Source organism: Poecilia mexicana, unplaced genomic scaffold (assembly GCF_051168715.1).
Source record: "Poecilia mexicana isolate PSO_F unplaced genomic scaffold, ASM5116871v1 scaffold_1, whole genome shotgun sequence".
NCBI lineage: Eukaryota > Metazoa > Chordata > Actinopteri > Cyprinodontiformes > Poeciliidae > Poecilia > Poecilia mexicana.
The window spans coordinates 20,643,412-20,787,590 of NW_028263370.1; the positions used below are offsets into that span (position 1 = coordinate 20,643,412).

At 37.2% G+C, this 144,179-nt stretch overlaps 4 protein-coding genes and 1 non-coding gene across 5 annotated transcripts; 1 reads left to right on the forward strand and 4 right to left on the reverse strand.

Moving 5' to 3' along the window:
• Positions 1–1,937: 1,937 nt before the first annotated feature.
• Positions 1,938–58,891, reverse strand: arhgap10 (Rho GTPase activating protein 10). The gene is made up of 23 exons (XM_014999844.2): positions 58,269–58,891; positions 45,613–45,708; positions 44,942–45,003; positions 41,753–41,824; positions 41,449–41,550; positions 39,638–39,748; positions 38,836–38,940; positions 38,422–38,551; positions 37,744–37,850; positions 37,512–37,606; positions 35,974–36,055; positions 35,241–35,283; positions 35,087–35,155; positions 34,141–34,215; positions 30,179–30,263; positions 27,943–28,001; positions 25,765–25,870; positions 23,178–23,337; positions 19,601–19,742; positions 13,481–13,634; positions 6,164–6,259; positions 4,573–4,664; positions 1,938–3,275 (listed from the first exon to the last, which is right to left on the reverse strand). The coding sequence occupies exons 1-23, from the start codon at positions 58,420–58,422 to the stop codon at positions 3,187–3,189; spliced, it is 2,286 nt and encodes a 761-aa protein (XP_014855330.2). The 5' UTR covers positions 58,423–58,891; the 3' UTR covers positions 1,938–3,186.
• Positions 58,892–60,747: 1,856 nt separating this feature from the next.
• Positions 60,748–72,394, forward strand: prmt9 (protein arginine methyltransferase 9). Its single transcript, XM_014999843.2, has 13 exons — positions 60,748–61,093; positions 61,498–61,696; positions 62,198–62,346; positions 62,435–62,671; positions 63,267–63,434; positions 63,506–63,608; positions 65,076–65,185; positions 65,363–65,555; positions 65,893–66,076; positions 67,404–68,088; positions 69,060–69,213; positions 71,325–71,447; positions 71,578–72,394. Exons 2-13 carry the CDS (start codon positions 61,499–61,501, stop codon positions 71,815–71,817), a joined length of 2,544 nt encoding a protein of 847 aa, XP_014855329.2. The 5' UTR covers positions 60,748–61,093; position 61,498; the 3' UTR covers positions 71,818–72,394.
• Position 72,395: 1 nt separating this feature from the next.
• Positions 72,396–79,137, reverse strand: tmem184c (transmembrane protein 184C). Its single transcript, XM_014999842.2, has 10 exons — positions 78,431–79,137; positions 77,552–77,682; positions 77,423–77,459; positions 77,084–77,289; positions 76,122–76,196; positions 75,931–76,024; positions 75,739–75,851; positions 75,549–75,648; positions 75,291–75,462; positions 72,396–74,316 (listed from the first exon to the last, which is right to left on the reverse strand). Exons 1-10 carry the CDS (start codon positions 78,545–78,547, stop codon positions 74,018–74,020), a joined length of 1,344 nt encoding a protein of 447 aa, XP_014855328.1. The 5' UTR covers positions 78,548–79,137; the 3' UTR covers positions 72,396–74,017.
• A 6,393-nt stretch (positions 79,138–85,530) lies between these two features.
• Positions 85,531–102,473, reverse strand: ednraa (endothelin receptor type Aa). The gene is made up of 8 exons (XM_014999840.2): positions 102,225–102,473; positions 100,170–100,691; positions 96,273–96,400; positions 93,625–93,823; positions 89,969–90,121; positions 89,742–89,875; positions 89,244–89,352; positions 85,531–88,845 (listed from the first exon to the last, which is right to left on the reverse strand). The coding sequence occupies exons 2-8, from the start codon at positions 100,641–100,643 to the stop codon at positions 88,708–88,710; spliced, it is 1,335 nt and encodes a 444-aa protein (XP_014855326.1). The 5' UTR covers positions 100,644–100,691; positions 102,225–102,473; the 3' UTR covers positions 85,531–88,707.
• An 8,007-nt stretch (positions 102,474–110,480) lies between these two features.
• On the reverse strand, positions 110,481–110,553 carry trnav-uac (transfer RNA valine (anticodon UAC)). The gene has a single exon. It is a non-coding gene; the product is annotated as a tRNA-Val (tRNA).
• Between the last annotated feature and the right edge of the window lie 33,626 nt (positions 110,554–144,179).

Here is a 144,179-nt window from a genome sequence, read left to right on the forward strand (position 1 = left end):
CCTCACTCTTTCACTTTATTCAGCCATTCATTATTTATTAATTAATCTATCTTTTAATCCATTTATCAAACTAAACACCCACTCCTTTTATACATCTAACCATCTCATTCTGTCCTTTGTTTATCCATATATCCATCCATCTTTTTATCTTTCAATCAAATCTACTTTCCACTTATTCATCTGTCCATTGTTCCATCCATGCACCCCTTCATTTTTTATCCAACTGTTCATCCATCTACAAATTAATTTATTATTTATCCAACCGTTAATGATGGATACATCAACCTTTCAATTTTCCGTGATGTTTTGCATTTGTTCTCTAAAAGGGGCTCAACAATATGACTAAGTTTGCAAATGTCAACTTGAAAAAGTACAGAGTTTTGACATGAAAAACGTGGTAAGTCTGGAATAAGACATGCAAAGGTTATAAAAATCAGCATAGATTTCCCAGCGTCAAGTGATTTCACTTCAGAAGCTTAAAAAGTGGAGCTGAATTATTTGAAGTACCACTATCATTCACTTCCCAAAACTCACAAGGAGAAGTGAATGAACAAATTTCAAGTCAAAGTGTCTACAAGAGCAGCAGGAAGGTGAAGAAATGAGAGCTAGTTCAGAAAAAAAAAGAGGAGGATAAATACTACATAGCGACAGGCAGGTAGGCAGAGGAAATGGGAGAAATGAGGACAGACAGAGACGTGGCATGCTTTCAGTCCAAAGCGAAGTGAGAGGCAGGCGGGGTGGACGTCTTTATGATTCAGCAACATCCTGGCAGAGATGAAGGGCCCTGTGGGGTGGGCGGTGGTGGAGGAATACTTTGCCTGTCTCATTAGCCCTGCCTCATTTCATTACGTTATCGTCACAGTTTCCTCAGGTAGCTGGTAACTCCTCACATTCAAACGGTACATGTGTGATTATGTAACCGAATAGAGGAGGTCCATTAAAAATCACTGCCTCCTGGTAATTACGTAACAAAGGTCAAAGCACTGTGCAAGGAGGCCATTCGCTGTGTTAATTACAAACATGAAGAGTAAGAATTAACATGGATGGGCGTTTTGCTTCATTGAGGGATTGAGGAGAGAATTAGTGATTTCTCATCTAATTTTAATCCTTTTACAGAGAGTTTTTTTTTGTGGATGTAGCCTTTAGGTGTTTGGACATTAAAAAGTACGACTTGCATTTCACTTCATATCTGGCTCAGTGTAGCTGTAAATCAGCCTCTCAGGTGATGCAACAAATGAGTCATCACAAACCGACTTATTACTGTGTATTAACTTGATCTGTCTGTCTGAAGTTTTACAGAAATCAGCCTGTACTGATAACCTCGCTCCTCACTGCAGGTCTCACAGCTCAGCCAGTGTCACATATTTTTATTCAAACCAATACTGTTCCTCAGATTTGGAAAAGAGCCTTTGTACTACCTTTACTAAAAAGGTGCTGATCCCACTTCACAAAACAGCCATCGACCCATTTCTGACTCTACATCCGAGCTAAAATGCTTGAGAAACTAGAGAACGACCAATTAAAGAGACATTTGGCCTCTAATAGTATTTTCCACCTGTGCAAGATACCAAGATATTAGTTTCTTGGACTAATATCTTGTCCAAGATATAAGTCATTGCAAATCATTCTGTATGTAAAAGTTTGATTTTGAAGACCTTAATAAATCTAATTCAGACAATAATGAGAAACATTCTTTTATTACTGTAGCTTTTAGCAAACAGAAATAATTTTGGTAATTCTAACTGACCTAAAACAAGAGAAGTTTGGTTGGATTTAACTCCACACTGAGAAAAAAAGTGTATGTCTTTTTGTTGATTGTATGTAAGCTTCTGTTTCAACTGAATAAACTGTATGTATAAAATGATTTAAAAACAAACCACAAATATCTGGAAATTTTTGTTTCAATAAAAACAAAACAACACCAGAAACAAAATATATCATTTGTAAAATAAATTTTAATTGATAAGAAAAAAACGGACCTAAATTTATACACTGAACAAAAAGGCAAAAAAAAAAAAAATCTTTATTTTCTTTAACATTGATCAACAAGATGCATCAAAGTAGAAAAAAGTGAAAGGCCTTCAAGAATGCCAAGAATCATCTTAAATTACTGCAACCACAGCTGAAAACAGCGTGCTAAACCAAAGCTCACAGAGAAGTTACAGTGTTTAGCACAAGAACTGGGGAGATAAAATGCAATGTTACATGTATGCAGACTAAAACCAGTCTAAGCAAAACATAAAAACCAGTCTATCACAGCAGAAAGAAATGTACTTGGTTGTAACCTTTTTAATATCTCCAACACGAACACAGCACAAGTTTAAAATGTAAAATATTCTGAGGTACTTTAAAATTCAGCTTTGTTGGAGTGCATCATCTTTTTTTTCTGCTCAGAACTGGAGCAACGTTGAGAAAGGAAAGATACTTGGCTTTGCAGTCTCTGATGACCCTGATAAATGCTAGTGTTCAACATGAAAGATCATCAGGCAAATTCACTGGTTTTCTAGGTGCATCAACAACAAACAGAACAAAGTGTGTTCGAAATACAAATCTCATGCAATAAATGTGCCAATTTAATTGAATTATAGCGGCGACGTGCCTCGTTTTAATAACAAAGGGTGCAAATAAAACATTTTATAGGTGAGCGCTGCCCCACTCCAACTGGTTTCAGACATACCCGTAAACAGACATACACCACTCTGTGTTTCTATGATTAAGGCACGCAGGTATTTCTAATCTAGTAAAAAATAAAGGTCTACAATTAATGGTGGAAGGGGTAAAAGGCTAAAGCGGTTCGAGTGCTGGAGTTTCTGAGGATCTCCCTTTGACTTTGAGCTCATGGATACCATGTATAACAGGGCAGAGGAGAGTGAGCTCAGGCAGACACCTTTTCTCTGGTGCTGCTGCTAAATTCCTTGGACACTACGACTATAGCATGTAATGTACAGCAGAACACTGTAAGGCAAACCCTACTGCACAAATGCAATGTCTCAATGTGAACACCTGACTACTTAATTAACTAAAACTAGCTCTAAAATGCGTCATCATGTCTACTTGGCCGTCAAAGTTTGTATAGTGGAGTCTGGGATGATTTACCTAAAAATGTCTGATATTACTTGAAGAGAAGCTCTGCTGTGAATCCTTGGTGTGATAAAACTCGATATAAATATCTCCATCATCTGTTTTTTACAGCATCTCCACGTAGTTTTCAGGGATGAGGCCCCTCTTTCCTTCCAGCTCCCCCTCCAGCCAGCCGGGCTCTCTCGACGGGGTCACTGCGGGAGAGCGTCACCGAGGGGGGCGAGACCAAAGACAGGCGAGGAACAGACACAAAGCAAAAGAGCTCAGTGTTAGATAGTGAGAATATCAGACATTTATTTAAGGAAGCTGCACTGAGTTTATGCAGTTTAATCATTTCAATTCAGTCATTCTCCTTTCTTCTATTGGTTAACCATGAGAACTTGTCTTTAGTGTAAACTAAGAAACATTTCCTGGTTTACCATTATGGTTTAAGGTGACCTACTATCCTTCCTTTAACAGGTTAGCATAGATCTATGGGCTTTAGAAAACATGTACTTTTGCACAATATCATTCTTAGATGATGAGATTTTAATCTGCTTTGTTCTGCTTATTTTGATCTCCTTTCGTCATGAGGTTTTTTAGGGCCTCTTGTCACTTTAAATTCAAATAAGCTGCTGCTGGCCACGCCCCCCCATTCAACGTTTATGTTCCTGCAACAAACAAATGCACAATTATACAACTGTACATCTTTGAAAAGCAGAGATGGAGCCTCCTGCACAATCAACACAAATGCAGAAAGTTATTTCTGGATGCTGTCAACAACAAAATGCTCTTTTTTTCCCAGCAGCCATTGTACAACACATTCAGCAGTAAAACATGCTGGTTTGCTAGGTGACAGGCTGGGCTTTGGTGGGGTTACGTTCAAAAGTTTCTGAAATGGCTAATTTTCCAGACATGAAAAAACTAACTTATTGCCAAAAAACTGGGTGATTTTTTTGAGGTGCTTGAGTTTTAAGAAGAAATAGAGACCAGAATGGAAGTATAAAAAAAGTACAAAATGTGAATTTTACATAATAGGTCCCCTTTACATTAATAATTTAAGTCATCTCTTTGATAGTTTGCTGAAAATTGTAAATGAAGCCAAAACAGATTCTCAATGTTTAACATGCATTTGTTTTAATTAAAGTGTTTCCCTTTTCGGTCCTTAAATCTTTTTATCAGAAACAGAACGTCTTCATTAAGGCAGGAAATAATTAGCTTCAGTGGGAAGATCCCAGATCATAAAAAAATATGTGAACCGAGTTGCTGGAAGTCAAAAAAATAATTTGATTCTGTTTAAACAACATAATTTCTGGTAAAATAAAAAAGAAAAACATCCGTTTATTTTCTCTTATGGAAGTGCTTAAAGCTGATTGAAGACTCCCCGTCACTGTCCTCATCACTCCCTCCAACTTCAGATCAGATTGAGAGCCCAGTTCCCCTCCTCCTGCCTAAATCCAATATTCCAGAGCGGGTTGTGAGTGAGCGACTGGAGCTGGAGATAACACTCACCATGGCTGAATATTGCTCCGACCTGGAAGGAGAGCTCCGTCTCGTGCTCGGCCTCACATGGGTACACTGCCTTGGCTTTCCTGTTGGTGACACTGAAAAATGAAGGCAATCAGCGAGCTGGCGGAGGCTTTGGGGAGGATTACCGTACGGTTCAATCTGGGCACAGGTTGAACCGTTCATTCACGCACGAGTCTGAAACAGCAAAAATTGGCTTTTACTGGAAAATAAGCAAAAAAAGTACCAACAGAAGGGACTTGGGTACAATACTCTGGTAGCCCAGACACGAGTGCTACAGCATGCTGCATGTGCATGCGCACGCTTGGAGACGCGCTTGATGCAGGTCTGGTACAGCAGGAACACATCAGGACACACTGCTGACAACCATCAAGGGAGATAATTAAAAACTGGCGGTGTGATTCTAAAGAGAGTTTATACACACAAATAAACGTCAAACAGACGTTTCCCTTGACGGTGCTTAAGCTTTTCAAAGTCACATTTGTGAGTTTGGAAAGTGAATTTTAAATTAGTTTGATATAAGAGACTGCAGTCAAACAAACCATACTTATCACGCTGCAAAGTTTTTTGACAAAAATATATTTATGCTCTTTCTCCCCCTGACGACATAAAAACCGTCCCTGCAGGAAACCTGTTTTGCACGACATTGCAAACTATTATCTCGAAAGCTCGGCAACATTATTATGTTGAATCTTGGCTTCAACACAAGATGCCCTGATAAATATTTCATATTCTCTGCACTGGGCAGCAAAAACGCAGGATGAAAAAAGGAGAAAGGAGGCACAAAAACTGCAAGGGAAAAAAAAAGTCTGGTCACAGAGTTGTCAATACAATAACGTTGAGCAGAGCCCTCATATGGAGATTTTTACAAGAATGTACAACGGCATTTTGCAGAAATGAGGGCTTGCATTTACATGAAAATACCCCTAATGGACCGAATAGACCTCTTTGCATGTTCCTCGGCAGAATTTGATGGCATTGAAAATGATTTTATATTTTATTCCAAAGCAGACAGACGCAGAGAGACGCAGCTTCTGTCATCTTTAATCAGGGACTATTTGTATTCAGGAAGGAGGGAGGGATGAAGCTTTTGCTCCAATTGCAGCCACAGATAAAGTTCAAGGTAAAATAAAAGCATGAGGGAGTGAATGAAAACTGGAGGGGAAATATCGAGATACAAACACTTCAACAAATAGTTTGCCTTATAAAGCTTCTCTCCATGGATGCTGAATAAATGTGAGGCTTTTAAGGATTTATTTACATGCAGTGCTGTGAGTTTTGTTGCACCCTTAAATATCTCTCCTGCTTTTTTTTCTTTAAAATTACACTGTTGCCTTTCAGCAAGAAGATTCTGGGTTCAAAATCCCAGCCAGCACAAAGTTTGGGTATTCTCCACGTGTGTGTGCGAGTTCTCGCTGGGTACTCCACTGCAAAGGCGGTAAATACCTTTTTATCACACCGTATGTACATATTTGAGCCTAAATTTATAATGTTGACCCAGATATATGAAGCGAGAAGTTTTAATAGAAGTAATCATAATGAATTCAGAAAGAATGCAACTAAAACCCAGTATTACCTCTGCTCCTGCTTTTCTTTGTCAGCACCAGCTGTTGTTGCAGCAGTTAGACTGTCCCCAGAAGCTCCAGATGCAGAAAAGGATGCTTGAGGAGTTCTGCAATTGATCACAACAGAAAAGTTATTGTTCACAGGGTGTAAAAATAATGCACCGCTTCTTAAGCCAAAGCAACCACAGAATCCTCTGGGACAAGAACAGACTTTGATCAGAACCGAACAAATGCAGCAGAAACATTTTTTAAACAAAGTAGGAGAAAACGATTCTTTATTTTCAGCAGTAAAGCAGGAAATATAAAGTGCTGAGACGCCAGATAACAGTTAAATATAATATCATTAAATTGATTATTACAGAGGGATAATCAGATAAATCTTATTTTTACAACCAATATGCTTGATTGCATTCAGTGAATTTTAACTAAACGTAGAATACAAATTAGACTGAGTGGGGATATACTGTTTATCATTTTTTTGTGAAAAATTTATTATAAGAATTTTAAAAGTTTCTTATAACTATAGATCTAGTTTTCCTGATACAATGCAATTAATAATGTTAAAGAAAACTGTGACAGCATCATCGGAAAAGGTTATTTTTACTATTTTCTTCACAGTTTGTTCTACGAGAGCATCAGGAAAATTCAGTAAATCTGACAATATGATTAAATGTGTGCAGGTTAGCGATATCCATCACTCTTCTGTCAGTGGCATCCTGAAGAAGACCATTTCAAATGGGCACATTTTCCAAGAACAGCTTTGAATGCAGAAGTAAAAAATAGTTTTTATCAATTTTTATCATCGTCTCAATAGTGCCAAAAAATTTGCAATAAAAATCAAAGTCTATATCAGACTTTAAATTATAATTTGTGTTGAATTTATTTTGGGTGTGTGCAACACCATTTATAAAGTCAAAAGGTGAAAGGTCAAAATGTCCCTTTTAGCAGAGCTTCAAAGTGCTCCTGGTGTACAGTAGAAGTAGCTGTGCTTGACAACTGCTTGTTGTTAGGCCCAACAGGTCTGTAGCTGCTTGAAAGGCTGGAGGCAGGGGTCCTGTTAAAGGGAGAGTGCAGCCAGGCTTCCCTCTGTGTTGCATGCCTGCCCCAGGGCCAGTGCTAATACAGCACATAATGAGCAAATTGCTTCTAGTTGCTGCTCCCATAGAGACGCTAATAAAGCCAATTAGAGGGAGCAGCTGAGGAGGGGACTGAGGTGGGGAGGATGTTGTGAATAGTGGTTACGTTGGCAGTGGCGGCGGTGAGAGAGAGCGCACGTTAAAGGGTATTTTGTGAAGGTGAACATGCAGTACTATGCTCACACTTTCATTCCCCGCTTTGCATTGCTTCCTCGCCTTTCGTTTCTTCTGCTGGCTGCCTCTCTCTCAGCGCGCTTGTCCATCCCCAGCGGTAGCTGTTCAGCTCAGTCCGGGCCTGACTGTGGGTGATTTATGGCTCTGCAGCAGTGTGGAAGTGCTGTGGTGCTCAGCTGCTCCACATCAGCATGGGGGGACAGTGCGCTGCAGTGCAGCAAATCCACTCATTAACCTGGGCCCAAGTACAATCACTGTCTCCCTGGGTCACAGCCAGGAGGGGGAGAGGAGCACCAACACCTCACCCGTTTGCAGAGGAACTGAATTACATGCAGTTAAAACCAGGTGGGTTCATCTGAACTGCACTGGGAGATAATCAACGACTACACTGCAAAAACACAAAATCTTACTACGTATATTTGGTCTGGTTTCTAGTGTAAATATATTTATACACTTGAAATAAGACATAACTAACTTACAAGTAACTTTTCAGTAATCTATAGAGGCTTGTTTTAGCTCAACGATTTCTTAATTGAGTTCAAGGAGTTCCTTTAAATCATAACTAAAACGCACCAGTTTAGAGTTGCTTCTGAACCATAATAAATGAAACACTAACCAACATTTTTATGTGTAATGACGGCACTGTTGCGTTTTTATGATGTAAAGCCCTTAAAACTGCATAGTTGCTGAAATGTGCTATACAAATAAACTTGATTAATACTGATGAAAAATTGCTAGTTCCTTTGGCAAATTATTTCACATTTTCCCACATTATAAGTGAAATAATTTGCTAATGGAACTAGTACTTTTTTGTCAATATTAAATAATTATTTACCAATAATTTCTGATGAGAAGAGAAAGAAAGTGAGATATTCGTTTGGGAAAATCAGGATCGCCGCATCTGGTTAGTCTCCTATTACTGTATTGGAAAGAACACAATGCAGATTTTTTAGGCAGTGCTAACCTCCTCCAGCTTTTAGTTCATCTTGGTGGGTTTATGATGAAATAATTTGTGAAAGGGTCAACGGTTTTTCCTTGAATCACTGTTCTCTTTCTAGAGTGATAGACTTCAGATTGATTGGAAACGGCCCAATAACCCTTCAGTGATTGATGCCATTGATTGTTTCTCACCTAGACGTTGTGTTAACTCACACATGCATGCTTCAGATGAATTTAAACAGTTATCCAAGTGTACTGTATTTTATTAGCAGTATCTTGGTGTTACTTTTCCTAATTAAATAGAATTAACTAATATCCAATCTTAGAATTGAAAGAGTTTTTAGCATGTCTCCATCTTCTTCAATTCAAGGTGAACAGATGTAACTGAAGGTAAATCACACAATGAAAGCACAAACATTTATGTCATATATGTTTCCATCACCATCTTTAGTAGTGGCCTAAACTAATTAACAAAGGAAAGAAAAATGTATTTGACTAATTAGAAAATAAACAGCGAATATCAAACATTTGCCCTCCTGATGTTCTGGAAAGTCTTCAAATCTATGAGAGGTAAATTGACTTCAGCTAAAATTGTCTTCACAATTACAGTGAAAGCCAGGCAAAGGAAATTGTCTCTCCAACAGAAATAGCATCAAGCTTTAGATTGCTTTTTGATGATTTCACCCATGACAAACAAAGCAGAGATTATTTAGTAAATGTGATTAAACAGACAAGAAATAAAACAGGCAAGGCGAAGATAAAAAAAAAGACCATTTGTAACTAAAGCACATCAACATTCCAGGGTTGATCGTTCACCATACTTCAAATGTTTTTCTCAAGATCTCAAAATGTCTTTGCTACACTTTTAGGCAATACCAAAATAATCAATGGAAGTTTTTGTGACAGTTTCCCAGAATAAATACTTTTATTTTACTCTTTCATAATTGATAATTCTCTAATACAAACAAGCATTCGCTGTAAATGTAGACCTTACATTTACCTTTTGACTTAATGATTACATTTTTAAAATGATAATGTAAAACCAACTTATGCTGTGAGATCCTACAAACAATAGGTTCTTTATAAACCATTAAACTGAGCTTTCTACAGTCAGCGTCTCGAGGGACTCATTAGAAAATATGAGAAGATCTCAGGGTGCATTCACACCAGTCCTGTTTAGTTCACTTTAATCAAACTCCAGTTTGTCTGTCTAGAAAGTCAGGTTCGTTTGGGGAGATGTGAATGACTAAACTCTGATGCGGACCACAAAAAAGAAAGCAAACTGTGGTCCGCCTAAAAGCCTAGATATCGGTTGGGTTGAAGTGAACTCTGCATATGAGAGACCGCTCCAAAAGCAGGCAGTGGACTACAGCTCAAGGCATTCTGGATGCATACAACCAAAACAAACATGCTAACAGGACAAATGGCATGTGGTCTTTCACCAATGACAAAAGACACATCTTACAAACACTAAACTCCATTTTTAATTATGTTTTGTGATTAAGGAAGTTTCCATCATGTCTTCTTCAGAGGTTTTTGTGTCATTTCCTTCAATGGTTCTTGGTGCAGCTCCACCACAGTTGAGTAGGGGAACACATTTTTCTAAGGGTTTGGTTAGTTTAACACAGTGCAGTGTGAAATTGAACCGCACCAGCTGATTGGTCCCCAATCGAACTATCAAACCAAACTGTGTGACCTTAGACAGTAAACAAATAAAACTGGCTTTTAATATTTGTTCTTATCCACATTCCTGCATCTGGGAGAGAACAAAACTGTAGAAATTGCAAACCTTTTCGAGAATATTTGTTATTGTATTAATAAGATATATATAAATATATAAGAAATTTTTGCCATCATTCCAACAAAACAAACAATTCAGAATCAGGAGGGACTGCAGACAAGCGAACTGCTGCCTTCTCATTACTGCAAGAATTCCAGCATGAAGCGTTGGAGCCTTGTTGATCCTGGCATGGAGCTAACGTGGGGATGAGCAGGACTATCGACTGCCTTCGCAAACGAAGAAGGCCAGTGGTGGGATTCATATCCGTCTCTAGGAGAAAGCAGGATCAAAACTACATCCAGGCTCCACCCAGCTACTGCCAGTTGGGTGGGCAGGAAATCAGCTCGGATCTACAATCTTATGATCCACAACTGTCTGCCTGGAAAAGGCCTGGAGATCTAAAGGTAAGACAGACAGTCCAGAGGAAAAAGCAGAAAAAAAATCCCTGAATATCCAAATTGTGAGGACTTGGAGCAGCAGAGAAAAGCTGTGACTGAATTTGAGGAGAAGAAGAGAAATGAGGCGAGTCATTGAAAATGCCAGAGAAGATAAATGAAGCAAGAGCACAAAAAAAAAAGTAACAGTAAGATATTGTGAATGAGGACGCCTCCTGTGTAGGACCAGGCAGATTTTACAGAAAACCAACTAAAAAAAAAAAGACTAACAAAAAGAAATTGTTGCCCAGGTGCGCCTCTGGGAACAGCAGACTACAGATATCACATTTCTGGAACTGCATGGAAGTAATCTAGCAACTGCAATCCCTGCTTGCTTTGGACGCCGAATCCCTGGGTCCAACGCCAGGGAGGTGCTGTGCTAACAGGTCTCACCCTCTCACATGCTCAGATTTATGAGTGAGCAAAGCCAGGGCGACACCCTGTGACATATGGCGCAAGTCTTCATAAAGGGACAGGGGCTGCGGCTATAAGGGTAAACAAGATGAATATCTCTCCAATGTCAATACGATTTACACGGCCAACGCACGGCCACCTGTCTTCCAAACAAATAAGGCCCGAGATTTACGACCTCCTCCCGCTCGCTCCTTCCGTCCTCCGACGTGATGCCACATATGTGGGAAAGCATAAAAAACATGCACAGAAAAAAAAAAGTAGGTTACATAAGAAATATATAGTCTTGTCCGTTTATTCCTGCAACTCCAAAGACATGCCCCACACAGAGGTCACAGAGTAAAGGAATCACTCGGTCCTGTCAAGTCGGGAGGTGGATTTGTTTTTTGTTTTTTTCTTTCCAGCAGAGGGAGAATGGACTATGAATTAGAGAAAGTCTATTTCAAGGTGAGTCTGTAGACATGACACAGCAGAGAGTCTAACATCTGCAGCATAACCCAATAATTCATCCCCCACATCAGCATTCAAGGCAAGTTCTGGCCTGGAAACAACAAAAGGAACCAAGGACTTGGAGGGACTGAGGACAGGATGGAAAAGCTACAGAGATGTGAGCTAAGCCTCGACACTTTAGTGAATCAGAATATGACAGGTTACCATTAATCAAATTTCTTTTTCCTTCAACCTGATTGTATCCTAGATAACTGATCAGGAACTCGATCTCTACATTTTCAGATAATCTGTATCAGAATTTCAACATAAATTTAGTCCAGATCTCTGTTGATGCTTCGATCTGATTTTCTCTGCTGCATCCTCTGCAAATCACATTTCTGCGCTTTGCCCAGCCAGTTTAATCAAACACCTGCTTTAAAAATCACACAGCTTGTAAAACTATATGATAGCCTTATTTTGTTGCCCAACAATCATTTTTGCATTGACAGTGACAGTAACAGTAAAATGGAGACTGTATTGCTGCAGATGTGTAATGTGACCTGCTCTGCTTGCTCAGCTACAATCCTCAAAGCAAAATGCTAACTTTATGAAGCAGGACAACAAACTTTCTGTGACTTTTATGAAAAAAGGTTCATCAATGAGGACTATCAAAACATGAAAAAAACAACAGCAAAGAAACAAAATTAACTTTGGTAACAAAATAAAACTTGTCTTCAGTCAGATGTTTGAGAAAAAAACATCTTAGCCTGAAAAAAGTTGTCTGAATTTTAGAGAAAACTTGGAAGGTAAAGGAACGAGCAAAAGAAGAAGAAAAAAGGTCAGCAGGATAAATGTGAACTGCTACAAGTTAAAGGCAAAAAATCAATTTCTAACCAGAAAAAATGTGTTTCAGTCTGTTAAGGTTATTTCAACTGCAAGAAACCAAACAGTTTGGTAAACAGTCTTGTTCTCATGTTTCATTGAAATCTTTGATCAGTGAACCAAACATTTCTAGCCTTGTAGTCGAAGTGGGCCAAGCAGAGACCTCACCCACCTGCGCATAACAAAGTGTTCAAAGTCAGCAAATTTGGCATGATGTTATGATATTCTCTGCTTTAGATGGCCTCTGTTTCGTAGCTTTGCTTAAAAGTTACGAAATGTTTCTACTCTAAACGTGCATCAATGTGTTTATTCCTGCCCAAACATGGCCAATCCTCAAGCACAACATGAGGCACGGTAAACGGTCTTCGCTGTAAACTACATAAACTGCTTTTTATTAAAAGATAAAACAAATTCAACTTTTTGTTTCACAGGATAATCTTACATAGAAAAATAAACTCAAAACCAACATTAAGAGGTGATCTAAGACAATTGGATGAAATACAGATGTTATTGCAGCTGCAGAGGTAAAAAATCAAATCAAATCTGGGACTATTAGTTGATGGAAGGCTATAAGGCTATAACAGGCAGTGTTTAGTCTCCATCTCTGACTCCTTGTGATGTTTGGTAACAAAAAAAAAACAGTATTTAAATAATTTATGAGCACACAGTTTTGCTTATATGCTTAAATAGCATTCATGTGTTTTCTATGCCCGCTTATTGCTGGGTAATTCATACTAGTAAGGCAGCCCACCTTTATACTATGAATTATTTTTCATTTATTAGCATTAGAAACAGGATTTATTTTTAATTGCTCATGCAAAATAATACAGTTTGTATTGTATGAAGCCACTGTTGAAAAATGGCAAAATATATTTCTTTAGATGCATTGCTGAGTCAGTTTTTGAAGTTTTATTTCACCTCATTTACATGATTACGTTAAATACTAAACTTTTAAAAATTAAAATAATTTTAATTAATAATAATTAGCATACGAAATAATGACAAATTAAAAGTACTTTACAGCAAATAAAATATATAAAAACACACAAAATAAAACACCATAGACAGTAATATAAAGCAAAAAAATAAATAAACAGAAAAATGTGCCACAGAAATTGCGTTAAGGTGAAGAGAAGCCCCTACCGAGAGTTGCTGCCTGAGCTGAGGCTGGCGGTGAGCGGTGGGTGGTCTGCCTTCTCCAGCTCTGAGGTGGAGGCCGACGACGACTGGGACGACACGGACTCGTTGCTGCCCATCGAGGTTTCATCTGCTGTCAGGGCGGAACCGTCTCCCGTTGCTGAAAACACAAAAACAGACAATAAGAACAAATAATCTCCGTCTAATCAACAAGTTTGTTAATAACATGTTTTTATGGTTTGTATTCCACATACAGGTGCTGGTCATAAAATTAGAATATTGTGATAAAGTTCATTATTTTCCATAATGTCATGATAAAAATTAAATTGTCATATATTTTAGATTCATTGCACACCAACTGAAATATTTCAGGTCTTTTATTGTTTTAATTTTGATGATTTTGGCAAACAGCTCATGAAAACCCAAAATCCCTGTCTCAAAAAATTAGAATATTATGAAAAGGTTCTCTGAACGAGCAATAAAAATAATCATCTGAATCAACAAAGTAACTCTAAACACCTGAAAAAGATTCCTGAGGCCTTTAAAAACTCCCAGCCTGGTTCATTACTCAAAACCGCAATCATGGGTCAGACTGCTGACCTGACTGCTGTCCAGAAGGCCATCACTGACATCCTCAAGCAAGAGGGTGAGAAACAGAAAGAAATTTCTGAACGAATCGGCTGTTTGCAGAGTGTTATATCAAGGCACCTCAGTGGGAAGTCAGTAGGAAGGAAAAAGTGTGGCAGAAAACGCTACACAACGAGAAGAGGTGACCGGACCCTGAGGAAGATTGTGGAGAAGGGCCGATTCCAGACCAAATTAAATTTTCATCTCCATAAAACTTTTCAGCAGATGGAAGCATGAAGTGCTCCAAAATCTTCTGATAGCTGCTGCATTGATCCTGCCCTTGATAAAACCCAGTGGACCAACACCAGCAGCTGACATGGCACCCAGACCATCACTGACTGTGGGTACTTGACACTGGACTTCTGGCATTTTGGCATTTCCTTCTCCCCAGTCTTCCTCCAGAGTCTGGCACTTTGATTTCCGAATGACATGCAAAGTTTGCTTTCATCCGAAAAAAGTACTTTGGACCACTGAACAACAGTGGTCCAAAGTGCTGCTTCTCTGTAGCCCAGGTCAGGCGCTTCTGCCGCTGTTTCTGGTTCAAAAGTGGCTTGACCTTTGACCTGGGGAATGCGGCACCTGTAGCCCATTTCCTGCACACGCCTGTGCACAGTGGCTCTGGATGTTTCTACTCCAGACTCAGTCCACTGCTTCCCCCAAGGTCTGGAATCGGCCCTTCTCCACAATCTTCCTCAGGGTCCGGTCACCTCTTCTCGTTGTGCAGCGTTTTCTGCCACACTTTTTCCTTCCTACTGACTTCCTACTGAGGTGCCTTGATATAACACTCTGCAAACAGCCGATTCGTTCAGAAATTTCTTTCCGTTTCTCACCCTCTTGCTTGAGGATGTCAGTGATGGCCTTCTGGACAGCAGTCAGGTCAGCAATCTGACCCATGATTGCGGTTTTGAGTAATGAACCAGGCTGGGAGTTTTTAAAGGCCTCAGGAATCTTTTTCAGGTGTTTAGAGTTACTTTGTTGATTCAGATGATTATTTTTATTGCTCGTTCAGAGAACCTTTTCATAATATTCTAATTTTTTGAGACAGGGATTTTGGGTTTTCATGAGCTGTTTGCCAAAATCATCAAAATTAAAACAATAAAAGACCTGAAATATTTCAGTTGGTGTGCAATGAATCTAAAATATATGACAATTTAATTTTTATCATGACATTATGGAAAATAATGAACTTTATCACAATATTCTAATTTTATGACCAGCACCTGTAGACTCAGCCCATACAGCTCAGTGATGAAAGCTTGTTTGATAAAGCAGCTGAATAATTAATCAACACAAAGGGAACAGTGTATCATCAGGGGTCTTTAGAAACCAAACCTTTGTCAAAACAAGCGAGACAACAAGGTTCACTGTGTTCCTGGTGATGCAGTCAAAGGCAGGAACCCAAGCGACACCTGGGAGAACCAACTTCTTCTATCCACTTTATTTATTAAAAAACATTTAAGTACAAACAAACTTCTTTTTCAACAAGTAAATACAAGTATGCTCTAACTATGTGGAACGATGTGTGTATAGTTAAGCCTGGTGGAATTGATCGTTCAGTTAATCACATAATAAATTAACTAAATAGCATTTAGTTGACCTCTTAGAAAAAGAGAACTTAATAAATTATGATGAACATTTTTTAACAGGCAATTTTGTTTACAGAGACTTGGCTATGCGCTTCATTTATGGTTTTGGTTGTCATTTTTATTTCTGGTTGTTTTTTATTTTGGATATTTAAAGCATCTTCCAGTTGCATTGTGAGGTGTTCTTTAAAAAATAATGTCTATTGGTCTCTCTGTGAACAAAATTGCATTATTATGCAATTATCAATATATCATTTGAAAATAAATGGTCTCAAAGCATCAATGGTATTTATTTCTTTATTTTTTTGCAATAGTTTCTAGACAATTTGTTGTCCAGTAAAATTTGTTATTGTGGAAGGCCTATGGATAGTTAAATAGCTCCTATTTTGTTAATTTGTTTCAATACCAGATGGTGGAGATGAGGGAGATGAAATTCAATCTAGCATCATTTGAATAAATGGATAAATCAGCGTAAAAAGTTTTTCTATATTGATTTAATGGGTGCCTCTGAAATTAGAATGTAAAACAGTTAATTTACTTAAGGAAGTCCATTCAAGAATGTTCTATAGATTCAAGCATGCGTTTGTTTATTTTGGTGATCATAGATCAGCTAATGAAAATGGAATCTGAGAGAATGCAATTGTTTTAGTAACACTAACTTAAAAGTATTTATAATACGGGAATGTTGGCTTCTGTTCTATCTGTCCATTCTCAGCGGACTCCAGGTATTTGCAGGGGATAGGGACCATGAATAGCTAAAATCCACAAATAATCGAGTCCCCCTCTAAAAATAACTAGACCTATTGTAATAATTCAAAAGCTAAATACATCTTATGCATTAATACGGACAGTAGAAATGCCATCGCAGAAGCTAATATCTACGACAGGTATCTAATATCTTCATGGAATGTCGCTCCTGAGTTAGCTGCTATGCTAATGGCAGACAATAGTGTTTCACTGCATCTCAGCATGTTAGCATCCAAAGCTTTAAAAAGTAAAGCTAATTTCCTAAAGTAAATACCATCAAGAAAATTATGAAACATTTCTTTTTTGAACAGGTCATGTACTTTGTGAATCTAAATGAGCTTTGTTTAGCTGACGTGAAGGTAAAAAAGGCTCTTTGGAGTATAAAAGCTGCAAACTCCTGCTCTGAACAGCAGCCAGTAGATTGTCTTTGGGGTTTAGGTTGAAGCAGTTTTCTGGCTATTCAAGCAGAGTGATATCATGGTCAATAAAGCAGGTATTGGTACTTTTGGCAGTCAAATGGTGCTGCTGGAGAAATTAAATTAGCATTTCAATTAAAACTCGTCAGAAGAAGAAAGTGTGAAGATGTGCACAATCACTTACAGTGGAAAATGCACACCAGAACTCAAGCAACTTTGATTCTGCGACTCTCCACTCTCCCACCAAGACTTTGATCTTAAAATACAATGAAAAATTTATTACTATACTATTTGAAAAGAAAACTTAGGTCCACTGAAGCGCAGGAAAGACTCTTGGCGTTGTCTGGTTCCAGAGTTGTAGTCCTTTAAGTCTGTGAATGTTGAATCTTAAAGAACCGACTCCAGCGACATTCCAGGCCTCATGAAGAGAACCTTCAAACCTTTCACCTTCCACTCAACTTTTTATTTATAAAATATGTAACAAAAATCTAATTTTACTGGTCTTTTGTAATATTTTAAATTCCTGAGAAACATAATATTTTGTTTTGTGTTAGATCTAAGAAGTTTAAGCTCACATAAAACATATCACTTTGCAAAGAACATAAGTATCACTTCTTGAACTTTTTAGTGGTTTTCAAAATTATTGCACCTCTATGTAATGTAACAACCAGTAAAAATGCTAAAAATAACTAAACAGTCTAACCTGGTCAAAAGAGATACAATTACACAGATACATTTAATTACTTAAGCATAATTTGATTATGCTTACAACTTGAATATAAAACTTGATAACATGTAAAATTTGTTTCCATTTTGATTATTCACCAGATTTCTAGACACATTATGCAGTTTGATAACCTACTGCAACATAAAATATCTGCCTTAGCTGTTCCAAAATGTATTTACTGTAAGGCTTTCTGACACAAACAGTGAACTAAATGCACTTCTCCACACTTTGTGTGTTCTCTCCCCATCCATAGTTGCAAGTCGATTTAAAATAAACAAACAAAAAAACAAAAATGGTCTTCTGCATGCATCGCTCTTCAGCCTTTCAATACCCTTAAATTTGATTTGGACCTCATTAAGTTGGACCCACATAAAAAAACACAAAGGTTAAAAAAAGGATTACGCCTTCCATCTCCTGATATTAAAATAAGCCACACTAAAGCTGGTGCAAAGAAGACAAACAGAGGCAATCTGGCAAGCAGATTTAGACTCCTTTGGTGTTGCAGACGGGGGTGGGGAGGGATTCGACTGACCCTGGATCAGAAATTGCAGAAGCTAGATTTTGGGTCAGCAGGTCGGTTGATCTGCTTTCCTGATGCAAGCCCCGGGGGAGCTTCTTATAGTGTCCTGTTTCAATAAACCTGAGGGGAAAACATTAGTACACAAGGGCACGTAAAGGCCACAGATGCAATTATGTCTACAAGGTATTACAGACAAGAGGTGGCAGAGTTTAGTGTGTCAAGTGTAGATAGTATCTTATTTGTAGCAGGCACTGTGTAATAGTCTGAATGAGTGACTTTAAGGCTTACAGGAAGCGAGAGGGAAACGCAGCTAGCTGAAATAAACACTGTCTTTTAGTAAAATGTTATTTTTCTACTGTCATGATCGCAATGCAATTGAAAAAATAAGGCCATTGTACAATAATTGGTCACAAAGTAGAAGACTTGTCCCAAGAAAATTTAAATTTTGAGATTCATTTCACAAATTTACAAAAAAAAACTTGCATGAAAAAGAATTACATGATTAAAAACATAAATTTACAATATAAAGCTTTTCAGACATTCATCCAGCAGCCAGATTTTTACTTTTAATACATCGCTGATGAACATACTGCTTAATATATTCCATCAACTGACAGGTGCCACAATAACGAAATGATGAAAGTTGTTTCCTTCTAGTAGAGCCGGTAAATATAGCTTAAAAATAAAATCTCCAATTTTTTCCTGCCAAGTCTGACTTCCGATTTTAATCAATTTTTTTTCTCAGAAAATACTTTCAACTAGTAGATTTTATTTCTGTCATTCCTTCTGTGACTTTTATGATGTTTTTACATTTTTGGGACAGGCTACTGTAATTTTTATTTAATTACAAGAATGTAGCCACAATATTAGCACAATAAAGACGCAATGTTACCAGAAGAAGGTCTTGAAATTATAAGAAGAAAAGCTTGTATAAGTAATTTTTTGTGTTGGAGTTATTATAAAATTATTACTTCATTTTCCTAATATGACAACTTTATTCTGGTAGTATTAACACTTTATTCTCATATTATTTCAACTTTGTCAGATGACTTTATTCATGTAAAACACGGCAAACGTACAAAACTTAGCCTGACCGTTATATGCTTTGTCGTAGAGTTAACCTGAATTCAAAATCCAAATAAGTAGAAGCTGTAAAATGCGGTTGTCAAACAAGATGGCGGCTTTGGGTGTGCTGTCATCACTCTGAACTATAGAAACTCAAGAAGAGCATTGGTGGGGAAAACATCCAGATTTTTCAAAATTCAAATCTTTAAAAACCAAAAAGATTGATTAATCAGTTTATGCTACAGCCCTACTGTCAATGTAAGCGGTCATAATGTTACAAATTCTTGGTGTATTCCACAAGCATACGTCTTCATGCTTGCTGTTTATTTTACCGTGTGCAACTGGATAAATATGATGTGATGTTTGCAGTGACCCTTCATGACCTCTCCAACAAACCAGGAAATGTGAAAAGATACAGACGGAACCTCAGAAGTCTCTTACCATTCTGAATGTCAAGGACTTGTGGGTTGTAGACGGCTAAAGGCCGATTCTGTCGACTCACTTTCTTGGACTGCCTTGTGGGAGCAGATAACACTGGGCCAGCAGGTGACAGAGGGCTTAATTCTGGAGAATCTGTGAAGATCTGCAATGCACAAGTGAGTAAGTCTCTAACCAAACAACATGCATTGCACAGAGACTCTATTAGCAGCAGCACATCCTCAACTGACCTCACAAGTTTGAAAACTCAGTCTTTCTGTTGTGGTAGATTGGGAAAAAGTATTTACAGCTTTCAAAAAAGTTGCACAGCACACTGACTGGACAAAAAAAATATATTGCGCTTAAGAAGATTTTATTTCTCCCTAAAAAAAAGAAAAAAAAAAGAGAAAACAAGAGCAGCTCCACACAGACCATAAATCACACCCTATTCAAAAATCTGGGTCTAAGTTAAGGTGACTTTTCCCCTCAGAGAAATTGACCCACTCTCTGAAAGAGCGAGAAATAAAATAAACACATTTTTGGACTTGAGAAAGGTTGGCCAAGTGGTGCAGGCTGTTTACACTGGACCATGTTTACATATAAACTTTAGATGTGGAGTTGAAAGAGAATAGGGCTACAGAGGAGAGGAAGTCTCAGCAGAGCCTCGGAAAGGATCACAGACGAGGGGGGAGGAAGGGGTGCAGAGTGAAAGGAGGAGAGAGAAAGTGGCAGAGAAAATGAGACGGAGTGTGAACGAGAGAGACGCAGAGGCGGGGAGGGCATGAGAGAGAAAGTTTGTAGAAAAGAGGCAGATAGGAAAAAAAAAAAAGAAGTGAGAAATCTGATATGGCTGAGAGTTTCTGCTGCCTCGCTCTGCAGATGGAGGTGAATGTAAAACAGAGTCTAGTGTTGGTATCTGGGGGTATCAACAGTCTGGAGTGGGACTCAGCTGTGAGGAAAGTTAATGCCTGTCTGTCTGTCTGTCTGCTCAGCTTTTCCCCTGCTCTAACATGCTGTACTTTCCAAAATGCTCTTGCTGCATTCTAACACTACATCTTTTATCACCAGGCCGGCGTCGGGCACACTGGGTAAATTCAGAGTGGAGCTGTATACGTACGCAGGGCTGCTGATGCTTTTGCTTTAGCACATTTATATACCCTGCTGGTTTCCAGCTGCCTTCTGTGGGGCTCACAAACAATTTTGGATTTGTGAGCTTGGGTAAAAATATTATACACAACGCATATCTTCAATTTAATGAACCAACAGGAAGGGGGCAAGAAAAAACGTTTTAATGCTCAGGTTCTCATCCGGCTCTGTGAAGGAAGAAGTGGTGCTCCTAATAGATTAGAAACCTAATCTCAGAACCTTTTCTGCTTTGACACAAAATCCTCTCCTTTTTTAATTATTGCATTCAGAAAGACTGGGAATTTCAGAAATACAGAAAATATACACAATTATCTGATCATTAATCAAACTATCGGAACACCAGGTGTAGCAGCCAAGTTTAAGCACTTGGAGCTCCCCCTACTGGCCAGATTGAAATGTTTTGCAAGTTTAGGAACTTCAATTGATACCTTTCTTCCTGCTGTGCCAGAAGCATATTTATATCACTTATTATTTGCACAGAATCAGACAAAATTTACAAAATTTCACATAATTCATGTTCACTTCCTGAACATTTGTTCAAAACAGAAATATTTTGTTGCAGTCAACAGAAGACAGGAAAGTCACGTACAATCTGGGTTTCTGATCAAATAAGTGATTTCTCTTTGTCACCAGCAATAACTTAACGTGATAAAAATAAAACAAGACTTGCAAACATATTTTTGCTTTGCTTGCACCTTCGTTATCCTTCAGTATCAAGTAATTACGTGTCACCAAAGGTGGTAAACATAGCCGCCTCATGCAGCTTTCTGTTTGTCACCTGATATTTCCGCATCTTTTTGTTCATCTTGAGTTTCACAGGACACATTGCCTTCAGTAAAAATAGCACTGAATGCCAAGTCGAAACACAATTATGAAGAAAATTTTGCACTGCCAGAATGAATCAAAGTCTCACAGTAGCTCCGTCCAGTGGGGGATGCAGTTACTTGATCTCCTGCTGATTTTGTAAGTTTGCTCACTTAGAAATAAATGAAGACTCAATTTTTTTATTGTCCGTTTATCCAAAAACAGAAAAAAATATGTTTTTTTATGTAACCGAGATTAATTAGTATTATATCTTTTACTGCCCAGCCACAATTCTGGCTCTCATGTTCGTCGTGTGCCCTTGTAGCACACAAATTACAATCAATCAATGTATGTATTTATTATAGATAGCCTTGACCTTACCCTAATGATGTTACTAAAGAACATCTACCCAAAGAATCGGTTTCTTCCATTCTAACATTCCCACAAGAGATGCATCAAGAAGCAGGTTGGTGACTGGAATAGGCAGCATGTCAGTTTGATTGGCCCTGAGTGGTGACAGCAGAGTCAGAATGAAAAACAAATCTGATCAGTGAGCAGACCCTGCCTTTAGCACTACTGGGTCATGGGTAACAATGACACTCTTCAATGTGGAAGCTGATAATGGGAAGGAAGACTTCAAATTATCTATATTTAGTGTCAGTGAGAGATCAGATGAGAAAGTCAAGACCTCGAGAACAGGGTAGAGCGCCCTCTAAGGGTCGGGAGACGTTTAAAGTGTAATTAATCCCCAAACTGAAAAACTGCCTAAATTGGTTACTTTGGTACCATCTTTATGTTTCTGTGCAAATTTTTACAGTTTGGTGTAAATTTGTTTAGTTTTGCATAAAACCGTCTCAGTGCTGGCCTCTTTGGGCTGAACGGGGCCTAACCAGGTGAATTTCCCTAGATCAGTGGTTCTTAACCTGGGTTCGATCGAACCCCAGGGGTTCGATGAGTCGGTCTCAGGGGTTCGGCGGAGCCTCTGCCGCGGAGATAAAGACACACTTGTGTAAAGTCGTGATGACGCCCCGCTTTGCCATTACTTGCTGCAGAGGATCACGTTACATTGCTGAGCCAATCAGAGCTGCGGACGAGCAGAAGGGTTCAGTGAATGTGCATATGAAACTGGGGGGTTCGGTACCTCAAAAAAAGTTAAGAACCACTGTCCTAGATGTTTAAAATGGTATGACTTTACGTCACTCAGCCCGATTGGGGAATAAAACCGTCTGAGTCAGACACACCTGGTGGCGAGTCAGTAATTATCACTAACACTTGGCTGCCGCTGATGCTGCCAAAGGTAACTAAACCAGTTATTAGGTTGAGGGGATAATCACTTTTCACCCAGGGCCACGTAGGTTTCCAATTTCTTTCTCCTTTAATAATAAACACCTTCATTTAAAAACACTTGTGTTGTCTTTTACTAATAGTTAAATTGGTTTAATGTGCTGAAACATTTAAGGGTGACAAACATGCAAAAGAAAAAGGAATTGAGAAAGAGGGAAAACACATTTTCACTCATTTGTGAGCTAACCTTTCAAATCAGAAAAGGATCAGATAGTTATTTTCATAACCAAAGTTTTAAGTTACGTCCCATAGAAAAGGTCCAATTGTAAGTGAGAACTGCTCTAAGTAAATGATAAATCTGTGCTACCTTTTTATGGTGTTCAATGAGGATTTCCACAACAATGTTTTGGAACTTGAGATCCATGATGGCAGCGACGGTCTCCTCCTGCGGCCTCATCAGCGTGGGACCAAACACCACGCCCAGGTTGGCGACGGTCATCAGATTCTGTTTGCTGTGAGCTGCAACGCTGAGGGAAAAGAAAGATCCTTTAACATTTTAACTCAACGACCCAATTCAACGTTATGCCACATTAATAAGAGACAGAACTCTGCAGGGACAGAATTTGTGTATTGAAACAAATTGCAACCAAAAAGCAACATCATCAAATAAATTATCCAACTTTACTCAGATATGTATTCATACTGCACCATAATGCTGAGTTTTATATATAAAAATAAAAAGTGCAAGTGTCTAGTAATGACAGGACTACACCCCTGGTCAGCTTTAATGAAGTCGTATTTTTGGCCTATTTTAGATTTGATCCCGTTACAATTACAAACTTCAAGAATTTTTGAGAAGACTTTATGTGGCATACAACAACCATGATGCATGCTTGTAAAGCAGAAAGAAAACAATATTTTTTTTATGGATAAAAATCTGAAAAGAGTAATGTACATTTTTATTCAACCAATATTTTGCCAATTCTTTTCTGTAAAATACCTCAGATTCAGTTTGGATATAGAGAACGTAGATTTATACAATTTCTTTGAAGTGTTATGATCACATCTCCAATGTTTTCATAACGGAAAACATATTGGAGATGCAAAAGAAAAAAAATTAACTGCTTTAAAAAGGTATTTACAAAAAAAATTACTAACTAAACTACTCCTTCTTAATCTTATATTGTATCATGTACTTGTGTATGTTTTCCATAAACGGGTTGCTTAACATACTGAAGTCAATGTTCTTTTGTAGGATGTTTTCAAAATAGTATAATTCATTAGTTTTGATCTATGGCATCTATTTTGTATTTGTTTATCTTTGTAGTTATTTTAGTTTTGAATATGTTTGGGCTATGTGTGCCATATGTTTTAGCTGTTTAAGTTGAATGTGTGGAACCAAGGGAAGAGTAGATGCAGGAACTGATCCAAAAGACGCCAACAAATTTCCAGTTTTGTCACAGATTCTCTGTGAAATTTGGATAGTTTTACAAGATCTTTCAGGATTTACAGTATTTAGCTCCATCCATCTAAATATTAATTCTTACCTCTATTCCCAATCCCATTTCAGAAAAGAATCCCATATAATAATGCTACCACCACCATGTTTGACTGTGGGAATCGAGTGTTCAGGATTTTCATCCTGAACACTCGATGCTACATGTCTTGTGGCGATCTGCAGAAGCAATTATTTGACTTTTGTTTAGCAATTATTTTGCTTTTATTGCTCTTCTTAACAGATCTGTTGAGTATTTGACTTCAACTTGTCTTCCGGACAGATTCCAGAAGTGAATATCTTCAGCTGGTCTCTATGCTTTTTGATCACCAATGGAAATAGTTTGCACTGGATTTTCTTTTCCAGAGAGAAAAGATAGATAAATACAAAATCATCTATCTTGTGTTGGTCTGTTGCACAAAAATCCCACTAAACTCGTGGAAGTTTGCGGTTGTAAAATTAAAAAATGTGAAAAAGCTCAAGAAATATGAATACTTTGAACATCCATTTCAAAACTAGGACAGCAAGGTGGTCATAGAAGTGGAAAAAACCCCCTTAATTTCAAGTTATCTAGACCGGTGAAGAGATTTCACACTCAAACACGATGATGCGTGTCACAGCTGAAGAGAGACAGTTTAAATAGCTTCAAAGAGTGCCTTTGAAGACAAAAACATTGGTGACACTCACATTTATAACATCTCTGCAACCATTTCAGATACGAGTGTGAAATTCTGGCTTTGCTTCCTTCCCCTGCAGGACATGCACACACGCCAACTTTAGAAAAATATTCAAGTCTCTAGTCTGGAGAATTTCACGCTGGATAATCCAAATTCAATTTCAATAGCGCTGCCTTATTTTTTTTTTTCTAAACTAGAGCCTGATTCTACAGCGGGTTTCAATGAAATAAGACTCACCAGACTTCTACTGCCTCAGGGAAGAGGGATTATTTACTTATCTTCAATTTGCTCATATTTAGTTTATAAAAAGCTTGCTGAGGTAAAACCTTGTAATGTTGGCAAACATTATTTCCTAAATATTTTCCTTTTATCTAAATGCTAAATAAGTGATTCATAAAAGAGGGCCAACCAGGGGTGAAAATAATGCTCTTTGATAAAAAATAAATAAATAAAAAAAAAGAAAAGCTCCACTTTGACTCTATTGTTCTTCTGAGGCCACAAATGGGCATGGCAAACAGGTACAATAAGCCGATATAATTACCCCCCTTAAGCAACTTGCATGAAAATTGCCCAAGAAAAGGCAAAAAAAGTCAAATTTGTTAGCAAGCAGTGAGTAGACATGGAAGAGATGGAGTGACAGCAGGGAAGGGGGAGTGAAGAGAGTGGGAGTGAGGGAGATGGAGAGAAAAAGCATGTGGAGTGAGAACGAGGAGACAGACATGAAGAGCAGAGAGAGAGAACAGAGAGAGGAGGCGGAGATTGGGTGAACTATGACCACTCACTTGGCCAGATGCTTCATGAGCAGCCCGAGGACTAGTCGGTTCCTCTCCGGTAGTTTGTGGACCAAGTGGTGGATGGCTTGGATGCGAGACTCGGGACTGCCGCCCTCTATTCAAAACGCAGGAAGAAAAAACAGCCACGCACTCATTTTAAACTACAAGGATTTTTAAAGTGGCAAAGCCAGAGCTGCTCAGATCAAATATTAAACTTCCATCAGGCGATTCAATGCTGAATACTCAGTTTATCTGAGCTGTACACAAACAGATTTTGAACTGAAGTTGAAGAAGATAAATGAGAGTGAAGAAAAAAAGTTTTATCACTTCAAAAAAAGCATGTTCATTTTATTCATCTAGACACTTGAAATTGAAGCAGACTTTTCAGAACACCGTCTTAGGAGTGATCACCCTTAGTGTGAAAGATTACAGAATTCAAGAAGACGCCTTCCTGCTCAAGCAAAGAGGTGCGATGAGTTGAACCTTCTCTGAATTTGGCAGCAGAGTCCAAATCGCTGGCAGGAGGGAGACGGCTCTACGCTGCTGTCGCTATCGTGTTAAAAAAAGGTTGCATAAAAACCTCCAAGATCAAGTCTTAAACATTTCCTCACATGTGAGCATCTGAACGCCCACGCTGCAGCTCACACAGACACACTAAATATCATTACTATGGGAACGACAAGGATTTAAACATGTGGGAAAAAAAACAGCTTCTTATGGATGCTGTCATCCATCAAAAAAAAAAAAAAAAAAAAAAAAAAATTCATTGCTAATCCATTTTTCCTCCCCTCGTTATGAGGGCATTGCGAGTGCCTGATAAAAACATCAACCTGATCCAATTACAGCACTTGTTGTAATAAGACTCAAGTTTGGCTCGCTTTGAAGGCAATTCATGCAAAAAATGATGCTGTGTGGGTGGGAGAAAAACTACCGTTTTTACAGCTGAAGGTTACCGGACAATTATGATCTAAAACCTCCATTAGCTTATCGTCTTTATATGTTACAGTTGTAAAAGGTATGCAGATTTTGTCAACAAAAGTTGTAGGAAAATATGAATAATTCTAATTTTTAGGATAATTAGATTGATAAAAAACACTTCTAAAGTCAAATATGACAATGTATGATAACTACAGAGCTATTTAATGGCTGCTACAAAAATAATTATAAAGACAAACTATGATGTCATTTAAGTTTAAAAAATTTAAATGCATTAGAAACACATTCTATTCCTACTTACAACCTAAAGAACAGTTTAACAATTTGGAATCAGTTTACAGAAAATGAGGGGAATTAAATGTTCAGCTGTTCAGAAAGCAGAAGTGACTGCATTTCTTTTTCAAACTCAAATGTTTATTGCATAAATAAACAGAAATACATTAACATTTAGCTACGAATCGCTGAAGCAACATTTGGATCAAATCTATTAACTTTTCGTTTTAAAGCACCCTTCATACTAAACATAAATCGAAGTGCTGTATGAAATTAAAAACAACAACCCTGAAAAATTAAAAACTAATAACATGTTGTGTTGATTATACATTTGATATGTGGAATCAAATTAAGTGCAGGGCTGAAAAGAACCCACAGTTTCTGAAGGGATTTTTAATTTCTCTCAGCCTCATGTCCAATTATTTAAACTTGAGCTTTGTTCTGATTGAACTGCAGACAGTTTTCTACCATCAAGGTGTTTATATCCAAGACAAAATAATAATAAAACTGTTTTTATTGCCCAGGGATCATTAGGAAATACAAATATGTTTGTGTGTAGCAGTGGAAGCTCATTAAATGCCTCCTAATGATCAAGTGCAAATTAAAAAGTATGTGGGGCCTAAAATAGAGCCTTGGGGGACACCAGAGCAAGTCTCATGAATTTGTGAGGAGCACAGTTATATAACCAACTCATTTCTGAGAACTGCTTCACATCTGTGTTGCACTGAGTCAACTTCTAGCCTCTGTGATCAGATATGCCAGCTTTGGATGACTGGACCACACTACACAATTCCTCTGCGATTCTGGGTTTGGCTACAGAAACAACAGGTTTTATATCACCCAATGATTCTTTGTATATTTCATATTAAATGTGCAAAATGATCTATCCTGATCTTGTTGTCACTTTGAGAGATAACACAATCTGCTGTTGAGACGTAGTTTTCATCTGGGTGAAACAATTGGGATGTTGAAACTTACTTGCTGGGTTGATGAACTCCTTATAAAGTCCATAGGTCATCAACGGCTCAGGTAGGCTCCTTCAACAAGACAGTGAGAGGATAAGTAGGGAGGGGAGGAGAAGGAAAGAAGAAATGAGCAGCGGGGACAGAAATAGCCGGCACATTGTTTTATAGTGTCTGCACACAGCAGTGATTAATGCGACTAGGCCACAGGATGGAATTACAAGGTACACGGGTTGATATAACCAAGTTCACCTGAAGGTACATTCACAGTGCAGCTGGATTACAGCCAAAAATGTTTAGCTAAAGAGAAAACGGAGGCATCAGACCTGCTTTACTCCAGCAGGTGCAACAATACAGGTTTAATTAGAGCTTTAAAAAATATTTATTTAAAAACACTTTGGAGTGTGTTCAAACTCTTAGCATATTCTCAATATCAACAAAACTACGTCACACTCTGCAGATACACCAGTGGAAAACAGCAGCATCACTGCGCTGCTGCATAAGGGGGAAAGATGGAATTTCCATTATTATCATGAATATTAATATTATTATGAGTAGATTTTTGATTTGAGCATAAAAGTTCATTAAACTTTCAGATTAATTAGCCAGGTTTAGTATTATTTATAAAATAATATTACCATGACTTTGTATAAGCCAGCAAAACATTATTGTTTATTAAAGTTGGTAGGTTAGAACAGCCCCAAAAATGACTATTTGATAATACAATGCAATTTAATTTAACTTAGAAGAAAATATAACTTAATAAAATGGTAACATATGACTGTAGGAAAGATTACTTGGGATGGAATCAGCAGCAACCAAAAGTCAAGAACTTACTGGAAAACTGAGGTTCATTTCTCTTCCTGTAAAAGCAATTTGCAGCTTCAGAACGTGGTTTATTCGGGGAGGGCGGTCAAAAATTCACTATAATTGAACAAACCTGTACACACATGCCTGCATGGCCAACCTGGCTACACAAACTGAGACTACAGTTTTAATTTTCCTCGACCAACAAGGCCTCTTTGATCCGTTTCTCTTACATCCTTCAAGAACAAATAAAACTGCCTTTGATTGTTGAGGCCAAAGTACATTTTGAATCTTTGTGAATTGTAAACCAATTATGCCCAGTATAGACCTAGACAAAGTGTGTAAGTTGTGGGGTGGACAATGTGACAATAACTTATCTAATGATTTATGTTAAAAAATAGATTGATAGCATCAGAAACTGGATTTTCTTGTGTTCTTAGAAGACCATAAGCAATACCGGTAAAATTACAAGATTGTAAACTGATAGTGCTTTTAAAATACCTTTAGAATTACAATGCAGGAGTAAGCATGAGCAAAACAAAGACAGAGTGGTATATATTTTTTTCATTTACAGCATTTATGTAGCTTTTTAAAACATGATTCCTTCATCTAAACCTCATCTTGTTTTGGCAGATGCTACTGTAACTGCTACCTTAAAAAGAGGAGCGGCAAGTTACAAAGGTCTTCCTTTTCATGTGATGCAGTACATAAAGTGTCAACTAAATTTCACTTGAGAGAATTTATAAGGTCTTGTTCAGTTCACCCTGAAGTCCAAATAAAACTGGAACAACTTACATGTGCAGTAAAAACAACTCTTTGCCTGTAAACTGGATGTGATCTTTAAAACGGTGGAAAATGTGCCCATACTGAGCCACTTTTCTGCTGCCTACTGAGCTAATCTATGTCTCTTAAAATTAAAAATATGATCTATTAGTCAGTCTTGATGACTCGAAGACTAAAAGCAACAAACAGCTTCCAACATATTGGAATACTGTACAATTTATGCCTTTTATGAAATTTCACAAAATTTTCACAAAAGGAGGACAAAGGAGATTTTAAGCGAGTTGATTTATTCTAGTAATGGGGGATAATTGTTCCAGCTGCACAGTTTCTGAAGGATGGGAAAATTGCAGGCAAAAGTAAAAGTGATGAACTTATAGGCTGAGGAATAAATTCAAGTAGAGCGACGTGATGTAAGGAATAAGGTTATAATTAAGGCTTTAGATGAGCGCAAACGTCACAGTAGCATAGAGAGACATAATGAGGACAAGACTCTTAACTCAGGCTAATCCCTGTAAAACCTAAAAGGTAACAGGAATGAAAAATCCTACTTACCACCAAGCAAAACATCACCTGGTATACTTTCAAATTCAGAATGTGTTAAAAAGCATAAATTGTGTTGCATATGTGAGCCTGTATTTGTACATCATATGGCTGAATCTTACCTCAGATAGAGCTTTAGTGCACTCGTTATCGTCTTGACATCCCAGTCTTCACTGGCTGATAGGTCCACTTCGTTACTCTTCTCATCTAAACAAAACATTAAGCAAATCTTTACTTTTATTTATCTGCAAAGTAGAAAAAAAGTATTCTGCACTGTGAGTTACTGTGGCCTATTTTGTGGGCAGCCCAGAACGTCCAAATATGTAAAATAAATATGAACATGTTGTTAGTCATTTGAGGATAAAAGCATTGTTGGTAGCCCTGGGACCAGCTGTATTCCCAGTGGACGCAGAAAGAAGTAGCAGTTTTGCAGAGAGCGGCTAGTTCTATACTCATTATAAGTTTAATTAATCCCTTACTACTTCGCTGACTCCACAGGGACTTAAGAGGTGTGTGGTACTGAAGTTTCAGGGAGCTGTAGTCATACGTAAGAAAAACTCTCACAAATTAGAGGAGATGTGGAAGTGCAATGAGTCAGTGAAGTATTTTGAGTAGAAAACATGCTTAGAGGCCTGAGTCACACTGACAGGTGGCAGGTTGCCCTGATAGTAGTGTGGTTTTTCCTTCTTATTTCATCTATGCACTGCAGGCAGGCAGGATTGTGAGGTTCTCTGGCTGCACTCTCTACAAAAATGACCTGTCTAATGTCAACTTCTGGAAGTAAATATTTGAAGCTGAGTGTGTCTCTGTGTTGAGGATTGATGGGGTCTGCACACACTCTTCTGGCACTAATAGACCTGCCTGTTACAGTGAGGCAAGGTATTCAAAAAAACAAAACAAAAAAAAAAAAAGACAGATGGAGCAGCAATGCCAGGTACAGTACAAAAGGAAACCATAACATTCATCTTGGTTATTATTTCACATTAAATAAGTTAATACCATGTGATGACTTCAGCATAATGAGAACAAGTAAAGGGAACAACCACTGTAGAGATAAAGCCCCTTAACACCATAAGAAGAAGATATGTAAAGAACAAAAATAACATTTTTGAATAAAATTTTCAAATAAATTGTTCAACTTTAAATAGAATGGATGCCCAAAGTTTTACCACAACCACCTACATAAAGCTGAAAACTTTGAATAATTCTAAAAAACTTACAAACTGACCATTTTAATAGTTCACCATCCAATGCATCACACTTGGACTGATTAAGCCTGAACTGGGTAGCAAATCTAACAGCAGCAACACCATGTATTTAGGCATGTAGAACTGGTAAAGACGAGTTGCTGACATTCAAAACAGACATCAGATTGGGAAAGAAATTAAACTGCGACTGAGACTTTGAACATTGTGTGGGATTTTGATGTCATACAGGAACAGGAATCTGTTTTCATACAGCCAAGAGAACGCATCCCGTAAGCAGAAGTTATGTGAATTAAAATGCCCTGTTGGTGTCACAAGCCTGACGAGAATGGGCGTACTGGTTTGAAGGGATAGAAAGGATACAGCAGCTCAAATAATCTCTTGTTTCAACCAAGGTAGCAAAAGACCATGACAGCTCTTCTACAAACAGGAAACGAAGGCTACAATTCCCACAGGCTAATCAAAATCAGACAATAACAGATTGCCTGGTCTGTTGAGTCTTGATTTCAGCTGCAACATTCAGATGGTCAGACTTTGGCATAAACAACATGAAAGCATGGATCCCTCCCGCCTTGCATCAGCAGTTCAGGGTGCTGGTGGTGTAATGGTGTGGGACAAATCTTCCTGGCAAACTCTTAACTAAACATGGCTTTGACATCACACTCTACTCTATGGTGCAGCCATCTTCTGTTTCACTAGAAGAAAACCAAATTCACAGCTCAAATTATCGCAAACTGGTTTATTAAACATTAAATCAGTCACCAAATCACCAAAAGAGCATATTTGATTGAGCTTGACTGAGAAAGTCACATCACAAATGTACAGCCAATAAATCTGCAGCAACTGCAGGATTCTAGGTTTAATGGTGGAGAACTGGTAAATAGATTATTTCCTGGAAAATCTCTGGCAAAGCCAGAAATTTGCCTTTGTCTTGTTGCTAACCGTGTTCCTTTATGACCAGAGTGAGTAGGATTTTATGTATTCATTAGCAAAAATAAGAAATAAGAACAGAAACGATTAAAACAAATAGGCCTGCCTATTTGAATTTTATTTTTCCCAAAATGACCAAGTAGAAAATAAAACATGTTATGAATTTCTGCTCCTCTCCCCACATTAAATTAAACCACACATTCCCATCATTCAGAGCTCAACTATTTCACACATCAACTAAAACAATAACCTTTCGAGACACCCATCCTATACAACATATTTACCAATCTATTCTACCATTTGGTTGTTCTCCAGCATTGGTTTTAAAATATCCTTCTCTTAAATTATAGCCCCTCTCTCTGTCACACAACATTTTTTAATATTTGAACGTAAATTGTACATGTTTAGATTTTACAAGGTGCCAGAATTTCAGTACATTCCATTTAAAAAAAATGAAAGATTTTTATGTTTCCAGTGCAGCATTCTGATTGCTTTACCACTTTAATTGCAGAGTAATACACACCACGTCACAAAGTTCAAATTACACTGCACACATCTGCAGAAACTGTGATTCTAAGATGTCAATTTCAAATAAAGTTTCAGATATTTCCAACATCTCGAATCTTTGCAGCAATGAATTAGATAAATTTTGAAGACAAGATGTACCTCATAAAATGTCCAATGAGCTTATTTTATTATTATAATAAAACCTACACTGATTTCTAACAACACTAGTAACTATTAATCTCGTCTCATCTTGTTCTGCGTATCATTTATCGTTTCTTGAGCTGGATGTATTAATACACGCCATCTTTTTTGTAATTTAAGAGCCAGATAGTCCACTGTGTTGTTCAGTTCATTGTAGAAAACCTGTATTTCAGCTGCTTTTACAGAAAAATGCTGTAAAATATTACTGTTTACCAGTCTGTCTACACCAGATACTCAGATTCAAGCTCACTTTAACAGTTTTCTTCCTTCCTGTCATTCAATAGGAGCTGCTTTCTTTGTTTGCACTGTAATGGGATGGGAGAAGATTTTTTTCATAAATCAGCGTGTCCTTGCTGACTGGACTGTGGCCATATCTATGACTAAGAGATGAAATGAAGTATGGTGGAAGAATCTCAAGTCTTTCTTCAGGGTCTAAAGCTTGTTTCACCCACTCAGCGGGAGCTGCTTCATGTATTCAAAGTTTATTTACGCATCTCTTGAGAAGATGGGCGAACACCATGTATTTTTCTTTCCCTCACAATAATCTGTGCTGCAGTGCAAAGCCAAGACTAAGGATCGAAACTTCCACCATAATCAGGCTGTAAAACTTCTCAAAGTTTTGCAGCAAAGTGTTAATGGTGTCTACAGCATGAATCGGTAGGTTGGCAGACTAGAAGGTTTGAGAGAGGAAGCTGAGACAGTCTGGCGGCTGCCTGAGTTCGTTGTCATTCTGAACACAGAGCTGAAAGTGAGCTGGTGTCTGCTGGAGACAGCAGGAAACCACAGAGCCGACAGAGAGCAATAGAAAGGACAGAGGACAAGGTAAGGAGTTGGTTGAAAGGGAATACAGACAAGCGAGAGGCATAGGGGTGATTGAGAAAGGCAACTGACAGAATGAGCCTGCCACGAGAACAGGAGAGGCTGGCTTAGTGGTGTGTTGATGAAGCAAAGCCCAAAAAAGCTCAAGAATACCAATTGGATGGACCGTGACTGGGAGTTTGGAAAGGTGATGGGGGGGCGGTAACAAGCCTTAGCAAGGCAAATAATCACTCTGACACTTGTTGCATATCACAGAAGTGGTACAAATAAGCTAAGACACTTATCTTTTTTACAATCACTTCAAATGGACAGATCAATTATATTGGCAGGCCAACTCCATGAAAATAAACTAAGATGTCATTAAAACATTTCAAAAATACATCTGTTGACTAGAGTGATGAAAAATGCTTGATGTTACTCACCAATCATTAATGAGAGTAGTTTCTGGACCTTGGAGCTTACACCCCCAACTCTGTACAGACCTTGGTCATTAATGCCTATCGAGTAACAAGGATACAAATAATAAAAACAAATCTTTTGTCATTAGGAGATTTAAACAAGTTCACTGAAACAAAAAGTGAATCAGAAAAACTATCTCAAACAGATGAATTACATAATTTGTACAAGGCAAGCTGCCTGCAGCACCTGCTCACTTCATGTTCTCTAATAGTCGGAGAAAGTCTGCCCCCTTGTGTACAAACAGGCACACTACACAGACAACTACTGTAATTATGAATCACAAAAGTGCTTTTATTCAGGAAATAAGTATGGCACATAAAATGATTTAAATGCAATGAATACATAAAAAACATTGACTTATAATTATTTAAGAAAAACCCATAAATGAATAACAAGTGGAAATAATTAAAGGAAACTTTAATGCAGGACATGTTTGATTAATGTAATGAACCATCAAAGTAAATTGGTGAGATTAAAATGTTAAAGACAAGGTAACCAATCACATGTTGGGGTCTATTTGACTTTTTAGATTATCAAATGCTGGAACGTAATTACTGACATTTACATAAACACTTATAATATTTATCTAAATGCATTTATTAAGATGTTAGTTGAATTGTTTTCTGATAAATCAGTTGCTGGATAATGTTACTTTTGCCCTTGCTCACTAAAGCAGATTTCCATGGATACATTTATCCAGCTGAAGGCCTTTAAACCACTGGTGTCAAACTCCAGTCCTCGAAGGCTGACATGCAGCAACTTTTAGATGCATCTCTGTCGACACTTAAATCTCATAATTGGGTCATAAGCAGGACTTTGGACATGAAAAGAGTGCAGGACATAAGTCCTTTTGGACAGGAATTTGACACCCTTGTCCTAAAGTAAAGATTATAAATATTTTGAACTCACCTCTCGTTTCTATTGCAGTGATAGAATTCTTCACAAAACTTAAACCCACGTCATCCAGCTGGGCATCGACTACAAGTTGGGGAAAAGAAAAGTTTAAGAATATTTTTTCAGTATACTGTTAAAGCCTTCAGACCTTGTGCTGCTAGAAACTTACTTCCTCTTTCCTTAGAGAGAGTTCTTCCAAGATAGCAACCAATCTGAAAAAGAAAAACACTTTCTTTAATAGAAAAAAAAACTAACTGAAGCTTCTTTCAGTAAAGTGGACATATGTTATATATAAATTCACACAAATCACACAGATTGATACGTATTAAGTGTTGTTTGTGTCTTAAGGTATTTCATCATGGGTTTTTTCTGTGTAAGGTTTGTAAAAGTTTGATTTTAATGTAATGTTTGTTGTGTGGACCCCAAGAAGAAGAGTCTCTATTATGGTAGAGACTAATGGAGAATCTTAAATAAAGAAACAAATAAATCTGAAGTTATTTTAAAATCGTCTTTAAATAGTAGGATCATTTTAAAAGTTAAATGTCCATCCAAATGGACATCAAAAGTTGTGATATGTTGTAGCCAGTGCTTAATTATTTATGCAAAGAAAAACACATCTGGAAGTATTTTATAGCTTATTTGTGATTTTACATTTATTTTATTTGATTTTTAAAAATGTTTTTAATGAGTATAAACTCTGACTTTCTTGAACTGCTTCCAAAAAACAATTTTTTCCCTTCATTTAAATGCTGTAGGGGTGTAGAAATTAGTTAGATGAAAAAATAATGTTTTTAAATGAAAAATGCATCACATATGTGTCTAGTAAGTTAACCAAATTTGTCTGTTCTGTTCTAAACCGTGGCGTGTGTGATGTATATGATAACACCATGAGGTTGACTCACAGGTTCCTTCCCTCCCATGGCGTGCATCCAAAGCTTGTGGTCATCCTCTGACAGCGCCTGCACAGTTAGCACCGTCCCAGGCCTGTGAGAGAGGCATGCCACGTTAGCATCAGACAAAGCCTTTGAGTTACTGTACAGCAAGACACTGAGCTATTTAAGTGTCAGGATGAAACATTCAGGGTGCTTAGCATTATGCATGCCAAAAATACACACTTCCTGCCAAGGACACATTCCCCTTGAATTTACTGTAACTACAAACATAAGCCTTCTCAGACTCTCCAACTGGTTTATGACATCCATAATCATGTAAGGCCAGATGGATATCAAATTATTTGTGACAGTCAGAATGGATGCGCACACTCAAATTTCCATTCTAAATAAGGGGCATTGCTCATCTATTAATACTGCTGAAAGGAGGCTGGGCACAATTAAGTTGTTTGACTGAATGGGTGTCTGTTACTGCCGGGGTGAGAAGTCCTGCTATTACATGCTCTGCAGTCCAAGATGAAATGTAGGTGAAAAGGGACAAAAACGTTGATGTGGTTTTACTGTGACCTCTGAGCATGTCACTGAAGGCACGCAGGAGGAAATAGCTACCAAAGCAGTTGTGTGGCTTATCTGATAAAGTGATGGAAAAAAAACAAAACAAGTTTCATTCATTCAACTCTCAATATCAAAACAAGATGAACTGGCTCTGTCTCTCTCAGTTTAAGGGGCAAGGTTATCTCTGTATGTAGTTACATATAATTTTATTTTTTTCCTTTTAGTGTTTATTCAATCAGCACATCTCTTAGTGTTCTGATTGGATGTAGTTCCTTGCTTGAGGGGGTATCGGCTGAGACAACGCTGCCAAAAACCAAACATTCTCCCTCTCCTGCTATCAACTTTTTACTTTTCTTTAACTTAAGTGCTCCCACATAAGTTATTTCTTTTTTGTGAATATGCTCCGACTTAAAGTCAAATTCTGCTGGATGTTTCTTCCTGTTAAAGGGAGTCTATCCTCTCCACTGTCGCCACATGCATGCTTGGTATGGGGGGTTTCCTCATAGTCAACAACACGATGCAAACAATGATCTATTGTTGCTACATGCTTGTCCAGGAGGAGGGAATGCTACAAATAAATAGATGTGTCCTCATTAGAAAATGTTTGCAAAACTTTGCGATTTTCTGCTTACGTCGAAAAAACAATTTTACGATTGCTGTGTTTTCCAGGTCATCAAATAAGAACCACAATTAAAATCATACATGAATACATTTACTCACACTGTAAGTCATCAAGAGATGTTCCCATAGCATTTTTGTGTAATGCACCAGTACACCTTATTCTAGTGCAAAAAATAACTGTTTATTGAAAACATTAGTTTTTTTAAGTTAGCGTGTTTCCATTAGTTCCAATTTGCTCGATTTTATAGATAATGGAAACACAGTTACAGATTCCATGCAGTGTTCTTGGTTTCCTGAGATAGAAAACTCATTTTTTTGTAAAGTGCCTTGAGACGACTCATGCATTATAAAAATAAACTTAATTGAAATCTTACCTGTCTGTTATGTCCAGCTCCAGGCAGAATCTCCTGTCCAACATGTCTGTTGTTTTGCGAACGCAGGATTTGAGTGTGACAGACTCCGTCTCACCCTAAAATGAGTTTATTACTTACACTCTGAAAGGTTTTCATAAAAAATAAAAAATACCTACAATGCTAAAGCAATAGCTTAGATTTATAAAAAGTGTGACATAAATAAGGAACAGCACTGCATACTGTGACTACTCACAATCTTTCCACCTGATCTGTGGTCAAAAGTCACCATGTGCAGAATCTTCTGCTCTTTGACAAAAGTGCAGTAGCGTTTGACCCAGCTTGAACCAAAGGGGGGTGGTCCTGAACAAATTATACAACACAGGAAAATTAAATGTGAAAGGTGTCTTTCATAATATTTTTAGTTGATTTTCGTGAGACAAATTTTGACCTGTTGGGGTTGATTGTTATGTAATAGCTCGGGTAATGAGTCTTTTTCACAACAGTTATGACAAAGATAAAAATAAATCTATATGGAATACATTGCATGAACACGGCATCTACATGGTGAAGCATACTGATGTCAGTATCATGCTGCGGGAAAGCTTCTTTTCAGCAGGAAAAAAATTATGCTATTCACAGATGCCTTCAATCAACTCTATCTGAGAATGAGTGATTTTGCTAAAAAATAAAGCTGGCTAAACAAAGCGCTGACTCTCGGGGGCTGAATACAAATGCACGCCACACTTTTCAGTTCAGCTCCACTTCACAGTTGATGATTGAGTGTTAAGTCAATTAAAATAAACTGACATTTGTGGCTGTGATGTGAAAAAAAATATCTAAAAGTAAATCTGACTGAACAGAAATACTTTTGCAAGTCACTTTATTTCCAAATAGGTTTTTTCTAAGTTTCTGCTTATTCATATGACCTTACGTTTTTCCTGCACATAGAGGTATCCTTCAAAACTGATGGGGCTGGTCTGTCTGTATTCTTGTGGTGTGTCTTTAATCCGCTTCATCAGCTCGTGCACCTCTGACCGCGTGCCCTCGAATCGACTCCTTGTCTGGGTGGAGAGGAAGCAAATACACACCCCAGGAAGTGAGTGTAGGATGACCTTCCTAATAGAAGGGCTATGCATTTCAAAACAAGCATGGATTTTTCTGAAAACACTGCGAACTTGATCAAATTTGCCACAAAACACAAAAACAAGCAATTAGATCTTCAATAAAAAACAAAAAAGGAAGGACTTTTATAATATACATGTTCTTTCCTTTATTAAGATTCATAAAAAGCAGAAACAAAAGCAAATAAAATAATTTATTTATCTGGGATAGTTTTTTTTCTTACATTCTGAATATTGATCTGCAGCTCTGTTTTATAATGGTCAAAGTCCTTGGCAAGTTCATATCCCTGGTGATAAAAGGTGAATACAGTCTGAAAGAATGCCAGCATCTACAAAAAATGAAACAAATATGAGTTAGTAAAGTCTCCCACTATACTGTAACAAATATAACAAATATAACAATTTAACTGTAGGAGACCAACCAATTAGAAAAATAAACTACATTTACAATCTCACACTTTACTTCATATAAATTCATGAGATCGGATGTATCCATCAGGTCAGAAAGAGTTTTCAGTGATTAATGATTGTGCTTTTGTGTGTCAGTTCCTTCTGAAAGCGTTTGTTTTTTACCAAACTGCAGCGGTAGAACACTTTTTTGCATTAGGGTCCTAAATCTGAGTAATAATTTAAGTTGGGTGGCTTTGTTACATACATATGTTTGTGATGTGTTGAAAAATGAACTTTGTTTTATGACATGATGACTTTTTATCCGTAATTGAAGTTTTTCTAAGTCTCAACTTGGGGACAAACTTAAAACGTTAATATTCTTTACAAGGTTTAAAAAGACTTGAGTTCAACCTAACTAATCATTTTCATTATGACTGATCAGTTGTTAGTGGCAGAGCATTAATTTGTTGTTTGTTTAACCCAACTGTCTAAAATGGCTAAAAAAATTCAACTAGATTGATGTTGGATCGATGTTTTGATGAATCACATCTGCTAAACAGTTTCAGTTTCTGGTTCTCCAAGTTAGGAATCACTGCTATGCTAATCAAAACTGCATGAGTTTGGTTAGCCACTCACAGGTTCCACACATTCAAACTTCTTCCTCTCCTGGATCTCCTGCAGCTTGCACACATATTCAAGTGATTCCTCCTGAAAGTGCTGCCTCATGAGTTCCACCTGGCTGTCTGCCTGGAGAGGTGGAGAACACACACCATGATAATTACAGACATGTGGAGGAAAGGAAGAAACACACGCTTGCTGCTTGGAGAACTGAACGTCTTCTTTTGCCCTCAAAGTATGGGATTGAATTATTCCTCAACACATCTGCAGTGGGTAAATCTACTGCTGTCAGTAAACTTCACATAAAAATAACTTTGGAAAACAGGCCTGCCTCAGTACACTGCCTCAGACTCCTAATTTGCAAAGCAAAATCAGAGATGCACGCACACAGGCACCTAACAGGAAAGACAGAAGGACGTCTGAGGAAGCTCAAATTAAGGAGTGCTTTGCCAAGGACAGGACAGGCTCCAGTTGTCAGTGTCAAAGTGAACTTTAAAGCTTAAAAAAAATGCCAGAAAGATGAAATGAACAGGAAACTGGAAATGTGGAAAATGCCTTAAAATGTAGCCGTTGTGTATAGTCGCAAAATCTTATTCATATTTCCCAAACTATGTTTTGTAACAATTTCTTTTTTTCCCTGAACTCCACACATCATTATGCCATTAAAAATGTTGCAAAGCACAAACAAAATGGGTAAAATTATAATCTATTTACAATTTTGATCCTGGGCAACCAATGTAATAACTGTAATTGTGTGTGTTTTGCAGGAATACAAACAAGAGTGAGATTAAGAGCAAGTTAGGGGCCTGGTAGGGGATCTATTATAACCATGAGTAAAAATTACACAGACCTCAGTTTTAATCCACCATTTCCTGACTGGGAACTGGAAACCACGACTCTTGTCAATGAAAAGGATTTTAAAATAAACAACAGTGCACTACAATGAGAAACGGGGCAGAAATAGGCTTACTGACAACTCCTGAGCTACAGCAAGAAATAAAATATGCCGATAGTTAAATATAATTTGCAAAATATCAATTAGTACATTAAAAATCCATAAATACTTGAAACCCCCTCTGATCTGATATTAAACAACTGCCTACTAATAGTTTAAACACAAAGTATACCTTGATACACATTGGATACTGTACAACAGAAGCTAACCTCTACAGTCTTGAACACAGCCAATCAGTGCCAAGGAAAATCAATACTGCTCATAGATTGGCTGCTTTGCAAACACCAGCCAATAGCATATCAGGAAGAATGGGGCCTAGGCAGTTCAGCTTTCCAAGCTGCATTTTCTTTAGAATATTTTGGAGTTACAATCAACAAATCCACAATTACGAACCACGAATTATCCACACACGAGCTGAACGTTCACATGCTGGAGTCAATGACATCATCACTGTTCTGTAAGTTGATTATCTTGAATGTCATGAATGAAGTATTGGTACAGTTAGGACTGTTTATAACGTGTGACGGAAGTTGCTGTTGGTAGCCCTGGATCAGAACAGAACAGGCTGCCGAAGTAATGTTCACAAGTTCAAGCCTCCGTTCTGGCTGGCCAATACAAACAACATGGCATTAACGACGGACAAAAACAAGATGTCAGAAGGGTTACATAAAACGCTGCTGGTTTCCAAGCAGTTCATAATAATCAACTAAAGGTTGTATAGTAACAACTGATCCAGAAACTGCAGAAAGCAGCAGTAGCCCCAAGTCCAACATGTCAGTGAAAACCAAACACAGTAAACAAGCAAGTGTAACAAAAAACCTAACTAGAAAGATTTTTCTTTTTTTGTGTGTTATGTTCTTGGAAAGATAAATACCTCTTGCAGCTGAGGCTCCTTCTTCTTTGCCGACAAATTTAAAAGCTTCTCCAGGGAGCTGTAGTACTTTTCTGTTTCTTTTTCATACCTTTTTCTTTCCGCCTTGCAGAAAAAACAAAACAAAAAACACGAAAAAGTGTGATTAGTTTCAGAAAAACAATATTCAAAAGAATTAAGCTGGTCTCTATTTTTAATCATTAATTATAGCTGGCAAACAATCTAAAAGGTTATCATTAAGATTCAAATAGATCCACTAAAATTAAGAAGAAATTTGAAGAAAAAGCAATGAAACATCATACATTACCCTCACGTTACCGAGCTGCTCCTTCCTGAACTTCTCGAGGGGTTTCATTAAAGTTTCTGTGATGTTTCGCATCTATAGCGAGAACAGATATTATTTTATCTCAATAAAATATAATTACTTTCTAGAACTTCCAGTAACTCAAACAAACAGTGGAAACCAAATAATCCTTTTGGTATACACAGTACAAAGATTTAAAAGTAGGACTTTAAGTGATAGAACAACAAATGATAGACCAAATTATGGTGCTTTTCAACATTTTATATAAATATCCATCATCTACAAATTTGCCAATCAGTGCCAAGGAAAATGAATGCCGCACCAGGATTGGCTGCCTTGCAAACGCCAGTCATTAGGGTGCCAACTGTGACTAGTCAGGGGTTCATTGTATCTGATTATTGCTCGTCTCACCCAGCTTGTCAGTTCAGAGTTGTGTCCTTCGTTGTTGGAGGATGGACTGATCAGAGCTCTGGGAGATCTATTCAAAGTTCAGGGTTTGTGTTTTAGAACAAAACCTGGCTTTAAACCTTTTCAAAGGTGCATTTCTAGACTTGTTTGCTGTGATTCCTGTGTCTTCACAATTCTGTTCTGGGGTTAATCTACAAATCTACATCCCACTTTTCAAATGTTCATCTGCAAATTAAAGTTTGAAATCCATCCTGCTTTCTGTTGGTTTCAGTGTAAGAAAAAATATGAAATGTTGAAAAGGTATCAAGTCATTTGCAAGGCACTGCACCAACAGGCCTGTTGCAATAATCAATAAATCAATTCATCGCTTGATAAATTAAAACAAGCTCAATAATTTCCATTTGAGTGATTTATTGTTCTCTTTTCTCTCTTTCTAACAAAAACTAGATGACAGAAGTCTTCTAGTTTTTTGAACTAGTCCTTTTCTGAAGGACAATTTTGTTTACAGACATCAGTTTCCATTTTATTTGTTGTTTCTGTTTTGTTGTATTTTAGATGTCTTTCAGTTTCAGTGTTAAATGTTCATTAGAATTTAAACTTTATTTATCTTTGAAAATGTGTTCTTGGTTTACTATTCCATTACCTTTACATTACTTGAAAATGATCTCAAAACAACAATGTTATAGATTTATTGCAATAACCGCTGGCGCAATAAAATGTTGTTATTGTAACAGGCCTACACTGTACTAACTCAATTACTTATGTTGTATATTTGCATTTTGAATTTATTTACAACTAAACTTGTAAATAAAAATTTATGCTTTTATGGCTGTTTATGTAAAGTACTAAATTTTACATAAACATGAACAGAGAGCTTGGGATGCAACCGGTTGTTAATGTTTTAGTCGTTCTGCTGCGCTGGCTGCAAGGCATGTCTGTGCATGCATACTGCTTCCTCTGTTTGCAGTGTGATGTCATCACTCTGTGCTGAGCAGTGCTTACCGCTGCGGTCTATGCTTGGCACAACCATCATATCAGTCAGCCACTGATGACGGGTTCTCACCTTTACCTCAGACACTACAGACAGACATTACTCGGAAAACTGACTTTTACACAAAATCTCAGGCACTGTAAAGCGTGCAAGTATCACTAACTTCAACTATCAAATATCACTAAACAAAAGTCTTCAAATGGCTCCAAAGTACTTCTGCTTCTTAACTACCTGAGGTGTGATTTCAGTAGCTCTTAAAATACCTGACTTTAACACTGCTACCTTAGTCACATGTTAGTTTTATGAGTAAGGAGTTGCAGAGCTGTGGACTTGCTCCCAGTTGCTCCTTATGAGATTTTGTCTTGTTATGTAAACCTATGATGTTTATAATGTCCAACTGCGATGCAGTCAACTGTGCAGCCACTCCCAGGCAGCTGATCCAGAAACATGATGAAAAACTGTTCAAACATTAGCAATAATAGAACTGGTTGACTGTGTCAGCTGAATGATGTGGGTATGAGAAATACTTGAAATAAATATCTTCTGAGCGTGTATCAAAGCTTTTTGCGATTATTGAATAGCAAAAGGATTCTCATCGTTCAACAGAAGAGATGAGATACAAATGCATTTGCATTCAGACATGAACTAAAATCAATTCCTACATATTATTGATATGTATACAGGTTAAATGTGGTAAATGTTAAAGGAAGTATGAATATATACATGTGTTTTTCCATCTAAATATAATATAGCTTCTTAAAAATAAAATATATAATTTTAAGAAACAGCAATTTAGGTAAATTCTAACATGCCATTATTATCAGAAATAGTTAATTATTCTCTAAATTGACAAGTGAACTGTCCAGGTGGGTAAACATGAGCAATATTTTAAATTTTAAAAGAAAAAAGTCACAGAAAGCATGTCTGACTTAAGAAAATATATAAGATAAAAAGCAACATATTTCAGAATCAGATGGATATCAAACATATATGGACTTTAAATGTTAAACTGCACTGAAGATAAATACTTTATGGTGAAGGTGGGCCAATATACCGAGCAGCTGGTAAATTATTCCAGTAATCTGCCTTTTTGTTTCTTTTTTTTATTGCAGCCACTCGACTCACCTTGGTACACTCAACCAATAAACCAGTGAGGTGCATCTGGACAAATGGTTAACTCTATAAAGGTACACCAAAGTTTTAAGTAGTTCCAGTTTTAAATTTGTTATATTTGTTCCAATCCTTCAGTTTAAAGTTCTGAGGTAACATTACTTTACAAATCCAGCCTAATTAAGTAGGGATGCACAAATCCACTGTTTTTGTTTAGTATTGGCCAATACAGATCCAATAAAGAAAAACATTGTGGAATTTATTTAAAACGCTCCTTTTTCCCCCTTTTTTAAAACTTGTTTCTGAATACAGACATAGTTGTACTGAATTAGAAATTCATCTGATAATGCTGGACCAGTTCAGCACACTTAAATACACCAATAGTTTCACAAACTTAGTCTAACTTAAAAACAAAACACAACTTTAATTTGTTCATTCAGTGCAATTAGGATTGTAAATGTTAATGTAAAATAAATAAAGAATCTGGCAAAAATAGGTTAACTACTTTAGCCAAATATGTAAAAATAAAACTACAACTTTGCTGAGCCAAGTCTAATTCACACAAAAAACTGAAATAATTACATGTGGGCAGTTAAGAAATAATTGCAAAACATTGTGTGCATCTGGTCTCAAACCCACACTTATTTTTCCCAGGGTTGTAAATAGAGTTAAAACCTTCTCACCATCAGCTCTCTTTGTTCCTCTAGATTTTTCAAGAACATGGAAAACTCTTGCAAAGACTCATCTATAGAGGCAAAAAAAAAAACAATAATTAGAATCACTTATTCATCCCGTCTGTCTTTCTCAAACACATCTCAGCTGTGCTATGAGCATCAATCAGTTTCACAAAATATTATTGAACATCTGCTGCAAATTAGGTTTCCAGGAAGGATCTAAATTATTTAAGAGTTTGCAATAAAACAGCTTAACTAGTTAAATAAAATTAAATTACAAGCATTTTATCTTAATTTAGCATTAAATCCTACTTAAAATGTCTTAAGGAAAAGAAAATCACTTGTAATATGGTGTTAAGAAATTTATATCATACTTGTTTATTTTTTATATTGCAAGCAGCAGCTACTTGTTTTAATCTGTCTAGAAACCTGATTTAAAGTGGAGTAAAATTAAGATAAAATATTATAGCTGAAAAAAACAAAACAAACAAACAAAAAACTAGCCAAAAAATAAATAAAGGAAATTGCAGTGAGGGTTGAATAACTCTAGCTGTGGCTGTTCTTAATTGGCTGGTGGAAAAAGAAGAGTAAACAAACATTTGAAGTGCATTTCTATAAAGACCGTGACAAAACCAGTGGTTAGTTCTGTCATCACACGAGAAGGGAGAAACCACTCTCACCGATGCATTTCTCATCGTCAGTTTTTGCATCGCCGATGTACTCAAACTGAAACTCTCCCAGGCACTGGGCAAACTTTCGCTGAGCCATCCCGAGCTCTGAAAGGTAGTTGCAAACAGAACAAAGAAAAAAATAATAATTACAAAATATTTTAATAAGTGCAAGTTTATATAAAAAAAGTTACATTCACAGTTATAAGAACATACAACAGTACCTAAACTAAATCAAATATTGTGCCAAGAGTCAATGCTAGGAAATCATTTACAGTCAAGAGATTTAATGTGTTTGAAAAGTAGGTTTGATGTGTTTGGACCACAATGCTAACATCCTGTCTGACTATATTCTGCTACATCCTGTTAAGCACACATCTATGTACAGAAGATGACACCACAAGAAAGAGCAAACTTGGTATCTGTCTGCAAGCAAAATGTTACCAAAGACAGCTGTCAACATATTTACCATGTTATGCAAATTGTACCCATAAAAGCAAAAACCTCAACTTTACATTACCAAGTATGCCTATCCAACTCTATTACTACTGTGGTAGAGGACTTTGAACTTAATATTACGTTTTCTGCAAAAAAACATATTTACCACGAATAAACATTGTATCAATTAGGATTACAGGCTCTTTGTGTTATTTTTTAATAATGTAAACTACATTAACCTAAAGTATTGGAGAAAGTATACAATGTCAAACTCATCAGTAAATTTTAGGGCTCAACAGATGGCCGTTTTCTGGCCGATCTCTGATCTTTAAAAATCTTGACCTACTGACTCCAATCTTTGCAGATTTCGATGTTTTGTGTGGGATGACTATTGTGACCAGTCATCCCTCTCTCACAGCAGAGCAACAGCTGACAGTGGCTGATTTCCAGACTCTGCAGAGGCAGATAAGGTTGGTGCGTAAACTTGATTTTACGTGGACGCATCGGCCAGCCGATTTGTCAGTGAACCCATGGTACATTTTCAGCATAATTCCCAAAACCAGGATAAATTGCTAAAAAATTAAGAAAATACAATCTCACATCTTCTCAGAACTCCAGACAAACACACACACATATATATTATATATATATATATATATTATATATATATATATATATATATATATATATATATATATATATATATATCATGGCACATGTATTCATGTTCTTTGGCCTTTAAATCCCACTTTGGTTTACAGGACTGAGAATCTTTAACAAATAATTCCACTGTTTCAATTTATTTTTAATGTCATTTTTTTTTCTTAGTAGCATTGTTTTGGCTAAACATGTGAGAGATATGTCAGAGTCTGGAACTAGATGGGTGGATTTTATCTTAGTAATAACTTTTAAACCTTCTTAAGTACCCATTCAATCCTGGCCCAATCATCCGTCTTGGGTAATCTAATCGTACAAGTTTTAACACAACCAAAATCAACTGAGGAAGGCTTCGCTCAGAACGCCTTCAGGGTTCGTCTGGGATTATTATCTGCATTAGTTCAGCATTCTGAATGCAAGCCTGTGACTCCACTAAAAAAAGAAGAGTCATCATGTGGATATCTCTTGTAATCACAAAAATATTTAAAATGTTGTTTAAAATGAACATGCATACGTGACGTGCACATGTTCATGTCATGTGAAGAAAATGCTTCCAGCATTTGAAAATTTAAAAGGCTGTTACTGATAAAGTCAAACCATGCTTACCTATCAAATACAAAAAATAGAATAAAAATGCATATATTATTCTTTAAAGGTCTATATGCACATTTTTTTAAAATGGCTATGAATCAAAATGAGACCAAAATAATAATAGAGGTGCTGAGAAGTAGACAGAAAACAACTTAGTGAGTGTAACGACATCTGAATAAATCACATGATATATTCAGGAATTCAACAGTAACCAGTAAATCAAAGATGACTATCTTTACAAAACAAGACAAATATGTATGCCCTGGTAGAAACTCTTAGAGGATAGGCTTCCTAAAGTGTACAACCAAAAGGTAGGGCATTACTAGCTGCATTTTTGTTGATTATAATAGTTGTGCAAAAATAAATTTACTCATCAGAAACAATTTTGAAAAAAATTTTCAAAAAAAAATTATTTTCGATTATTTTCAGCCCGAACTGCCAGCAAGACATTGGCTGTTTTTCCATGGTGTTGTACAGTCAAAGTCTCCAGTTATAGTGAATTGTGCAAAGTCACAAATCATTTAATTCTCCTCCCAGGACAGAATCTAAAGAATAAACAGTGATATTTACTCAGATTTTAATAAATAAGTGTAAACACTCATGCTTAAAGCTGTCCGCTTATATCTAGAATCAGTCATGATGCCGGTTAATGTCAGGTCTGCAAAGTTCTTGTTGTACAGGAAGCTGAGAAGATTCCTTAACAATAGAGCAGCTTTGGTATTGCAGCATTTATAAGTATTTGTGTTTTGATAAGGCCTTTAAATATCCTTTTAGAGGAAATGTTTTGTGAGCACATTTTACCTCAGGGGAATTGTTGGCAAAAAGCCTGGCTATAAATATATAATCAACTCTTTTCAAGTAAAATCAGTTGGGATTTTTCTCCTCATCTTAACGTGACAAAAAAAAAAGGTCCACGTTCGTTCATTCATTAGATACAGATAACAAACATGATAAAACAATGTGATAATAAAACACATTACACTAAATCTTTTCTGTTTCTGCCCATAACCTTTGCCAGATCAGAAACCTGGTGAAGGTTACTGATCGATCTAAACAATAGAAAGCATTCTGGCAAACGTAAGTCTACCACCAGAGGTGAATATTGAGGCAGTTAAAAGATGGATGTATCCATTTTATCTGAAGCGACTGTAAATCCAAGAGGATCCAAACCAAACAGACAGCAGGAATCCAAACCGGCATGGGCGAGTCCATAAAAGGTGAGCCTCCTCTAATCGTTTTATTCACAGTAAGTGGAATGACGGCAGCCACACACAAACAGGTGACACTTTTTTTTGACAAACTGTCAATAAATGAAGTGAAAAGGCAATCAAGCAATCTGAAAGTAAAAAGTAGTGGTGAACAGGATCTGTAATATCTGATGATGTTTGAAATTTCTCTCACTCTTTTTTCACTTCTGTTCCTACGTCACATTTTTTGTGTTGAAAAGCAGAAAGTAACAGGTAAATGTTTATGAGGTACAAGTTCGTCCTGCAATCTGTGTGTTGCCGGTTCGTTTCTGTCGTTGTGTCCTTGGAGAAGACTTCACCTATCCTGCCTGATGGTGGCGATCACTGGTGTATGGCAGCCTCGCTTCAGACTGGCCCAGGGCAGCTGTGGCTACAATGTAGTTACCTGCCGTCATCAGCGTCTGAATGCATGGGTGATTTCACTGTAAAGATGCTTTGAATGCTTCACAGCATTCAAAGCATCTTTACAGCATTCAAAGCATCTATGCAATTGTCATTTCATTACAATTGCGTAGAGTTGAAAAGGGTGAAAAGCATCAGAAAAGCATGTTGTAGCCTTTGAGTTTAAAGTCAGAAAAGCAGCTGAAAAAGTCTTACAGTACTTGTATGAGTTGGATCATTGCTACTGTAGCGTATAGAGGATGAGGTCTTAGACAAAGCAGGAAGCAAGCATGGTCATTCCCATTTTAAATTCCCAATCAAACACGAGAGAGCACAGAGTCCCACGTGTTTAATACAATCTGATCTCTCCCACATGCTCCGCCCAGAACCTCTTATGCTGCCACCATGATAGTAAACCACCTGAAGGTCACTATGGATGTTATTGTGTATGCTTGACACAATCAGGAAACTGTCACACTCCATCACGTGCAATGGAGTTCCCATTGCGTTAATGTGTACAAGACCTCACCGACACTTTGTAAAGACCACATGGCAGATTTTAAGATTGTAATGCTGTGTGAAGACGTGATTACAGTCCTTGTTTCAGCCACCTTTCAGCTGCTTCACAACATGGTGAAAACATGTTTTGACATAATTACACTGAACCTTGACGCACTTTGCCAAAAAAAAAACATTAAAATGTCACACGATTGTGAATCAACACGCTTATGTGTCACTCGCCATGTTGCTGAAATGTGCCAGTTTTTTGTAGAGATTCATGAACAGTACAGTCATTGTGCAGAACAGACACATTAGGCAATACGTTGGGTTTTTTTCTGTTGCTGTCATTATGGTGAAACAAAGAACAACTTTGTGTTTTTGGCATTCTTTTTATAAATAAATTAAACATGGTTATTTTTCTATTTTATCAAAGACAGGTTTGAGTTTTACATCTCTGAACATTACTTAAGTGCATTCCAACAACACTTATGTAAATGGATAAACATGCTGGCTCTTTATGAAAGCCATATGCCCAGAGTGCACAAAACAGCCCAACTGCACCAGGGAGGACTGTTAAAATATAACCCAGCAATGAAACTTATGACATAAAACAGGAAGAATGAACATTACTTGATTTTTATGATGCTCCAGCAATAATGAGAATCAGACAACAAGCAGGGCAGGGGGAAACAGCAACTGCAAAGACAAACACAAATGTGCGAGAGACGGACAGGGAAGCCTCTCCAAGAGAAAAGAAGCATTACAAGACAGAAATACCACACACTCCAGGGCACACAGCAGTTCAAGGCAAAGTCTTCTTCGGATTTTTGCCTTTTAAAGCAAGGTATTTCGGAGTAAACCTGGGAACTGTCAAACTTGGCTAGTTTCTAGGCTGAACACCAGAGAGGCCCCAGAGTCCAGGCTTCGAAGCATGACTCATACAGACCCCACCTCATCTCTATCTGAAACTGAAAGCAACGTTCCTCTAAAAAAAAACAGCCCCAAGTCTTCACTTTTCACTTAAACATTAGTTTCCCAGAAAAGAGGGTTCTGACATATACACTCACATTCTAGTAGCTACAACAGAAGAAGGATTTTATTGATAAAAACTGAAATATACCAAATCAATGTTAACTAAAATGTGCAGCTTTAAGCTCTAAAAGCAAGTTGATGAAGTAAATGTTTCACAGTGCAACAGGCAAACTGATAAAGCAAAAAAAAAGTTGCATAGACCATATAATTCATTCTTAAATTACAAACCATGAATGCATATTTTGTGCAACAGGATGTGGTGATTTTTTTTGTGTTGATTGTTGAATTGACAGTAAACAGATAGAGCAGATGCTAAATGAATGCTCCATACCAGTTCAGTTCTAGCCTGGAGTGTTATTTATCACATGCTCTGCTCTCTTCATGCCTGCTGTGACATTGTGCTTTGATTACGTTTCGATTTATGCCCGTCTGCTCATACCAACAGCGTTACGAGACTTTCCCCATCTGTAGCCATGTTACAAAGTAAACCCAGCAGCACATTTTGGAATAATATTTACAATATGAGCTACAACAACATTTAATTTTCCTTTGGGATTAAAAAATAATTTCAGAATTGAAGTGATGATCAAACTTTTTTTATGAAACTATAGTTATAGAAAAAGAAAGTAAACCTGGTTTCAACACCAAGCATTTACATCTCGGGGAACAAAAAAAGGTTCTGCAATTATTTAAATCCAACCTTAAGATTTAAATCCACAGAAATGATCCATTAAATAAAAACACCACAGGCCTTAAAAAGCACAGCTCCATTAAACAATCTGACAAAAACATTCTCTGATCGGCTCAGACTGGTGAACAGGTCAGATAACGAGGACTTTTTGCTACTTATTAAACTCTGATTACTTTTTTCATCAATAAATGCCTCACGTATCAGAACATTATCATTTTAATAAAAATCCATTTGATACGTTGTGGCAGAACCTTCAAAGAGTTTTATCAACAAAAAAAACTCCCACAATCCTCAAGAAAATTAATATAAAAATGTGGACTAAATTCCCTCCATAATGATAACCTGACATATTGATAAACTCAAATATGTCAGGTTATTAATCTAGGTGGTTCTAGAGTTACTGAACCAGTGTTTAACTCTTTCCAAACATGTTTTATTGTCTAATTTAGCTTTATCTTTGCTTATTGAATACTGACAGGGTCAAATCTGCTGTGCGTTTTGTTCTCTTGACATTATATTTATTAACTTTTTAACTCTGTAAAGGTCAGAGTTTTAGAAATAATTTGCAAAATCCAACATATTGAAAGAGGGCGTAGTGTCTTATTCCCATCGTTTCATAATGTCCAGCTCTGAGAGCAGGAAACAGCATCCTATGTAATGGATGCTCCACCAAAAGTTTTTCCTAAACCTCAAACATAAAATGCAAGTCCGTGTCAAAGAGCAGCTGCTATTAAATACTCCGCAGTGTATTAATTGGCACTAGTAGGCGGGCTGTTTGTTATGATTTCTTACAGCATGATCAGATTTGCCACTGAGGTCAGAGCTGCCCTCTGTGTTTCCACAGTGGCCTTTCCACAGCACTTCCCGTTTCACTCTCCCCATCTCTTCCAGGCTGAATTTCTGCTCCACTCAACTCCAACCTTTGGCCCGGACAGAGCCGGCTCGAACATCCCCTCCCACCGTGTCCCTGCCCCCTCAGCTCCCTGCCCACTAAACATCCATTACTTCATTCATGGCTTCCTGATCCTCAAAACAAGTGTGCAGGGAGAGGCTGCAGAGTGCTGCATCCGGTTAGCCCTGACCAGGCGTTTGATTACAAAATCAGGATGGCATTTTAGAAAACATGCCATCCTGATTTTAGAAAACATGCCAAATGTGCGCAAAACATTTGTGCACATTTGCACCAAAAAAGAAGCAGGGCTTCTTTCTGCAGAAAGCGATAAAATCCTTTCCTCCCAAATGAGCTCACATCTTGAGCTAATGCAATTTTAATGAAAGATTGTGATGTGGCTCTTTGGCAGACCAAGTAATGTGATTACAGACAGGAGCAGGCTGCCAAAGCACACCCTGACAGGCTACTCTTAAACCTGTCTGCCAAGGAGAAGGGGACCATCGCATGACCGGCCTTTACAAAGACAAATCCACTAAATAAATTGCCAGTTTTCTTGAGAAAGTCCAGAAGCAGACCTGACAGCAATCGTTTGTTATGTCGACTTGAGGGTTTTATTGCAGCAATAACAACCCTTAAAGAGCAACATCAAACTATTAATGAGGATATTACTGCATTAAAAAAATATATATAATATGTTGGTTTCAGAAAACAATGAAAGGGTAAAGACAGGGGATGGAGGAAACCCTGTGAAACAGAAGCCCATCTGCATCGTTCTGTACAAGTGGGCACTTCCATGTCACGACTCTCTGGCTCAGGGCCGGGTTTCAAAGTTTCCTCCCACAACCAAGGACTTTCCATAGTGGGACATCCTCTCAGCTGTGGCAGCCGAGGGAGATAACAGCTCTGCTTCTCGCTACCCAAACACTAGCTCGCTCTGAGGTCAAACAAAAAGTGAAACACATTACCATGCAAATATGGTCTTGCACTCACAAAAGCCCCGAAATGAGTCAATATTTACTGCAGGAACACAGGTCAACACATTTATCTCTCTGCTCGGCACTTTAACTTATTTTTTAATCAACAAAAATGTCCGGAAACAGAGAATCACACCAATAAAAAACGAGCAGTGACATTGCAACAATCCGAACATGCAAATTATAGCATGCATTTAAAGGAGGAACCTTTCTGTTAATCTGGATGATCTCTGCAGAGGAGAAGCAACACGGTCACACGGGACTCTACAGCAGGAGCAATGTCCACATGGCAGGTAGGCTGGCGCTGAGCTCCACCCCGAGTGTGTGCAAGAACAACACTCTTATTTGCTTATACTCAACTCAAAATGACCCAAGGCTCGATTCACTAAAAGAAAGAGACTTATTATGAACGTCCCAGCCTGTGAGGAAAGAAATGTTAAAACCTGTTGAAGAGGTTAAACATTCAGTTCTTGCTCTTAAATGTGAGTATTATACTTATGTTTACAAATATTTGCTTTGAAAGACCTTTTAGTAATTTTGAATGAGGATGTGAGTCGAGTTCATGGTTGAGCAGCGACTAGGATCTGTGAAAAACCTAAAAACCAACAGAGGTTTAAAAAAAAGGAGAGAAAAGGGACAGCGGACTACAAAAAAAAAAAAACTCAATATGCGTGTTACAACCCTCACATTATGAAATTTGTCATTTATAAAAACATTGCAAATTTGAGATCTTCTGGTTGCGTCTTTCACTTTTTATTATCTGTCTAAAAATGTGTGGAGATTAAAACTAAAACTGACAATATACTGTAAAAACTGGAGAATAATTCAGTATTTTCTGGATTAAGATATTAAAGTGGCTTGGTTAAATGGTAGGTAGATCAAAATATTGTGTTCAATTGGATGCAATTTTTGGCCATTTGGACGGATGTTAGCTATTCTAAAACTCCATCTTTAGTGGATGAGATGCAGAAGCTTATGAAGTTTGGTGAGGACATTATAGAGGGTATGTAAAGTGGGTGACTGTATAGTTAAAGGTGGGAGGCTTACACAGTAAAACAGATGGCTAACACAGGTGGAGTGTAATAGTTAAAGGGAGCTGGTGAGTGGCTCAAGCAGATGGACAGAGAGTAACAGGTGAATGGAGGTATTGCTGATTGATGGACATTAAGTGGGTGTGTAAAGTGGGAAGATGGGAGGTCAAAGGGTAAAGAGGCAGGCAAAGTGGATGAAAAAACAAGCTGGGCAAAGTTAATAGACTGTTTGGTAGAGCTGGTGGCTCAATCAGCTGAACGGATGGGAAAGAGGGGATAAATTAACTGAACAGGTTGTAAAGTAGGTAGATAATTAGTTAAATGAGCTATAAAGTGGACATGTGGTTAGTCAAACTAGGTTTGTAAAGTGGTTGGATGGAATGTTGAAGAATTTAAGTAGAGTTGCTGATTGGGTGGGTAATGAAGGAGGGATATTTCTAGTTAATGCCAACATATTAAAAAGGTTCCGATCTGAGTTCCAGTTTTATTCAATAAAAATCTACCTGACATCATCTGGAAGCAAACAAAACATTCACCATTGCCATACAAAAGATGTTCATGGCATCTGTGTGTGGCAATGAAAGTACATATTTGGAAAATCTTAAGATTTCACATCCACTTTTCAGATTTAAGAATGACCTTCAAACAATTTGTTCACATCTTTCAAAATTAGGATTTTGTTTCTTTATAAGATGCATTGCTTAAGGGTTTGTTATCTATTAATGTTTCAAAAACAAAACTAAAAGAGAACGCAGTTCTTATTTCGAAAGCTCCAGCTGCTAAACTGAAAGGGGAAAAAAAACACGACAAATGTGTCACCATGAGAGCAATGAAACAATATAATGCAATGTTTTTGACATTTTTAGAGAAACTGTCTCAGCTTTGGCAACAACACTGACACAGAGAATTTAATGTCAGCACATAAGAAGATGAACATCAGTTCCTTCCTGAAACTTTAAGAGATTTTGCAATAGTCCCAGTGGGAGGCCATGACCAGAGTTTCCTATTCACCGACATTCTCATAAACTTTCACAAACCTAATGAGAATTTGAAGATGACGCATATCAGGGCACATTTTTGGAAACACATAAAACGGAAGAAGAAAAAGAAAAAAGGGAAGCTGGGATTACATATTTAAGCTACAGCCCCTTACAGCAGGGAATGCAAGACATGGCATGTCCTCCTGAAACGAGACACTATGCAACAGTCTGACACAAACACACTGAACCAATATCAGAATCCACCTGTGAATGGCAGCCAAAATCTGCCGTATCACTCCATGGGGGTTCCTCTGGGAGAAGTATGTTGCTGCAAAAGGAATGTAAAATGTTCGTAATGGTTATAGCGAGTAAATAAAATAGTGTCCGGATGATAAGCAACACCTTTTTTTATTAGAAAACATGAAAAGTTTCAGAACGTTAAAAACACAATTGCCACCATTTTTTCCTGTCACTAATAAAATTACTCTAAAATTGAAATGATGTGTCATACAAAATGAATAAGAAGTCATGTACGGTAATTTGAGAATGCCGAGTATGAAAACAGCAACTAGTAGCGGAGAATTGGATGATTGAAAAAGAGCAACAGCTGCTGCAGGCTAAGCTGAACATTTCCTAATCAAGTTACAACAGGAGTAACAAAGGATCATCTGCTGAAGGAGCGACGGGAAGCAAAAATATCTAAAAAAAAATGACGCAAGTGACTGGAGATTCTGAAATACACAGGTTTCACGTAAAGTGGAGAGCCTTCATTTTTTTTTTTTATGCCTTCATGTCTAACTGTTGTTGAGCTGTAAAAGCCGAGATGTTTGCAGTTCAACCAAAACTAACTGATAAAACAGTGAGTGTCCATGTGCTTAAAGAGATCTATATCTATACCAAGGTCATGGTGTCGGTGTGAAGTTTTCTGTCATGATGAAGTAAAATATACTACTAGCATCCCTAATTACCTTCTGTGACTAAGAACATTGCAAGTTTGTGAGAAATTTCACTTAACTGCATGCTGTGCTTCAGGCAAAATGAAAATCATAAGTCACATGTTTGGAGACACACTGCAGAAAGTTTTACAGAAGAAAGCATGGCTGATGTTTTGAGGTTATAACAGACCAGGATACGTAGGGCAAGACCGAGCCACCAAGTTTTTCCAGCATTTTTCCATGCACGATTAAAAAAAAAAAAAAAACAGGTTAAACTACCAACCCTGGTCCTGGTGGCACACTGCCCTGAATGCTTTAGATGTTTTCCAGTGTCAGAACACCTTAAATCAAGTGATGGCTGATTAACAGGATTTTGCTGAACTGTGATCATCTGAATGACGTCTGTTAAAGCAGGAAAACGTCTAAAACGTCCAGGGTAGTGTGCCATGAAGATCAGGGTTGGAGAACATTGAAAAGTCAAAGACATTTTCCAGTAAAGGACCAGTATAAGATGATATTGAGGTGTGCATCTTTATTTTCACAGTAGCTGTTTTTCCATTACAAATGTGAGCAGTTTTCTGCTAATGTAAAAAAAAAAAAAAAACAATTTCAGTGTTTCCATTAAATAAGTATCTAGTTTATATACTTTGGATCAACATTATTAGATTTTTTTCTTCTTTTGCTCTTTCCTTTGGTTTGTTCATTTCTTTGTATTTCCTTTTAAGTCATGTAAAGCACTTTGTATTATTGCCTTGCTGCTGAGAATGTGCTACATTAATAAATGTACCTTACCCAAAAAAGGAACAAAATTAGAATCACATGTGATTAAGTAGGTTTACACTACATCTTTAAAAAAACATGGCCATGCCATCATCCTCCAACTACTTCCTGTCGTCGTCGACTTTGTGGTTTGCATCAGTGGCAATATCTGACTGTTGATATTGTAATGTGAAATACTTCAATTGCAGTTTTGTTAAGCAAACAAATTTTGATGCGGCCAAAAAATGACTTCATCCTAGTGTCAAAACTTTTGATTAAAAAATTAGTTTTTTCAAAATTCCTGTGTTTCCATTAAGCACATTTATTTTCAAAATGCCAAATTGTGTAATTATAGGGCCAATGGAAATGCAGATGCTGGCAGTACAAATTTACGCAAACTCCACCAGAAAACCCAGCAATTAATTCTGCTTTGTGCATGTTTGGGTCAATGACATCACAACAGTGTGAACTGACTGGATGAAAAATGGTTTATGACCTTATCACCTCATACTTTTTTCTTCTGGTGTGTTCTGAAATGACATCTCAAAATAAACATAAACCAGCAGGATGTAATCAACTGTCGAACATGGGAAAAAAAAATGGATCAACACTAAAATCTTCCATCATTTGCACCATCATGTTGTACTTTCATGCACTTTTTTTTTTGAGTTTAATAAAAATCAAATATTAAGTTGGGGTGCACTGATTCCAGCCAATCACCCATTCCGATTTTGGCCAATGCCGATTTGTTTGAAATTTTACAAAATATAGCAACAAAATCATGCTTAATTTTCTTTTGCGTCTGAACCAAATACTTGTTTTATTGTTGTAGTCCTCAAAATACTAATAAAAAACAACAACAAATCTTCACTGGCAAGAAAAAGCCTAATTGGTTCAACTCTAATCCAGTCTGCCATAGTCCTATTCCAAGAACTTTCATGAGTTTTGCTGTTGCTAAGTTCAACAGATGACCCATATTGCTCAAGGTTTAAGCAGCAGCTTTAAAGCACACAAGTAAAGAAGCAAATAAACTGGAAAAATGACTAAGCTTTGATGTGTTGCTAATGATGTCCTCAATTATGGGAACTTGTTTTGGGAGGGTAGATCTGATGTTGAAGAGCTTAACAACAATTTACAACAAAATAGCAAAAGAAACAAAGTCACATCATGGCATTTTCTCCAGTAAGTGACAAACTTTCTATAAGGTGATTATTCTGCAGTAATTTGCCCAACAGCTGTAAGATGACATTTCACTCAGCATACCACAAATATTAAACAAGTTTTCAGGATTAGATTAAGAACAGCCATCTATTAATTAATGGCGTCTGTAACTGTTAGTTAATAATTGCTTGAAATTCAGTTTCATGTTACAGAATAAATACTGACACGAATAAAAAAGACAACGCCTTGATCTGATTAGATAAACATGACTACATCCATTAACACTAGTTGTACTGTCAGTCGAGCCACCTCATCAAAACATGATGTAGTAAAAGAATAAAGTTAGTTTTACTCTTAAGTAAAACAAAAGCTTGATTCCAAGCAAACTAGAAACTTACGTTTAGTCGCATTGATGAGGTTCTTCCCATCTTTGTAGAGCTCTTTGATGAACCTGTTGGTTTTGTCCAGCTCAGCTTCTTGTGCCTTGATTTTCTCCCTGAAGCTGGGACTGTCCAGATAGCACTCACTGAATTCCAGCGGGGTTAGTCCCATTTCTGTGACAGCTTCGTCTCCAAACGACGGGGGAGAAGAGGGGAAAAGAAAGGGAGAAAAAAAAGAAAGCTACGCAAACCCTGTAGCTGTGAAAACAAAAACGGTTGCGATCACACCGCCGCTGTTTTTTCCGGAGGTTTCAGGTCAGAATGATGGACCATAGCTTTGAGAGGTAGCAGAAGCAGCAGCTAACAGTTGTTAGCATTGTAACTTCTGACACGGCTGCATGGGTGTTGCTCCCCGCTCCACCGCTGTCAAATAAAATCACGAAGGGCGAACAGGTAGGACCGTTAAAAGGGTAACAACAACGCGCCTTTAAGTTAGAGACTCATTGGAAAGTCAATTAAAATATGTTTTTAGAAAGTAACGGGTGCGGTGTCCAGTTTTCCCTTTGTCCATTAAAGGAACTCCACCTAGTAAAGTGACAGATTGAGAAAGTCTGACATCTGAGAGCGTGTAGAAAACTTAATAAGGTGCGCCCCTTTACAGCCAGCCGGCGGTTGGCCCGGTTGAAGTCATGGGGGAAGTGGACGAGGGAGGTGTTTGGCGCATAAAATGTTTGATTTACATGCGTGGTTTCTCTTTTGGTTCTGCGCTTCCTTCCACAGTTTGGGGCTTGTCCTTAGTTTTGTGTCTGTGTGCAAATATTTGTTTGCACCCCTGTTATACAACCCATTCACGTACAAGGAGAACTAACAAACTTTATGCAGAAAAAAAAAACACGTAGCCTTGGATTCAACCACAGGCTACGTTTGCCCAGTCTGTTGCCTTTTTGCTGCAAGGCAACAGTAGTTGCTAACACTGTAGTTTCCATTCAATTAACTTTGATGAATCTATTTATATGTTTATTCTAGTGATAGTAATAGTGATCATTAGGGCAACACTGAACAATAAAGGCATATCGAGAACAAGCTACAAGAAAACCTCTTTCTCTCTCTCTCTCTCTCTCTCTCTCTCTCTCTCTCTCTTTCTCTCTTATTCTCTTCCTATATGTGTGTTTGTACGGAAACACCTCTGATATGTTTATATCAGTCACATGGTCGGTGTGGGTCTCTATCTCGAAATTAAGCGTAAATTTCGCCTTCCTTGTGCGGCGCCTTGCTTGCTGGCTTACAAATGATGCGCGGCCATGTTCAAAGAGTATGTCCAGGTCCGAGCGAATTCAGTCACTCGAATTTCCGTTTTGTGTTTGCTGGCGACTAACCATTCATTTATTTGTTCATTCAGTCATTCCGAGATTAAATATAGATACTTTAAATATAAAAAACTGCAACTTAACATAAAGTACTTCCCAGAAGGCTACTAAAAAGTAGTGTCAATACAGCTGTTTAGTTTATTCATCTCAGCAGTAAAAACACAAAATGACAGTTAATGAAAAGATACGTGTATGGTAGATAATTGGAGTAAGCACTGAATAATCATATAAAATCAAATATATAAAGTTGCATTCAAATTTGGATGCTGTTATTCTTGCAAAATATGCATAGACATGAAGGTAGTTCACTGTCATATTGTGCAATGTTTAATGTTTTATCCAATTTATAAGTTCGATTTTATAGACATTTATAAAACCAAACTGAAATAATATAGTGTGGCGGCATTTCACATATAAGATCTGTATTCATGTTAGTATTATTAGAAATCACAAACTTTCAGTAAAATTATTTTGTGAATAATGAACCAAATGGCACAAACAGCACTACTACATAAAATACAAACATGTAGTGATTAACACTACATAGTGCTGTAGAATAACAATTGGGATAAAATATAGATAGATGCTAAAAAATAATTAACCCCGATAATAACAAAGCATATTATACTAGTATAGAAAAAAAGTTTTAAAATTATTTCTCACATTCTTTATGTGTAAGTCTCAAAACTAGCACTTAAACATGGGTGTGTATCCTTAAGACAACTGCTTTTTACTACTAATATGCAGAATTTGAATGGATAACTAATAACACATTGAATACAGCTAACAATTATAACCAATCAGTCATTTGCTTTTGAGATAATGCCTTTATTGATATGCGACCCTGGGCTCATTCAGATGCAATGAGGCTCTTTCAGACCACGTTTCTAAAAACTGAACCATCTTGATCAATTGTTCTCTTTGTCTTTCAATTGCGAGATCTCAATGTCATCAAAGACAAAACTAAGATAGACACGTTTATTGTAGATAAATATGTAGATAAATAAAAAATAAATAAATCCTTTATAAACACACTTTTACTAGCAAAATTGTCCTATTTTAACTTTAGGCAAGTAAATATCCGTTTTTGTTAGTGAAGGTACGGAACGTGTAATTGGAGACACGTTTGCTACCGAGCCGCTATTCAAGCGGACAGCTGCGCCGCTCAGTTGGATATTTGTAAATGTGATTCATATATAAAAAACTGCTTCGGGTATCATCCAGATAACTGTTAAAACTATAATATTACCAAGCACGAAAATAAACTGCTGCAGTGATAATCACTGCGGATATTATTGCTCGGCCTTCAGTCTTTTTGTTATCAGGGTTATTTTTGTTTACAGTGAGGCTAACCGCTGATGGACGACATGGTCGGGTTTGCGTGCTGTCAACATTAAGTCCTCTGTGTTTGGCTGCAGCTGCTGGCCAGCTGCAATTTCAACCCATATACTAGCCTGGAATCTAACTCTGCTCAGAGTAAGTGTTGCACGTTTCTGAATATTAGGAAGCATAACCGAAAGTGCTCTGATATCAGGAATAACATAAATATATAACATGGGATGGCATATTGAGGCTAGATAGTATTAAGTGTGCTTGAATATTCACTTTAAATGCACTGAATTGGTTTCTGTTCAGTTTGCAACCCGAACTGGAACTGAACTAATCATTACTGCAAAGCAGTACTAACAATATTTTAGACACTAGCTTAAAATTAGAAAGTGAGCAAGTGATATTATTTTAAAGCCAAGTAAATATAATCCTTATTTCTATAACTATATAGAATCTGAGTGCATCCTTACATGCTATTTGCACCGGCTATAGCAGTTAAAGCAAGTTTCAGCAAGTTGAAATCTTGTATTTCACTTTCCCTTCCGTTTAAGGATGCCAAATACCAGTGCAAGGCCCAAGCATGGGAGGAGGGCCCGGAGGCGACGCAGAGTGGACCCTGCCAGGGACCAGCTGGTCTCCAGTTCCCTGGAGAGCGCCCAGCAGTGTCTGCTCAACCAGGATTATGGAACAGCTTTCGTCCATTACCTCCTTGTGCTGAACCTTGCACCTGTTTTCAAGGACTTTGCACAGGTAAAGCATGCGGTATAATACTTTCTAGACCAGCCTGTGTACATTTTGCGGTTATAATCAAATTAGAATTATGAAGTGTGGTATAAACTGAAATATATAACTTTGAGTTTGTACATTATTTTTTTGTACATTATTTTTTTTATTTCTGTCAAGAAGAAAAGAAATGTGCTCAGTCACCCAACAAGGCTAAAAACCATTAGTACCTCTTTGAAAAACCTTGTTGCTGTATGCATCCTCCACTGTACCTGTGTATTTTTTCCTAAAATTTTTTTGCAAAGCAGTAGCTAATTTAGATGTTCTGTGGCACCTTTTGACTGGAAACTTTTTTTTATTGAAAATACAGCATTGTTTTCTTGAGGATGATGATGATGCAGCTCCCAGAAATGTTGTCTTTGCTTCATGCCATGTGGTTCTCACTCTGTTCTCTTCACCATTTGCAGAAATTGTGTTTGTGTTCACATGGCTCAGCAGAACTAAATACAGTGAACTGTCCTTTTTCAGGATTCTTTCAGGTTCACTCTGTTTAAATGGGCCGAAGAGTTGGACTCTGTGGGACGGATTCAGGAACTCTTCGACTGCTACGAACAAGCTCTGGAAATCTTCCCTGCTGATGAGGTCATCCTCAACAGCATGGGAGAACACCTTTTCCGGTACATGATAACACGTTCATAACTTTTTTTTATCAATATTTGCAGTATTCAATTTCACATGATGAATTTCATTTGTTTTACAATACAGAATGGGATTTAGAGATGAAGCTGCGGGTCATTTCCACAAGGCCTTGAAGCTGAAGCCAGACTTTCCAGAAGCGAGGGAGAATTTTTACCGTGTTGCCAACTGGCTCGTGGAGCGCTGGCATTTCCTCATGCTCAACGACCATGGCAGGAACCGAAAGTACCAGCAGGCCATTCAGAAGGCTGTTCAGAATGGCTGCAAAACCGTACTCGATATAGGTACTGGCACTGGAATCCTTGGGTGAGACATTTTCCATCACAATTTAAAGACCTGGACATTTTTCTATAGTTGTAGTTGACTGAAAAAGCAAACTCTAGTCTGCCTAATAACCTACATCTTGGTTTGGTTTAAGTGAACTCTGCCACTTTTCGAATGCAGAGACTGCTTTACAAGCAGTAAGCGGACTATAGTGCAGGGCATTCTGGGTAAATACAACCAAAACAAATCCGTATGTCTAGCATTAGTGGCACAAGTTGCTCATAGTATTTTACCAGAGACAAAGAGAAATCCTGCAACTGCTAAAATCTGATTCTACTGCATTTTTGTTTATGTGAAGAAGGAATTGCACTGAGTGTCTTCTTCATAGGTTTTGTGTAGTTTCCTTAAGTAGTTCTTGGTGCAGTGCCACCACAGTTTTTTTTAATTAGTTTGGACACAGTGCAGTGTGAAAGCAAACCGCAGCAGCTGAAAATATGACAAACGTTGCATTTTTGGTCCCCAATCGAACCCAGTCTACCAGACTATCGGGTGTGAAAACACCCTAAATCACTAACTGATTGAATAACTTAGATATAACAAAAAGTGCAGTTCTGACGCCTATTTCCTGTCTGTTTAGCATGTGTGCTAAGAAAGCTGGTGCTGCTGAGGTGTATGCCTGCGAGCTTTCAAAGACGATGTATGAACTGGCCTGCGAGGTGGTGGCTGCTAACGGGATGGAGGGGAGCATCAAAATCCTCCACAAGAAATCCCTCGACATGGAAGTACCAACAGACATCCCAAACAGGTGGAAATCTTAGCTGCTGATATTGAATTTGTAGACATTACTCCATAAATAAAGTTTTGGTCTGTGCTCAGGGTTTCATTGGTGGTGACTGAGACTGTGGACGCAGGGCTGTTTGGAGAGGGCATCATAGAGAGTCTTATTCACGCCTGGCATCACCTCCTCCTGCCTCCAAAGGTAACACTGTCCAGAGCAAAGAGAATTTTCTAAGTGATATTTTGAGTGGAATGCCTTTAACACGCAGAATAAGGACAACTTTAATTTGATACCATAAGTCTCTGGAATTCAGATAGACAGTATGCGATGACACAGTTATGCAAGGCTGAAATGATTAATCGGATTAATCGCAATTAATCACAATTAATATGATTAATTGTGATTAACTGATTATTGAAATAATTGTTGACTAAATTAGTGATCAATTTAATCGTTAACTGGAATGTTCAGTCTCCAAATAAAAAAAAAAAAACATATTCATAGTAGTAATTAAGCCAAAACTGTCTAAGATAAAAATATCTTTGAATGCAAATATTTTTTTGCCAAAATTACTCAAGTTTGAGCTTCAACCAGTGTGAGGTGGGGGCGATTTGTGGCCCTTTCAATGGTTTTGTTCGACCTCTGATGACAGGTCAAGAATGGTGAAAACTTTGGCCAAAAAAATGGAAAAAACAATTGGAAACAAATTGGAAATTGTCTGTTTTTCTTTTAATAAGGTTCTTTATGTTTTGGATCTTTAATGATTTACAGATTTAATAAAATTCTGGTTTATTGTTCAGGAGGGAAAATTTAAAAATGTATATATACATCACAATAAACACATTTTTGCATGTTTAATTTTATTATTTTATGCCCCCCAGTAGTTTAGACTTGCCGATGTTGGCACAGCAAAAGTTTTGGACACCCCAGCAGGTTGTAGGTCAGTGGCGACTCTCACCAGATTCGTGTGGTTCTGAAGGAATTTTGTCCCATTCTTCTTTTCGGTTCATTGAAGGCTGCAGACATTAATTTCTGCACAGCTCATTAATCAGCATTTCAATCAGGAGGAGCTCTGGATTTTGACTAGGCCATTACATCATTTCATGTTTATGACTCAGTTTCAGCAAAGCTTCAGCAGTCAAGACAGATGGTGCCACGTTTTACCTTCGAATACTTTGTTATCCAGAGGAGTTTATGGTCAGGTGTCCAGGTTTGGTGGCTCCAAAATAAGCCCCAAATCAGCAGCCCTCAACCACTAATAATAGTTTATTTGTAGGAGTTGTTACTGCATGTATTCTCTGTTTGGTTTTCTCCAAACATGGAGCTTTTCATTATGGCCAAGCATCTCTATTTTGGTCTCATTTGTCAAAAAGATATTGTTCCCAGAAGTCTTCTTGTTCTTTCTCTTCAAACCTCAGGCAAACCATGCTCCATGTTTTTTTTCAGAGAGAGTCCGAGTCTTTCCCTCGTTTCCTGCCTAATTGTTGTTTTTTGTTTCTGCACGGTACTGATTGATGTCTTTTCTCCCTGGTATGGTTTTAACACGCTCCGCTAAGATTTGCAAAACATCAGCTTTGTGGTTGGGGAAAAAAAAAAAAAAAATCTATGAAGCAGCAATACGGACTTGATTTTCTCTGAGATTCACGTTTAATTGATTACTTTCTGCAGAGGGGTCAGGGTGAGTTTGGAGAAGATTCTGCCACAGGACGGGTCATCCCTGCTGGAGCCGCTGTGTTTTGTATGGCCGTTGAGTGCCTGGAGATCCGCCGGCATCACAGGTAAACTCCTGAGGTCACGTTGTTTACCCTGCTCTTTACAAACAGCAATCTTACAAAATGCTTCAATTTTATTTGAAATGATTATACCAGCATGCACAGTGGAAATGTCTTGCACTGCATGCTGAGATGAACTCCCCACACATTGTTTTGTCTGCTTGTGTCTGTGTTTTGGTTCAGGTTGTGTGCTGCAGATGTGGGTGGTCTGTCCATGGCGGCAGCAGGGGAACTCCGCAGTCCGGTGAGCTGCAGCCCTGAGCAGGACGACTCCACGGAGCCGTACACCACAGAGAGGCTGAGCCGGCTGCCCGGGGGATACAGAGCGCTCACAGAGCCGTTCACGGCCCTCACCATAGACTTCAACAATGTTCAGGTGACAGAAAAATCACTTTCTGAAGCAAAAACAGACTGCACAATCTCAGAAGTATTATTCTTATATTTTAGTTTATTGGACGAATTCAGAAAATAATTCAGAGATAGAAAGTAACTCAGAGTGATAAATAGTTATCAATTTTATTGTGATTAAACTTTAAGTCCACATCACCCACCGCTACTTTGAACAAGAGTGTGCAACAACTAAATGCACTATTTGTGCTTATATTGTCTATAAAATCCATCAGAACCAACCCTTTTGGAGATATTTTCGTTGTGAATCCTAATTAAAGTCTTGTTGGTCTCTCCTTTGACTCTGATGGTTGTGAAACTCCCAGGAACTGGAGGGCCTGAGCTCCAGGGAGGTGCGAGAAATGCGGCTGCCCGTCACTCAGGAAGGAGAGCTGGATGCTCTGGCTGTTTGGTTCCAGCTCCACCTGGACGAGGAGAACAGTCTGTCCACCGGACCGCAGGAAGACACCTGCTGGGAGCAAGCCATCTACCCTGTCCACAGCGCGATGAGTATGATGGACAAATGTTCTTTATGTTTTCACAGTATAAGTTTAGTTTTATTATTTGTCACCATCTGGTCTTCATGCGTTTTTTGTTTATCTTTCAAACTTTTGTTGCGCTCTTTGATCTTTGGAGGGTTTATTTCATATATTTTAGTCAAGATGGAGGAGTAACTGGTATCAAAGTGTCTAAAGATCCAATAACCCAAAAAATAGGTTCTTTGTTTGTTATGCTTCAACATGGCTCTGGTTCATCTCTCGAGTCTAGGAGCCTTTTTACGATTGGAAGGTCAGAGTTAAATGGAAATGATCAAGTACTGGAATGAAACGGAATAAAAAAAGCAAAGAAAGCCCAAAGGGAAACTTTCAGAAAACATATTGTTCACCATGAGAGTAAAAGACAATGCACAGAGATTTTCCTCTCTGAAATCATTGGAAATCAAATAGAATATTTAACTGAACTTCATTTATACTCATTTGAAAACTTACACAAATGGCTAAAATTACAGTCACCTGTTACAGTAATTCAACTTCTGTAATCTTAAAAGGTTGCATTAAAGGTGTGAGATTAAAATTAGATCACTATTGTGCAGTGTCCTGATCCATAAAGGCCCTTTGATTCACTTTGTTGTGATTGCAGACAGCGCTGAGCTGAAGAGCTGCTGACATTAGGTGACATGTCCCAGTTGCAGACCAGACTGCACAGCATGTCTCTCCTCTGCTAATTAGTTCAAATGGGCTCAAAGGAGGCGCCACCTTTCCCAGGGATGATAAACATCCGTCATCCAGCACGCCCTGAAATTCTGCGACTCTCTTTAGTGTTGATGAAATTTTAATGAGCAGTAAATCTGCATTTTCCCCCAAATACGTCTGACGAGCTTCGAGATGACGTGAACAGATGGTATCCCAGTAGGAATCCTCTCATTGTCTGCTCTCCTGGATCTCTTTTCACAATGAGGATGATCAAATTCATTTAATTATTCATTTAGTGATAAATCAACAGCTACATGGTGCAGAATTGGAAAGTGGAATGAAAAGGATATGAGGTTTTCAAAATGTTTTTAAATGAAAAAAAATTAGTTTTGCTGCCGTTGTAAAGTAAACATTGTTTTAAACTAATTAATTAATTAATTTTAAAAAGAGGAATTTGATTATTTGTTCATTTTCTTCTTTTAATGTATTTCCATTATTGCATAAAAAAGGGTTATTGATTGATAACTAAGATAATCGTTAGTTTCTGTCCTAATTGACTGTAGATTAAAATATATATTGTGTTTTCATTTTGTAGCTGTATAATCAGACGAAGTTAAATGTTTTCCTTGTTTTCCGTTTTGCAGGTTTTGTGCTAAAGCCTCTGGATGAGCTGATAGTTGAAGTTTCCTGCCGAGACGCCTACCTGAGGCTCAGCTGCGTCGCCGTGCTGAGAGAGGGACACAAAATCTACCTCGACAAGCGCATGGACTTCCCCAACTCCCTCAAACCTATCCCAAACCCAAACCCAGAGGTGGAACTGTGCAGCGCGTTAGCGTGCCTCCAGACGAGTCAGAGTGAATCCGAAGACTTCTGCATGCTGGAGTGTTCAGAGATGGCGCTCTTAAACAATCAGGATTACCATCAGAGTTTTTGCACCGCATTGACCAAGCTCATCTCTGAACTGAAGGTTAAAAATCCAAATCGAAATACGGTTGGCATGGCTTCCTTTGCGGCGGACAGCAGTCTGCTCTACGTGCTGGATGTGTCTGAGGGCTTCTCGCTGCTCTCCCTCATCGCGGCCCGCCAGGGTCAAGTAAAGGCCTACAGCTCTGTGGAGAAGAGCAAGCAGCAGAACGTCCTGAGGAGACTCGCTCGCTCCAACGACATATCTGAGCAGCATCTGGAGTTCTGGCTGAACCACACGGAGGACGAGCAGGGGATGTTACAGCGGCCGTCCCGTGAGAAGCTGTGGAGCGCCATCATCCTGGACTGCGTGGAAACATGTGGGCTTGTTAGGCAGAAGCTGATGGAGAAAGCTTCCCTGGCCAGGTCAGGACTAGAGTATTTGTTTTAGTCCACAGTAGCTTCAAAGTATGACCAATCTGTGTTCAGATTGCTTCAGTTCAAGATAAAAACGCCCCTTGTTTCAGTTTTTTTTTTTGTTTCACCTTTAAAAATAAGTGATTTAGTCACATTTTTTGCTTTGTATTCAGATTGTCATGTTATTGTCAGGGTTTATTTTCACTCCACAAAAGTATGGAATGTAATTATGTGGTATATATAAATGTAAATATATTTTTAGATCCCATGTATAAGTCAGAGGTGTCCAAAGTGTGGCTTAGGAGCAATTTATGGCCCTTGGGATAATTTTGTGTGGCCCCTACCACAGTTCAAGTATGGTACAAATTTGGCCCTCTGACATTTTTTAGAATGAGATTTATATTGACAAGGTTATATCTTCTTAAACAGAACTTTTTTTTTGTTTTTTAAACCTTTTTTTCCTCTATTTTTAGTCGTGCCACATACATCCAGCTACTTTTTACTCAACTTGGATACACCAATCTATTATGCTGGGCTAAATACAGCAAAAGTTTTAGAAGAAAATTCTCATTTTTGTACATGTGAATAACCTAAAAACATTTTATAGACCAGCAGGAATCGAAAATAATTACCCCAAAAAGGTTTAATACTTAAATATTAAAGCAAACATAAAATATTACATGATGTTTAGTTTTTTGTTGTGTAGGTAAAAGAGAAATAATTGCATTTTTAAATTGGGGAAAAGAACATTTTTATCCCATGAGAACTTTTGACAATTGTTGCAAAAAGTTTGGACGCTACTTGTCTGAAAGTTGTCTGTCCATGTTTTGATTATTCAGTAGTTTTTAAGGCTCCACAGTTTAAATTTTGTAAATATACTTTAAAAAGTCGCTAAAAAGGACTCAACCCTAGGGATGTTGACATAAAAAAGCTCATAAAAGACATGCATTGCTTTATTTTGCTCTTGTTTTCCATGTTAGGTTTCTGCTGGAAGAAGGAGGGCGTATTTTTCCAGAGAAGATTGTTGTATACGGTATGCTGGTGGAGTCTGACACTTTGTTACTGGAAAGTGCTGTCCAGGGCCGGGAACCTACGCTGGGATTTAATATTGCTCCTTTTATTAATCAGTTCACTGTAAGTATTCCTCCATCAACTGGCTTTAACTTTTAAAATGATGTTTACTTTGGTTGTAAAGGTCCTAAGGTTGCATTTTCAGTTCAGCATTCAGTTTTTAAGATGATTTTTGATCATTTCTTGTTCTACCTTTTATTCTGAGTCATAAATTATTAATTATGTTAATTAATTTCTTATGTTGCCATAACATGTTTGGGTATTGAAAACACCATTTGTGTAAATGTGGAGGAATTGAATGCATATAGTGAATATTAAGACTTGTCATATCTGACTTTTGATTAGCCAATGTGTTTAGTTTAAAAGAATGATGGACATAGAATTTATTTTTTCCTTAAAACAAGGATACATAACGTTGTAGAATCAGATTGAGGTTTACTGACCAAGTTTATGGACACAAGCAAAGACTTTGACTTTGGTTTCACACACTCGGTGTACAGACCTCACCGTTTAGTTTTATTTTCTGTCCTGAACTCCTGATCATGGTGAAGATGAAAAACTTCTGCTGGCTCTTTGTGCTCTGACATACCTAAATATCATCAGGTGAATCAGTTAAAGTAGAAGAACGTAGCATTCAGTTTGGAGGTGATTGAAGGCTTCATCGGAGCAGACAAAGGATATGCATAGTGTAGCAAGAGATAAAGTTACTGAGTAGCAGTGGTGCATATTTAGCATCTCAGACATTCCATTGATTTTTTTTTTTTTCTCAAAACAATCCACAGTAGACTGACTTACAAGGAGAGATGATTTCCAGATTATGGTGCTGAAGCATGTTCTACTTAAAGCTCTGTATTTTTCTAAGCCAGAGGTCAGCGGCTTTTCTATTTAAAGAACATCTTTTGTCCCCTCTACTACAAAATAAAATTTGCCTAAAGTTGCAAAAACAATTTCCTAAAAATTTTTTAATGAAAACTAACAAAATGAAATTAAAATTTATTTCTATTTTCAGATTTTAAAACAAAGTGAATCCTCTTATTACAAAACACAATTTTGTAGAATGATTTGACCTTTTTTGTATAAATATGGAAAATGAAGAAAGGAAGGTAGCATAGCTTGCAAATAGTATATCAGTTATAGATATAAAAAACAGATTTTTATAAGAACTTATGAAACAAACTCAAAAATGATAACTTCTTAATGCATCTATAACCAAAACATTTCCTCCTGGAGATGTAACATTACTGCACTATGGAAATTATTGCTGCAGCTATTTTAATAATCCCATTTAAAACATGTTTAGGGTATATATCTGATTTGACTCTTTACCTTATTTATAGTGCCTTAAGACAGAGCAGATGTTAGGAAGTGCTCAGTAATCCCTTAGTACTACCAGATTACATTATTACATGATTTTTTTAACAGTTGAATAATCAGCATTCACATATTATTGAACATTTACTGGATTTTCTGTGGTTGGTTTAACACCACTCTAAGTAAATGGACTGTTGCACTGTAATATCCTAAGTAAAACATGTTTTAACTAATGCCTTTTCCAGTTAAGCAAGCAATTCTCCCAGAATACTGATGTCTAGAGTTGTGTTTTTGTTGCTCCTCTTGGATTTGTGCTTCCCAGCTGCCAAATTCCTACAAATTCTTTTTCTTTATTTGGTCTGGAAATCCCAGTTTTCCTCCAGCGCCATGTTTGTGCTCGTAATTCTGCTGACCTCTCATGGGGGATGGCTTTTTGTTCTAGCAGATGTCCATCGATGATAGGCACATCTAAGCCCCACTATCACCTAAAACACAGCTTTGCTTCATTAGAGAAAGTTACATGAACAATATGCTTATAATCTGAAACAACACCCAAGACCAAGGATTTTACATGCATTCCTCCTCTGTATGAATGTTATATTCATTTGGAGATTTTGGGTTCAAATATATACATACACCCCTACTAATATTTGGATAAATGTTTCTTGGCAACTTAAACTTTAATCACCAGCTGGATGTTTACTCACTGTTTGTATCAGAAATAATAAGATGTATTTAGATTGGTTTCTATATTGTTATTGATTTACCAGCCCTGTGTATAATTTTGCTCCCATGTGCATTAGAGAAAGCTCATACATCCTAACCTGCTCCTTGTTTTTCAAATGAAATGTCACATCTTGCAGGTTCCGGTTCATGTCTTCTTGGATTTCTCCACTCTGGAGTGCAGACATCTCAGTGATGCTCTGGAGCTTTTTGTTCTGGACCTCATGGATGTCAACAAAAACTACATTGAGAGGGAAGTCAAGGTAAAACATGCATTATTGATGCGGCCTGAGGTGTGAAAAGAGTAATTTATTTTTGTTGCTTTTTATCCCAAAACAACAGTTTTATAGTGAAATTACTCTCCCACTAAGGACTGATTCCTATCCCACACAGATGCAGGCCACCTGTGGAGGCAGGGTTACTGCGGTTCCCTTCTGGTACCAGATTCAGTTGGACCCGGATGTCAGCTTCAGCACCCTCAGCCGGAACTCCCACTGGAAGCAGGCCGCTGCCGTTCTGCAGGATCCCCTGCAAGTCCAAGCTGGAGACTGGATCCGTCTGGCTGTGAAGCTGCACAAGAGCACCATCTCCATCTCCGCTCATTTAGACAACGCTCCTGTGCAGATGGACTAAAACCTATGTGGTACCATCCTTTTATACATTTTTAGGAGAGCTCCATTGTTACAGAGTCTGCAGGAAACCTATTGTGACACATTTTGTTTATTCTGGTAAGAAAATATTAAGCTGTAGTTTGTTTTTATTTTAGCAATGACCTGCATGACAAAGTTTTTAAGTGCCCTTGTGACGGAACTGCGATAGAATTTTCTAGTAATATTCATGTATGACTAATTTCATAGTACATATAAAATGTACTGTGGTATTGAAATTGTCCTTATGGACCCAGATGTTAAAGTGTTTATTATGAAAACTGCACTGCAAAAACAGAATCTTACCAAGTATTTTTGGTCTAATATCTACTGCAAATATGTTGGTACACCTGAAACAGGACAAAACTAACTTACAAGTAACTTTTCAGAATCATATAGGAGGTTGTTTTAAGTGAATAATTTCTTAGTATTGATGAAAAGCTCTGAGTTAGAAGTGAAATAATCTGCCAGTGGAACAAGGCAAATTTACTTGGTAAGATTTTGTGTTTTTGCAGTGTATTCACCAATGCATGTGGAATTTTTTAATACACAATGAAAAACTAGTTTTTGGTCATTTTTTTATTGATATTTACATTTCATGAGTGTAGTATTTACATCAGATATGATATATTCCAGTAAGGTTCATATATATAAAAAAGGCAACAACATGCATGAGCTCAGGATTCTAGACGTCAAGTTGTTGTATGTTATTCTAAAAATAACGTTGTCAGCAGACATAAACAAATCCACGTTCTAATCACCATATTAGTGGAAAAATAATTAAAATATTAAAGGGAAAAACATCTATTCAAGATGTAGTTATGAAAAAAAATTATTTGGTGTTGCTCATATTTGCTAAACTAATGAAAAAAATCAATGGATTTTTTGATCCAGGGTGGAAAAGTGAATCAGAAGTTAGTTGTACAGACTAAAGCATTTACAGTATTTGACCTACAGAGAGCTGATTGTACTACTTGAAGTTGAGTTCTGTATGTTCTCACATTTGACACCATTATAAAATGCAGTACACACTGAGTGTGTTCATCTTGCATTGATCTAATATAACCAAGCAAACAGTCTGCATACACAGAGAAATACACAGAGAAAAATGTTGCCTTTTTACTTCATTCTTTGATTCTTTTGATCTGGAAACATTTTTTATTTTAAAAAATAAAATAAAGCTAAATATTTTAGCTTTGGAAAAATCAATGTGTTTTAAAGGAGGGGCATTATGTAGTTTTCAAGCACATAGTGCCATTTTAAAGCAAAATCAAGTAACAATGTTACCTTCAGGTCTAAAAATGCTGTACATATCAAAAATAACTTAAAAGAAATTTGACTTTGCAATTTGACGCCTTGAAATTGGCCTCTGTCTCTTTAAGAAGCTCCTACTCTAACGGCTCACCTTCAGGACATCATGACAATAATTCTCCTTCATTATATTGTCTATAATCATTCTGTGAAGCTTTTCACTAAGAAATCGTTAGCAAAAGCTCAGCAGACACATATGTTTGCTAACTGCAGTTGCAAACATATAGAAGAGTTTTGAGGGGGAGGAGCTTAAGCTAAATAGGTGGAGCTTTGTATGACTAAGCATTTAGGCACCCCTGAATAGTTGCCATGGGAGACACAAGGATTGCTCAAACATGTATGAAAGAGTCAAGACAACATTCTGGGTATGTTTTTGATGAGGAAATATAACATGATATAAAGCACTTAAAGGTCAACTTTACATAATAACTCTCTTAAGTAATGTAGCCTCCTGAATACCGTTAAGCCCTGCAACTCAAGAACATCCCAATAAAAAGAACATTTGAAAGCTGCTCATCTGTCAGACTTCATATAAAGACATTGCTAAGAGAGAATGATTTGAAAGGCTACAGAAACAATCCTGGGTTCAGACGTGCTCTTGGCTTTTTAACGGCTATAATGGATGTATTGTGGGAACTTTGAGCACAAGCTTTTTCTCTCTTTTCTCATACAACATAAAACAGTGAAATGCGTGTCAATAAGCCATGCAAGACCCAACCTTCGATAGAACATTCATACAGCTGTCATTAACGGAGAGGTCCTTTTCATTTTTCACTGGCTGAAAAACGTCTTGCTGATTTTAATCAGCTTTAGTGTCATTTGTTTGCCTAAGCTTTGGACCTGGGACCTGCCCAGTCATATGACAATAGACCAACCTATGTGATGACTATGAGATCCGCCTCTTCTGGTTCTTTGGTGTGATTCATCCTTGCATTATCTTGGGTTGAGTCAGTTCTAGCCTCATGACCTTCTTCCCACACAGCCGAGTCCAACCCTGCCGGCGCTGATAAGGAATGCGGTGTGAGGGTTCTTCCAAGCCCCTCGTACTGACCTTGGTTGCTTGCAGCTTCTGTGATGGTGTCTTGAGACGCCGAAGACAGAAGCCCAGAACGCTCGCCGTCGTTCTGCGCCTCGCCAAAATACGACTTCTTTGGGCGACCCATGACTGTCCTTCCTGGAAACGAGTCCACAAAAAAAAACACATTTAAGGGTTTTACGAAGCTTGTTTCCAAAGATGTCTGAAGGAAAGGTGCATCTCAGGGAATGTATTTCACTAATTCAACCCTAAAAGTGTATTTATCCATTTATCCAATGAATGAATTTCAGACAGATGTTTTCAAGGTTTGGAAAGTTGACATTAAATTCTTCCCAGATGTCTGAAACAACCCATCCAGTCCACACATGCATTACTACTACAATAAACAGCATTAATAAGGACTTTATTCTAGAGGGTTTGACTGGGGTTGGTGCTTAAAGAAACTCTGCCCACACATTAATCCAGAAAATTGGCTCCATCTGTCATTCGTAGTGATAAGCTCCTCCTAAACAGAGATAACACCAGCAGTGTCCTACCTGGGCAGAGAAAAACGGAACTGTTGATCAATGAGCCAAAGTCTGTGAAGCTTTTCACTAAGAAATCGTTAGCAAAAGCTCAGCAGACACATATGTTTGCTAACTGAGTAAAACGAACAGACTTTTCAGAAGCCTGACATTTCTGTTTACTTTTTTTTAATTGATTTTATGCAATATTTTAACTTTCTGGTACATTTTGGATTTAAAGTCTTGAAATATCTTACGTAACATGTAATGATTCTATAGAATAGATGAGTCTCACTTTCTGTAATGAAAACTGTTCATGACATTCACATTTTTTCCTGTGCCTGGACTAAAAATCCCTTTTTATTGCTTGTATATTAATTAGTGGTGAGAATCAATCTCTGTGTTAATTGCAAGGTATGGAATCAACTAACTCACTGCAGTGAATCACATTTTAATCAAAAAATTTGGCAAAATTGTTTTTGAAATATATCATCACACTTTATGTGATGAGCTATAACACTGAATAAGGTTATGGAAATAAATTAACTGATTCATAATTTTCTAGTTCAATGAGATGCACCTGCACATCAGCGAACATGAAGGACTTACCAACATTACGAACTTGTTCAGAAATATCCGCCCTGACATCTGAGATGTCCCACATGGCCATAAAAGAGTCAAAGCAGGAGACCTCCTCTGCCTCCTGGATGTAAGGTTTGTAGGTAAAGCTGAAGTGATGAGCAATGGCTGCGAGAAACATCTCGACACAGATGATGAAATCCTGAAGGAAACAATGCAGCTTGGTTTGTTTCACAACATTATTAAATAATTAGGTATTTCAGCTGCGTTTTAACAATGTTGGCCTACCTGTAAGCCCGTAGCAACAGCCTCCACACTCTGCCAGTCCCAGGTACGTTTCTCTGAGATTATTCCCACTTTTACCAGCAAAGCAATCAGCACAGCTTGCCTGGGAACATTTACAAAGCCTCAGTTTCCTCAAACAGATACAGATTACCTATACATTGACATGAAATATCAGCAATGAGGAGAGATTTACCAAAAAGAGACAAACACCACCATTTTGACACACAAGAATTTCCCCACTGGTTTGATGGGGCTCAGCTCATCCCTCAGAGCCCGGTAGAACAGAACCAGGCAGTACATTGCAAACTGGAACAAAATGAGAAATGTCAACAAAAACCTAAAGTTTCATACAGCCAATTATATGAAATAACAGCAACATATTTACCAGCTGTGACATGTTGTTGAAAATAACCAGGTATGTCCAGGCATTTTTAAAGCTAAAATTGCCTTCGTCGTAAACGTCACACAGCTGACAGATCCTAGGAAGAAACACATGCATTTATTTATCACTATATCACATGCCAAATAATTTGAATTAAGCATAAACAGGGTGCAACAAAATTAGAATTTACTTACAAAGCGATCACTGTTGTGACGGGTCTTACCACCGTGTACTGCAGGACTCCCAGTTTACATCGCAACAGCAACACCCTGGTTAAACGAGAAAAGAGAAGAAGTTACTGAAGACGAGGCCAAACTACCGACGGGTTCACTGTTGTGAACCATCAGAAACGCAAAGTGAGAAATATTCAAACTGAATCAGAAATTATAAAATTAAATAAATGTATCAGCAAATGCTACGTGAAACGTTTTAGCCTCGTCTATTAAAATATAAATGTTTCACATACAAAATCTAAATATTACAGAAAAAAAGTCAGGTGATCTTCAGTAAGTGTGAACTGTTGTCTGACGTGAACAACAAACTATTCAGTTAAATTCAGTAGTCACATGGATGACCTTATAAAGATTATAACAAACTGACAAGTTCATAGTTACTACTTGAAAAGTGTGGCTGCAATAAGCCCAACTAAACCAAAGTTTTGTTGCATTCAAAATTTTCTGGAATTGACTTTATGACCTTTCGAAAATTGATTGACTGCCATTCTTAATGTCTCTCTTAAAGTTACTGACATCGTTCCTTCGTCACATTGTGGAAAATCACCAGACTACAAACTTGTTTAAAGAGCTTAAAGAGCTGTTTACTCTTCTTTATGATTACTTAATAAAATGCCTTCACATTTTTAAATAGTTAGCTTCCTGGTGCACTCTGCTAGCTGGTAAAATTACTGAATTTTCACCAACAGAGTCTGAAAAATTCTTAAAAATAATGTATGCTTTATATTACGCAAAGGAAAAAAAATGAATTTGTTAAACTGAGAAAAGATCTGGAAGTCAATTAAGACAATTAAATTTTAAAAACACCAATTGTTCAGACACAATTTAAATCTAATCTATTCTTTAACTAATAGTATCACAGTGGGAAGCACCATATTTTTTTGTTACAACTGTAAAACTGGTTTTGTTTTAATGGAACTCACTCTCCCATTGGCCAAGGTGGGCAGCAGCAGAGCGGTGGGAGGTGCTTCTGCTGCTCCTGGACCTCCAGCATCATCACCAAGCTGGGATACTGACGCTCCAGGTAGTTAAGCAAGAAAGTCATGAAGTTATAGATGACATAGGCCTCGTAGCATTCTCTGCACGTGTCCACATAGATTGCTATACTGGGGTACTTTAGCGCAATCCACTGGAAAAAAATAAAAGACAACTGCCTCAGGCAATTCTGCAGAGAATGTCATACTTCCTATTCTTATAATCATAGTTTGACATGCATAGTATGCATATCAAATAAAAAACTTTTATTAAATTATTTGACTCACGCTGTCCAAGCTGTAGATTGGGACCATCCATAATATCCTAAAATAATAAAAAAACAATTGTGATAATAGTAAAAAATATTGTTAAAAACGTCAATACTTTATTGGGTTTTTGTAGCAGACATGACTCACCTGATAATAGGCTTCTGGAGCTCTGGTTGGGTGTAGTGCACCAGATGCTGGAGAATGCCCCATAATGATATAGGTATGGTCATGAAAACAAAAATCCCAGCAATGAACCATGCTTTGTTGTGAGTTCCAACCTGTTATTAGATGAAGAAAATTGCATAAATATAACTACAGTGTGTCAAATTTTCATTTGGGTCAGTTTTCATAACATACAGACTAACAACCCAACAGCTTGCCATCAGCTGATTACCGAGCTTCAAAGGATAAAGAGTTTTGGAAAACTTTCACATAAAAAATTGATAAGCTTTTTAACACATAATCTTCCTCAATTTTAAAACCATTTAAATTAAATTCAAAAGAAAGAATCAGCACAGAGCTCTCCACCTGTCAATCAACTGACTGAAACAGGGCTTTCTTCCTCACAGAAGAAAAAGACAAATGTGAAAGTTTATGAATATTTCCTGTTGCAAAAAGGTTAAACCTGATTAGAGTTATCTTTGATTACTGGATCATTGATCAATATTTGACAAAATGTAATGGTTATTACGTATTTAATAATTGATGACAATGTAATGTTTTTATTATGTAAAACACTTTGAACTGCCTTGTTGATGACATGTGCTGTACAAATGAACTTGACTTAATTGTGTTTAACACAACAGAAAACACGCAGCATGTCTATTAAGGTGCTGACTACCTGAGCAGATTGACTGACTAATTACACCGGTGTTACTCTATAAAGAACTGAACAGTAAAAAGGTACAATATTCCATGTTTAAAAAGATACAACTATATTAATCTGGTGTTTATTAAATATGTTTCTTAAGTCTTTGTATCACAATAACCATTACGTGTTGCATGTAACAATGAAAATGAACTTACCCCAGATTTCTGTAGCTCCCAGATGACAAGCGGTAAGACGACAATTAGCAACAAAATATACAACACAACGACCAGCGGCCGAATCCATCTTCTCCAGTCCCCACAGGAGCAAGGCATCTTGTCATGAAGCCACCACAGGGCCTTTAAAACAGTCCCCTGATCCGATGACAAACACAGGAACCTGTAGCTAACGCCTTTACCTTCTGTAGCAGCTTTAGACTCCCATTAACATACCCCAAATGTCTCACTTAGTGCCTTCCTAGCAAATCTTTCTATTCTACATCTACGCGGTAAGTTCTTCTCTAACTCCGCGTTTCATTTAAGAAGATACAACTGGTGTTTTATTAACAACTCATGTGACTCAAGTTTGCTAACGTTAGCTCGTCAGCTGATTCATCATGTCAACAAACCGATCAACGATCCATGCTTCCTGGACGAGTTAAAGCTACAGACTAATAAACACGTCGGATTAAAAGCAACAGAATCATCGTATTTTTTTTCTTTTTTAACAATAACAAACTTTAAAGTAAGTTGACGTTGGTAGGTACTAAAAGTTTATTATCAAGAAGTAACCGTAACTAAACATACACTTCCGGGTTTCTCTGGTTACAGTTCCGCCATTCAATTTGATTGGACACTGAGTGGGTCCGCTCGTTGTCGGTTCGCCGAATGAAGAAAGTCTCTGTCTGCTTACCAATCATTTTTTCAAATAAATTTGATCAAATATAAATATTTGAAAGTGTTACATAAGAACGTCTTATTATTAATTCTACTTAATAATAAATGCAACTCAATTAATTATTTCCCAGGTAGCAAACGATTTTTTTGAACGACGCCCAGTGAACGTAGTCTGAAAGTCCAACCTAGAATATTCGGACCTGATGTTCACCTAAAGTTTTTATATTCTTAAAACCTTTAAAACTTATTTATTTATTTACCAAATTTCTATTTTTTGTTCTTGTTATAAAAAGTGCACACTTCTGACCATTGTTTGATTGTTATCTGACCGTTTTCCTTTCTTTTATAAAATTAGCTTTACAAAACTTTCCAAACAACCTTAAGCACTACAAAGAACTCCTTTGTATAGTCGTATCGTCTCTCCACGAAATTTATTGATTTTTAAAATTGTGTTTCTTGTTATTCCTGCACAATTACAGTTATTTTAATTCCTTGCCTGTTGGTGGCAGTAATGTTTGCTAATCGCTATTAACATCAAGAAAAGAAACAGACGATAATGAAGAAGCAGCGTGCTCACACTTCGGACGATTACTGGGATAATTTTGCCACTAGACTTCCTCTTTTCTTTTAAAACCAATCGTATCTTAATTTTTTCAGTAAGTTACTGTTCAATTATATTCTATTTTAAGAGTAAAATACACCTGGTTGACTGGTTTGATTTTGTGTGATATACTTTTTTCTGTGACAAGTGTGAGGCTCTTTGTGTTTTTTTTTTTCAGTGCTATTCTTGCCAGGTAGTTATTTCTAGGGGTTCACATAGTTAATCGTGAAATATTGCTGCACCAACCTCAGTCTGGTCTTTCTTACTTACTGGTAGGCAAAATGGCGGCGGCAGTTTCACTCGCCTAGACTTCACTGTTTTGATTGTGTGCCAGAAGTTTTTTTCTTCCTTTTTTTCTATGGTAAGTCTGCTGCTCTCTTTTCCTTTTTCAGGGTTCACCCGGACAGTACTTATTTCTAGAGTGGTTCACATAACTAGTTAGTTGTCAAATATTGCAGTACCAAACCAGTCTGGGAAAATGGCGACAGCAGTTTCATTAGCTTATTTTGCGGTTTTGTTTTTGTGCACTTGGCGAACTTTTTTGTGGAAAGGGTGCTGCTCTTTTTCCAGTATTATTCTTAGACTGTAAGAATGTGTTTTTCCATTATTATTTTTAGACTGTAATTCTTTTCAGCTTGATGAATGGCCTTATGTGCTCTTTGTTAGCTCGATTTTAAAACACCTTATGACAAGTTTTAAGATATCACTCTGTCAGCTTAATTTTGCATTAACGATGGCCTAAAATATGTATTCACTTCCCAGACCTACCTTTAGAGACATGCTTGCATAGCTGCCAAACAAAAAGTGAGTGCTTGATGATCATGATCCTGATGATCGTGAAAATTCTCCTGCATTTCATCACGAAAGCTTTGCCATGCTTTTGAAACTTCATAGTTGTTATATGATAATAGCACCATCAGTGATTGTGAAACTGAGAATATTCCTGCAAATGATACTTGGGTCTTCTGTAGATGATGATCATGGCGCTGTTCATCTTGACCATCATGCCATGGTGGTATAAATAATAACTTTTATTATTTATACTTTTGAAAAAGGGTTTTTCATGTCAGATTTTTTTCTCTTTCTTTGTACTTGTGTTATTTGTTTTATTTCAGTTTATAAAATACAGAATTTTCACATATCCTCATTATGAATTTAATGAGGTTATGTGACCTGAGACTGTTTGATATATGTAATTTGCAGTCATTACAATTTCGGCAAAATCAGGGAATCTTCAGAATGACATTTGCTGTACAGCTACAAGCAGCTTCTTGTACTCTTGTCATTGTAATATGTTTATCCTTGGAACAAGTGAAATGACATTTTAAACTTGGACTGTTTCTGATCTACTTCTCAGATTGAAGATGACACCTCCTTCTTCCAGTGAACCTCTTCTACTTCATTAGAGGTAAGCACCTCCCTTTCTGCCGGCTCTGACACCGGCTGTAGAAAATGGACTAAACCCAGTCATTTTGTCAAATTACGTTGCGCCTGTTTTTCATTTATTGCATGAAACCACTAGATGGCACTGTGATGTCAGTATTTATACTATAAAAAAACATCCGGCATTTCTAAGTTTCTAGCATATTTTTAAATCCTGGTATTCACATTGAATAAACTTCTTTTCTCAGTGTGAATTGTGGGTATGAAGAGAAACATTTTGAGTTATTATTGTTGTTGTTGTTGTTGTTGTTATTCATTCTTGATCTGGATACAATTATGCCTAAAATATTTTTTAAAGCTGGCAACAACAACAAAAGAGTATTGCTTACTTAAAAGATCTGTGTGACAGTATGACTGTTTTATTGCTAAATCTTTTTTTTTTTAATACACTTGGCCCAGTATGATATCAGCAAACGGCAGTTTTTGTTTTATTTTTTAAAGCATTTCTGTTCACCTAACTAAATAAATAAGATTTTAATAGCTAAATATAATTCTGTAAAGGCCAAGAGGGGATCAGAACAGCACCGCATTGGTTGGCCTCATATTCTATCAGCATTCATTTATAACTGAGACAATTAAACTATCTTTATCTTAACCTTTATATATTGCACAGTTGCACAAACAGAGAATAAGAAATTACACAAACATACTCATCAAACTGGCTAGCTTGAACTTTGGGTTTAGAACTTAAAAAAATAAAACAAAATTAGATGTTGTTTTCAAGATGTTTGGACATATAATAAACTAAAGTAAAAATATATATTGTTATATACTTGACGACATGACAATGTTCAACTTTGTGACTTTTTTAGTCACTTTTAGTGTTTTGCTTAGAATATAGAGGTTTCTAGAGCATTCGCTGTGCAATTTGAATATACCGACAGTGTGTTTTCCTTTTTGTGCATGCATAAATACATTTGCACGCACAGTTTTATACAATATGAGGGGAGGCAGAACTTTCCTTACTGTTGCACCACATCTCCTCAGCCCCACAGTCACTGAAATCGCTGGTTGTTGCAGGACAGATTGTTCATGAATTTTGAATCGATCCTTTTGGCTTTTATAAATTAGAAATGGTCCTTTCCACAAGTCCATGGCTGATGGCTCGGAGGGATTGTCAGTGTGAAGTGGCACACAGTGTACAGCGACGTTAAGGGCAGGGTAGATAAACATATGTTGCATTTGATCGAACCTACATGCACATTTTGGCATGAGGGATGTGGCAGCCTTCACGTCTGGCTGAATCATATAGGAGCTCCTGCAGGACGGGTCTTGTAGGAAATGTGCATAAATAGATAAAGAGAATGGATGGGTCTGAAGAATAACAGTAATCAATGTAGAGCAAAAGGAGGAGACATCCTGTCTAAATCATGACACAATCTATCAACTAAATTGCACCTCCTTCCTTAAACATTTACAAAACGCAGCAATTTTTAAACAGTTGTGTATTTATTTTTAAGATGTCGGCCTTTTTTGGTTGGGAAATGTTCTGACTTAGTGGGAATGTTTCAGTTAAATTCAAGATGTTATTCTGGAACAAAAGCAGAAGAGAAATCGGGGAGGTGAACCTTGTCAATATGTCAAAACGTGATTGTTGCTAAAAAAAAAAATACATCCTTACCTTTCAGCTAAATCAGTCTCGTCATTTTGAAAGTGATTTTTCTTCACAGAATAATGTGAGATTTATTTTTTGAAAATGTGTTTACTGTCAGATAGCTAAGTGTAAAAAGCCTTAGCATGAATTGCACTTCTCATAGCAGTTACCTAATTGAACATGAAAAATAAAAAATGTTACACTGGTAAATGTATTTAATTCTAAACTGTTAACAGATGATTATCTCTAATATATTCCTCAGCTGATCAGAAGAATATCTATTATAGGAACTTTTAGTAGTTGCTGACTTCCCTCTTCTGTGGGGTAAAAATATAATGTGACATCCATCCGTTGATCCCAAAGGAAAAATGGCTCATTTGTTGACAAGCTATTCCCATCCAAAGTGTTAAATACTTTCAAATATAAATAGAATCATTTTTGAGTATGAAATATATAACACAGGTCTGAAATGATAAATAATTTAAATGTGACTTAAATATAACATAAATGAATAAATAAATATTTTAGATCTATAAATAAGTCCAGAGTTAACTTAAGGGCAGGGGGAAATAATCTTTTCTCTCCTCCCCTCGTAAAGGCCCTGGGAAACCTTGTTTTAAAGCGAATGGCATTTTGAACCCTTTGAAGTATCAGGACGTTTTAAATAAAACTTTTAGACTGTGCCAGAAAAACTTTACTGGCTTCTCATCACACTTTTCAGCAGGATAAGATTGGCCAAATTGTGACAGAAATGGTTCAAACACAGTCAACCTTTTCCCACAGTCGTGTCGGTCCGCAGATATGAATCCTAAGCTGTTAGCCGAAGAGACTATAAAAGACGACACAAGACCGCGGATGATAGCTTGTATTTTGGTGTATGTGAAAAGAGTCTGATGAAAAAATAGAATGCTGAAACCTCAAATCAGTTGCATCATTTGTAAATTAGGAGCAGTAAAAATAAAAAAGTTAATGTGGACAAAGCTTTCTGTTTCTGTCCTTGAAGTGCCCCATGTAGCCTCTGTAGTTCTCTAGAGAGGTAACATTCCCAGTTTATTTTAAGTAAGTACCACATTCTGTCCAGCTGCTTCACATCCTCTACATTTAAGTTTGAGACTCATGTCTCTTATGTTTAGGTTACAACAGGTCCCCCTCCGTCCCTCTGTCTCATATATACGTTACAGTCATAGTGTGCTAATCTCAAGAGAGCCTGTTCTCCATGTTTTGCTGTAGTTTTAACTGTCTTAATGATTAAAGTATTTCAACTTGAATTACTCTTTATAAATCCATCTGTTTTTGAGAGAAATTGATTAAACTATTTGGGTATTACCTGATAATCAGATGGTGCTCAGACTTGGTAATTTTAGAAATGACTAATTTTGCTAATATTTTCCCTCAGTATTATTTACAGTTATTCACAGTCAAACCAAACCAGTTGTTGGACAATATTATGACTCAGATGACATATTTCAAACATTATTATTTTATTATTTATGGTTAATGTTAGATTTTACACCAAAATCAGCTGAAATAAATCTGTTAAATAAAAGCCAAATTCCTGACTAGTAGCAAAATGTTTCACATTCAAACGTCGACGTTATCAACTGAATATATTTATAACAATGGCTACAAAGTTTCAAAGTTTAACTGATCTGCAATAGATACGACAGGAAAAGGATTCCTCACATTATGCGCTCCATCACCTTTGCTCTTTGCAGCTGAGACTGTGGTAATGTGAAGTAAGTAAGTGCTGATACAGCATTTCTTTTCCCCCCAAACATCTTCCAAATAAAGAGCTAAAATAGGCATGTTACACAGCATCATCCCTATTTGGGCCTAATTGTTTATTTTGTACAGCTGTCATTCATTGCTGTCGCCCAAATTTATTGTAACAACCACCAAATCTTTATGAGCTTTGTACAGAGAAGCTCTGCGGCCTGTTGAGATCCCCTGTTATTTGTTTTTGGGTTTATTTCAATTCATTGTTGGCAGGAAGCAAGGTTCCCACCAAATTGCAGAAATAAATCATTCTCCCTCTCCTTAGGCTTTTCTCACACTCGGAGCATTCGCCTTCACCTCTATCCAGCCTTGCTCCAATGCTTCAGTCTAATAATATTTATTTGTCTATTTATTATTCTTCCTCTGTGCCTCCTTTAATCATGGACTACAAAGCAGTGATTTCCAGTGTTTTGATTAACAAGTCCTCCAGGGTTGCGATAAGATAAATGAATGACTTTATATGAACAATATGAACAAAATGTTTGTGACCTGGCTGAGGTTCATGTCCAAAACAAAGTCTGATAAAGTAACTGTTACAACGACCTGCTGGCTTACCAATAGGTGACATACATGGTGGTGTTAAATGTCTCCTTTTGAGAGAAAAATAATATAGAAATAGGCTTAACACTTAAAGTAGATTCAAAAAGTGTCTAGAAAACTATTTTCTAGAAAGAAAAGTTCTTATCTCTTTGTTACTCGGTTTCAGAGGCATGCAATATGCTGTTATGACATTAGTAGACTAATGCAAACCTTTCTGTGGTCAAACTTTGGTCTGGGTGGGAGAAATGCGAAGTGAATTACAAGTATCGAATTCCCACCATCCAAGCGGTTCACATCCCCTCTGCTGACATTAGCAACCCTAAGGGCTCAGTTTCGGAGTAGGTCACAGTGTGCTTTAAATCACTCCCAGACGCCTCTTTCACACAGACACAGATGAGAAACTGAAAAGACGCTTTGATTTCTTTGACAAACCACCATGACATCTTCATAAAATAACAAGTGAAACAGTTGGAAGAGAAAAGCGATTTACTGGTTTAAGCAGCATCACTGACATGAATGTACAACAATGAAAACACATTACTGATCACAGGTTATCACAAATCACTGATGAATAGTGGTAAAAGTAATACTTCAGCTAAAAGACATTGCTTGTTCTTCTGTACACAAGTGTGCAAAACACCCAAGGTGTGCAAGTAATGGCGCACGTTCATGCAAGTATACATTCAAACTCACAGGTTTGCATTTATTCACATATCAATGAAAGAAAATATAAGTATATGTACAGTGTTTAAGGAAGCTATTTTGACTGGAGTAGTATTACTACAGAAAACATTAATGTTTTGATTTAGTGTTAATTAGGTGAGTATTTGTTCCAAGTCTCATGTTGAAATTGTAGCTAAAGTGGCCAGAATGTAAAACTTTATTTTGTCTTGAAGTACAGTGGACCCCTGCCTATGTGTTTTTTTTACTTGCAGATTTTTGAATGGAACGTAACTCCAAAGTATTTATGGAGCATTCAGCTATTCTTGGATTTATTATTTATTTTGTTTTTGTAGAAAAAAATTTTCAGAAAAAAAAATGCAACTGGGGAAGCTGAAATACCTATTTGATACACTATTTCTTGTTTGCAAAGCAGCCAATCCAGGAACAACTTTCATCTTCCTTGGCAATGATTGGCTGTACCCTCAGAGTGGAAAATAAAATGCAAATTAAGATATATTTGGTGTTTGTACTATTAAATTTTTAAAGAGGGTTTCCAGTGTTTCAGCCATTTACAGCTGGTTTTGATCCCTAACTCCTTGCAAGATTTACCGGTTTTCACTGTACTTGTATTGAATCAAAAAAATTCTAAATATAATTACATTGTGCACAACATTGATAATTAGTCAAATCCTTCACTTTTACATATGATTCTGGTTGATAACTGTTAGCTATTTGTTTCCTTTTACACAACCCACCCATATTTTAGTTAAGCTTACTTCTCCTATAAATTACCATACATTTCTTTATTTTGACTGGTGCTTGTATGGATTTTAAGCAAAATTATCTTTTGACTGTAGCATACTGGTATTATAATGAAGCTAATGTTGCCTAAGTAAAATACATATTACTACTATGATATAACACTTTACAAAAGTGAAGATATTAAAGAGATTGATGTTCATTTGGTTATACAAGCTTAGATGACACCTTTACTGTTGCATTTCTATGGTAAAATTCACAGTGTTGTGATTAAAAAGCTAGTTTGTGTCTTTTTTTCAGTATAGATTTCTTAACGATTTGAACAGAAAATGGTTTATTTTCTTGGAAAACCGAAGTATGTTGTGATGTGTTGCTGCTTATCGGCAAGAAAGAGAAACATTTAGAGTTCTCACTTGTATTTTACCCAGATATTCTTGTTGCAGGAACAGTGGTGTACATTTATGAAAGAATCAAGGGCAGGTTTTAGGTCACCTACCAAAAGTAGCTAAAGTGGTTCAAATACCTTCATTCAACATTCAAGAGAGGGAACAACCCAAAGCTGATAGTTGGTATAGGTCAGGTTCAAGGACTAGATAGCTAAAGGAGACTCAGCAACCAAACAATTCAGGCAGCTGCGTCGTTTGTTAGCATAAAGTTCCTCTCAATAAAAGAAGCATTGTTTTATTTTTTGCTTGCTTTCAGTACAAACATGAACTAATAAACCATAGTTACGTTATCAAATGAAATCAATAACCACTTGCTCCAAAGATTTTCCATGAAAGGGAAAATTAGCTGCACACTGACAAGTTTTTTTTCTCAATGTCTGAGCTAAATGACTGAGTGTTTGACTGCACTTACTATCTGATCTGTTATTAGTATTTTCCTTCCAGATCTGGTTTTCAACCATCACATGTCCAGCATTAGTTTATAAGGGACACATAGTAGATGGACTTATGGAGTGTAAGTGGCGTTATTGGTGGTGTCCTTGAAACAATCATGAGTTAAGCACACGGTAACACTGCTTTTTACGCAACCACGTCATAGCTGGTTAAAGTAAAAAAAAGTCAGAAGAAACTTGCTCGTTTTGACACAAGTGGCCATTTGCTAGTAGGGTGAATTATAGATACGCTGCTCTTGCCATAGCACACTTTTAATCCCTGTGCAGGGTGCATGTCTATTAGATCTCCAAGCTTCTGCCTCACAAATTATTTCTCCTAACTTCCGTCTTTGTACTGGACACTTGCTATAAAAAGCATAATTTTATCACCATATGAGCTCACATTCAATCTAGAAATGTTGCCAGGATGCATTATTGTGTCTTTAGCAACTTTCACCTGCACTGTTTCTTTTTTCACATATTTCACAGATTTATACATGGAAATTAATATTACTGGCATGAGCTACAATCCCAAAACTAAAATAAAAAGCTGTAAAAGTGACTGCATACACATGGCCTTTAAAAAGAGTTTAGAAATAACAGGGTTGTAAGTGATAATCTTGCAGATTTATGCCAGTTACTTGGGAAGATTCTTAGCACTGCAAAATCTTGTAACCCTTTACTTTTACTATACACAGATCTGTGTTCACATTACACTTAAATTATTCTTCTGCCACAGTTTTATTTTTGTAAAAATCTTGAGGGATATAACAGAAACAGTATCCAGCTAAATGCAGTGAGTATAAGTCAAATAAGTTGCAAACCTTCAGTCTTGATGATTATTGTCGTTTGAGTCATTAACATGCCTGTTTGGTTATTAATCCCAGTGAGTAGCAAACTTCTGGGAACAGCATGTACACGTGTCTCAACATCGTTCTCTCTGACCGCCAGCAGACAGCCTTTTCGTTCTTGTTGCCTCCTTCCCAGTGGTGCTGCCCTTTACAGGAACAGCACGCTTGGCTCTTGATAGATTAATTTATAGAGTTCAGCTGTATCCCTTTAAAGAGTCCTCCTCCTCTTCCTCATCATCCTTCTCTTCCTCTTAGGCTACTGTGTCACTGCCTGTGAGTGTGGGAACACAGGGGGGGGTTTCTCAGGAAGCTTGGCCCTTCTGCGAGATTCAGGAAACTCACTCCATGGTTTGTTCCTTGTATTCCAGTTCCAAATATTCTTTCTTCCAGATGGATTTGTTTCCTCGGAGTCCAAATTATGCTTTCATATACATTTGTATTTTCATATTTACATTATACTTGCGCTTTGAACTCATTAAAACCTCCAGAGATCAATCAGTTGCTGTTTTTCCTGATACTTTTGTCAGTGTGGAGGTTGTTGGGTTCTGGACTTTTACACTGGACACTGGTACCATTCACGAGTCCAATGCTGTTCAGTTGGTTGTCAGAGTAACACCAGCAACACAAGCACGACTTGGAAAACATAAAAAGAGAGAAAAATGTACATTTTAGCATGGCTGTATTTATCCATGGGTTTTTCCATATGTGGACTTATCTCTTGTTTGTTCCCACAAAGCCCTTTAACCTCCAAAGTCAGGCAAAGGTTTATCTTGGGTAACATTCCCTTGACAGACATTTACAGACTGTGACCTCAGCCTGTGAAGTGACTACATATATCATCAGGCTGCTTTGGCGTTTTGCTCATGGCATGTCATCACTACGAGGCCTCTGAGTCATGGACAAGAGGATTGAGTTCACTGTTTGTGTTACAGAACAGTTTAGCTCAAAACAAACATGATGTGGGGGTTATGTGTTAAACATAATCATGTATGTGTATATATGTGTGTTTGTGTAATAAGAGAGAACCTCACCTTGAAGCAGTTTTTGAACTTCTTGCTGACAAAGTATAGAATGATAGGATTTATACACGAGTTGATTGTTGCCAGGTTGATGCCGAGGTGATCCAGAACCAGCAGGAAGCTGAAAAGATAAACATATCTGAAGATCATGAAGTATTCTCTCTTGGACAACTCATTTTTTGTGAAAGTTGTGACGTCAAAACATAGTTGCCCCCACACATTTTTCAGTTTTGTTTTTGTTACACTGAAAATGTTTTAGATCCATCCATCTATTATCAGTATCCACTTATCCTTGCAAAGTCAAGCGGTCACTGGGAGAGGGCAGGGTACATCCTGGACAGGTTATGTTTTGGATAATTTTATTTTTTTTTTACACAGTGTAATTTTCAAATGAATAATTAATTTTGTTAAGGGCATAAAAATATGCAATACAACTGCCTGAAAAGGCAGATGCAAAACAATGTCACAGCCCTATCCAGACATCCAAAACAGGTTAAGCACAGTTATTACCTGAGTAGTTCACAGCGCATGTTGTCTTTCGGGCGGTATACCATCTTCTTTAGAATCCTGCTGAGGTGCAAAGGGAACCAACACAGGGCGAAGATCAGCACAAGGCAGAAGACAGCTTTGGCCACCTCCCTCCTCTGCAAAGAGAAACACAAGATAAGGTTCCACCTTGTAAAGAGGAGGCGTAGAGTCATAGTTTATTTGAAGACAAAATCAAAGTATTGCCCAACCTGTTTCAGGTGTTCACTAAGCGCAATGCGGAGGGTGCCATTCCGGTGGTTCAGCATCTCACAGGTCATGAGAGTGTAGAAGATGGCAGTGCAGATAAGTGGGACACAAAAGTAAAAGCCAAACAGCCACCAGTCTTTTGCCTCTGTGTAGAACTAGAGAGAAGCAAACACAGTGATGGACTCTGTTACATTTGAACTGCATTTATTTCAAGGTTTAGAGTAGTTTGGTCACCTTAGAATTGAGTATCTGTGGGGCTGAAAGCATCTCAGCAGCAAATGTTTTACACAAATCCTTACCCAAAGAGTAGCTATCTGAGCTTTAAGGGCATATTCACACTAGAAAAGTCCTTTGGTCTGGACTAAATTCAGACTTTATTTTTTTCATTTGATGTGGATTGCATTTAAATTGAGATTTTTAGCATCCGAACCAAAATTTGTAAGCAAAGCCACACAGGTGACAAACATTGCCCCTGTTAGACAGACATGACGGGGGTCGGGACAGATCACAGATCCGGAAAAACCTAACTTCGGAAGTTCTGCGTGCTGCCCATTTCTTTTGCACATATTTGTGAAGAACAATATTTGTCAAGAACAGCTAATACAACACAGGTTTGCGATGTTACATTAATTTTGGAAAGGCCTCTGCAAATTCAGCTGCAAGCTGAATCAGGAAAGATGGCAACAGTGGCTCGTGAAGACCCTACTGACGTATATTTCCTGTAGTTGGTCTGGATTAAGGCCAATCTGTGTTCACACCCAAAGCAAACTGCACTAAAATTCATTTGGAAGTGGTACAGTTGTGTGGTCCGCACCAGGATTTGCTTGATTGTATTCACACATGCACAAAAGGTCTGAAAACAAACTCTGATTAATTAACAGAGGACTAAATGTGTCACATTCTAACTCAACTATGTTCATGGTGCAGCTATGATTTATACCTGAAACTGTATTTAAGTGCTTCTGAAAGTCAAAATTGATCATTATTCACAGTGACATGGTGAAACAGTAGATATCTCACTTTTCTTTTCAATATCCAGAAAACACCATCTGGTTGCTGTTGTTTCGATGTGAAGTGAAGTTTATGGGAATTTTGCTCAGAAGTAGCAAACAAAGCTGGTTCCAATTATGCAGTGTATAATACAAGCCTGTGGTTCTGAAAAGGTATGATAAATGTGCTATCTTCAAAACCGAGAAGATCTGGTCTGGCCTTCTCACACAATAGTCGTTTTACTTTATAACCCCACTCATAAATCGATCATTATGGGGGAATTTTGCCATCCTAAATCAAAGTACCCCCCACTGCCCCACCCCCACCCCATATATCATGCAGGGTGTAGAGAATTAAAAAGTAAAACGAGCAATTAAACTATAATAGATTCTCAGAAGTTGGCATTATATTGATATCTGGGAGAGATTACAGCAGTTTTGAGTGTTTGGAAAAGCACATGTGGCTACTTGAGGGCTAAGGCCCCCCATAATTGCACTTGGCCTGCAATCAATTATGTGTGTCAGGCATGTGGAAAGGCCACAATCACAAAGAGAGAGAACAAGGAAGAAACATTACTGTGTTCAAGTCTGAAAGTGAGACTTTACTCAAAATATTGTCTCAATTGGTTTATTTTCCAACACTGAAATATCTTTTTTACACATTTTCTTTCATGTTATTTATTTAATTGCAATGGATAGCAATAATTTCAGTTGTTTATTGAACAACCACATAATGTTGGAGTTGATTGCTTCAGTGTTGCATTGATGCATTGATGCACATGCCAGCTGTCCATTTAAAAAAACCCTCTCATTTCAAAGAAATATTACGTCTTTAAGATGATGGAAAAGCAACATGTTAGCTCTCACTTCAAGTAGTTTCAGTGCAGGATTGGACTTTCTGTCTCTTCAGTCCAGTGATGTTTCAGTTCAATTTTCCCAAAATTTTAAATATCTACCATTGTACACTAGAGCTTCATTGTCTTGGCTTTTTAGTTTCATAAATGGTCAAATGGCAAAGAAAAAAATTGTTGAAATATTGTGCTATTTGATATTTTTTTCTTTTTAGAAATTCAGATGTTCGAAGAAAGTGAGAGTTTTTCTGTCTTAACGGGCCCGTTGTTGCAGTATTTAAACTTAAAGGAAGGTTGTATTTAAGCTTATAGGAAGGTTGAAATGTGGTTTCCTGAACTTAAAGCAGTTGGAGAATGTATTCGCTATTTGCATGTTAACTAAATCAGCTTCAACCTAAAGTGGTCTATAAAAAGCGTTTAAATGCTCTGTTTTAGTTTCTACCTCAGAGTAGAAACTGTGCCAGTGTAAGTGGATCCATCTGTAACATAAGGTTGTGTAACATAGGAAGCAGTAGAACCCAAATCTGGCGAATGTGTCCTATTAAGGGAGAAAACTTTGCCCACACGTACCTCTGAGTGTAGCAAACATTTTAACATTAAATATATATTCTTAAATTGAGTTTAATATTTTTGTACTACCAATCATTTGAGATCACTCAAAATCTGTCTTTGTTTGTTTGTGGACATATCGCTGAGTGCTGATCACGCCAAATCTGGATTTTAAAATGTTGTTTTGTAGTGCAACAAGAGGCACAGACAGGAAATGGATATCCTTTAGGCAAAGAGCCTAAACTCTCTGAACTTGGTGTTTCCTGTTGCTTCTCTTCGGTCAGAAAGCTAAATGCTGAGGTAAAACTGCAGTATGAAGAAAATATCCCCCTTTTTTTATTGCTGCAACAACCAAGAACCACAGAGCCTCGGCACAATTGTGAGGTGGGTGGCCTTCTCCCACGCATCAAACTCTACGCCACTGGCAAGTGCAGTGTACTTTGCTTCCAAGCAGCTTAAGACTAAGTAAGTGTTAAAGACAAGTGTCTAGCATTTATGCCATTTATATTTCTTTTTAAATCATGTCCACATAGCTTTGTAATCTTTTATAAATAGTTCTCAATGTTTTCTGATAATCTTTCAGTTTTTCCTTGTACACTGTCCATTTTCACTAAAGACAAAAATTAAAAGTGCAACAGAAAGTTATAATTATGAAATTTAAAATAATAAAATTTAGATTTTTCAAACTATATTTACAGGAACAAAAGTAATAATTGCAAGAGTAAAAATCATAACTGACTTTCAAAGTCATATTTATGAGACATAAAGTCACACTGTTTTTCTCTGGAGGCTTGCTCCAGTATCTCCTTGTCATGATTTAGAATTTCATAAGTATACATTTGAAAGTCTAAATTATGATACTGGATCTCAAAACAGACTTTCTCATAATTGTAACTTTAAATGTCAAAATTTTGACTTTCTACCTCAAAATTATGGCTTTGAATCTATAACCTCGAAAATCAAAATTATGTCTCTGTATATCAAAATTATGGCTTCACATCATAATTATGACTTTGAAAGTCTAAACTATGACATTCAAACTCAAAATGATGACTATCTGTTGGGCTTTTATTTTTTTCTTTAATGTAAAAAATGGGCATTCATATTAATGGCCAGAAAATCTAAACATATAAAAAAAATCAACTTGTTAAAACATCACCCCTCAGATCACTTACTGTATGTCAAGTTACCAGCAAACTAAAATACCACTTTTTTTCTGTTAAGCTCAAGTTGAATTGAAAACAGAAAAAAAGTAATATAATGGCTTACCCTCATGAAATCGCTTTGTGGATTAAGCATGCAAGTGCGCATGGTGGTGTTGCTGAAGTTGAAGGTGACCATGTCGAAACAGACGGCCTCAGGCACGGCCAGGATGAGAGACAGAACCCAAATGGTCACGATCTCGATGACGGTGAGGAGAGGGATGCCCACTCCCTGCACTCGGCTCCAGGATGCCACGGCTCTGTACCTGTGTGACGGGCAGATGCAAAGATGAAAGTCAGACTTGGATGGATAACCAAAAGGTTATTCATGATAAACTACTTCTGTTAATTTAGCTGAAAGATATTATTCAGGAACAAGACTGAACGAAAAATAATGGATCGATGAATAGAAATCTGATATTTTAAATTTGAATACTGGAAATGTAGGATTAAGATTTAATTTATTTGTGAGAATGTGGCTTCCTATAATGTTTCAATAACCTGGGGTGACCACTTCACATATCCATTCTATTATTGTGTTCTATCAAGATGTGTGATTAAACTTTAACTTTTAAATTCCCATAAATTATATTTTTCTGTCCATTTTAGCTGCAAATAATATATTAGTTTTGTTTTCAGTCACTAATTCATGAACAGCACTGAAAAATGCCATTTGTTTATTAAATGCAACAGCTAACAAAAGTGACTTCCTGCCTGCCAGCATGCCAAACACAACAAAATGCTCAGTCAGCAGACAATCAGAATTTTAGGAATTTATGAGGCGAGATGATCAATTGTTTATTTTTAATATCTAATATTTATATTTTTGTGAAGCCTCCAAACAGGCTGGCCCATGTTGGCAGTGAGGTCTCTGTGTGTTGGCTTGTGTTTGCCACGCACTAAATAAATTGTTTGCTTGTTTGTTTCATTAATGGAAACCACTTGTCGAAATGTTTTAGTAAAACCGTGCATCAAGATTTTATGGCAAAAATAATATATTTTTCATGATACATTTGAATTTCCCTGTTGAACAACATGGCGGCATTTATATTTCACTAAGTGGAAATGTATCCACCTTTTCCTCTACTTGTAGCAGTGAAATGATGCAAAGGTGACTAAAATAGATTGTAATATGTACTCAAATAAATTTGCTATGCAGTTCCAGGAACAAATGGAGATGATGTGCTTTTGAATGCAACCGAACAGTTCCTGGACCTTCCTCATAATGGAAGTTATTAAAACTGTCTGGCTGGTTGAACCTCGGAGCCTTTTGGATAAGGTTGAATCTGTGAAGCTGGATAGTGCATTAAGTGACATGCCAATGAACAACAGCACTTCAGGACCATAACTTATTCATTACAAACATATTTTAAGGCAATATCAAACTCATTAGCATGCTGGCTATCAATACAGCAAGTAAAGTTGACTTCACAAAGTGTACATATTGCGTAGTAGTGCTTCATGTAAAGATGTGTAAAGCCATATAGTGCAGAAGCATAGCTTCACACCTAAAAAAAGGAGAAATGTGTGTGGGAAAAAAAAATGAACTGACCTTATGAGATAATTAGAATATTATTTTCATTATGTATCCAATAATTTTTCACTCCCGATATATAAATATAATAGACACATTTATGTTGGATACTAATTAAAATGGGAAAGAGAGGAGAGCATGCTTTTTTCCTGCAAAACCAAATACCCAAAATTCCTACTGAAGATGTTTAAAACAACATTTTAGGTGACTAACAAAAAATGTTAGTTGATAATACAGTTTTAGAGCAAAATGCTTTATATTTGTTTAAAGGAAATTGCAAAGTGCAAAGTAATAAACAGATGGCATTTGTAACTCTCCAGTTTTCCAAAATATTCATCATCTACATTTTTCTGGTGCCCTAAGATGTGAACTGAAACCAAGATTGGCAGCTTGGCCTCACCAGCCAGTTGTGCTTATTTCCAGAAAACCTCAATCCCCACATAAAAAAGCTGCAATATTTTTCAAGAAGCTACAACTTTTATTTGTTTACTTATTTGTTTTTCCTTTGTTCTGAATTTTGGTTTGGTTGTGCGTCCCCCAGAATATCTACAAATATCCGGTCATCTCTTTACTAACTGGAGCAAAGTGTCCATAAAAGCAGTTTAATTTCTAAAGCATTGTACACTTCTTTACCATGGGTTTCGGATGATGTTATAAACAACTGCTACAAGAGGGGTTAACAGGAGCAAAGGGATATTTTGTAATTCAGCTTATGAACAAACTCATAAGTAGTACTGAGTCAATGGCTTTCCCAAAAGTGATCATCTAGTCTTCCTGTCATTGTTAAGGAATGTTTTCTATGTGGTCTCTTATATAAATAAGCCAAAAGCAAAAATAAATCTTGAGCAAAGCATTTCCTCTCTATGTGAAAAAAGGATTAATTACAAAGGGGCGCCAAATAAATCAAATTACTTATAATTTGTTTTGAAAAATTGGGCTTCTATAGCACAAATTCTGAACAGTAATTAGTAACTTTGTTCAAGAACAAAAAAAAATATGTTGCATCTTTACAAATGAGGAGACATGACCATGACAGTTAAACATCAGTATGAAGACATTTGGATTACATATTTTTTCTTAAACTTAATTTCCTTTACACTTTCTCCGCATATCAAGCAGATTTACATTAAGGTTAATATTTTTCATATGTTTGTGCTACTGAGGAGTCTGACAGGACTGACCTGTCCACACTGAGGGCGCACAGGTTTAGCACTGTGATGCCAACGGAGGCCTTCTGTAGGAAAGGCACCAGCTTGCACAGACACAGGCCAAACCAGTGGTCATCAAACGGAAAACGGGATGCCAGGAGCTGTGGGAAAGAGTCATTATTTAAACAACGCTGCACAATCAGCTGGTTATTTCTCACCACATATTGACTGATTTAACAAAAATCTGTATCAAATATCTGTACGTTATAGATCTATGGTCCGCTTGTGTACTAATATGCAGTTAGGTGGTCCAAAGTTCACTTTTTTGACCCACATTAGTTACATTTTGCATTCACACTTCCACAAACAAATCAGACTTTCTAGGCAAAGGAATTAGAGTTGGATTAAAGCGCGATAAACTGGGCTGTTGTGAATGAATCCTTTGTCTGCATAACATGAGCCAGGTGTTGGGCACCATATTTTTGATGTGTAGTCATAAAATCTATAGCAGTGGAGCCAATCTGTTACATATGCTGATGGCAAAAAATTCTGGGGATTATGATAGAAAGAATGCCACAGAACAGTCGGAAAGATACAGTTCTTTTCTGTTCTAGACAATTGTAGTGTGTTAAGGTGTTTGAAGTCAGGACAAGTTACATGTCCACGAAGACGATGTGTGACGATGAGAGAAATACTGTTTAATAGAGAAGGAAGTCTTTTTTAATAAATCTAATTAAATTGATATTCTTATATAAATGATAATGATTCAGCATAAAAATTGGGAAAAGCTGAATCAAACTGTTCTTTCTGTGGATTCAGGCCCATATTTTAGTCTCAAACTTTCTCTTTTGGCTTCAGACTAGAGTTTCTTGCAGAGATGTTTATCCTTCTTGAACTTTTCCACATTTTGCCATGCTTCAACCATAAATGTCAATGCATTTTGCATAGTTGTATGCACAATGCAGTGCATCATTGTGAAGGGAAATTTAATGGTTTTCAAAATCGTAAAAGTTTATTTGTAATCGTTTAATTGCATGCATTGTAACTAGATCCTTATGCTCTAACCCCTCCTAAAAAGGTTCAGGGCAATCCACTGCCTTCAGAAATCTCTTAATATTGACTAAAATTACATTCAAATGCATTGTAGTTTGAGGCTGATACAGGTTAAAATAGTAAAGTTAATAAAAACGGTACAAGGAGTGGTGTAAAAGAAGCAAAAATGGAACTACAGAGCTCGGTTTGAAAAGAAGGTGTCTGGAAATCAAACTGACCAAACTAACATCTAAAGTTCAATTATAGGCATTTGAATTCTGTGCCATTGAAGTTTAAATTCTAATCAAGGACATCTTCATATAAACTTTACCTTTGTTCTTTTCAGGTACTTTCCTCCCTTCAACATAAAAACAAAGGAAGAGTTTTCGGAAACGGTGTCCTTATCCCTAGGAAGACGGGGCAGGGGGGTTGCAACCTTGTGGACGTGGCTCACTCATTGTTTGTGCGCAGACTGCTCCCCCCCAGAAGATTTTTTGTTTCCTCTTTGCACATGTGTTGCTCAGACAACAAAGTCGCCGTGCCCCTCAGAGTCCCAAGTTAATTTTAACCAGGTGGCTTTCCTGACTTCTCTCTGTGCAAAATGACGTTCTTTTAATGTGGCTGCACAGAGATTGGTGTGACTGATCCCTCAATCCCGCCATCGCTCTTTATTACTACACAAAGCTTGACAGTGTTTACTGGCATAAATCGAGTTAGGCCGAAAAGGGTCTGCAACTGTTTAGCACATAAGTCACGCAATGTTTCATATTTTCAAGTGGTTGTAAAAGCAAACAACAGGGCTGTGAGTCACTTGAAACCACAAAGAAACCTTTCTAAATAAAAAAAACTGATTTGATCTGTTACTCTCATGCAAATTCTGAGCAACTAATAAATCAGTGCCTTTAAATGACTGAAGTTTATGTCGTAAATACTTTACAAAAACACGGGAATAAAAGAACTACAGCCTGAACTAACTGAAATCTCCACATAATTTATGTGCCATGTGTTTTTGTCAGTCATTACTGACTAACAAAAACAGATGAAACAATCTAGTCTAGAAAACTAGATTTCTGTCTTCTGCTTTGTTTCAGATCACCAAAAATACAACGTGTGAAAAAAGAGCATGGTCATAAAAGTAATTGGTCTCTAAATCTAATAACTGGTTATTGTCCACTTTTTGGAGAATTCAGCCACAGTTGAGGGTTTTCAAGCATTAACATCCTTTTTAAGGTAACGCTACACCTCCCAGCAACCTTCACGTTAGTCTCATCAGTCCATAAAATATTTCTCCATGTCTTTGGGATTATTAAGATGTTTTAAAGGAAAATGTGAGACAGATCTTTGTGCTGTTGTTGGTTAGCAGAGGTTTTAGCTATGAAGCATCCATTGAATGCTTTTTTCTGTCTCTTTCTCCTTGTTGCATCACAAACAGTGATCACTGGTAGTTAAGCATGCAGTGCTTCAGATTTTCTTGGTTTTTTTAGTGACCTCCTGAATGAGTGACTGAAGCACTTTTGAAGATATTTTGGCAGGGCAGCCACTCCTGGGAAGGTTCACTGCTGTTTCACGTGGATATTGGCTGTCACTGTGATTTGCTAGAGATCCAAAGCCTGAATTTTTTTTAAGCCTTTAAAACCAGATGAGTGTAAGTGACTTTATTAGATGTACTTGAAGCTCTTCAGACTGAGGCATGATGTGTCGCTATTTGAGACTACTTCATGCAGTAAGATAGGTTCTGTTTTGTGACTTTTTGATTCTACAGGCTAAGTTGTAGCATTGTTAGTGAAATTGAACTAAATATTTTGTCTCATATCAGTTAATTCCTAGGTCAAACATAGGTCCAGCTTAGGTTACCTGTCTTTTGAAAAAATATTTTTGTATTTACTCAGGTTATTTCTGTCTGATTTGTTTGATTATCTGACATATTTAGAGATTACCTATTACGCTTTCTTGAACAGGTTAGGATAAGTCTACGGGCTATGGCTTTTTTTTTTTTTTTGCATAAAATCATTCTTTGATTATGAGATTTTAGTCTGCCCAATTCTTTCTCTTTTGGGCTCCTTTCAGATTGAGCTATTATAGGGTCTCGCTATAAATCCAAATAAGCTGCTGCTTGCTTACTCAACTTTACACTTGCAAGTGTAAATGAGTGTAAACAGATGCATAATTATGCAATCAGAAACTTTGAAAAGCACTAGTAAAGCCTTCTGCACAATCAACAAGAATTCTCCAAGTGGTTTCTTAATGGTCATTTTACGACAAAACACTTTTCCAGCAACCGTTGTACAGCATTAAAACCAGCTGATAAGGTGCTGGAGATCTTCTTGGGTAACGGCACAGTGTCACTCAAAAATTGGGAGATATATGAAACTAATCATTTTCCAGACACCACAAAAATGTAACTTTTTGGTTTTAGAAGCAGTAGGAACCCAAATGGAAGTGGACTCTGAATTTTGCAAAATAAATTCTCTATAAGTATTAAATAAGAACCAAAAACAAACAAAAAAATCTGTAAGGGGTGAAAATACTTTTTACTTAATTTTTATGGCACTGCAAGTGAAGAATTTGCGTGATAATTAAGTAAAAGACAAGAGACATGCTTGACTCCAGCCTGACTCTTGTTTATTTTAAACAGTCATATCCGTTCTCCTCTCATCACTTATCTGACTTCATGAAACTGATAACGACCCTCCGACTGATTACGCTTTCCCGTCTCCCTTAAACCGCCTCCCCCTCCTTTTCCCGTCTGTAATATCCCTTTTTTATCTGAGCAAGTCTCCCTCATTGTTGCTGCTTTTCATCATATCAACAGTGTGCAACCTGTCACTCAGCATTCTGGCTATGAAGATAAAGTTAAGAACAGACATAAACACACAGCAAGGGGAGTGAGAGTGCTACCTTGTACGCATTGATCGGTATATCAATGAAAATGTAGATGAGGTCGCCCAGGGCAAGGCTGGCGATGAGGGCGTTGGGCCCGTTCCTCATGCACTTATTCTGGTATATAATCCTCAGGAGGGTGGCGTTTCCGACCAGGCCGACCACAAAGACGATAACTGAAATGACCGTGTTGATGTACTTAAAATAGTTGCTAATTGAGGGATATGCAACGCACTTTGGAGGTGACACTGGTCTCTTCAAGACTGTATTATTAGCAGAGCTGGATCCCAAAGCTTGCATCCGAGCTCCTGGGACAAATGAAGGCAGATCTGGACTGGCGGTGCTGTGGAGACCTGAGGATTGGAGAGTGGAGTGGATGACTGGTAGAGAGTCCTGGGCTTCCGCTTCCTTTATCTGGCACATTCCTCTGGCTGCCAAACAGGCCATTAGCATGAGCATATGCTGGGCTGCAATCCCCATTATCGAATACATCGAGCTCTTTGATTTCACTGACTGGAAGACTGCCTCAATATGTTACAGCTGGAATGAAAAGAAACGAGGAGAACAGGTTATATTTCTGATTAAAACTAAAGACTAAAAGCTAAGTAATTAGAAATTTGAGGTGCAGACCCTTTTTTTTTACTTTTCCACAATGTGTCAACACAAACTGTATTGTATTTAATAGTGACATATAGTTCTACATTGTGAAATGGTTGCGCCATATAGCCTAAAAATAAAATTTCCTTCTTTTTTCAAACTTTGATTTGTGAATTTAATTGATTTTGTTTTCCTGTAACTAAAAAACACAAATGACAGACAATATCTTACAAATCTTTTATTTCAATCATTCCTTCTGTGAGTTGACCTGAATTCTGAGTTGAAATTTATAGAAACTGTAAATCTGTTTGTCAAGAATAGATCGTAATTCTTCGATTCCATTCTAAACAATGGAATTTCAAGGAGTGCATCTATGAAAAAAATCCAGATTTTTCTCAGAAATGAAGTTTTCAGGAACAGCAGATTTGATTAATTGATTAAATCAATTCATCATCTTGTCCTTCATTGTGGTAAAGTTGAAGGGCATACGTATCTTTCAAATCTTCCTTTACAGGCCAACTAGTTTTCTTCCAGAATCATTCTTTATTTAGCACCTTCCACCTACAACCAGCTTCCACATCCTTAGTGAAAAAAGCATCTCCACAGCATGATACTGCCACCACTATGTTTTTCTATGAGAGTAGTATAATCAGTTTTATTTCAGTGAATGTTTTCTACCACATACAGAGTTGGACGGTTTTTCTTAAGTTTAGTCTCTCTTCTGCAGAAGGCCAAAGCTTCTCCAGTGATGTAAAAAGACAAAAGACTTTCACGAAGATTAACGTATTGAAGACTTCAAAAAGGGGCTCACATATGGGAGATGCCACCTATAGTTATACTCAGACATTCAATATAAAAATCAACAGAGTGTAAGAAGCACATATTTTGCTCTCACTCATTCCTGTATGAAAATTCAGTTCAGTCTGTAATGTTGTCCTGTTTGTGTGGGTGTCCATTTCTCGGGTTTGCACTTTTCGATTCCCACTGCTCCACATTCTCCCTCTGTTTTTGATTTTAAAAGCTTTAAACATGTGGTTCTGACTTTGTTTAAACAAATAAATGTAAGCTGAGCAACAAAAGCATTGAAGTTTAAATACAAATTACAAAGAGAAAAACAACACATTTAACTTCCTCTTGGATTACGCTCCTTTTCACCAAAGAAAAAAAGAGTCGACACATTTCCTGAAAAATACAGAACAGTTCATTACACTATGCTGTTAGTAAAGACTTGTTAAAGTTTCAAACTCTTAGATCCACACCGAAGCCCATTTCATCATGTCACGGTGCAGGCAAGTCTTATAGCCCGGAGTTCTTCCTGTTCAAAGTCCCCGCTGTCACCAAGTACACAAAGAACTATTTAGCAGCCAGCCCTTCAAGTAGCATCACAGTTTAGCATCAGCATGACACTGCTGGGATCTGTGACAGCACGCAAACTGATCCATGCATAAATAATAAATACGTTTGGTTTTCACCTACCGCTTCTAAAACGCCTGCCTGGCCCCCTTGGAAACCGTCAGGCAAACTTTCAGCTGAAGCCCCCAGACATCTGTATCACATCACATGAGTAATTAACGTACTATCAAAGCTGCGCCGTATCCCACTTGGTTTGAGCAATGCACCCGTCTGCTCTGAGGTGCCTTCACATTATGGCTCAGAGTTTCCTGTGGAGAGTTTGCAGTATGTCTAAGTGTGTGTGCAACACTGTGCATATGTCTATGTGTGTGTGAGAGCACCAGCAAGACACTTTGACTGGGTGGGATAGTAGTCTCCACCTCCCTTCGGTAACAGACTGGGCCCCCTTTGGAAACATCACCCTCCTTTCCCCTTTTTCTCAGAGGCACCGCCTGCTGACAGTCATATCCAACAGCAGCACACACACACACACACACACACACACGCATGCACATACTGATATAGGGGGGCATTTGGGAGCCCAGTGCTCCACTACTATGCCCTCTTCCTTAAATCCCTTGTACCTCCCCAAAAGGCCCCCCCCTCCTCAGTCACATCTATGAGTTGCATACATTACACGCAACCGTTTCCTCACACAAAGAGCTGCAAAGGTCAGACTTTTAGCAAAGGAGACTTTCAGTTAATGTTTGTTTCATTTGACAGAGGGGAAATAAAAATCCAACAAAAAAGCAGAAGCTCACAATCGATCAGTCTTCACTTTTACGCGCTCCATGTGTGGCCAAATTACAACACCAGGTTACGCTGCTTTGTCGAGTTTCTAACAAACAAAAACAAACCAAAGTAAACAGAAGAACATGTCAAACAAATCCCAAACAGAGAGCGCGTTCCCTGAGATGATGAGATCCGTGAGTGACGGATGGGAAGGAAAAAAAAGTGAAATGTCAAGTACTCTTACATCAGCGAGCGTTATGGATTTCAAAATGGACCATCTATGTTGATGGGAGCTGAGAGCAGGAAGCAGGCTTTCAGATTCACTACAATGTGTCTTTGGCTTTGCGAAAAGGCTGACGCAGCAAAATGCTGGATGAGTGGAGCCATTGATTTAAAATGAAAACACTTGTCAGGATTTACTATTCATTTGTACATTTTTCAAATCCCCTTCAGAATTAAGTTATTAATTTTTAAATCAACATACTTGTCTAAATGTACCCTCTCTTATTTCTGGAAGCCATAAAATACATTCATCTTTTATTCCAATTATTTCACACTGAAAACTAGGAAACAAGTGAAACTCAAGCATGACACTAGGGGTAGTAGACAGGATGGTCAAGAAAATAGCATCATAATAAAGAACAGTCATTTATTTTAAGGCTTTTCTTTACCAAGTCTGTCTCATTGCACAGCAATGCATCAAAGCCTTTACTGAGAGCCTTTCCAAACAAGGTGTGATAAAAATGTAATATTTATTATTGACCAAACACATATGATGAAAGAGAAATGTAAAAGAAAGGAAGAAACACAACCAAACATACGCTGACACTCTGCGAATGGCTGAGGTTCTTCAAAGTCAAACGGTGTTAAGAAAACGAGCTGCAATTTCTTATTAATTTCTTTATATTTATTTATTTTTTATTAATTATGACGGTAACACTTTATTTGAAGGGGGGTGAATAAGACTGTCATGACACCGTCATAAACATGACATAACACCTGTCATGAACATGAATAAGCCTTCATGAATATTTATGACTGTTGTCATAAAGCGTCATTCGGTAAATTAGGACACTTTTAATACAAAGTTGACATGACTCAAAATGTCTTTGTTATGACAACTTGACATTAACCAAGAAATCATTACTGATATCAATTTGTTATAAAATAATTACTGATTTCACTTTAAAAATTAGGTAACTTTATGTTATTAAAGGTAAAGTTTAAACAGTTTTTTGACATGTTTATGAAAGTGTCATGACAGTCTTATTCAACCCCCTTCAAATAAAGTGTTACCATTATGACTATTTTTCACACTTCAAAATGTTTAGTGTCAGTTTGGATTATGCTATGTAATCTAGTCAAGTCATGTTGATTTGTAATTGCATATTTCAGCATCAAGACAGTTTAAAGTGCTTTAAACCAACTATAAAACAATAACCATTACTTTTTGTTAAATTCTATCATCACAATCATTAAAAAAAATCTGCATCAATGTTCCAGTTATTATGACTAACAGTTCTAGACTGGCAGGTTTTTAGTCTTAATTTAAACAAACTGTGTTTTTGGCTATTTTGCAGTTTTCTTGAAGTTTGTTCTAGATTTGTGGTAGGTAGAAACTGAATGTTTCTTCTCCATGTTTGGTTCTGGGGATGTAGAGCAGAACGAGAAGACTTGAGTGGTCTGAAAGGCTGATACAACAACATTTTGTTGGTGGTTTGAACCTAACCAGCTCTTTTCCGGTCATACTAAGCATTCCCAGTGTCATATTTTCTCACACATTCAAACGCAGAAAAGCAGATTGTCAGTTTGAGGTTAAATGCTTTGCCCAGAGGCAAACTGTCATGTGGTTGGAAAACTGGAATCAAACCCACAAGTTTTCAATCACAACATTAATATTTCTTTAATGATCCACAGTCACACATCTTTTCTTTACTTTATGTGAAGTCAGTGGAATTATTCAGAAGCCACTATAAAGGAATAAAAACACACAAGAATGCATTCATCATGAACACAAATCCTTCATAAAGTCTTTTCATTTCTAGTGTCATGCTTAAAATTAACTTTTAAGATTACAAAGTGGTTTGTTTGCAGAGCTGCTTTCTCTGTTTTTTTATTTTGCAACTCTAAAATCCTGCTCAATCTTAACATGAAAAAATGAGGCATATTTTTGAAAAAAGTCCTTCAAGTTTATATAATAATTGTGTGTATGACTGATGATGCATATTAGAATTTAACCCTTATACACATAAATGCCCTCAAGTGGTTAAGTTCAACTCCCCTGATATAGCAGCCACTCCAAGCATTCAGCACACCGAAGTGAGTTAATCTCCACAGCAGCACTTATGTGTGGTATATTTACGTTGTGATGCTCATGCCAAAGGATTTGTTGTTGTCAATAAAATCTGTGGCAGACTGATTTAGCTGGAGAGCCCATTGCAAAAACTACTTCATAAGATGTATAGAAAGTCTATTAAGTTGCATAAGTCACTAAATTATGTTTGATAATTATTCTTTCATGAAGCATTTTATAGTTTATTTCATAATAAATAGAAAATTGTTGCACATTGGTTAGTATGAGAGTAGTTTACCTTCAGGGTAATTAGGTTCAGGTAATTAGGTAATGCCTATATTTACCACTATTTGAAATTAAAGGAATCATGTTTTCTTTAATTGTAGTCATGAATATCTCAAAGCCTTTGAATTAGTTATGGTCAGCGGTTGTAAATATTTTATTTATTGGAACGTAATTTGCTGACAACTTAACCCTAGTTTTTTTTCTGTTGTTTTCTTTTCTTTTTCTTTTTTCCCAAACGTCCTCAGAATGCTGGCAGCTTCCGTGACATTTTAACTTTTGGAGGGGGTGTGGGGGGTTGGAAAAGTCTTTGTTAGTTAATCCATTAATATATAAATGATGAAACCTTTACCTGCTCCCAGTTGCTTTGGCTTTCATGTTGTTGTTGTGTTGTTGTTTGGATCGTAATCAGGTATTAATGCCATTCTGTCTGAACTCAAAGATGGCAGGCTGCCTGGTAATTCATATGCTTGTTCTCTGATGGCATCTGTCGAAGTGTGCTCTCTGCATATTGGTACATACCCTATGGGAAATTTCAATCCAGCCCCAGACTGAGTAGGATGTAAGCAATTTTATAACTGGGACACTTGCGCAAAAACAGAAAGAACAGAGCGGGGAGCGACTCAGTGAGGAGAAGAAGAGATGGAGAGGGAGGCTCAGAGAAAGAGTTTGAGGCCAATCCTACTGTGACAAGAAGCAGTGACAGAGTGAAGAGGGCTCAGTTTACTGCCTGGATTCATTAATTTGGGACATATGGCTCACACAAACAAAAAGTTACAGCACAGACAAAAACAGAAACTGGGAGTCTTCATGAACCATTTTCCCTCATGTTCTGGTTACCGCAAGCACTTCATTTTAAAATGAAATATTAAAGATAAAATTAACAGATTAATTAGAAAAGGTATGAGATGATGTAGTTGTAAGTGATGAAATGAGCCTTTGGATGTGATTGTCCTCCTGTTTGAAACTTCACAAAAGGCCTGAAACATTGGAAATAGCAAATTGGCCATAAACTAAAGGAAGTAAAAAATGTTCAACATGACTGCCAAAACTGCCTAAATGCCTAGTTTGGAATGATCACAAGCCATAAATGGTTATGTTTATTTTTAAATTCTTTATAGTGAGCATGCATGTCAGCAATTAGCATTTCAGCTTTTGTACACTTTTGTAAAATTTAATCTCTCTTCAAGCATTTTCATGTTAAGTTTTCAAACTTTTCCAGCACCACACTATGGAGATAAGAACAATACAAATAAACTAATGTCACCATTATATTACATCACTTATTACGGTTATGAACAATGTATTGTGATAGTATTCTGCATAGCAGGAACAAACTAAAGTATAACAAAATTTTATTTTTTGAAAATCCGCCTTCACACACCTGACTGGTCTGAGAACAAAATACAAATTTAAGAAAAGAATCCCCCAATTTCAATAACTTTAATGTGTAAAATGTAAGACAACCTTTATTTCACCCACACAGATCAATTACTCATTGAGCCATTAAAATAAATAAATACTAATTTTATTGAACAGACCTGTTTGTGTTTTTTCTTAAGCACATGATCACATGACTTCAGAGTCTTTTCCTCTAAATGTTTATTACAACTTTATTACAAAACTGTGTCTTTAGAATATTGATCACTTTCAATTACTTGATACAGAACTCCAGAATTTTGTTGAAATTCAAGCATTTTCAAGTATTTGAAGCACCCACCCAAACTCTCTGTCTGAATGTGTTATTTCTGTTTTTAAATAAACTTAGTATATATTTTTTAGTGTCCTCCCACCAGTAAAAGGGCTGCAGTGCAGCAAACTATATGGCACTGAAACGTTTTGCACTTAAGGATATTCAACTTCTGCTTCATATCTCAGCTGCATACCAAGCATCAACCTCCTACAACCCCAAAACACAAGCCGGTATAACTGATTACTCAGTTTTATCTACATCAGCAATTCCATTTTACATTGGGATGGAGCCAAGTCTGGATGTAAGCATTGTCTTGTTAATATAAAATTTAAGGTAATGTGCAAGGGACCGCTAAGAAAAATTTAATAATTAGCTAATAAAAGAGAAGTTATGATTCCTGTTGAAGGAATATTTTAAAATATATGAATGGATAGCATATGAATTATCAGGCAGCCTATTATCCTAGAGTTGCGCCACCTTTGGTGGCAGCATCGTGGAGCAGCTCTGTTATGTTGTTTTGTTTTTTCTTCTTTTTTTAAGCATTATGCATGAATGTCATCACTAGGGTATTTAAATGTTTTAAGCACAGTTTGCATGAGCCAGACATTCTCACGTCAAATGTGTTTGTTATAGATGCCAACCTGTCTGGAAAGCGAGAGGTCAGTTTCAGGCCCAGTTTCCTGTGTACATCACACTTGTAAATGAGACCTGTGGAGCTTGAAGCAAATATCCAAACTCATGTCATTCAGGTCAAATACTCTGAGGATTGAAGCTAATATCTCTGCTGTTTGTGTAACCTGTTTCAGAGGAGTCAGTGGAGGTTATTAAGCTTTCCAATTTATGGCTATGACACATTCTCAGACCTTCTCTGGAGAGAGCATAGATGTTAATATAAACCAAGCTGACTTTTGAAAACATACAGGGCAGGACTACTGCTATAATTTCCAAACCTATTACTAAATCATATGTGTCTGCTGTTCTCTCATGAGCAGTTACTGCCTTGACGCATTCCTAGTTCTGATCTGGCTCTCGTCAGACAGACCCTGAAAGCGCTGATAGGCAGCAGGACGCTCGGTTCATCTCACTTGGCTTTACACAAGCCCAAAGTTCACAAGTGCATGGTCAAAATGTCTCAAAATATCTCCATATCAGGGGGACCAGCAAAAACTGTTTTGGAGGGTGGAACAAAATTATCTTCAGTGACTTTCATTTCCTAACAAATCTTTCATTTCTCTTATGTTCTTAATGTTATGTTTCAAATCTCTCAGGAATAAAACATACGCTTAACTGATTCTGTGATCAACACTTTGCAGCCTTTTCCTCAGATGGGCTGGCCTTTTAAAAACATCTGTGGACAATCTGAACATAGCATGCTACTTGTAAACACATCTGTGGAGGCCAAGCGGCCAAGACCAAAGATAACAAACATCAGTCAAGAAAGACTGAAGAGATTTCCACAATGAAACTCCAGATGTTGCTCAGTTCAGTCACCTGATAGAGATGTAAGATCATACATTTCAGCACAGTTTCATACACTAAAGTCAAAAAGCTTTTGGTATTTTTTGTAAGCCTACATTCAGAATTGGACGAGTTTTTCTATATCATGTACAGAAAGGTAAAGGAAATAAAGCAAAATTTGCCTTTAGTCTTTTTCTATTTTCAGGTTAGCCTGCACCTACCTCCTGTCTTGTTCCATATATGCCTGCAGCTAGCCATCAGATCCAGTTGCTATTTTGGTTGGAAGGGACTCATACCTTATTCTCCTCCCCTCTCTTCAGAACACTTAATCCCTCCACTTATTTCCCTTGATTGCTAGCGGTGTTGTTGTTGCTTGACGTTTGGCACTGAGCCCATTTGGATTGTATTGTTTTTGTGCCTGAAGAAAGGGAACCACTGAAGGAAATGCTTTTTATGTCTTGAGTAAATAAAAAAAGGTTCAAAAGCCAGTGCTTTCAGTGAAAATTATATGGTAAGAAAAAAAAGGCTTAATTGATGCCGTCTTACCAAGTTCCTGCATACCTGAGCAGAGATAGAAACGTTAACTTCTTGACATGTTCTTCTGTTCAGCTGGAAAACAATGCAGTGCCGTAGGAACAGTGTTCATCAATATCAAGAAACACCGAAGTTTAAGTTCTTTCCATGATTGCACAAAATCTTTCTCAGATGAGATTCCACTTTGCTCTTTTCTCGCCCATTATTAGCTCTTTCAGAATGAGCTGTTTTAAGGCCTCTTGTCACTTTAAGTAAAAATAAGCAGTTTAACACAAAACACTTGTCTTTTCCATCAGCTATTTTAAACCAGCTGACCAAACAAGCTCTGCTTGCATTGCGTTGCTAGGTGATGCGCGAAGCTCAGCTGGGGTTGCTAAGTAATGCGCCAGTGTAGATCATCATTTAATAATTTTGAAGTTTTTGAAACGGCTCACTTTCCAGGCACCAAAACACATTCACTTACAGCCAAAAATGGCTTGGTGTTTTTTTTTTTTTTTTTTTTGTTTTTTTGGGTGCTTGGACTGTTTCTACTAGGCTGTTTCTGCCCTGAACAAAAATATAAGCTGGACAGGAAGTCATCATTTTGAGTTTTAAAGTCATAAATACAAGATATCGAAGCAGAACAAAAGACCAGCTTGAATTTCTATCTCATAATTATGACTTTGAAACTCAAAATGATCACTTTAAAACTAAAAATCGAGACTTATTCTCATATTTATGCCTTTTTCATCTCAGTCATGACTTTGAAAATAAAATGCGACTAAATAGCCGATGTTAATATGATTGTAATTTCACGGATAAAAATAGTACATGACCTATTTTTTTTTTTTTATGTTGTTGGTCAAACTAAGGATAACAAAAAAAGTCTAGCGCGACCTGCCGCCCTGACACCAACTCACACATCTTCATTCACAGTCTTACTTGTAAATCGATTTTTCTTTTCTTGGACGTTTTCATGTTAGCTTGTCGATGTCTCAGTTTTATTCGCTGGGAAAATCAATAAGCAGCTTGAGGTGACTCTGCTGCCCTCTAGTGGCGAGAAGCCGTAATGTTTGGCTGGTAACAATTGGAATGCATTGTGGGAGATGTAGTTTGTAGTCAATTCGTGCTCAAAACCTATTTTAAGTCAATCATTGGCCTATAAAATGCTGGGGGGCCACATGTGGCCCACGGGCCTTGAGTTTGACACATGTGCATTATGCCATTGAACTGCCAGTTGGTAATTGAAGTAAAGTAGCTTCGATTTCAAAGAAGCCTACATTGAAGTCGATTGGCAAATGAACCATCACCAAAGAGGAAGGCTCTTGTTGTCTCACTGCACCCCAAGAGATGCATAACCTACAAAAACAGTTTCTGTCTGGTTTTGAACCAGAGACCTTTTGCGTGTAAAGCAAACGTGATGACCACTACACTACAGAAACTCATGCTCTTTCCACTGTTCCTGGTAGATGATCCAAATTTTGTTAGAGACTAACGTCAACGATGGGCATGAAACAATGTCAAATACTTATACCACAGATCCTCTCAGAGAGCACAGTAACTTGGTGAACAAACTGCCAGACTTATACTCATGCCTAATTTAACATTACAGTCCATAAACTAAGCCTGGGATCAAAAAAATTGTGGAAGATGTCAGGAGCAGAGACAAATGGTTCCACTGAGACTTGAACTCAGATCGCTGGATTCAGAGTCCAGAGTGCTAACCATTAGAGGGAACAATAATAGTAACATCAATTTGTGTATGGTGCCTGCAGCTGTGATGCATATATCTAAACCCAAATACAAGTATAATCTGCCCTTTAAGCTTATGGCTATTACAAACTCCAAGCAGAAAAGCTTGGAATGCTTTTAGTAATGGCAGTATGGATATTGATTAAAGTGAAGCAGAAAACTTTGTTGTGGTTAATAAGAGTGTGGTGAGCTAAGTGTAACTGATGGGAACAACACTAATGTCTATTTTGCTATCAGAATAATGTAATCATAACAATTACTTAATCCAAATTTATTTCCAGAATGCACACATTAACATGAATAATCAGTGTAAAAATAATTAAAGGTGCCAGATTATGAGCTCAATATTCCCTGTACGTACTAGAGCATAGAAAACCCCTAAGTACTCTATTGCTGTTTTGACAATAATTAAGAAAGCAAGTAGCAACCATCATTGTCAATCAGTTTGGGAAAATTGTGATGCCATTTTCATATAAACTGAAGTTACATACATGCATAGCAGTTTTACAGACAACAAGAACATTTAGTTTTCTTCCAAGGTAAAGTATTTATTGAGTTGAATTTTCCATGTTAGACTCTATAAACCTCAGTTAGTATATTAAATTTAAAAGTTTGCTTTTTTTAAACTCGAAGAGTTACCTGTTTTACTCAAATATGAGCATTACAGCACAACTTACTCTTGCAAAGTTGCAAACATTGTGACAAGACTTCCAAAACAATATTCGTTAGAGAGACAGAAACAGAGATTTTCACCACAACACTACTTTTTTTTTGTTGTTGAAAAACAAACACAGTACATAATATGCTCTAATGCTTCATAACAACAGCCAAGTATAATTATTGGACTGAAGATTTTCTCATAATTTAGTTTCTATGCTCCTCTGCTCTGGAACAAACAGTTTTGTTTACTGCAACTTTTTTATCAAACAATATGAATAATTAACTGTCTGATGCATTTTCTTTTTTACGGCTTTGTTTTTTATGCTTTATCTGCTTTCAATCCTTTTTGCTTAATGTCCTGTAAAACCTCTTGGATTGCCTTATGTATAATTTGTTCTGTATAAATAAACTTGTCTTGCCTTTATATTCTGCCATAGAACCTGAATACTTTACAGTCAGTGAGTCGAATATGAAATCATAGAAGACTGGAACAAACTGGGTTATTGACTCCAAATGCAAAAGTAAATCTACAAGAAAATTACTGAGGTGCCATAAAATGTTATAAATAAAATGTTATGTAGAACTCTTCAGAATAGTCCTAACATATATTACCGCCTCGGAAAAAAATTAAGAACACTGTTGCTGCAGGTACAGTGATGAGGAAAATGAGCAACCATTTACTGCAAATGAAATGTCTTGGTTTGCTGATTATTATGCTTATGCTTTTGAAAATCTGGTAGATTCAGCTTTTTAAAAGTAGGATTTTTGGCAGTTTTGTGGTCCAGAACATTCAGGTCTGTGGTAACAAACAGATGTCTGGAAAACTGGATAAACTGAAGTGCAGCGGATCCCAGCCTATTCTCGGTCCAGTAGTCACAGATTCACCCATTTGTGTGTCTTTCTGTGAAAAATGCCACAAGGGAATATGAAATAACAGGGCATAATAAAACTTGACACACTATTGGCTGATGCTTGCAAAGAAGCCAGTTCATTAGCACAGTTAATTTTTGATGCAGATTGGCTGTACTCTCAAGAGAAGACATGAGGAAGACTGAAGATATTAAATTCTGCAGTAGTGCCAAGATGCTTTCCGCTGTGTGCATTAATGCTTATTGAGGTATATTTGGTGTTTAAACTATTAAAATATGCAGTTATAAGCATTTTTACATAGGGGCTCTGAGCTATTTAAGTATTTTAGCTATTTACGGACGGTTGTCGTCCCTAACCTCCACGAATACCAGGAGTCCACTTTAATGCCTGAAAGAAATAAAAAGGCAAACATTTCTCCAAAATTATGTAAGAGTGTGATGGAGCCTGATAGAAAATGACAAGTTCAAGTTATTGATGCTTAAGGAGTTCAAAAAAATGACATAATCAAGTGACATAGTTATCGTTTCCAGTGACTACACCAGCATGCATGGAAACTTTTCTTTTTAAATTAAATCTGCCATGACGGGATGTTCTGTTGATGACAAACTAAATGACCCACAGTGTTGTACTATGTTTGGTTTTACTTACTCTTTACTGACTTGCATCAAGTTAAATATAACAATAATAACTGATTTTAGTAACTTGTTCAAAGGGGAACTGATGACAAGAAGCTACATTAATTAAGTAGCAGGGTTTATGGTATGATAAATAGCAGGAATAAAAAACACAGAATATTGTGTTTCAAACTTCATAAAACTCATAATGTTCCCAAAGTCTTTCTGAATTTCACCCCCAGGTATGTAATACGATCTTTTGTCTTCATTTTATTGCTTTTTAATCAAGAGGTCATAGCTGTTTCGCTGCATCATCTGATGCAAACTCCTGATTTTTACTCCTTCAGCAGATCGGGGAGCAACTGCTTGATTTGTGTTGTTCTCCCCTGAGTGTAGGAGTTGGAGACAGAGAGAGGGGCAGTCAAAGGTTAGCAGGGGAGAAGATCGACACCATCTGGCTCTGATTATGTCTCTGAAAAGAGAGATTTCATCCTCAGTGTTGCCTGAATGTCTGAACGTTTTGTTTCTTCTGAAACGTCATACTCAATAGTTTTAATATTTACTATAAACATGCACAGAAAGCCTCTTCACTACGTCCTTCTCATTACGCTGTTTCTACAGAATCCATTGGTTTAATGATCGGATTGATGAAAACCAACAAAATCTTAAATGTTGCGGAGTGATGGGCTCACATCCAAAAGAACCAATCACACTGATTAGCTGTGATTGCTGTGATTCATGAGCACATATGCATAGGTAAGCCGACTAAAATCAATTAGCCTGAAGCGTAAAACTGACCTTTGACTTTCATAATGGGAACCTTAAACGGCCCTCAGGGTCAAAGGACACTCGGAGGCCCACCTGTGAAGACAATTAAAAACAGGAAGCTTGTTTTAACTGGGACACAAGAGCCAAAATCTCACCTAACATGTCTAACAGGCAGCTTTGAGATGTTTGGAACATGTTGTTATTTTTATACATGTTCCTCTTTTGATTCATTTAACAGATACACATTGAGGGGTGCTTAAATGGACGAATAAAAAGCTTTTGCCAGGACCTATAGGAAGTGTTCAGGAAAGTGATTTATCCCATTCTGTATTCCTCAATGGTTTACTACTTGTATCTAAATTACACATTTCTCCCTTATTTTAAAGTATGTCAGACGGTTGTTGCCTTTATTATTGTGGAAAATGGAAAAATATATTTTTTATATTTGATTTCTATCACATTGAACCCTAAAAAGGTTCATTAGACTCAGGATCTCCCCAGTTAGGATGAACCTGTTTTCCAGGTAAACCTGTCTAATCTTCATTGTATTCTTACAACAAATTAGATGTAAATGCTTCAATGTGTTTTTTTTCCTTCACTGTAGTTTGTGTTTTTTATTCTGCAAAACATCTTGGGTTAGCCATTTATAAATATTATTACAGAAATAAGCTTGCTTTGCTTTATTACTGATTTTTATCTTTTTAGATCAGAACTCGTGCAGTTATTCCCATCAAGCGGTGGTTGATCATCAAAGCATGGGAAATTGGCGTCGCCTGGGTTGAGCTACTGAGACACAGAATGTTTGGAGATTTGGGTAATTAAGAGCAGAAGTTGCACTTACATGATACAACATTTATTTTGCTGGGTGGGCTTCTCTGAGGGGTTTGTTGAAGTCTGTTGATTAGAAAAACATCTGAGAAAACAAACACCACCATGAGAACATTATACGTGAAAAGCATTACAGTTAAATTTAGTTGCTAGAAATGTAAAAGTATTAAACTGGATTGTTTTTAAAGCAGCTGGATATATTAGACCAGATATCTTCTCAAAATACAATTTCCTACAATGTTTTAAACCATGAATCTCTGAAAATAGTTTTTTGTATAAAACATTTTTAAAAATCAATGAATAAATATTTACAACAGGTCTTAGAACTGCTAAATGGCAAGTATTTCAGAAAACAAGAGATTTACAAAGGGTTAACAACTCTTACGCCCAAAACAGTGTTCCAGAAAATAATGAGTGGACATCACCATCTTCGTCAGCTTCATTTCCTGAGCTTGTTTACACTGAACGTTCCAGCTGAAGTCACGGCTGCTGTGATTATCAGAAATGTTAGAGTTTAAAAAATGTCAGATAACAGTTTAGAGTTCATATGTGATGGTGCCAAGACAAGCCGAGAGCGAAGCGGATTGTTTCACTGGTTCCACAGCTAAAGTTCGTTTAGCATATGCACAGAGATGTGTATACACCACTGCCAAAACTGTGGTAAACTTAGAGCGAGACAAGCACAAACGATATGTGTTTGGATTAAAAAGGCCGAAACCCGTTTTCTTAGATGAGTACGTTCATACTGCTGCATATTTCTACGGGTAGATTTCTGTCTATTCATCAAATCAACAAATTAAATACTGTAATCTGATTCAGAATACAAACTGAACTGACCTGTAAGCAGTCTGTGGCTGTACAGGCTCATGTGTTATCTGCTGCAATGTGAATGCTGTCCATTTTATACAGGAGTGGAAGTTACTATTTGCACATGGTGGTGTTTACCTATAAATACAACTCCAAGTGAAGCTGTCTGAGTGTCCGTCTGTCACAAATTGTGTGTTTCTGTGTTGCACATCTGTGATTCACAGCAGCTGGATGAACAAAGTGGGCCTGTCCAATCAGGGGGGTTGTAGACTCCAGATGTGAAAATAATGTTTTTTTTCTACCGTGCAGAGAAAGAATTTAGAAGCAGTTTTTGGTGAAGCTTCTGATTGTATAATCACAACACATGTTTTGGTGAAGTAAATAAAAATAAAAAGCTCATCGACGACGATGATGATGATGATGATAGATGGCTCATGCTGACTTTAAAGTAATGCCCTTATAGTGAGATTTTAGAAACCTCTAGCTATTTCTGATACAAGCAAACTAACCAACAAAAAGAAAACCTTTAAGCTGTAGAGTATGGATTGCATTGCATGTGTTTATCTGGTCATTCATAGTGAAAACCTGGAAATCATCATGTTTAGAAAGTCCAAAAATGGATTGAAATTTTTACTTTTCTGTCCAAAGACATTTTAGTACTGCTTCAATAAATATAAATCTATTTTAAAGTATTACTGAATCATTTAGTGTGTGCTGGTTGGAGGTACAGCTGTACTACTTAAAGCAGCAGGTGCACAGAAGAAGGCTATTTGAGAATTGAAACCTGCTATTTGTAGAAGCAGTGTTTTTGTTTGTGAGACTCTAATGATGAAAGTGACATCAAAACTGGTTTAAAAATTCATCTGTTTTTTATTTGCTTCTAACATCAGAGCCCAAATACTCTGAAGCCATGTGACGAGTCTTTGGGTAATAAGGTCAGCTGCGATTCTTTCTGCATGGAGTTTGCATGTTCTCCCTGTGTACGTGTTTGTTCTCTCAGGATACTCCGGGTTCCTCCAAAGCCACAGTTCATATGTATTTACCATGCAATGCATCCATTGCTTATTGTGAAAACTACTTATATTCATTTGTTGAGCAATTGTTTCCAAAGTAATCTGTGGAACCAGAAACTTAAAAGTGAAATATTAGAAAATGTTCGATCATTCAAAACAAATTGTCTGGCTGACGTGAAAGATAGGATTCTCATAATCTACCCCTTTCATGCGCTTCTCAAAGCAAAGACTCTGTTTCTCATAACTGCTCTGAATCTCATAAAACTCTAATGTTACATAGTCCAGCTAAAGGAAATGTGATTATATCTGTTGAAGAAGAAAAATCTATATGTTGACTCCAGTCACAGACAAAACACAGACGTAAAGAACAAAAGATGCTAAAAGAGATCAATGCAAGGGAAACTTCACTCATCACTGCCGTTATAAACCGTGATGTCATTTCTTTATCAATCAAATATGACTGTTTATCTGAGGGAGATGCGCTGAAGCCAGGAGATTTGTGGAGCTGCTGCGTGAGAGGCTTCCTGTGGTTAGGGACCCTCAGTGGAGAGCGGATTATCTGTTTAGAAGTCTTGGATCACAGTACAGCCTACAGCCGTTTTCCTCCACCTGCCTCAGCAGCCGGGATAATGACCCGAGTCTGCAAGGTCTCGGCTCAAACAGGCTGCAGCTATCGATACGTCTGACCTGAGGATGGACTTGATTAGTACCAGCAGGAGGTCCACTTTCAGCCATGTCTGAAACTCAAGACAGTTATTGTCCAAATTGGTTAGAACTATAACATTTAACAGTGTTTCAGTTTATACAAAAGTTTCATGTAAAAATCCAACATACTTTTGGATTAGGGTCAATATCAGTGTAAATTCTGCACTTGTAAAAAACATACTAAACAAATACTGAGAACACCCAAAATGTAGCAAAACCTGGATATTCACAAATGTTGGGGAAATATATATATATATACAAATACTTCAGATCCCCTCTAAAAACGCCTATAGCTGCCTATTTTAATAGTTCACACGCCAAATATGCCTTGATACTTATTAATGGGCATAGTGGAAGCTTTCTAAGCATCATGGCAGAAGCTAAAATCCACGGTTTTCCTTTTCTCTGTTCTTCAAGGAACACCCAATCAGTGTCAAAGAAAATGAATGCTGCTCCGGGACTGGTTCATTTGCAAACACCAGCTAATAACATCTCAGGTGCCTAGATACCTAAAATTGCACTCGGGTATCTCAGCTTTCTAAGTTTCAATTTCTTTAGCTATTATTCTAAAGAAATCTGCAAATAGACATTTTTTTTCATAAATAATTCTAAGAAAAATCCATGAATACTTGTTTTTATTAAACATAATATGTCTACAAAGATGTCTTTTCTTCCTGAGGAAAGACACCCAACACTCTAATACATTTCAAATAACTTTTGAGAGACTTGTAGACATCTACCAGTCTGACATTTGTCTGCAAAAGTTGTGAAAAGCGTCTAGATGTTCGAGGTGTTTCTTGGATGTTCACCTTGTTTTACGTCACCTCACACCATCTCAGTGAGTTTAAGATCAAGGCATTGTCTCTGCCAAGGATTGTATGCGTCTTACTTCTCATCCAGTCCTTGGTAGACTTACTGGTAAGTTTTGAGTCACTGTCATGTCCAGTTCTTCCTCAGCTCTGTCATGGTAGATGAAAACAACTGACTCTTCCAGCTCTGTGCTTCACAGTTGACATGATGTTCTTTTCTTGGAAAGCTGTGTTTGGTTTGTATGAAGTAAGTCCTTTGTTCTGGTGTCTAAATAATTCAATTTGAGACTTAGAAGTCCTGTTCTTTGGTAGCATTTTTTTTATTTTTTTTTTTATTTTAGCTAGCAAAGTTTCCTCCTTGCACACCTCCCGCAAGAGAGTTGTGAAATCTTTTTCAGAAAGAGCAGGCATTCATTTTCGTATTAAAGTAGCAAGAGCTTGCTGTAGGTCTTGTGATGATGAGATTTTGGGTTTTTGGAGACGTTGGTTGGCATCTTTCTTTTTTCCAGTGCCTGTTGGTAGTTTTATTTTTTTAAACAGACACAACGTGTCCACTGTTGTCCATCCAGTGGAATGGATTATTTCAAGTTTTAGAGTCATCTTTAAGACCCTTGCTGCTACAATCCTCTTTCTGGTTGAGCTGCAAACTAACACTACATATCATTGTGAACACCCCACCCCAATCGTGAAACGTTGTGGTGGAAGAAGGGTTGCTTTTCTTCAGTAGAAACATCCAACAAGAAAATCTGTTAAAGCTGGAAAATACTTGAGACTGGATTGGAAAACAACCCTAAACATGCAAGCAGCGTGACAATGTTTAGATCAATGTTAAGTGTTAAAATGACCCAGTCAAAGGACAGACTCAAACCCAACTGAGAATCTGTGGTAGTTGATAAAAAGCTCTCTTCATCCAAATCAACTGAGACTTAATTATTTTACAAATAAGCAAAATGTTTTTCTGAAAGTGAAAAGCCAGCAGACATGTTTGGCCTGAAAAGTGGTTGTACAAAGTGTAGACTAAATGGAGGCTCAATACTTATGAATGCAACATTTATTTTTTTGTGAACTGTGCAGCATATGCCCCCTTTTCTTCAAATTATGCAGAACTCGTTATTGTTCTGCCTCATAAAATCCCAGCAAAAATACATCAATACTTGTGATTGACAAAATGTAAAAAAGATCAAGTGATATAAGTCATTTTTTACCATCCATTCTATCCTATTGCAAAGTAAATCTACTCCATTCTGCCTTCAGTATCAGGATCTTGGCTTGTTAGAAAACATTTGTGCTGGTTTTGTCAAAAGCAAAGCATTTTTTTTTCTTCCAAAGGCTCAATTCCCATCAGGAAGAGATGGAGTCTCATGAAATATGTCCAAGAAAAACAGGCACCTCTGTGACCTCCAGGGACAGTCAGTGTGGGCTTTTAAATCCTCAGGGGATGTCTCCCAGCCCAAGCATGGACTGATTTAATTACATTAGCAAAACACTGGCTGCTGTGTACATCAGCAGCCATGGTATGCTTTCTATCCTTAGTTTGGCTGTGTGTGTGAAATAAGTGAACCTGTTTCTATTCATCTTCTTCATGTGTCTTCTAATTTTCAAATAGTCCACTTGCACACGCACACATGAATAAGAGGTGTGACATAAATACTGTATAAAGATGATGAATCTGTGTGAGTGTGTACAGCAGCTTGGTCTGCTGTGTGTAATTACAGAACGGACATTCATAAGAGGCTGAAAGTCATGGGTCATTGTGAACATCTCACAATAACTTACTGCTTCATCTTCTTTTATGATTTTGTTCTTACCAAAGAAAAAAGGTAATGTAAAATGGACTAAAATAAAGGCATGATTTAAGAAAAGTAAATGTTCTATGATAAGAAATAGAATCTCAAGTTTCAGTTTACACACATTTGATGAATGACACAATTTTGATATTATACAAAGGGATGACACAAGTTTTTAAACATATAATTATTTTTTTCATTCATTTCATCCATCCATTTTCTGTACACCCTTGTCTCTTAGTGGCAGGGCCGGCCCAAGGCATAAGCAAACTAAGCAGCCGCTTAGGGCCCCAGAGCCACTAAGGGGCCTCCTCAGTAGAGCTAATTTTTAATTTTTTTTGTAATAATTTCTATGTCAGTATAATATCAAAAACACACAATTTCACTATAAAGTTATTTGTTTTTACAATAATATATATTTGATGATGTATGTAGAAATCATTACTTTATGGATAAACATAAAAAATGTAATTGCTCTTGGGGCCCCATGGTGGTCACGGTAGGTATCGTACACTTTGCCGATATCATGAGCTGCCATGCAACGTGCAGAGCATCCAAACGTCCAAAGCTCCGCTCAGAAGATAAGTTAGCAAAACAATGTCTCAAAAAAGGACTTATCCTTCAGGGAGAATAGAAAAAAGCCAAGATAAAGGTTTGTTTTAATGAGCCTTGGTAATGTAACGTAAAAGATTTGTAAATCTGCTACCTTGTTAGCAACCTGGAACGGTCCAGTTCAACAGCCAAACATTTATAATAGGGTCTTTGTGTGAAACTGAGTTTAAACTTTAAATAAGTTGATTTTGACTTTGGCTGATATGAATTTTCTTTTTTGTCTGAAATGTCGCTAAATATAGTAAGAAAGTCGGTGAGTTGGCAACAGTGGGGTGAATATTGTTGACAGCAGACCTGACCTGGTGGGCCGGTCTGTGTCAGTCAAACTCTTACTGCAGAGCAGAAGAGGACAGAGGCTGATTTTTAAACCTTTGCTGACGAAGATAAGATTATGGGATAAGATGGGCTTCACATGTAAGTATTGGCTGATCACGATCCCCCAAAATTAAGGAAATCAGCGCCAAGAAATTAACTGGTCGATAAATCAGTTGGTGGCTGCACAGTGGCGCAGTTGGTAGAGCTGTTACCTTGCAGCAAGAAGGTTCTAGGTCCGATTCCTGGCCCCGGTCTTTCTGCATAGAGTTTGCATGTTCTCCCTGTGCATTCGTGGGTTTTCTCTGGGTACTCTGGTTTCCTCCCACAGTCCCAAAACATGACTGTCAGGTTAATTGGCCTCTCCAAATTGCCCCTAGGTGTGAGTGTGTGTGTGCATGGTTGTTTGTCCTGTGTGTCTCTGTGTTGCCCTTGCGACCTGTCCAGGTTGACCTCGCCTCTTGCCTGGAATGTTAGCTGGAGATAGGCACCAGCACCCCTCCTGACCCCACTAAGGGACAAGGGTGTAAAGAAATGGATGGATAAATCAGTTGGCCAATAAATGTACCCTATAGTATACATGTATATTATGTAAGCAGCACTGTAGATGCATTCAGTTTATATGAATGCATCTAACGATCAGGCTGCACATTGTTAGCAGAACTAGAGGGCCCCATGGAGGCTTGGGCCGGTCCTGCTTAGTGGGGTCGAGAGGGTTGCTGCTAACGTTCCAGGCGAAAGGCGGTGTACACCCTGGACAGGTCGCCTGTCGCAGAATTATTTTTTTCTTTAAGGAGAAATCTACGAAATTCCAGATAAAATTAAATATAAATACATATGATGGGTAAATACACATAAGCAAAACTACACATAAGTTTAATCAAATAAATACTGTACATTTAGCAATTTAAATATATTTATATATTTTATTTTGTCAGTATTTTACAAGAAATAAAGCCTTAAAAAAAGATATAATTTTTAACTTAAATTGTCTAAAAATGACTCAACTTGGACTTAAGTTGCTAAATGAAAGACTCGACTGAGGCCTGGGCCATAAAGACTTGACTTGTGGTCTGAGATTAAATTCTTTGTTACAGTTTTTGTCTCCATAATTAAGAGTGATTATGACGATTGACCAAACCTCAATTGTCATAATCCTCAATGATGATTGTGGATTATGGGATGTTATTAGCTAACAACAGCTTGTTTATATTAGCTGTAGCTTCATAATAATGACCAGATAAATGTCTCTCCAACTAGACATTGTACTAAACAACTTTGAATAACTTAGGAAACAAAGTAAAGTTAATGGTGACATTCCTTCACCGCTGAGCTAACTGCAATAATAACTGCAATAATAACTGCAATAATAAAAGGACACATGTATAAAAATAAAACCACTCAATTAAACTACACCCTGTCTCATTCATGATGTTGTAACTTAGACCTTAAAGTTTAATGACTTATTTAGAATTTAAATGTGAATTTAGAAAATGGTTTTACATTGTTGTGAAAAATTATCCAGCTCATTGTAAAAAGAAGAAAACCATCCAAACCATATTTAGTGCAACATATAACAACGGAGTAGACAATATGAGGAAAGGAAAAAACAGTTGTTACAAAAACAAAAAAAGTACTTTGCTTAATGCATTCAGAAATGTTTCAGAAATCAGAAAAGTTTTAGCCGCTTCCTATTATTTTTCCTTGAACAAAAATACATATTTATATTTCTAATGGGATCAATTTTTAAAATAATATCAGGCAGCCTTCAACTGTTATTTTTTTGTATAATGAATTAATTGTTAAAATGTGGAAAGATAATAGCTAATAAATATTAAAACACAAACATGACTAGAACATGGAAAAAAGTCTTGTCAGCATCTCAAAGAAACGCATGTTACAAATTTTATCTATCATAATATTTATATCCTATAAATATTACTCATAAATGTATTTCTGGATTTTATTTGTCATTATAAGTTTAAAGAGAAAATGTTTTATTTTATTTCCTATTATTTATGTATTTATCCTCATTAAAGTTTTTCCATATGACGTAAAATACAAAGGTGCACGGAGCAATCAGTGAAACATGAAACAGAGAAAGTCTTGTCAGTGTTATGACTGGTTATGAATCCCAGAGCTCATAAAGTGAAAACAAGTCACTGCACTCTGACTGACTAAGGCTCAAAAGTCCAGACACTGATAAAATATCCTTTTTATCCACGAAATACCATGAGCCACTAATCACTTCCAGCCATGAGCACACAGGAGTCCCAGTATTTTTGTTTTTATTTTTATTTGTAGTAACTGCACTCTGAGGAACACATTTAGTACATGTTGTATTTTTACACATCACTTTCCCACAATTGTGCACATTTCAAAATTCCTGCTAACAGAAATCCTCGAAACCATCTTAAGTGTGTGATTTCTCCCATAGAGTGTAATCACAAACATCTCAGAGCTTTGATAGTCTCCTGAACTTACACATGGGAGCACTTAATCGGTAAAGCCTTTGCGCTCGGTCAGCGACTGCAGGGATTAAAGATAAGACATCTAATGGAAAGAAAACTTTAAGGGCTGACATTTTATGTAACATGCTAGCTAGCATGTTGTGTTAGATACAGACGTAGCAGATATCAGATACATCATTTGTGGGGTATTATTTTGTGATGTTAATCGTAACTGGAAGTGAAAATTGTTTATTTTTCTTTCAATAATTTAGTTTGTGATCTTGAGAGGGAGGTAGATTTCTGAAATGTAAGATGTTTGCAGATTTACTGTTAGAGAAAACAAATAAAATAAAAATGAAACGGTATAATAAATAACCTCACAGCCTGTGTGGCTAATGTTTCATCAAAGGAACTAAAGATAAAAGAAGAAAACCCTCAGCATGGGTAAACTGAGTCCTGGCATCTGAAATAAATTCACTTTTGACAGAGCAGCTCCAGGGTCAAAATCTGGACTCTTCCCAAAAACAGCAGCAAAGGAAAAACAACAATGCAGAAGCAACACCGCAGCTTATTATACAACAGCACTGATCATCTCCACATGTCCACGGATGCATCGGACGGTCCGAGGAACCTGATCTCCTTGATGCTTTCCCCAGGAGGCGGAACAGCTGATGTGTAATGAAGCATTCAGCACATCGTTTCCATAAAATGCATATATTTAGAAACAAGTCAATCATCAAGCTTATTAAAGTCAGCTGTGCAGCTTCTCTTTGGTTAATCTGTTCGGAATAATTTTGAACTAGTTTTGTGCGTCGAACTTATGTACTTTTAAGATTTGGAAATGATGTTATGTTGTGTTCAGTTATTTTTATTAAAGCACAGAGCTTTGAAAAGACCTTGAGTAAACGGCATGTTTGCAGATCGGTTAAAGACATGCATGAGAATTTTCTAACCTCTCTCAGGGTTCAGTGGGCTTTGGCTCACCGCCTGGAACCCAAAGCTCTGCATGACAAGCCGTTTAAATGTTTGGAAAAAAGGTCCTGAAAAATGCACAAAAATAAATATAATACATAGAGAAAGATCTTATTTATTGTTATAAACTGTTTTTACTATTTAAAATAAAACTAATATACTTCTCTCATTCTAGTCTTTTTCTTTGTCCTGTTTTCCCTGTAGGTGTTCAGTTTTGAAGCACGTTCACAGAAAATGAGCTTTAAGCGTTCTCTCCCAAAAGCCTAATTTAACGTGTTGTTTCCTGTGTTTGTGTGTTTCGTTTTGTTCTAACAAACAGATGCAAAGGCTTTTTTTTCTTCTTTGATGGTGATTGATTTTCAGGAAATAACCACTAGATGTCATGGTTGCTTGGTTTTCTAGACAGTATTATCCCACTGCTGCAGGCTTTCTAATAAACAAAAAAAAAACAGTAATCAAGGTAGAAACTGTATTCTAGAACTTTAATAGAATTTTGTGCCGGAAGTGTCGCATATTACAAGTCTTAAACCTATAATGTGCCTAAGACTAAATTAATATTAATCTGCAGATAAATTAGCAAATAATTGTAGTGAACTTTTGTTGTGTTTCATTTAATTCCAAGTTAATTCAGTTTATTGTCAATTCAAAACAGATCGGCAGATCAGAAAACAAACAGATGCAGTTTATTTACAGACAGATGGTCATTTCAATCCCGATTTAAAGTCAACTAAATACATTCAAGTTAAAACCTGATTATTAAAACTATTATTCTAATTGATGAAGGTTTTCCAACCAAGGAAACTCAACTAATTCCAAAGAGTCAGATTTTGCAGCAAGAGCTCTTCCTCTTGAATGAACATCTTATTAGTAAATTGTTCTGTGTATATTTAAATGCACAAGGCATCTAACCCTGTGTCTTTTTTATTTTGGTTGTGTCAGAACTGAAAATCCTCATTTTATGTCATATTAATTTATTAATGTTTATTAGTTTTGCCGGTGACGTTCATAGCTGGTGAGGCACCAACTTAATTATAATCGGATTTGCAAATCTAGACCCCTGCATGTTATTTACTTAAGGAAATTTTGCGCATGCGTACAATTCAGGAGGGCAAAAAGACTATTCTTTAACATGTGATGCTTAGCCGCGCCGCCGCAGAATAATTCCGATTTCTCAATCAAACTTAGACATGTAGATATTATTAATTTCGTGCTGTGCTTAACAGCAAAGGGAGAAACCGTTAAAGTACACCTCAAAACCACGTCTTTCTCGCTCTCTGTGTCATCGCAGCTACTGTATTGCTAGCTCGCTGTTACCGTCTCTTACTCTGCAATGTCTGGGATCATGAGCGCCCCCAGCGATGAGGCACGAGAACTGCCTGCCTCACCTCGAATCTGTTCTCTGCCGTTTCTGATCGCTCCTCAGCACACGAAACACGTTACACACAGTTAGTGACAATAAAAACACAGTACATTAAATACATAAGCTAAATTATGGAAAATCAGTTCATACATTAAATGTTTTTAACCATTTTATTGGCGACGTACAGGCAGGAGGAGCACGCTCTCATAGAATGGCAACCGGTGCAGTTAGCGAGAGGTTGCGCAATCCCAGGTGAGGCTCAGCTCGCTGCTGCCTCACCGGCTTCGCTTCCAAGCATTTCAATGGGAAAATGCAGAAATTCAGCAATATTGGAGAAAAAAATAATCAGATTTAGTTAAATTAAATGAAAAATAGGTACTTTATAGTACAAACCACAGGGTGAAAATATCTTTATAAATTATTTTATTATTATATGTTATTTTTCCATGATGACAGGTGAGGCTCTGCCTCACCTGCCTCCCCTGACCGCACGTCACTGAGTTTTGCACTGAAATAGACTGCAACCTATTTAGCCGTACAGGAAGGATGACAATGATTATGTTATTATTTGCTAAAAATACAGATATCTTCCATAATTTAACACACATTTTAAGTTTTTAAGATTAATGAAGGGACTTGTGAATCTACGCTCAAATTTTTTGAATAGACTGAAAAGCCATATTTGGGCTTTTAGAAGCAATAAAAGAGATAATAACCTTAAATATTGATAAAAAATATGGATGAATTAAACTGCAGTTATCGTATCTAACAAACCAGTTTGTCAAACTCTTTGCGTAAAAGCTAAAAAAAGGAGAAAAGTCTCTGTTGCTGCACTCTTCTTCCTTAGTGTCAGAACAAAAGCATGGTATCTGCCCCCTCTTCGCCTTCAGCCCCCCTCTGCCTCCACCTCTCCATCCTGCTCCCTCAATTTCTTCCCTCTCTCTCTCTACACTTCTCTTGCAGCTCATCTCTCCATCTCTCCAATTCAAGTCAGACAGATGCCTCTCCGGAACTTCAGAGCCGTGGAGTGGAAGTGATGAAAGCCACAAGCTCGGGTCCCACTGCAAGACCCCAGCTACTCGTCTGCCAGCGCAAACTCCCTCATTTAGAAGCACATCCTGGAACTGGGGCTGCTTTTTAATTAAAGCCTTGGTGGATTGGGCGAGACCCAGCAGAGGTTTCGAGGGGGAAACTTTAAAGTTGCACTTGACAGGTATATTTAAGTTCACCAAGTTTGACCAGATGGAACATGTATATTGTATAAGTCTTTGAATATTGTGGTGGTAGGGAGGAAAGAAATATATCAAACAAGTAAAAAGTAAAAAAAAAAATCATGGAGGGGGGAGACTGAGAGGGGAAAGAGGGAAAAGTGGCAGGGATGAGGGATGTGTGCATGGAGGGTGGGTAGGAAGCCAAGAGCAACACGGTTGGAGCAAACGGAGCACAGACTTCTGGGTGGATCTTAGATGTTTCTGCAAGGAGCAACTCAGGAATTCACTCACTAAGAACCCCAGTCTTTATCTGGCAGTAGATAAAATGAGACATTTGAAAGACTTAATTGTTAATATTCATCAATATGTCTAATTATTCAGAGAAAAGTGAAAAATGTATTAGGGATTTCTCTGTAGATTACTGGATGTGTTCCTGAGTGGAGACACTTCTAAAGTGTCTTTTTATGATTCATTAATCTATCCGGTAATCATCGGCATCACAGCTTTTGGACAAACCGCTGAATCAACTGATTAAAAAAGACAAGCATGCAGTATTGATCGGTGCTCCCTTTGCTAAATGATCTTTGGGAGGCACAGCTGTTGAGTGGATGAGGTTTGGTGAAAACATTGCTTCATGTGAATGTTCAGCGTCCAATATGAAGTTTCTAAACTCTCAAAGACGAGCAATTTGTTGCCGAAGAAACGGTTGCGTCTAAAACCCGAGAAGAGATTGAATGTTTTCTGCTTTTCAGCCGGGTGAAAGGTGGATTTGTAAATTTCTGACGGACTTTATTTATTTATTCCTTTTTCAAAAATACGCCATAACTCTTCGGGGCACTTTGCTTTGCTCCTGTTCTCTCACAGAAGAAAGTGAAGTGATTGCTCCCTCTAGTGAATACATTCAGAAACACCAACTGGACGACAGAATTTTACATGAGCTTAAACATCAATTTATACAATCTCAAAGTCCTGTCTATTCTACTGAGAAACAGCGAAAACTATTCACAAGTTTAAATTATTGTAGCCGGAGAACATTTTATTCATGAGGGCTCAGATGGCCAACATTTTCCCTAACAGAACACTTCTCACTGTTTAGCTGGAGCCCAGCAGTGTTTTCCAATCCCTCTTGATCGCATGTTTCATTTCCATTTATTTATTTATTTTTTTTGCTTCGCACAGTTGTTTATGACAGCACTAAATGCATCATGAGCAAGGTGTGAATGTTATACTTGCAGAATAGTGTACTTAGTCTTATTTCAAACAGGTTTTATAGGGCAACCTTCTTTCAAAGTGTCACCAAAATCAGATCCCAGAGTGATGCAGAAAATTAGTACATGTGTTTGTTAATTCTAGGAAGGAGCGTTGCATTTTTTCATCAGCAGGAATTTCAAGAATTAAAACACCTCCAAGATGGTGCAGATAGAGTTTTGATAGTCTTTTTAATATGGATTAATTAAATACAGAGTGATATAGTTCAAGTGCTGCGTTTTGATCATTTTGGCTGGTGAAAATCTTTTCTTTGATTGTATATGAGCAATAAACAGGGACTTTGATGCTGAACCTTATTTGAGAAAATACGATGAATCGTGAGGTCAACAGGAAATTACCTCAAATCATCAGACATTGGAAAGATATCCATCTATGTGCATATAAACAAAGATGCGTATTTACGTATAACATGGTGTCAGTCCTTAACTGAGTCTGTGTATTACAGTTGCATCTGCGTGTTTGCTTCTCTCTCATTGCTCATTTTATGCAGCAAAACATCCAAAACGGCAAAGTTCCTGCAGAAAGCAAAGCAATTGTGTCAGCAGTAAGAAAAAAAGAAAGTGTTAAATCACCACACACAGAGCGGACTAAACTTGTGTGATTTCTGCTGGGTCTTAGTCCTAAAAACTGGTTTTCTCTGTTAATCAGCTTGGTCATGCCTGCATTATTAATAAAGAAGGGCCTTCAGGCTCAGAAGAACCAGAAGCATTTTTCTCCATCATGTCTGTGGAGAGTTTGGTTCTTAGGAGGGTTCAGCTTTTAGCTCAGATCAAAACTAAACATCACCTGTGATTATAGACCAACAAACAATCACAAACAACCCCTGTCACTTCACTGCAGTTTCAAAACATAATGACTGAGTTGTTTTCCGTTTGTAAGTCTGATTCCTTCACTTCTTTCCCAATGCAAAAAAGGCAGAAAACTTTGGTTGGATGGTGACATTTTCCACAACCTATTTCAGCTAAAGTCAGAGAAGAGACATTATGTTTAAATATCACAATAGATTCTCATTATTTCTCAGAAAGAGCAAAGCAGAGGCCAAGTCAGATTAATTCTTGCCATTTCTTTGCTGTAAATCTGGGGACTCACCTTGACTTTCAAAGTTTTACAGAAAACTTTAAAAGCTCTTGTGGAAACTTAAAGAAGGGCAACAATTGGAAACAAGAAGCATACCATCAGGTGGCGATAATTTGAATTGTTTCTAAGAATTAAAGTACTTCTGTCTCAATTCCAATAAAATGAAAGGGATCCTATTGAAAAAAACTTTAAATTTATTCTACAAGTGAATATGACTTGGATAGTGTTGGCTGGATTTTTTTGTTATATCCTGTTGAGAGTTTAAAAAAAATGTTTATTTGTGTGGAGTTGTGAGGCTGGTAGTGGTTAGAATTTAGTCTGAAGGATGCCTTTAATAAAAAATAGTATATCTTATCAGACAACAATACAAATTATATAATAAACATTAAGGATTTATTAGAAATGCCATCTGTTTGTCTGGCTGTGAATTAAGTCAGTTTCCTCTCACACCTGCAGACTCCAGTCTTCATCTGACAGATTTTTGTGCCGACTCTCTGCTGACTGAACTCAGCTGCTGCAGACAGTTTTTGCAAATGTGAAACAAAGCGGTCATCTTTAACCTAGCATATCTTTTGACATGTTCTAGATCTTTGAGTTAATGTTGTTTATCCCGTCTTTCTTTCCACCTTTTTTGCACATTAATGTGGTCGTAACATTTTTGATTGCAATCCCACAGACAGTGTGGAAACGGGTATAATAAACCCTACTGTATGTTGTCCCAACAGGAGTTTCTGCAGGACAGCCTGCTGCTCTCCAACATGGTGTTGTCACAACCACGGGAGTGCAGTTTGGTGTGTGAGTGTGTGTCTACGGCCCGGTTTGCAAGGTGTGGCCAGCAGGTGTGTCCTCACAGCTGGAGCTCATCAGGTCCAATCAGGAGGAGCTTAAAGAGGAGCAGACTAATTGCAGCAGCTGCCAGATTGTTCTGGTAACAGAATTATGATCCCGGCAACTACTTCTCTTTCTGCTTTTCTAGGCTTTACAACCATTTTCCAAAAATGTCTCTGTTCATTGATATCAATGCTGTGGCTCCCTCTTTTCAGGAAGACTCGCCTCAATATTCCTTCCTGGAATCTCCTCCACGATTTTCTCCAATGTAACTGGAGGGACCCTTCATTCACCTGTATGCAGCTTTTCAAACTTCTCCGAAGTGTTGGTAGTTGTTGCTATTACGAGGACCTCAAACCTAAACAATATGACAGGTGCTTACTCAGTTAAGAAAGCTACTTAGTGTTTTGATATCTCACTAAATATCTGCACATAGACAGTCAATAGATGCATTTCCATTGACAATTGTTGCGCAATTTGACATTTCGAAAATAAATTTGCTTAATGGAAACATGCAATTTTGAAAAAAACTTCTTTTTTTGCACAATGCCTGTTTTGTTTTTTTCTTGGAAAACGTTATTAAAAACAAGTTTTTGTCTAAATTAAGGTGAATTCATGGTTCCTTTTTCCACATAATGTAACCGGTAGTGCTTATGATTAGAAAAAAAAATTATGTGATCGGGATCGGTATCGGTTATCGGAATCGGAATCGGCAGGAAAAAACCTGATCAGCACATCTCTAGTAGATACATTCATACATTTGCTCTTACAAACACACACATATTTATCGAGCGATGCGTAGAACGGTAGATGGCAATAGCTGTAAGGGAAAAATCATCATAATTAGCAGAAATAAAAGTTGGAAAACGGTCTGTGTAATTAATCAACATAATGTGCTTCACAACTTAATGAGAAAGTTTTAAAAAACATAAGCTTTACTAAATGTGATTAAATATCTAAAGTGTATCTTTTTTTCAAGAGAAGATAATTGATCTAAGCTAATAAATAAAAAATAATTAAGCTAAATTTTAAATATTTTTCCTTATTGTTAAATCAGAAGTCTGTGTTTGTACCCCAAAGACCTAATCAACACTGATGTTAAAACAGAAAACTAACCTTTCATGGCCACTACTGCACTTTTATACCAGTTTCATACAACCTGAGTTACTATTTTAATATTTTAAGTTACAGGGCAACATTAATTCACTTCTGCCATAAAGGAATTGGGAATGTGGTTTACCTTGATGTGTTTTGATTTATTCTGCGGGCCCTGAGGTTATACCCGTGAATTAGAGCGCATCAATAAGGAAAGGCCATCTCCCCTATCCCAAAAGTGATAATTACCAACATCACTATTGATCTGACTATTGATGCATTGCTAATTGTTTCTTGCAGTTATTTATTTATTTCCATCTCTGGTCACACAAATGCGTTGACCTTGTGCTGAAGGAAATTTAAGGGTTTTTCGTTGCAGGAAAAGCGCACATTCAGATTCTACTTAATGAATTAAAATAGCAAGGGCTTGTCTTTTTCTCAGTTTGCAGGATAGAGGTTAGTTATGATCTCATGAGGTTGGAGAGCACCAGCAGAATGGCAATGTGATCCGAGAATGCATCAGATGATACCACAGCCTTGAAGAGCAATCTTCTTGAGAGTCTCCACGGACATTTCTGAAGGTTCAGGTTGGTTGTGTATTGATTAACTACAACACCACATTATCAGAGATATAGAATAATAATGAAGAATATTCATCATTAAAGGTCTATTGGATTTAAGGGCTTAAAAAATGTATTCATAGCTCCTAAATTGGTTTTTCTACTCGATGGTTCCAAATGAAACTCAAGGTCTCTTGACTTTGGAATCACATTTGGGATGAATAATGAACGTGTAGATTTAGTAGTTCTTCTAAGAATTTAATCTTCACATTTGTCTAAAATCATAGCTTCACTCTCTACACAAATACTTTAGCTCATATGTTTGCGCTTATATTAACCCCGATATGCTGGCAGCAAAATAATAATCTGCAACAACCTCGCTAAAAAGGTTTTTTTTTTCAACAGTATTCTTAACAAATACCCGCAGATCTAGCCAAGAGTCACCATTGGCTGATTTTCTACATCTTCATGAAGGGCATAAAACAGATATTTATCTTTTGTTTCCCTGTAAAAAGCTGATATTGTGTTGTGTTGAAATCATGAAAACAAAAGGAAATGAGTCTTTTTCCTGCATATTCTGTGGCTACCAGCTCTATCTCAGATTTCAGTGTAGGACGTATGAGTATGAAGAGTATGAAGCTACAGTGAAAACTGTACAAACATGTAATGCATTAATTTACAGAGTCATTTAAAATGCTTTAACGTTTTAAATGACATACATTTCAGCAGAGTCGAGTCTACAGTAACTAAAGGTTCTGTGTTGGTTTTACTGGAATTTTTATCTGCTTGTCCATCAAAAATACCCTTTGGAAACAATACCAGTTAAGCAGGTACTAAACATACTTTTCCGTAATTCAATATTTCTATATTAAAACATGTTTATATTGGGCTAGTGAAATATTCTAATAATCTTAAATGTTATATTTTTATTAGCTCCAAAGGGGTGAAGAATAATCCACTTCAGGTTTGACCAACTTATGCAATTTAGATTTTGAACACCTAATCAAATTGACTCTATATCAATATAAAAACACAGTTACATTTTTAACCATACAACCATACATCTTTGAAAAGCAGAAGTAGAGCCTCCTGTAAAACCAACAAAAATGCAGCAAGTGGTTTCTGGATGGTAAGTCAATGACAAAACACTTGTTTTTTCCAGCAGCCATTATAAAGCACATATAACAATAAGACCAGCTGACAAAACGTGCTGGAGCTCAGCTTGGGTTGCTAGATGACGGGGGTCTCTCTGCTGGGATTACTAGGTAAGGGACTAGGTTTCACTGGAGTTGCTTGATGAGGGGGTGTGCCTGCTGATTTGTGATGTTATATTCATAAGATTCATTTTCCAGACACCAAAAAACATTAATTTATTGTCAAAAAAAAAAAAGCTGGGTGGTTTTTGGCTTTCAGATAAAGTTCTATTCTCTTTCTAAGGGTGTTATTAAAAAAAAAAAGACAAGTATACTTTTTTTGCCTAATTTATTGATTGATAAATGCAAAAAAATGAATAATTTGTGGATTTTAGCATAATGCCATGGCTCTGTGTTATAGTTCACAGCTGTTTGGAACATCTTCTGCATGGAAACACACCTTACATCCAAATGTAATGTGCATACAAGTGTGTGTGGGAGGTGGTCACTAAGAGAGGCAGCTGCCCCTTGCCAGAACATCTGGTACCTGCCACATCATTTTGTGTGTGTGTGTGCAAGAGTTTTTCATTGGCAGGACCTTCCTGGTTCTGCCCACCCATCAGGTACCTGTTTAGACTGTTAGTCAGAGCAGAAACACCATTGACTGGCACTATTTTGGTATCTAATGCTAGGAGTGTGTAAGGCCTGTGTCGCAGCAAGGTGGCAGAAAAATGTCCTGGAAGAGCCGGAAGCATCTCAACACATAGCAGACGCTGCGAATTGCTTTGGATCTTATCCAAAGTCTGAGGTGATGATGTGAGAAGATGTGACATCAATGGCCTGAGGAAGAGCTTGACTGTCTGGTTGCCTCCTCGCTGCCATTGCATGGCCGTTTGTCATAAGATGAACTATTGCTTTGACTCACTGATGGGTGATAAACCGACGCTTTTCTACACATCCACATATTTACAAAAGATGTCAGCAGTTGATGATCTGAAGGTAATTACAGCATGTTTATTTTCTCCTGCTCTTCCTCGTGTCTCTGCCTCCAACTCCCGCCTCTGCAGATTGTGAAGCCGTGCCTCTAGCAGTGTATTGCTGAAGGTGTGTTTGTGCTGTTATGCCCTCTGGCTTGGCTGCCAGCTTACTCCCACTGATCTGAGCCAGAAGGCAGACTGCCGAGGAATACCGATCACCTTGCCCAGACCGAATCCTTTGAGCTCTCTCTGGCATCTTTCCCCCTTCTGCCAGTTTCCTCCTCTGCTACTCTCTTCCCCCTTCTGAAGTTGACAACAAAGACATCCTCAGGGTCCTCCTTGATGTGAGACCCACTCTTGATCTTTTTCCCTATGTTTTTGTACCTTATAGTTGCACTACTTTCATATTCCACTAGCACAATATTTACACACCTGAAGACAAAGAAACAGGGGTGTTTTCATGTAGAAACCCCTGCCAACATGATAATCACCTGAAGAGCTGCAGTGGTCACACTGGCCTGACAGACGCAGGACATTAGTGAAACACTTGCTTGGATGTCTGAGCATCCACCCATCTATCCATCCACCCATCTATCCATCCACCCTGTGAGATTCATGTGTCAGTGCCTTGTCATTGGAGCACAGCATCCAACACGACTGGCTCCACTGCTCATCGTTCTTGTGTCTCTCTTCTTACCCCACCTCACCCGCCCCCAACACCCCACCACCAACCTCCAGCTTCCATGAAAAGAAATCTCTGAAGAGCTAATTAGTGGTGGAATGGAGTCCAGGAACAGCCAACGGAGCTGAAGAAAGGAGATTGGCGCTGGAGCGCGCTTTATCGGTCAGGGCCTGACAGAGGGGTGACAGTGAGTGGAAGCAAACCGCCGGCTCACAACTGACAGAGACAATAAAGTGAGCCTCCGAGTCGGAGGGGAAAAAAGAGTGACAGATAGACAGGTGACGTAAATGTGGGCCTCCAGGGGCTTTCTTGTGGCCTAGGCAGGCTGCAGTCCAAGTCACTGAGGGAAGTTTTTCTGAAGCAAAGAGACGTGTGTACTGACCAACTCATCTTTTTTTGATTAGGCATGGTTGTGTATGCGTTTTGATAGTTTGCTTGCGTTGTTCAGTTTATATTGTGTTATAAAATAAGAAACAGATCGGACATTTTATTTTATTTTCCTCGAGCTGGTTGGAGGCAAAGAAACAAAAATAACTTCACAGACAGAAGTGAAACTTTAAAATACTTTTCCCCCTCTGTCTAAATGGCAAAAAGGTAAACAAAAACATTGCAACACATTTAGAAAACACATTGTTTCTGTCTGTACAACCTTAAACATTGGAGGACTTCCTGGCTAACAACCTCTCTTTGCCATTCATCTATTTCTCTGAAACATAATTTGTTATGAGCTCTGTGCATCCTAAGGAAAAAAAAAAGTTCATTTTCATGAAGGTAAAAACATTCAAGACATTCCCATTTAATCTGTTATGAGCAAAATTAATATCAAAAGTATTTCATTACAGTCAAATTTAGTAGTAATTACAGATAATGCTTAGTATTTACTATTTTGACAAACAGGGAAAACAAGGTAACCCTCGACTGACAACAACTGTGTTACATGGGACAGATTCAAAAATACTTTATTGATCCCAAAGGGAAATTAGATAAGAGATAATATTAAGTGCAGATAAGCAAAACCAGACATTTGCCAGCCAACAGGAGTCACGGAATTGAAAAGAACACCTTCAGACACCAAACAGATCTTTTTCCATTGCTGCTGAATAGTTTGTCTTCAAACTTCAATGCTTTGACAGCAGATGCCTGTTTCCACCTGTTTGGGGAACCAAACATGCATCGTCAACAGTGCCTGTTACACAAAGCTTTAAAACAGTGTAGTAGTAAGATGGCAGAGCTGTGTACCTTACTTCTTTGTTTGTGTATCTTTCTTTAACTTAAAAATCCACAGACCTTTCACTGATCACCAGTACAATGTTCACTCTAACTGCACGTAACACAGAATAATGTCATAAAACAACAGAAAAGTTGCTAACTTCATACAGTGTTGTGCTTTCCAGGCGATAGAGGAGATGCGTGTCAACGGCTTTGCAACATTCCAGTCAATCCCCAAAATAGCAGCTTCTGGGTTTCCTTAATAGACCTGTACACATTCTTCAATGCTGACTTATCTGCAATGCATCACTTTAAATACACCAGAACCACTGTAAAAATTGTAATATATTGATTACATTGATTTCATTTGTCATTTGCTCATTTGTTGCCCTTTGACCTTATATTTCTAGACATATTTTGGTTTTAGAATAACATGACATTGACGGTTGAAGTGAAACTTACACAATGCAGCATTATAGTATGTAGGGGAACTTAGATCATAAGTCCATTTCCTGTTTGAGACTAGGGCTTTCTGTAAAGATAAGGAACCAGCATTTCTAGGTGTTTCTGCAGGGTTGCTAAATATCTACATGCATGGGAAGTGTATTTAAGCAAGATTGTTTCCTTTGTTTTACAGAGAATGCTCTGGCCTACCAACTGTGTAACTTTTAATTTTTTCCTTGCTGGCATCACTGAGAATAAGCACTTTGGTAACATTGATAGTACTGCTGGCTCCTGAGTTTCTCTCAGTCAGTAACACCTCCCTTACATTTGACAAACAAATCAGTTTTATAGGACTTTTAGCTAAAGTCCTATTTATTATCTAAAGGCTTTCAAAAAAATTATTAATGCTTTTATTATGACACATGTAGATTACTATAATTCTTTATTCAAGGGTTTAGATTTGTTCTCCATTCTACAGGTAAGTCAATAATCTGTCACTCATCTTCTAACAGCTACAAGAAAACGCGATCGCATAACATCTGTGCTGGCTTTGGTTCTTTGGCTCCCGGTCTAATGCAGGATGATTTATTTCAAGCTTTTCCCAGTCCTATCTATGCTAAGTGTATTTCAAAACTGTGTCGATCAAGTGACCTGTTGTTAAAAAAAGGCTGCAAAACAATTCAAACGATTAGTTTCTCTCTGATACGAAACAACCAAGCAAATATAAGGCAAGATAAAGTTTACCTTTGGATGTTTGAATAAATGTCTGCTATATTTATAACAAACACAAAGATGTCTGTGCTAGGGTTAGAGGGAAGCTACAGGGAGTTTCCCTTGCCTCTAAGTGGAGGTGACAGCATTCAGACACGTTGACCTTGTGAGAAGGAGTAGTGACTGGCATCCCTGTGACTGCGGGAACGTTTCTGGAGGCATCCTGCAAGGCTTTTAGGTACAGGAGAGCCTGGGGACTCACATAGTGGCAATAAGAGTGGCTTTTTATGCTCTTGTATTATATCAAAGTTGATGCAGCAAAAAACTGCAGCTAGGTCTGGCTTGCCTTACTTTGATTATCACATGTAAAGAATGGTTTGTGCAGGAAGCTTTGATTGATAGAAATACATTTGTTTGTCCTAAAAGTTTATTGGAAAGTCACTCCCTGTAAAGTAGCAGAAGGTGTAATAAAAAATATATGAATGGTTCCAAATGAGGAAGTGCACAGAGTTTTTAGCACTTTTATTTGATCGTTGGATAGCAAGATTATACATAGTCGATACTGCAGGAGTGAGTTCAAATTCATTTAATGCTAAATATGTACAAGTTGGGAAAACATAGAGAGGACTGTCAAGGTTTTTAAAGCTTTACTTAGCTAAAGTAATGGACGAGAGATGTCAGTTTTACAGTTTATAAGCCCTCTCTGTCCCCAGAGGGCTACTGTAGCCTCTGGCCATTCTCCCCTTACCTTAGGCATCATCTGGAAAAAAATAACCTGATGCTTCTAGTCATTCTGCATCTCTGCATCTGACCAGAAATAATTGGCCGAGAACTTTCTCTCCCACGAAAAAGGACTATGAAAGAATAACAGCTTGGAGCAATAACATGCATGTCTGACAGGCCATATTGGAAGCCAAATATGTACAGACATAAACAGTGTGCACAGCGAATTTTATGCCTAGTTTAAAAAGTTTCCTTTACTCTATCAACTCTCCTCTGGTAAAAAGTGTTTCATCTGGATCTCTTGACATCCTAAACTTTCTATGTCTCTTATAAGACAAACTAAATGTGAAGTTATTAGTAATGCCAAAATGAAAGTAGAAGAAAGTGAAAGCAAAATACTGATTTAGAGTAACATTTATTCACATTAGAGACGTTTTGAGAGTAAAATATCATGACCTCCATCCACTGCATTCTGCCTTTCCGAAACTGGGTCATAAAGGGAATCCCAGACAACTAGCAACATGTTCCAGCTAAATCTGAGAACCTTCTATGTTTTCCCCAACCAGAAGTGACATTACAATCACCACCCACTTTTTTAGGTACACTTGTTGGGTTATTTGTTGTCTCAAATAATATAACAGCAAATCAGATGGCAGTAGCTGGGTGTTTAATTTGTGCAATTTAAAAAAAACTCAAGCTTTTAGATAAAAAGTTTTTTTTCCCCTCAGATAAAGGTGGTTTTAATAAGTATGTTTTGAAAAACTGCAAGTGAAGCACTTTTTTTGCATCACGAGTCACGTGATCAACAAATGGATGCTGCTACTGGCGACTGAGGCAAAGAAGATGACAAGAAGTGGAAGGAGGATCATGTTTTTTAATGACTCATCATGTGAACTTATTTATTCACATGTGATTTTAATCGCATTTCTTATTTAATAGAAACACCACAGTGTTTTCAGCAGGATAATTTCGACAATACATTTGTAATGAAAACATAGCTGCTTCCTCTAGCACGAGAACTGTGCCATGGTCAAATGGCATGGTTTCTCTAATTAATTTGCTTTAGGTCTGACTTGATATTAAATTGATTTTAAAGGAAAATGGTAAACCTTTGAGACTGATCATGCAACATTCTGCCAAAAACAGTAAAACATCTTCAAATCCCTACTTAAACTTTTTAATTATGGCCAAATTAGTAAGCTGTAGTGTAGCAGAAAAGTAATATCCATTTATAGTTTTTGCCTATACATGTGTTATGAAGGTTGTTAATCCTGTGGCACTTATTCAAACACACACACTTTTTCCATCTCTGTCCTTTATTGTCCATTATTTGAGTCAACAATCCAGTCAAGACAAACAAATCCACAAATAACACAGTTTTCTTTACATTTCAAATGACCACGTATAAAATAAACATATTTATTTTCTTGCAATTCAGTGTCGGCAGGAATAGCAAATGTATTCAGCAGGCTGGGCCTAGATTTCCACTGTGTTGCCAACCTTTAATAACGTTGCACATCTGCATTTGCCATTCTTTTTGGCCATGTCTGATCCGGCAGAAGAAAGGCTCATGTGCTCTACCACTGGAGGGAGAACAATACCACTGGGTTTTGCTCTACCTGTAAGCTCACAGATGAGACAGAAACAGAGAAAAATTAAAGGGGGGGGGAGAATCATTATTCTCAGAATGAGATGTCTCGGGTTTGATCAGAGTGCGAATCAAAGCCCATCTCTTAGACTACTTAAACATTCACTTTTAAAATTCCAACCTGATTGTACTTTTATGGAAATTTCTTACCATCAGTGGCTGCATTCTCTCCTGTCTTCAGGTCCTCTCGGATCCCTGTAGATCTCAGACTCTGCCCTTCATTAGAATTCTCTTGATAAGAAAGTGGGAGAAATGAGCAGGAGATGTAAATTCAGTGGAAAAGAAAAGGTTTAGATCTTTCCCTCTCTCTTCTTTTTTTTTTTTTTCTTTTTTGTCCGGGGAATAAAAAAAAGGAAGAAATCACAGATATAGCGCTACATCATGGAGTCAAACCTGACACCAGGGCAGAAGACTTGAGAACGGAGTGTAGAGATGCATCAAAATCACTGTCAAGCTTACAATGAAGTCTACTTCACATGACAGTTAAAAGAATAAAACAATATAACATAATGTAGAAGAAAGCTACATGAATTTAAAACCTGGATTTTAAATTCAATTTAAAATTTAAAAATTCATTTTAAAATCCAATTTAAAACTTGGATTTTAAACTCACTCAGTTTTAAATAGATCACAGAAAGTTTTTCCATTTATCAATTTTAAATATTTATTATCCGGGGCCCAGTAGCATATTCTTCATTTTTTTAAGCTGCATTTGTCTGTTCTCAAAACCTCGAGTAAAGCATCTCAAAATAGACAATTATGTCATAAAATACACAGTTTTTCAAGAAGTTTCAAAATTGCTATTGGTTTACTGCAATTTCTTTTAAATTCAATTAAATTTAGTTTAATTTAATACAATTTAGTTTAATAAAAAAAATACTTTATTAATTCCCAATGGAAATTAAATGGGTGTATGATCCAATTTTCTTCATCGTTGTAGTTGTTGATGTTTGTGGCCATGGAATGATCTCCTGTAGCAGTCTGTATTCCAGCGGTTCTTACCTGCCTTCATAAGACAAAGCTAACTTACTCAGTTTTGCAGATTGTACCTTGTGCATATGGAGGAATGTTTTGTCTCCTTTTTCCCTGGAATACAAACATAATACTGGTACCTCTTCATAAAATGTTGAAAAAGCAAGGTAAAGTATTCGTAAGTCAGGAAAAGACACCAAGAAAAAGGCCAAATGACTTATCATGCTCCAATGATGATTGATTGACTGAAGTTAAAGCAAAATTAACAAATCTCAGTGTTAGAGAACTGCAGAAAAAGTGACATTTTGGTTGCAATCAGTCTTGACCACTAATTATTATGGAAGCCTTTTAATTTTGCAAGTGTCAGATGGGATATTTTTTAAATTAAATTAAACCTATAAGAAATGCTTGCATTATTTGTTGTCATATTAAATGTTGGGGGGAGTAGAGGATTTAGCAAACCCAGGGCAAACAGAAATATGGCATCAGGGTCAAGAAAGGTTTGATGAAACCAACGCATGTTTTTTTTGTCTCATTATAAAGATGTAACGGATTGTCTCCCAAATGCTAATCAGTCTCCCTGAGACCTCAGTGCTGTGGGGTTAGCACAGACTCACAACTCATCGTGGTCCTCTGTGATTATTAAAAATGATTCTTTCACCAAGGAGGGGAAAAAATGAGTTTTCTAGACAAATGTTAAAATCCAATGCAAAGTTTCAAACATGAAAGGCAAAAACTGCAGGATTATTCCGCAGCTCTTCCAGTTAGGGTGAGAAAGGAGGAAGGAATGTGGAACAAAAACATCAAAGGGCCAAAGAAAAGGGGAAAAACATGAGAAAAGCTTTAAAATATTCAACACTGCACCCTAACAGGTGGTCAAAAGTGCAATGTGTGAACATGGTCTCATTATCATGATTTATAGATGGTGCTTGTAATAAAATTTAGTCATTTGTCTTCTTCAAATAATGGAAAAATGTAATCATTTTGTAATAAAGAAATAATACAGCCATTATACACTGATAAAATGTGGAAATTATTTTAAAATGTATTAGAAAAGCATTGTCATTAGTAACCACAAAGTGATCAACTTTAAGTTTTTCATCAATGCAGTGCAATGGAATATTTGCTTTTGTTTATTGGTAATTTAAATCAATGTCAGGCTAGTTAAAATGAAGAAGAAACTAAAATGCAATATTCTTCAACTCATAGAAATCTGGTTGGCAACGCACTAAAATAAAGCTGCCTCCAGACAAGAATGTTAAATAAAGGACAAACAACCATGCATGTTTAGGACATGCCTGGGTTTTAACCCTGGATCCAGAGCTACCAGGAAGATCATTTGTGTAACTACAAAATGCAACCAGGCCCCATGTGAAAAAGTCATTATTCTACTGGTTAAATCATAAAATAATGAACTGCATTTTTTTGGGTTCAGTCTCAATAGCCACACCAATATATTATTACTACTTGGTAATAAAATCAGAAAACCACACAAATGCAACCTGCCATCGGCCAAAAGATCATAAAAGGCAACACCATAAATTCAAGAATCCATCAGAAGGAAAGTCAGTGATGTCTGTCAGAGTTTTACAAAAACATCTCTAAGGTTTTTGGTAATACAGTGAAGCATGTTGAGTCATTATTTGCAAATAAGAAACAACCTACCAACCACACACACACACACACACACACGCACACACACCCCCACACACACACATACCAAAGAGTTTGAGAGAGCTGGAGTACCCAGAGAGAACTCACGCATTCACAAGGAGAACAGGCCAGTTAAATTTAAATAAAAAATAGTAGTAACACTAAATTTATGAATGTGAAAATTATACTTTAAATATTTTTTTTACATGATAAAGCATTTCTACTCTTGGCTAGAAAAGAACATTAAGATACATCTACTTCCATGACAATGTAATTGTAAAACCTGGGAGCACTTTCCATTTAACCATTTCCCAGTGCTCCCTGGGATTTATGTGAGCAACACTGGCTACAATTTTCAGCTATTTTGAAATAGATTTCACAATAATTATGACGCTTCAGAAGTGATTTAAGCCTCATTTGATTCTTAGAAATAAATTGCACAATGTTTGATATATGTCTTGCAGACAAGTTCGATATGTGTCTACAGAAGATGAAGTAAATTGATAGATACCACCAGCACACTTGCTTCACAGTCAGACAGCCTTGGCATCAAATACCAGACAGAGAATTTTAGTTTGCCTGGATGGGTTTTCTCCTGATGCTGCAGCAGGCGCAGAGAGAGAAGAATGATTCTGCAAAGATGAAAAACCTGATAGATGTCACTCTTCCCATGTATATGTGTTGGTGATCAGTATTATTTTGTGAATGTTAGGTTTGTTGATTATGGGTTTTGATGCATAAGAATCTGAAAAAGTTCTGTTTTCCCACTATCTATTAAGTAATTTAAACTATTGGATTAACACCTACCAGAATCCCTTTTTGCAGTGCAGCTTCCCAAAGAATCGCATGGTGGATTTTTCTCGAACCGACCAATCAAAAGTAATTCAAGTGATTTTGAAAAATGTCTTAAAATCATAGTGTGTGTTTGCTTTTGAGCAGTCTTTTCTATGGTTTTGTATAAACTGCAAATTAAAGTAGTAACTTCCTCCCATGCTGTTGGAACTTGTAAAAGCCACAGGACATCTCAGTCTTTGAAGCTGCTGGACTTCTTCTCCACTATCATCTCTATATGAATTCATATAGAACCAGAACAGTTTTAACATCACTTCATCTGCCTCATCCAGAGACCGTTTACTTATTTATTTTTTTTGCAGCTCAATCCACCAGACCATATACTGTTTTAAACTGTAACGATAGACTCTCTTTTAACATTTAATTTACATGAAACTAAAAGTAAATTATGGACGACAAGTAACAGCAGCAGATCAGTGATCTTTTAAGACAGGCCTTTTAAGTTTGTCGGCCTTTCGCTGGGGCAGATCTCCACAGACGAACTCTGCTTCTCTGAGAGTCTTAATACAACCCTAAGGGAGAACAAACTGCAAATCTAGCAACTCTTTTATTAATCTCTCCGTAAATTAAGGAGCAGTGGTGGGCATCCTTTTTCCTGTGGTTTTCCTCTTGCAGGTTTTACACACATTGGACGCCTGCATCGGTTCGAAGCCTAAATTTCCTCTAGCAATTAAACAATGTAATTAAAACCTCAGCCTACCTAAAAATAACTGAGTGTGCAAAAAAAAGTAAACTGTGCAGTAGAGTGTTTTTATTTGCCTAAATTCATAGACATGTCCTGGGTCTGCCTTGCAGGTAAGTTTGAATTTCATTTGGCTTTTGGAACCTCTAAAGAAAAGAGGTGGAAAAAGTGGGAAATTAACATATATTTACAAATCATACAATTCAAACTAATTTAGTTTCTGCAAGATGAATCTCAATTACAAAGAAAGTGGGAATGGAAATTTATGGGCATTAAAATGAATGAGTGTTGTTTTATGAGCGAGTCTTTAGCATCCGTGATCATTTTATTAAAGATTTTCTGCTGCCTTTTGTGAGATTTGAATGAGCTCAGAGCAAGAGCGTTTCCAAATTAAGAATGAATTAATACCCAGCTTGAAGCTCTAATACGTGGCAAAAAAAACAACAACAAAAAAATAAAAATGCTACTGGGAAATTTTGTCACTTTAGATTTGTAAAGCTATAGTGTAAAAACCTGACAATTAAAATCAGAGCTCTTTGTCTGAATCTGCACTGTTTTTACTTACATGACATAAAAGTAAGTGAGAGGAATAAATGTTCATTGTGTATTCTGGATTATGACAGATTCAGAACGAAAACTAAAAATGAACTGATTTACTAAATAAGATTTTGATCAGTTTGGATGATAATTAAAATGATTCGAAGCAAAATGTTTCTCAATTTCTCTGGGTTATTTATACACAGAAATTTAAATCACAGAAAGCAGGCAGCTGCATCTCAGTATATGATTTTGTTGGAAGATTTAGATTATTTTTTCCCACTTTTTCCAGTTTTTATAAAGAAAGTTTAAATAGGGGGAAACAAAAAAAGAAAAAAAATCACTGAAGTGATTCAATTAAATGAGTTAAACGTATAGATTCATGTTGTTCACCATTTTCTACCAAACTTTTTCCTTCCATGCAACTTTTCATTTGTATGCTTGACTATAATGCTGTCAGTTTCTATTACTGTAGCATTTTGTGGT

Excerpts from the sequence above, each read along its gene's own strand:
- prmt9 (XM_014999843.2), top strand. The coding sequence starts at position 61,499 with ATGCCAAATACCAGTGCAAGGCCCAAGCATGGGAGGAGGGCCCGGAGG. Across the intron at positions 62,347-62,434 it reads ATGGGAGAACACCTTTTCCG|AATGGGATTTAGAGATGAAG; the intron begins GTACATGATAAC and ends TTTACAATACAG. Across the intron at positions 71,448-71,577 it reads ACATTGAGAGGGAAGTCAAG|ATGCAGGCCACCTGTGGAGG; the intron begins GTAAAACATGCA and ends TATCCCACACAG.
- arhgap10 (XM_014999844.2), bottom strand. The coding sequence starts at position 58,422 with ATGGGACTAACCCCGCTGGAATTCAGTGAGTGCTATCTGGACAGTCCC. Across the intron at positions 25,871-27,942 it reads GGAGTTCATCAACCCAGCAA|AGGGCGGCAGTCCCGAGTCT; the intron begins GTAAGTTTCAAC and ends CGTTTTGAATAG. Across the intron at positions 13,635-19,600 it reads AGTCCTTGACATTCAGAATG|CAACGGGAGACGGTTCCGCC; the intron begins GTAAGAGACTTC and ends TTGTGTTTTCAG.
- tmem184c (XM_014999842.2), bottom strand. The coding sequence starts at position 78,547 with ATGCCTTGCTCCTGTGGGGACTGGAGAAGATGGATTCGGCCGCTGGTC. Across the intron at positions 76,197-77,083 it reads CCACCTTGGCCAATGGGAGA|GGTGTTGCTGTTGCGATGTA; the intron begins GTGAGTTCCATT and ends TCGTTTAACCAG. Across the intron at positions 75,649-75,738 it reads GTGGTGTTTGTCTCTTTTTG|GCAAGCTGTGCTGATTGCTT; the intron begins GTAAATCTCTCC and ends AAATGTTCCCAG.
- ednraa (XM_014999840.2), bottom strand. The coding sequence starts at position 100,643 with ATGTATTCGATAATGGGGATTGCAGCCCAGCATATGCTCATGCTAATG. Across the intron at positions 96,401-100,169 it reads TACCGATCAATGCGTACAAG|CTCCTGGCATCCCGTTTTCC; the intron begins GTAGCACTCTCA and ends TCTTTCCCACAG. Across the intron at positions 89,876-89,968 it reads TTAGTGAACACCTGAAACAG|AGGAGGGAGGTGGCCAAAGC; the intron begins GTTGGGCAATAC and ends TTCTCTTTGCAG.